We start from the raw sequence: 144,179 nt of genomic DNA on the forward strand, positions 1-144,179 counted from the left end.
ACTGCATCGTTGTATTAAAGTCAAATAATTGATTCAATGCATCAAACGGTATTCATTGATTCAACGAAATAAATTAACTCTTTTATTTAGTGAATCAACGATACTCACTGCTTGTGTTAATTCAATGACTAGATCTTTTGCCATTCATTCATCGCCACATGCTAAACGCATTCATTCAATGAAAGAAACTGCACTTGTTAATTCAAGGAGTAGAGCGTCTCTCCTTCATTCATAGTGTTAAACTTAACAGATTCATTCAATGAACAAACTGCACGTTAGAATGTAACGAGAAGAGCTTCTCTAATTTATACAAAACCTCGAACTTTACGCTTTCATTCAATCAAACTAACTGCATTCATATAGTCAATAAATCCAACTTCAATGATTGATTCAGTGAAACAAACGGTTTTCATAGATTCAATGAAGCAAACGTAATTTATTTATTTAATGAATCCAACAGCATTCATTCATGCAATGAATGAGCCGGCAATCATTCATTCAATGAAACACACTGGTCGTGCTATTCCAATGAGTAGAGATAATTCATTCAGTCAATGAAACAAACTTTACTCATTTAGTTAACGAACAATACTGATTAACTCCTTTATTTAGTGAATCAAACGGCACTCTTACATTCAATGAAACACACTGCATGTTTTAATTCAATGATTGGAGATTTTGTCATTCATTCATTGCCACATGCTAACCGGATTCATTCAAAGAAACAAACTGCATGCATTCATTCAATGAAAATGACTGCACTTGTTAATTCAAAGAGGAGAGCTCTCTCATTCATTCATAGTGTCAAGCTTAACTCAAACATTCAATGAAACTAACTGCACGTTTTAATGTAACGGGAAGAGCTTCTCGCATTTATACAAAACCTTGAAATTAATACTTTCATTCAATCAAACTAACTGCATTCATGTAGTCAATAAATCCATCTTCAATCATTGAAACAATTGCTCAAACGGTTTTCATAGTTTCAATGAAGCAAACGTAATTTATTTATTTAATGAATCCAACAGCATTCATTCATTCAATGAATCAGCCGGCAATCATTCATTCACTGAAACACACTGAACATGCTATTCCAATGAGTAGAGACAAATCATTCAGTCAATGAAACAAACTTTATTCATTTAGTGCGTGAAACAAACTGCACACTTTATGTCAAAGAAACACACGGCATGTGTTAATTCAATGAGTAGATCTTTTGCCATTTATTCAATACCACCAGCTGAACGCATTCATTCACTGCAACAAACTGCACATGTTCATTCAATGTGTAGAACTTCTCTCAATCATTTAAAGTTTCAAACATAATTCATTCATTCAATGGAACAATCTGCATTTGTAATTAGACGAGTAAACATTCTGTCGTATACTAAATTTTTCTAAATTAACAGTTGACAAACTGCATCGTTGTATTAAAGTCAAATAATTGATTCAATGCATCAAACGGTATTCATTGATTCAACGAAATAAATTAACTCTTTTATTTAGTGAATCAACGATACTCACTGCTTGTGTTAATTCAATGACTAGATCTTTTGCCATTCATTCATCGCCACATGCTAAACGCATTCATTCAATGAAAGAAACTGCACTTGTTAATTCAAAGAGTAGAGCGTCTCTCCTTCATTCATAGTGTTAAACTTAACAGATTCATTCAATGAACAAACTGCACGTTAGAATGTAACGAGAAGAGCTTCTCTAATTTATACAAAACCTCGAACTTTACGCTTTCATTCAATCAAACTAACTGCATTCATATAGTCAATAAATCCAACTTCAATGATTGATTCAGTGAAACAAACGGTTTTCATAGATTCAATGAAGCAAACGTAATTTATTTATTTAATGAATCCAACAGCATTCATTCATGCAATGAATGAGCCGGCAATCATTCATTCAATGAAACACACTGGTCGTGCTATTCCAATGAGTAGAGATAATTCATTCAGTCAATGAAACAAACTTTACTCATTTAGTTAACGAACAATACTGATTAACTCCTTTATTTAGTGAATCAAACGGCACTCTTACATTCAATGAAACACACTGCATGTTTTAATTCAATGATTGGAGATTTTGTCATTCATTCATTGCCACATGCTAAACGGATTCATTCAAAGAAACAAACTGCATGCATTCATTCAATGAAAATGACTGCACTTGTTAATTCAAAGAGGAGAGCTCTCTCATTCATTCATAGTGTCAAGCTTAACTCAAACATTCAATGAAACTAACTGCACGTTTTAATGTAACGGGAAGAGCTTCTCGCATTTATACAAAACCTTGAAATTAATACTTTCATTCAATCAAACTAACTGCATTCATGTAGTCAATAAATCCATCTTCAATCATTGAAACAATTGCTCAAACGGTTTTCATAGTTTCAATGAAGCAAACGTAATTTATTTATTTAATGAATCCAACAGCATTCATTCATTCAATGAATCAGCCGGCAATCATTCATTCACTGAAACACACTGAACATGCTATTCCAATGAGTAGAGACAAATCATTCAGTCAATGAAACAAACTTTATTCATTTAGTGCGTGAAACAAACTGCACACTTTATGTCAAAGAAACACACGGCATGTGTTAATTCAATGAGCAGATCTTTTGCCATTTATTCAATACCACCAGCTGAACGCATTCATTCACTGCAACAAACTGCACATGTTCATTCAATGTGTAGAACTTCTCTCAATCATTTAAAGTTTCAAACATAATTCATTCATTCAATGGAACAATCTGCATTTGTAATTAGACGAGTAAACATTCTGTCGTATACTAAATGTTTCTAAATTAACAGTTGACAAACTGCATCGTTGTATTAAAGTCAAATAATTGATTCAATGCATCAAACGGTATTCATTGATTCAACGAAATAAATTAACTCTTTTATTTAGTGAATCAACGATACTCACTGCTTGTGTTAATTCAATGACTAGATCTTTTGCCATTCATTCATCGCCACATGCTAAACGCATTCATTCAATGAAAGAAACTGCACTTGTTAATTCAAAGAGTAGAGCGTCTCTCCTTCATTCATAGTGTTAAACTTAACAGATTCATTCAATGAACAAACTGCACGTTAGAATGTAACGAGAAGAGCTTCTCTAATTTATACAAAACCTCGAACTTTACGCTTTCATTCAATCAAACTAACTGCATTCATATAGTCAATAAATCCAACTTCAATGATTGATTCAGTGAAACAAACGGTTTTCATAGATTCAATGAAGCAAACGTAATTTATTTATTTAATGAATCCAACAGCATTCATTCATGCAATGAATGAGCCGGCAATCATTCATTCAATGAAACACACTGGTCGTGCTATTCCAATGAGTAGAGATAATTCATTCAGTCAATGAAACAAACTTTACTCATTTAGTTAACGAACAATACTGATTAACTCCTTTATTTAGTGAATCAAACGGCACTCTTACATTCAATGAAACACACTGCATGTTTTAATTCAATGATTGGAGATTTTGTCATTCATTCATTGCCACATGCTAACCGGATTCATTCAAAGAAACAAACTGCATGCATTCATTCAATGAAAATGACTGCACTTGTTAATTCAAAGAGGAGAGCTCTCTCATTCATTCATAGTGTCAAGCTTAACTCAAACATTCAATGAAACTAACTGCACGTTTTAATGTAACGGGAAGAGCTTCTCGCATTTATACAAAACCTTGAAATTAATACTTTCATTCAATCAAACTAACTGCATTCATGTAGTCAATAAATCCATCTTAAATCATTGAAACAATTGCTCAAACGGTTTTCATAGTTTCAATGAAGCAAACGTAATTTATTTATTTAATGAATCCAACAGCATTCATTCATTCAATGAATCAGCCGGCAATCATTCATTCACTGAAACACACTGAACATGCTATTCCAATGAGTAGAGACAAATCATTCAGTCAATGAAACAAACTTTATTCATTTAGTTCGTGAAACAAACTGCACACTTTATTTCAAAGAAACACACGGCATGTGTTAATTCAATGAGTAGATCTTTTGCCATTTATTCAATACCACCAGCTGAACGCATTCATTCACTGCAACAAACTGCACATGTTCATTCAATGTGTAGAACTTCTCTCAATCATTTAAAGTTTCAAACATAATTCATTCATTCAATGGAACAATCTGCATTTGTAATTAGACGAGTAAACATTCTGTCGTATACTAAATGTTTCTAAATTAACAGTTGACAAACTGCATCGTTGTATTAAAGTCAAATAATTGATTCAATGCATCAAACGGTATTCATTGATTCAACGAAATAAATTAACTCTTTTATTTAGTGAATCAACGATACTCACTGCTTGTGTTAATTCAATGACTAGATCTTTTGCCATTCATTCATCGCCACATGCTAAACGCATTCATTCAATGAAAGAAACTGCACTTGTTAATTCAAAGAGTAGAGCGTCTCTCCTTCATTCATAGTGTTAAACTTAACAGATTCATTCAATGAACAAACTGCACGTTAGAATGTAACGAGAAGAGCTTCTCTAATTTATACAAAACCTCGAACTTTACGCTTTCATTCAATCAAACTAACTGCATTCATATAGTCAATAAATCCAACTTCAATGATTGATTCAGTGAAACAAACGGTTTTCATAGATTCAATGAAGCAAACGTAATTTATTTATTTAATGAATCCAACAGCATTCATTCATGCAATGAATGAGCCGGCAATCATTCATTCAATGAAACACACTGGTCGTGCTATTCCAATGAGTAGAGATAATTCATTCAGTCAATGAAACAAACTTTACTCATTTAGTTAACGAACAATACTGATTAACTCCTTTATTTAGTGAATCAAACGGCACTCTTACATTCAATGAAACACACTGCATGTTTTAATTCAATGATTGGAGATTTTGTCATTCATTCATTGCCACATGCTAAACGGATTCATTCAAAGAAACAAACTGCATGCATTCATTCAATGAAAATGACTGCACTTGTTAATTCAAAGAGGAGAGCTCTCTCATTCATTCATAGTGTCAAGCTTAACTCAAACATTCAATGAAACTAACTGCACGTTTTAATGTAACGGGAAGAGCTTCTCGCATTTATACAAAACCTTGAAATTAATACTTTCATTCAATCAAACTAACTGCATTCATGTAGTCAATAAATCCATCTTCAATCATTGAAACAATTGCTCAAACGGTTTTCATAGTTTCAATGAAGCAAACGTAATTTATTTATTTAATGAATCCAACAGCATTCATTCATTTAATGAATCAGCCGGCAATCATTCATTCACTGAAACACACTGAACATGCTATTCCAATGAGTAGAGACAAATCATTCAGTCAATGAAACAAACTTTATTCATTTAGTTCGTGAAACAAACTGCACACTTTATTTCAAAGAAACACACGGCATGTGTTAATTCAATGAGTAGATCTTTTGCCATTTATTCAATACCACCAGCTGAACGCATTCATTCACTGCAACAAACTGCACATGTTCATTCAATGTGTAGAACTTCTCTCAATCATTTAAAGTTTCAAACATAATTCATTCATTCAATGGAACAATCTGCATTTGTAATTAGACGAGTAAACATTCTGTCGTATACTAAATGTTTCTAAATTAACAGTTGACAAACTGCATCGTTGTATTAAAGTCAAATAATTGATTCAATGCATCAAACGGTATTCATTGATTCAACGAAATAAATTAACTCTTTTATTTAGTGAATCAACGATACTCACTGCTTGTGTTAATTCAATGACTAGATCTTTTGCCATTCATTCATCGCCACATGCTAAACGCATTCATTCAATGAAAGAAACTGCACTTGTTAATTCAAAGAGTAGAGCGTCTCTCCTTCATTCATAGTGTTAAACTTAACAGATTCATTCAATGAACAAACTGCACGTTAGAATGTAACGAGAAGAGCTTCTCTAATTTATACAAAACCTCGAACTTTACGCTTTCATTCAATCAAACTAACTGCATTCATATAGTCAATAAATCCAACTTCAATGATTGATTCAGTGAAACAAACGGTTTTCATAGATTCAATGAAGCAAACGTAATTTATTTATTTAATGAATCCAACAGCATTCATTCATGCAATGAATGAGCCGGCAATCATTCATTCAATGAAACACACTGGTCGTGCTATTCCAATGAGTAGAGATAATTCATTCAGTCAATGAAACAAACTTTACTCATTTAGTTAACGAACAATACTGATTAACTCCTTTATTTAGTGAATCAAACGGCACTCTTACATTCAATGAAACACACTGCATGTTTTAATTCAATGATTGGAGATTTTGTCATTCATTCATTGCCACATGCTAACCGGATTCATTCAAAGAAACAAACTGCATGCATTCATTCAATGAAAATGACTGCACTTGTTAATTCAAAGAGGAGAGCTCTCTCATTCATTCATAGTGTCAAGCTTAACTCAAACATTCAATGAAACTAACTGCACGTTTTAATGTAACGGGAAGAGCTTCTCGCATTTATACAAAACCTTGAAATTAATACTTTCATTCAATCAAACGGTTTTCATAGTTTCAATGAAGCAAACGTAATTTATTTATTTAATGAATCCAACAGCATTCATTCATTCAATGAATCAGCCGGCAATCATTCATTCACTGAAACACACTGAACATGCTATTCCAATGAGTAGAGACAAATCATTCAGTCAATGAAACAAACTTTATTCATTTAGTTCGTGAAACAAACTGCACACTTTATTTCAAAGAAACACACGGCATGTGTTAATTCAATGAGTAGATCTTTTGCCATTTATTCAATACCACCAGCTGAACGCATTCATTCACTGCAACAAACTGCACATGTTCATTCAATGTGTAGAACTTCTCTCAATCATTTAAAGTTTCAAACATAATTCATTCATTCAATGGAACAATCTGCATTTGTAATTAGACGAGTAAACATTCTGTCGTATACTAAATGTTTCTAAATTAACAGTTTACAAACTGCATCGTTGTATTAAAGTCAAATAATTGATTCAATGCATCAAACGGTATTCATTGATTCAACGAAATAAATTAACTCTTTTATTTAGTGAATCAACGATACTCACTGCTTGTGTTAATTCAATGACTAGATCTTTTGCCATTCATTCATCGCCACATGCTAAACGCATTCATTCAATGAAAGAAACTGCACTTGTTAATTCAAAGAGTAGAGCGTCTCTCCTTCATTCATAGTGTTAAACTTAACAGATTCATTCAATGAACAAACTGCACGTTAGAATGTAACGAGAAGAGCTTCTCTAATTTATACAAAACCTCGAACTTTACGCTTTCATTCAATCAAACTAACTGCATTCATATAGTCAATAAATCCAACTTCAATGATTGATTCAGTGAAACAAACGGTTTTCATAGATTCAATGAAGCAAACGTAATTTATTTATTTAATGAATCCAACAGCATTCATTCATGCAATGAATGAGCCGGCAATCATTCATTCAATGAAACACACTGGTCGTGCTATTCCAATGAGTAGAGATAATTCATTCAGTCAATGAAACAAACTTTACTCATTTAGTTAACGAACAATACTGATTAACTCCTTTATTTAGTGAATCAAACGGCACTCTTACATTCAATGAAACACACTGCATGTTTTAATTCAATGATTGGAGATTTTGTCATTCATTCATTGCCACATGCTAAACGGATTCATTCAAAGAAACAAACTGCATGCATTCATTCAATGAAAATGACTGCACTTGTTAATTCAAAGAGGAGAGCTCTCTCATTCATTCATAGTGTCAAGCTTAACTCAAACATTCAATGAAACTAACTGCACGTTTTAATGTAACGGGAAGAGCTTCTCGCATTTATACAAAACCTTGAAATTAATACTTTCATTCAATCAAACTAACTGCATTCATGTAGTCAATAAATCCATCTTCAATCATTGAAACAATTGCTCAAACGGTTTTCATAGTTTCAATGAAGCAAACGTAATTTATTTATTTAATGAATCCAACAGCATTCATTCATTCAATGAATCAGCCGGCAATCATTCATTCACTGAAACACACTGAACATGCTATTCCAATGAGTAGAGACAAATCATTCAGTCAATGAAACAAACTTTATTCATTTAGTTCGTGAAACAAACTGCACACTTTAATTCAAAGAAACACACGGCATGTGTTAATTCAATGAGTAGATCTTTTGCCATTTATTCAATACCACCAGCTGAACGCATTCATTCACTGCAACAAACTGCACATGTTCATTCAATGTGTAGAACTTCTCTCAATCATTTAAAGTTTCAAACATAATTCATTCATTCAATGGAACAATCTGCATTTGTAATTAGACGAGTAAACATTCTGTCGTATACTAAATGTTTCTAAATTAACAGTTGACAAACTGCATCGTTGTATTGAAGTCAAATAATTGATTCAATGCATCAAACGGTATTCATTGATTCAACGAAATAAATTAACTCTTTTATTTAGTGAATCAACGATACTCACTGCTTGTGTTAATTCAATGACTAGATCTTTTGCCATTCATTCATCGCCACATGCTAAACGCATTCATTCAATGAAAGAAACTGCACTTGTTAATTCAAAGAGTAGAGCGTCTCTCCTTCATTCATAGTGTTAAACTTAACAGATTCATTCAATGAACAAACTGCACGTTAGAATGTAACGAGAAGAGCTTCTCTAATTTATACAAAACCTCGAACTTTACGCTTTCATTCAATCAAACTAACTGCATTCATATAGTCAATAAATCCAACTTCAATGATTGATTCAGTGAAACAAACGGTTTTCATAGATTCAATGAAGCAAACGTAATTTATTTATTTAATGAATCCAACAGCATTCATTCATGCAATGAATGAGCCGGCAATCATTCATTCAAGGAAACACACTGGTCGTGCTATTCCAATGAGTAGAGATAATTCATTCAGTCAATGAAACAAACTTTACTCATTTAGTTAACGAACAATACTGATTAACTCCTTTATTTAGAGAATCAAACGGCACTCTTACATTCAATGAAACACACTGCATGTTTTAATTCAATGATTGGAGATTTTGTCATTCATTCATTGCCACATGCTAAACGGATTCATTCAAAGAAACAAACTGCATGCATTCATTCAATGAAAATGACTGCACTTGTTAATTCAAAGAGGAGAGCTCTCTCATTCATTCATAGTGTCAAGCTTAACTCAAACATTCAATGAAACTAACTGCACGTTTTAATGTAACGGGAAGAGCTTCTCGCATTTATACAAAACCTTGAAATTAATACTTTCATTCAATCAAACTAACTGCATTCATGTAGTCAATAAATCCATCTTAAATCATTGAAACAATTGCTCAAACGGTTTTCATAGTTTCAATGAAGCAAACGTAATTTATTTATTTAATGAATCCAACAGCATTCATTCATTCAATGAATCAGCCGGAAATCATTCATTCACTGAAACACACTGAACATGCTATTCCAATGAGTAGAGACAAATCATTCAGTCAATGAAACAAACTTTATTCATTTAGTTCGTGAAACAAACTGCACACTTTATTTCAAAGAAACACACGGCATGTGTTAATTCAATGAGTAGATCTTTTGCCATTTATTCAATACCACCAGCTGAACGCATTCATTCACTGCAACAAACTGCACATGTTCATTCAATGTGTAGAACTTCTATCAATCATTTAAAGTTTCAAACATAATTCATTCATTCAATGGAACAATCTGCATTTGTAATTAGACGAGTAAACATTCTGTCGTATACTAAATGTTTCTAAATTAACAGTTTACAAACTGCATCGTTGTATTGAAGTCAAATAATTGATTCAATGCATCAAACGGTATTCATTGATTCAACGAAATAAATTAACTCTTTTATTTAGTGAATCAACGATACTCACTGCTTGTGTTAATTCAATGACTAGATCTTTTGCCATTCATTCATCGCCACATGCTAAACGCATTCATTTAATGAAAGAAACTGCACTTGTCAATTCAAAGAGTAGAGCGTCTCTCCTTCATTCATAGTGTTAAACTTAACAGATTCATTCAATGAACAAACTGCACGTTAGAATGTAACGAGAAGAGCTTCTCTAATTTATACAAAACCTCGAACTTTACGCTTTCATTCAATCAAACTAACTGCATTCATATAGTCAATAAATCCAACTTCAATGATTGATTCAGTGAAACAAACGGTTTTCATAGATTCAATGAAGCAAACGTAATTTATTTATTTAATGAATCCAACAGCATTCATTCATGCAATGAATGAGCCGGCAATCATTCATTCAATGAAACACACTGGTCGTGCTATTCCAATGAGTAGAGATAATTCATTCAGTCAATGAAACAAACTTTACTCATTTAGTTAACGAACAATACTGATTAACTCCTTTATTTAGTGAATCAAACGGCACTCTTACATTCAATGAAACACACTGCATGTTTTAATTCAATGATTGGAGATTTTGTCATTCATTCATTGCCACATGCTAAACGGATTCATTCAAAGAAACAAACTGCATGCATTCATTCAATGAAAATGACTGCACTTGTTAATTCAAAGAGGAGAGCTCTCTCATTCATTCATAGTGTCAAGCTTAACTTAAACATTCAATGAAACTAACTGCACGTTTTAATGTAACGGGAAGAGCTTCTCGCATTTATACAAAACCTTGAAATTAATACTTTCATTCAATCAAACTAACTGCATTCATGTAGTCAATAAATCCATCTTCAATCATTGAAACAATTGCTCAAACGGTTTTCATAGTTTCAATGAAGCAAACGTAATTTATTTATTTAATGAATCCAACAGCATTCATTCATTCAATGAATCAGCCGGCAATCATTCATTCACTGAAACACACTGAACATGCTATTCCAATGAGTAGAGACAAATCATTCAGTCAATGAAACAAACTTTATTCATTTAGTTCGTGAAACAAACTGCACACTTTATTTCAAAGAAACACACGGCATGTGTTAATTCAATGAGTAGATCTTTTGCCATTTATTCAATACCACCAGCTGAACGCATTCATTCACTGCAACAAACTGCACATGTTCATTCAATGTGTAGAACTTCTCTCAATCATTTAAAGTTTCAAACATAATTCATTCATTCAATGGAACAATCTGCATTTGTAATTAGACGAGTAAACATTCTGTCGTATACTAAATGTTTCTAAATTAACAGTTGACAAACTGCATCGTTGTATTAAAGTCAAATAATTGATTCAATGCATCAAACGGTATTCATTGATTCAACGAAATAAATTAACTCTTTTATTTAGTGAATCAACGATACTCACTGCTTGTGTTAATTCAATGACTAGATCTTTTGCCATTCATTCATCGCCACATGCTAAACGCTTTCATTCAATGAAAGAAACTGCACTTGTTAATTCAAAGAGTAGAGCGTCTCTCCTTCATTCATAGTGTTAAACTTAACAGATTCATTCAATGAACAAACTGCACGTTAGAATGTAACGAGAAGAGCTTCTCTAATTTATACAAAACCTCGAACTTTACGCTTTCATTCAATCAAACTAACTGCATTCATATAGTCAATAAATCCAACTTCAATGATTGATTCAGTGAAACAAACGGTTTTCATAGATTCAATGAAGCAAACGTAATTTATTTATTTAATGAATCCAACAGCATTCATTCATGCAATGAAAGGGGCGGCAATCATTCATTCAATGAAACACACTGGTCGTGCTATTCCAATGAGTAGAGATAATTCATTCAGTCAATGAAACAAACTTTACTCATTTAGTTAACGAACAATACTGATTAACTCCTTTATTTAGTGAATCAAACGGCACTCTTACATTCAATGAAACACACTGCATGTTTTAATTCAATGATTGGAGATTTTGTCATTCATTCATTGCCACATGCTAACCGGATTCATTCAAAGAAACAAACTGCATGCATTCATTCAATGAAAATGACTGCACTTGTTAATTCAAAGAGGAGAGCTCTCTCATTCATTCATAGTGTCAAGCTTAACTTAAACATTCAATGAAACTAACTGCACGTTTTAATGTAACGGGAAGAGCTTCTCGCATTTATACAAAACCTTGAAATTAATACTTTCATTCAATCAAACTAACTGCATTCATGTAGTCAATAAATCCATCTTCAATCATTGAAACAATTGCTCAAACGGTTTTCATAGTTTCAATGAAGCAAACGTAATTTATTTATTTAATGAATCCAACAGCATTCATTCATTCAATGAATCAGCCGGCAATCATTCATTCACTGAAACACACTGAACATGCTATTCCAATGAGTAGAGACAAATCATTCAGTCAATGAAACAAACTTTATTCATTTAGTTCGTGAAACAAACTGCACACTTTATTTCAAAGAAACACACGGCATGTGTTAATTCAATGAGTAGATCTTTTGCCATTTATTCAATACCACCAGCTGAACGCATTCATTCACTGCAACAAACTGCACATGTGCATGCAATGTGTAGAACTTCTCTCAATCATTTAAAGTTTCAAACATAATTCATTCATTCAATGGAACAATCTGCATTTGTAATTAGACGAGTAAACATTCTGTCGTATACTAAATGTTTCTAAATTAACAGTTGACAAACTGCATCGTTGTATTAAAGTCAAATAATTGATTCAATGCATCAAACGGTATTCATTGATTCAACGAAATAAATTAACTCTTTTATTTAGTGAATCAACGATACTCACTGCTTGTGTTAATTCAATGACTAGATCTTTTGCCATTCATTCATCGCCACATGCTAAACGCATTCATTCAATGAAAGAAACTGCACTTGTCAATTCAAAGAGTAGAGCGTCTCTCCTTCATTCATAGTGTTAAACTTAACAGATTCATTCAATGAACAAACTGCACGTTAGAATGTAACGAGAAGAGCTTCTCTAATTTATACAAAACCTCGAACTTTACGCTTTCATTCAATCAAACTAACTGCATTCATATAGTCAATAAATCCAACTTCAATGATTGATTCAGTGAAACAAACGGTTTTCATAGATTCAATGAAGCAAACGTAATTTATTTATTTAATGAATCCAACAGCATTCATTCATGCAATGAATGAGCCGGCAATCATTCATTCAATGAAACACACTGGTCGTGCTATTCCAATGAGTAGAGATAATTCATTCAGTCAATGAAACAAACTTTACTCATTTAGTTAACGAACAGTACTGATTAACTCCTTTATTTAGTGAATCAAACGGCACTCTTACATTCAATGAAACACACTGCATGTTTTAATTCAATGATTGGAGATTTTGTCATTCATTCATTGCCACATGCTAAACGGATTCATTCAAAGAAACAAACTGCATGCATTCATTCAATGAAAATGACTGCACTTGTTAATTCAAAGAGGAGAGCTCTCTCATTCATTCATAGTGTCAAGCTTAACTCAAACATTCAATGAAACTAACTGCACGTTTTAATGTAACGGGAAGAGCTTCTCGCATTTATACAAAACCTTGAAATTAATACTTTCATTCAATCAAACTAACTGCATTCATGTAGTCAATAAATCCATCTTCAATCATTGAAACAATTGCTCAAACGGTTTTCATAGTTTCAATGAAGCAAACGTAATTTATTTATTTAATGAATCCAACAGCATTCATTCATTCAATGAATCAGCCGGCAATCATTCATTCACTGAAACACACTGAACATGCTATTCCAATGAGTAGAGACAAATCATTCAGTCAATGAAACAAACTTTATTCATTTAGTTCGTGAAACAAACTGCACACTTTATTTCAAAGAAACACACGGCATGTGTTAATTCAATGAGTAGATCTTTTGCCATTTATTCAATACCACCAGCTGAACGCATTCATTCACTGCAACAAACTGCACATGTTCATTCAATGTGTAGAACTTCTCTCAATCATTTAAAGTTTCAAACATAATTCATTCATTCAATGGAACAATCTGCATTTGTAATTAGACGAGTAAACATTCTGTCGTATACTAAATGTTTCTAAATTAACAGTTGACAAACTGCATCGTTGTATTAAAGTCAAATAATTGAATCAATGCATCAAACGGTATTCATTGATTCAACGAAATAAATTAACTCTTTTATTTAGTGAATCAACGATACTCACTGCTTGTGTTAATTCAATGACTAGATCTTTTGCCATTCATTCATCGCCACATGCTAAACGCATTCATTCAATGAAAGAAACTGCACTTGTTAATTCAAAGAGTAGAGCGTCTCTCCTTCATTCATAGTGTTAAACTTAACAGATTCATTCAATGAACAAACTGCACGTTAGAATGTAACGAGAAGAGCTTCTCTAATTTATACAAAACCTCGAACTTTACGCTTTCATTCAATCAAACTAACTGCATTCATATAGTCAATAAATCCAACTTCAATGATTGATTCAGTGAAACAAACGGTTTTCATAGATTCAATGAAGCAAATGTAATTTATTTATTTAATGAATCCAACAGCATTCATTCATGCAATGAATGATCCGGCAATCATTCATTCAATGAAACACACTGGTCGTGCTATTCCAATGAGTAGAGATAATTCATTCAGTCAATGAAACAAACTTTACTCATTTAGTTAACGAACAATACTGATTAACTCCTTTATTTAGTGAATCAAACGGCACTCTTACATTCAATGAAACACACTGCATGTTTTAATTCAATGATTGGAGATTTTGTCATTCATTCATTGCCACATGCTAACCGGATTCATTCAAAGAAACAAACTGCATGCATTCATTCAATGAAAATGACTGCACTTGTTAATTCAAAGAGGAGAGCTCTCTCATTCATTCATAGTGTCAAGCTTAACTTAAACATTCAATGAAACTAACTGCACGTTTTAATGTAACGGGAAGAGCTTCTCGCATTTATACAAAACCTTGAAATTAATACTTTCATTCAATCAAACTAACTGCATTCATGTAGTCAATAAATCCATCTTCAATCATTGAAACAATTGCTCAAACGGTTTTCATAGTTTCAATGAAGCAAACGTAATTTATTTATTTAATGAATCCAACAGCATTCATTCATTCAATGAATCAGCCGGCAATCATTCATTCACTGAAACACACTGAACATGCTATTCCAATGAGTAGAGACAAATCATTCAGTCAATGAAACAAACTTTATTCATTTAGTTCGTGAAACAAACTGCACACTTTATTTCAAAGAAACACACGGCATGTGTTAATTCAATGAGTAGATCTTTTGCCATTTATTCAATACCACCAGCTGAACGCATTCATTCACTGCAACAAACTGCACATGTGCATGCAATGTGTAGAACTTCTCTCAATCATTTAAAGTTTCAAACATAATTCATTCATTCAATGGAACAATCTGCATTTGTAATTAGACGAGTAAACATTCTGTCGTATACTCAATGTTTCTAAATTAACAGTTGACAAACTGCATCGTTGTATTAAAGTCAAATAATTGATTCAATGCATCAAACGGTATTCATTGATTCAACGAAATAAATTAACTCTTTTATTTAGTGAATCAACGATACTCACTGCTTGTGTTAATTCAATGACTAGATCTTTTGCCATTCATTCATCGCCACATGCTAAACGCATTCATTCAATGAAAGAAACTGCACTTGTCAATTCAAAGAGTAGAGCGTCTCTCCTTCATTCATAGTGTTAAACTTAACAGATTCATTCAATGAACAAACTGCACGTTAGAATGTAACGAGAAGAGCTTCTCTAATTTATACAAAACCTCGAACTTTACGCTTTCATTCAATCAAACTAACTGCATTCATATAGTCAATAAATCCAACTTCAATGATTGATTCAGTGAAACAAACGGTTTTCATAGATTCAATGAAGCAAACGTAATTTATTTATTTAATGAATCCAACAGCATTCATTCATGCAATGAATGAGCCGGCAATCATTCATTCAATGAAACACACTGGTCGTGCTATTCCAATGAGTAGAGATAATTCATTCAGTCAATGAAACAAACTTTACTCATTTAGTTAACGAACAGTACTGATTAACTCCTTTATTTAGTGAATCAAACGGCACTCTTACATTCAATGAAACACACTGCATGTTTTAATTCAATGATTGGAGATTTTGTCATTCATTCATTGCCACATGCTAAACGGATTCATTCAAAGAAACAAACTGCATGCATTCATTCAATGAAAATGACTGCACTTGTTAATTCAAAGAGGAGAGCTCTCTCATTCATTCATAGTGTCAAGCTTAACTCAAACATTCAATGAAACTAACTGCACGTTTTAATGTAACGGGAAGAGCTTCTCGCATTTATACAAAACCTTGAAATTAATACTTTCATTCAATCAAACTAACTGCATTCATGTAGTCAATAAATCCATCTTCAATCATTGAAACAATTGCTCAAACGGTTTTCATAGTTTCAATGAAGCAAACGTAATTTATTTATTTAATGAATCCAACAGCATTCATTCATTCAATGAATCAGCCGGCAATCATTCATTCACTGAAACACACTGAACATGCTATTCCAATGAGTAGAGACAAATCATTCAGTCAATGAAACAAACTTTATTCATTTAGTTCGTGAAACAAACTGCACACTTTATTTCAAAGAAACACACGGCATGTGTTAATTCAATGAGTAGATCTTTTGCCATTTATTCAATACCACCAGCTGAACGCATTCATTCACTGCAACAAACTGCACATGTTCATTCAATGTGTAGAACTTCTCTCAATCATTTAAAGTTTCAAACATAATTCATTCATTCAATGGAACAATCTGCATTTGTAATTAGACGAGTAAACATTCTGTCGTATACTAAATGTTTCTAAATTAACAGTTGACAAACTGCATCGTTGTATTAAAGTCAAATAATTGAATCAATGCATCAAACGGTATTCATTGATTCAACGAAATAAATTAACTCTTTTATTTAGTGAATCAACGATACTCACTGCTTGTGTTAATTCAATGACTAGATCTTTTGCCATTCATTCATCGCCACATGCTAAACGCATTCATTCAATGAAAGAAACTGCACTTGTTAATTCAAAGAGTAGAGCGTCTCTCCTTCATTCATAGTGTTAAACTTAACAGATTCATTCAATGAACAAACTGCACGTTAGAATGTAACGAGAAGAGCTTCTCTAATTTATACAAAACCTCGAACTTTACGCTTTCATTCAATCAAACTAACTGCATTCATATAGTCAATAAATCCAACTTCAATGATTGATTCAGTGAAACAAACGGTTTTCATAGATTCAATGAAGCAAATGTAATTTATTTATTTAATGAATCCAACAGCATTCATTCATGCAATGAATGAGCCGGCAATCATTCATTCAATGAAACACACTGGTCGTGCTATTCCAATGAGTAGAGATAATTCATTCAGTCAATGAAACAAACTTTACTCATTTAGTTAACGAACAATACTGATTAACTCCTTTATTTAGTGAATCAAACGGCACTCTTACATTCAATGAAACACACTGCATGTTTTAATTCAATGATTGGAGATTTTGTCATTCATTCATTGCCACATGCTAACCGGATTCATTCAAAGAAACAAACTGCATGCATTCATTCAATGAAAATGACTGCACTTGTTAATTCAAAGAGGAGAGCTCTCTCATTCATTCATAGTGTCAAGCTTAACTTAAACATTGAATGAAACTAACTGCACGTTTTAATGTAACGGGAAGAGCTTCTCGCATTTATACAAAACCTTGAAATTAATACTTTCATTCAATCAAACTAACTGCATTCATGTAGTCAATAAATCCATCTTCAATCATTGAAAGAATTGCTCAAACGGTTTTCATAGTTTCAATGAAGCAAACGTAATTTATTTATTTAATGAATCCAACAGCATTCATTCATTCAATGAATCAGCCGGCAATCATTCATTCACTGAAACACACTGAACATGCTATTCCAATGAGTAGAGACAAATCATTCAGTCAATGAAACAAACTTTATTCATTTAGTTCGTGAAACAAACTGCACACTTTATTTCAAAGAAACACACGGCATGTGTTAATTCAATGAGTAGATCTTTTGCCATTTATTCAATACCACCAGCTGAACGCATTCATTCACTGCAACAAACTGCACATGTGCATGCAATGTGTAGAACTTCTCTCAATCATTTAAAGTTTCAAACATAATTCATTCATTCAATGGAACAATCTGCATTTGTAATTAGACGAGTAAACATTCTGTCGTATACTAAATGTTTCTAAATTAACAGTTGACAAACTGCATCGTTGTATTAAAGTCAAATAATTGATTCAATGCATCAAACGGTATTCATTGATTCAACGAAATAAATTAACTCTTTTATTTAGTGAATCAACGATACTCACTGCTTGTGTTAATTCAATGACTAGATCTTTTGCCATTCATTCATCGCCACATGCTAAACGCATTCATTCAATGAAAGAAACTGCACTTGTTAATTCAAAGAGTAGAGCGTCTCTCCTTCATTCATAGTGTTAAACTTAACAGATTCATTCAATGAACAAACTGCACGTTAGAATGTAACGAGAAGAGCTTCTCTAATTTATACAAAACCTCGAACTTTACGCTTTCATTCAATCAAACTAACTGCATTCATATAGTCAATAAATCCAACTTCAATGATTGATTCAGTGAAACAAACGGTTTTCATAGATTCAATGAAGCAAACGTAATTTATTTATTTAATGAATCCAACAGCATTCATTCATGCAATGAATGAGCCGGCAATCATTCATTCAATGAAACACACTGGTCGTGCTATTCCAATGAGTAGAGATAATTCATTCAGTCAATGAAACAAACTTTACTCATTTAGTTAACGAACAATACTGATTAACTCCTTTATTTAGTGAATCAAACGGCACTCTTACATTCAATGAAACACACTGCATGTTTTAATTCAATGATTGGAGATTTTGTCATTCATTCATTGCCACATGCTAAACGGATTCATTCAAAGAAACAAACTGCATGCATTCATTCAATGAAAATGACTGCACTTGTTAATTCAAAGAGGAGAGCTCTCTCATTCATTCATAGTGTCAAGCTTAACTCAAACATTCAATGAAACTAACTGCACGTTTTAATGTAACGGGAAGAGCTTCTCGCATTTATACAAAACCTTGAAATTAATACTTTCATTCAATCAAACGGTTTTCATAGTTTCAATGAAGCAAACGTAATTTATTTATTTAATGAATCCAACAGCATTCATTCATTCAATGAATCAGCCGGCAATCATTCATTCACTGAAACACACTGAACATGCTATTCCAATGAGTAGAGACAAATCATTCAGTCAATGAAACAAACTTTATTCATTTAGTTCGTGAAACAAACTGCACACTTTATTTCAAAGAAACACACGGCATGTGTTAATTCAATGAGTAGATCTTTTGCCATTTATTCAATACCACCAGCTGAACGCATTCATTCACTGCAACAAACTGCACATGTTCATTCAATGTGTAGAACTTCTCTCAATCATTTAAAGTTTCAAAAATAATTCATTCATTCAATGGAACAATCTGCATTTGTAATTAGACGAGTAAACATTCTGTCGTATACTAAATGTTTCTAAATTAACAGTTGACAAACTGCATCGTTGTATTAAAGTCAAATAATTGATTCAATGCATCAAACGGTATTCATTGATTCAACGAAATAAATTAACTCTTTTATTTAGTGAATCAACGATACTCACTGCTTGTGTTAATTCAATGACTAGATCTTTTGCCATTCATTCATCGCCACATGCTAAACGCATTCATTCAATGAAAGAAACTGCACTTGTTAATTCAAAGAGTAGAGCGTCTCTCCTTCATTCATAGTGTTAAACTTAACAGATTCATTCAATGAACAAACTGCACGTTAGAATGTAACGAGAAGAGCTTCTCTAATTTATACAAAACCTCGAACTTTACGCTTTCATTCAATCAAACTAACTGCATTCATATAGTCAATAAATCCAACTTCAATGATTGATTCAGTGAAACAAACAGTTTTCATAGATTCAATGAAGCAAACGTAATTTATTTATTTAATGAATCCAACAGCATTCATTCATGCAATGAATGAGCCGGCAATCATTCATTCAATGAAACACACTGGTCGTGCTATTCCAATGAGTAGAGATAATTCATTCAGTCAATGAAACAAACTTTACTCATTTAGTTAACGAACAATACTGATTAACTCCTTTATTTAGTGAATCAAACGGCACTCTTACATTCAATGAAACACACTGCATGTTTTAATTCAATGATTGGAGATTTTGTCATTCATTCATTGCCACATGCTAAACGGATTCATTCAAAGAAACAAACTGCATGCATTCATTCAATGAAAATGACTGCACTTGTTAATTCAAAGAGGAGAGCTCTCTCATTCATTCATAGTGTCAAGCTTAACTCAAACATTCAATGAAACTAACTGCACGTTTTAATGTAACGGGAAGAGCTTCTCGCATTTATACAAAACCTTGAAATTAATACTTTCATTCAATCAAACTAACTGCATTCATGTAGTCAATAAATCCATCTTCAATCATTGAAACAATTGCTCAAACGGTTTTCATAGTTTCAATGAAGCAAACGTAATTTATTTATTTAATGAATCCAACAGCATTCATTCATTCAATGAATCAGCCGGCAATCATTCATTCACTGAAACACACTGAACATGCTATTCCAATGAGTAGAGACAAATCATTCAGTCAATGAAACAAACTTTATTCATTTAGTTCGTGAAACAAACTGCACACTTTATTTCAAAGAAACACACGGCATGTGTTAATTCAATGAGTAGATCTTTTGCCATTTATTCAATACCACCAGCTGAACGCATTCATTCACTGCAACAAACTGCACATGTGCATGCAATGTGTAGAACTTCTCTCAATCATTTAAAGTTTCAAACATAATTCATTCATTCAATGGAACAATCTGCATTTGTAATTAGACGAGTAAACATTCTGTCGTATACTAAATGTTTCTAAATTAACAGTTGACAAACTGCATCGTTGTATTAAAGTCAAATAATTGATTCAATGCATCAAACGGTATTCATTGATTCAACGAAATAAATTAACTCTTTTATTTAGTGAATCAACGATACTCACTGCTTGTGTTAATTCAATGACTAGATCTTTTGCCATTCATTCATCGCCACATGCTAAACGCATTCATTCAATGAAAGAAACTGCACTTGTTAATTCAAAGAGTAGAGCGTCTCTCCTTCATTCATAGTGTTAAACTTAACAGATTCATTCAATGAACAAACTGCACGTTAGAATGTAACGAGAAGAGCTTCTCTAATTTATACAAAACCTCGAACTTTACGCTTTCATTCAATCAAACTAACTGCATTCATATAGTCAATAAATCCAAATTCAATGATTGATTCAGTGAAACAAACGGTTTTCATAGATTCAATGAAGCAAACGTAATTTATTTATTTAATGAATCCAACAGCATTCATTCATGCAATGAATGAGCCGGCAATCATTCATTCAATGAAACACACTGGTCGTGCTATTCCAATGAGTAGAGATAATTCATTCAGTCAATGAAACAAACTTTACTCATTTAGTTAACGAACAATACTGATTAACTCCTTTATTTAGTGAATCAAACGGCACTCTTACATTCAATGAAACACACTGCATGTTTTAATTCAATGATTGGAGATTTTGTCATTCATTCATTGCCACATGCTAACCGGATTCATTCAAAGAAACAAACTGCATGCATTCATTCAATGAAAATGACTGCACTTGTTAATTCAAAGAGGAGAGCTCTCTCATTCATTCATAGTGTCAAGCTTAACTCAAACATTCAATGAAACTAACTGCACGTTTTAATGTAACGGGAAGAGCTTCTCGCATTTATACAAAACCTTGAAATTAATACTTTCATTCAATCAAACGGTTTTCATAGTTTCAATGAAGCAAACGTAATTTATTTATTTAATGAATCCAACAGCATTCATTCATTCAATGAATCAGCCGGCAATCATTCATTCACTGAAACACACTGAACATGCTATTCCAATGAGTAGAGACAAATCATTCAGTCAATGAAACAAACTTTATTCATTTAGTTCGTGAAACAAACTGCACACTTTATTTCAAAGAAACACACGGCATGTGTTAATTCAATGAGTAGATCTTTTGCCATTTATTCAATACCACCAGCTGAACGCATTCATTCACTGCAACAAACTGCACATGTTCATTCAATGTGTAGAACTTCTCTCAATCATTTAAAGTTTCAAACATAATTCATTCATTCAATGGAACAATCTGCATTTGTAATTAGACGAGTAAACATTCTGTCGTATACTAAATGTTTCTAAATTAACAGTTGACAAACTGCATCGTTGTATTAAAGTCAAATAATTGATTCAATGCATCAAACGGTATTCATTGATTCAACGAAATAAATTAACTCTTTTATTTAGTGAATCAACGATACTCACTGCTTGTGTTAATTCAATGACTAGATCTTTTGCCATTCATTCATCGCCACATGCTAAACGCATTCATTCAATGAAAGAAACTGCACTTGTCAATTCAAAGAGTAGAGCGTCTCTCCTTCATTCATAGTGTTAAACTTAACAGATTCATTCAATGAACAAACTGCACGTTAGAATGTAACGAGAAGAGCTTCTCTAATTTATACAAAACCTCGAACTTTACGCTTTCATTCAATCAAACTAACTGCATTCATATAGTCAATAAATCCAACTTCAATGATTGATTCAGTGAAACAAACGGTTTTCATAGATTCAATGAAGCAAACGTAATTTATTTATTTAATGAATCCAACAGCATTCATTCATGCAATGAATGAGCCGGCAATCATTCATTCAATGAAACACACTGGTCGTGCTATTCCAATGAGTAGAGATAATTCATTCAGTCAATGAAACAAACTTTACTCATTTAGTTAACGAACAATACTGATTAACTCCTTTATTTAGTGAATCAAACGGCACTCTTACATTCAATGAAACACACTGCATGTTTTAATTCAATGATTGGAGATATTGTCATTCATTCATTGCCACATGCTAAACGGATTCATTCAAAGAAACAAACTGCATGCATTCATTCAATGAAAATGACTGCACTTGTTAATTCAAAGAGGAGAGCTCTCTCATTCATTCATAGTGTCAAGCTTAACTCAAACATTCAATGAAACTAACTGCACGTTTTAATGTAACGGGAAGAGCTTCTCGCATTTATACAAAACCTTGAAATTAATACTTTCATTCAATCAAACTAACTGCATTCATGTAGTCAATAAATCCATCTTCAATCATTGAAACAATTGCTCAAACGGTTTTCATAGTTTCAATGAAGCAAACGTAATTTATTTATTTAATGAATCCAACAGCATTCATTCATTCAATGAATCAGCCGGCAATCATTCATTCACTGAAACACACTGAACATGCTATTCCAATGAGTAGAGACAAATCATTCAGTCAATGAAACAAACTTTATTCATTTAGTTCGTGAAACAAACTGCACACTTTATTTCAAAGAAACACACGGCATGTGTTAATTCAATGAGTAGATCTTTTGCCATTTATTCAATACCACCAGCTGAACGCATTCATTCACTGCAACAAACTGCACATGTTCATTCAATGTGTAGAACTTCTCTCAATCATTTAAAGTTTCAAACATAATTCATTCATTCAATGGAACAATCTGCATTTGTAATTAGACGAGTAAACATTCTGTCGTATACTAAATGTTTCTAAATTAACAGTTGACAAACTGCATCGTTGTATTAAAGTCAAATAATTGATTCAATGCATCAAACGGTATTCATTGATTCAACGAAATAAATTAACTCTTTTATTTAGTGAATCAACGATACTCACTGCTTGTGTTAATTCAATGACTAGATCTTTTGCCATTCATTCATCGCCACATGCTAAACGCATTCATTCAATGAAAGAAACTGCACTTGTTAATTCAAAGAGTAGAGCGTCTCTCCTTCATTCATAGTGTTAAACTTAACAGATTCATTCAATGAACAAACTGCACGTTAGAATGTAACGAGAAGAGCTTCTCTAATTTATACAAAACCTCGAACTTTACGCTTTCATTCAATCAAACTAACTGCATTCATATAGTCAATAAATCCAACTTCAATGATTGATTCAGTGAAACAAACAGTTTTCATAGATTCAATGAAGCAAACGTAATTTATTTATTTAATGAATCCAACAGCATTCATTCATGCAATGAATGAGCCGGCAATCATTCATTCAATGAAACACACTGGTCGTGCTATTCCAATGAGTAGAGATAATTCATTCAGTCAATGAAACAAACTTTACTCATTTAGTTAACGAACAATACTGATTAACTCCTTTATTTAGTGAATCAAACGGCACTCTTACATTCAATGAAACACACTGCATGTTTTAATTCAATGATTGGAGATTTTGTCATTCATTCATTGCCACATGCTAAACGGATTCATTCAAAGAAACAAACTGCATGCATTCATTCAATGAAAATGACTGCACTTGTTAATTCAAAGAGGAGAGCTCTCTCATTCATTCATAGTGTCAAGCTTAACTCAAACATTCAATGAAACTAACTGCACGTTTTAATGTAACGGGAAGAGCTTCTCGCATTTATACAAAACCTTGAAATTAATACTTTCATTCAATCAAACTAACTGCATTCATGTAGTCAATAAATCCATCTTCAATCATTGAAACAATTGCTCAAACGGTTTTCATAGTTTCAATGAAGCAAACGTAATTTATTTATTTAATGAATCCAACAGCATTCATTCATTCAATGAATCATCGGCAATCATTCATTCACTGAAACACACTGAACATGCTATTCCAATGAGTAGAGACAAATCATTCAGTCAATGAAACAAACTTTATTCATTTAGTTCGTGAAACAAACTGCACACTTTATTTCAAAGAAACACACGGCATGTGTTAATTCAATGAGTAGATCTTTTGCCATTTATTCAATACCACCAGCTGAACGCATTCATTCACTGCAACAAACTGCACATGTTCATTCAATGTGTAGAACTTCTCTCAATCATTAAAAGTTTCAAACATAATTCATTCATTCAATGGAACAATCTGCATTTGTAATTAGACGAGTAAACATTCTGTCGTATACTAAATGTTTCTAAATTAACAGTTGACAAACTGCATCGTTGTATTAAAGTCAAATAATTGAATCAATGCATCAAACGGTATTCATTGATTCAACGAAATAAATTAACTCTTTTATTTAGTGAATCAACGATACTCACTGCTTGTGTTAATTCAATGACTAGATTTTTTGCCATTCATTCATCGCCACATGCTAAACGCATTCATTCAATGAAAGAAACTGCACTTGTTAATTCAAAGAGTAGAGCGTCTCTCCTTCATTCATAGTGTTAAACTTAACAGATTCATTCAATGAACAAACTGCACGTTAGAATGTAACGAGAAGAGCTTCTCTAATTTATACAAAACCTCGAACTTTACGCTTTCATTCAATCAAACTAACTGCATTCATATAGTCAATAAATCCAACTTCAATGATTGATTCAGTGAAACAAACGGTTTTCATAGATTCAATGAAGCAAACGTAATTTATTTATTTAATGAATCCAACAGCATTCATTCATGCAATGAATGAGCCGGCAATCATTCATTCAATGAAACACACTGGTCGTGCTATTCCAATGAGTAGAGATAATTCATTCAGTCAATGAAACAAACTTTACTCATTTAGTTAACGAACAATACTGATTAACTCCTTTATTTAGTGAATCAAACGGCACTCTTACATTCAATGAAACACACTGCATGTTTTAATTCAATGATTGGAGATTTTGTCATTCATTCATTGCCACATGCTAACCGGATTCATTCAAAGAAACAAACTGCATGCATTCATTCAATGAAAATGACTGCACTTGTTAATTCAAAGAGGAGAGCTCTCTCATTCATTCATAGTGTCAAGCTTAACTCAAACATTCAATGAAACTAACTGCACGTTTTAATGTAACGGGAAGAGCTTCTCGCATTTATACAAAACCTTGAAATTAATACTTTCATTCAATCAAACGGTTTTCATAGTTGCAATGAAGCAAACGTAATTTATTTATTTAATGAATCCAACAGCATTCATTCATTCAATGAATCAGCCGGAAATCATTCATTCACTGAAACACACTGAACATGCTATTCCAATGAGTAGAGACAAATCATTCAGTCAATGAAACAAACTTTATTCATTTAGTTCGTGAAACAAACTGCACACTTTATTTCAAAGAAACACACGGCATGTGTTAATTCAATGAGTAGATCTTTTGCCATTTATTCAATACCACCAGCTGAACGCATTCATTCACTGCAACAAACTGCACATGTTCATTCAATGTGTAGAACTTCTATCAATCATTTAAAGTTTCAAACATAATTCATTCATTCAATGGAACAATCTGCATTTGTAATTAGACGAGTAAACATTCTGTCGTATACTAAATGTTTCTAAATTAACAGTTTACAAACTGCATCGTTGTATTGAAGTCAAATAATTGATTCAATGCATCAAACTGTATTCATTGATTCAACGAAATAAATTAACTCTTTTATTTAGTGAATCAACGATACTCACTGCTTGTGTTAATTCAATGACTAGATCTTTTGCCATTCATTCATCACCACATGCTAAACGCATTCATTCAATGAAAGAAACTGCACTTGTCAATTCAAAGAGTAGAGCGTCTCTCCTTCATTCATAGTGTTAAACTTAACAGATTCATTCAATGAACAAACTGCACGTTAGAATGTAACGAGAAGAGCTTCTCTAATTTATACAAAACCTCGAACTTTACGCTTTCATTCAATCAAACTAACTGCATTCATATAGTCAATAAATCCAACTTCAATGATTGATTCAGTGAAACAAACGGTTTTCATAGATTCAATGAAGCAAACGTAATTTATTTATTTAATGAATCCAACAGCATTCATTCATGCAATGAATGAGCCGGCAATCATTCATTCAATGAAACACACTGGTCGTGCTATTCCAATGAGTAGAGATAATTCATTCAGTCAATGAAACAAACTTTACTCATTTAGTTAACGAACAATACTGATTAACTCCTTTATTTAGTGAATCAAACGGCACTCTTACATTCAATGAAACACACTGCATGTTTTAATTCAATGATTGGAGATTTTGTCATTCATTCATTGCCACATGCTAACCGGATTCATTCAAAGAAACAAACTGCATGCATTCATTCAATGAAAATGACTGCACTTGTTAATTCAAAGAGGAGAGCTCTCTCATTCATTCATAGTGTCAAGCTTAACTTAAACATTCAATGAAACTAACTGCACGTTTTAATGTAATGGGAAGAGCTTCTCGCATTTATACAAAACCTTGAAATTAATACTTTCATTCAATCAAACTAACTGCATTCATGTAGTCAATAAATCCATCTTCAATCATTGAAACAATTGCTCAAACGGTTTTCATAGTTTCAATGAAGCAAACGTAATTTATTTATTTAATGAATCCAACAGCATTCATTCATTCAATGAATCAGCCGGCAATCATTCATTCACTGAAACACACTGAACATGCTATTCCAATGAGTAGAGACAAATCATTCAGTCAATGAAACAAACTTTATTCATTTAGTTCGTGAAACAAACTGCACACTTTATTTCAAAGAAACACACGGCATGTGTTAATTCAATGAGTAGATCTTTTGCCATTTATTCAATACCACCAGCTGAACGCATTCATTCACTGCAACAAACTGCACATGTGCATGTAATGTGTAGAACTTCTCTCAATCATTTAAAGTTTCAAACATAATTCATTCATTCAATGGAACAATGTGCATTTGTAATTAGACGAGTAAACATTCTGTCGTATACTAAATGTTTCTAAATTAACAGTTGACAAACTGCATCGTTGTATTAAAGTCAAATAATTGATTCAATGCATCAAACGGTATTCATTGATTCAACGAAATAAATTAACTCTTTTATTTAGTGAATCAACGATACTCACTGCTTGTGTTAATTCAATGACTAGATCTTTTGCCATTCATTCATCGCCACATGCTAAACGCATTCATTCAATGAAAGAAACTGCACTTGTCAATTCAAAGAGTAGAGCGTCTCTCCTTCATTCATAGTGTTAAACTTAACAGATTCATTCAATGAACAAACTGCACGTTAGAATGTAACGAGAAGAGCTTCTCTAATTTATACAAAACCTCGAACTTTACGCTTTCATTCAATCAAACTAACTGCATTCATATAGTCAATAAATCCAACTTCAATGATTGATTCAGTGAAACAAACGGTTTTCATAGATTCAATGAAGCAAACGTAATTTATTTATTTAATGAATCCAACAGCATTCATTCATGCAATGAATGAGCCGGCAATCATTCATTCAATGAAACACACTGGTCGTGCTATTCCAATGAGTAGAGATAATTCATTCAGTCAATGAAACAAACTTTACTCATTTAGTTAACGAACAATACTGATTAACTCCTTTATTTAGTGAATCAAACGGCACTCTTACATTCAATGAAACACACTGCATGTTTTAATTCAATGATTGGAGATTTTGTCATTCATTCATTGCCACATGCTAAACGGATTCATTCAAAGAAACAAACTGCATGCATTCATTCAATGAAAATGACTGCACTTGTTAATTCAAAGAGGAGAGCTCTCTCATTCATTCATAGTGTCAAGCTTAACTCAAACATTCAATGAAACTAACTGCACGTTTTCATGTAACGGGAAGAGCTTCTCGCATTTATACAAAACCTTGAAATTAATACTTTCATTCAATCAAACTAACTGCATTCATGTAGTCAATAAATCCATCTACAATCATTGAAACAATTGCTCAAACGGTTTTCATAGTTTCAATGAAGCAAACGTAATTTATTTATTTAATGAATCCAACAGCATTCATTCATTCAATGAATCAGCCGGCAATCATTCATTCACTGAAACACACTGAACATGCTATTCCAATGAGTAGAGACAAATCATTCAGTCAATGAAACAAACTTTATTCATTTAGTTCGTGAAACAAACTGCACACTTTATTTCAAAGAAACACACGGCATGTGTTAATTCAATGAGTAGATCTTTTGCCATTTATTCAATACCACCAGCTGAACGCATTCATTCACTGCAACAAACTGCACATGTGCATGCAATGTGTAGAACTTCTCTCAATCATTTAAAGTTTCAAACATAATTCATTCATTCAATGGAACAATCTGCATTTGTAATTAGACGAGTAAACATTCTGTCGTATACTAAATGTTTCTAAATTAACAGTTGACAAACTGCATCGTTGTATTAAAGTCAAATAATTGATTCAATGCATCAAACGGTATTCATTGATTCAACGAAATAAATTAACTCTTTTATTTAGTGAATCAACGATACTCACTGCTTGTGTTAATTCAATGACTAGATCTTTTGCCATTCATTCATCGCCACATGCTAAACGCATTCATTCAATGAAAGAAACTGCACTTGTTAATTCAAAGAGTAGAGCGTCTCTCCTTCATTCATAGTGTTAAACTTAACAGATTCATTCAATGAACAAACTGCACGTTAGAATGTAACGAGAAGAGCTTCTCTAATTTATACAAAACCTCGAACTTTACGCTTTCATTCAATCAAACTAACTGCATTCATATAGTCAATAAATCCAACTTCAATGATTGATTCAGTGAAACAAACGGTTTTCATAGATTCAATGAAGCAAACGTAATTTATTTATTTAATGAATCCAACAGCATTCATTCATGCAATGAATGAGCCGGCAATCATTCATTCAATGAAACACACTGGTCGTGCTATTCCAATGAGTAGAGATAATTCATTCAGTCAATGAAACAAACTTTACTCATTTAGTTAACGAACAATACTGATTAACTCCTTTATTTAGTGAATCAAACGGCACTCTTACATTCAATGAAACACACTGCATGTTTTAATTCAATGATTGGAGATTTTGTCATTCATTCATTGCCACATGCTAAACGGATTCATTCAAAGAAACAAACTGCATGCATTCATTCAATGAAAATGACTGCACTTGTTAATTCAAAGAGGAGAGCTCTCTCATTCATTCATAGTGTCAAGCTTAACTCAAACATTCAATGAAACTAACTGCACGTTTTAATGTAACGGGAAGAGCTTCTCGCATTTATACAAAACCTTGAAATTAATACTTTCATTCAATCAAACGGTTTTCATAGTTGCAATGAAGCAAACGTAATTTATTTATTTAATGAATCCAACAGCATTCATTCATTCAATGAATCAGCCGGCAATCATTCATTCACTGAAACACACTGAACATGCTATTCCAATGAGTAGAGACAAATCATTCAGTCAATGAAACAAACTTTATTCATTTAGTTCGTGAAACAAACTGCACACTTTATTTCAAAGAAACACACGGCATGTGTTAATTCAATGAGTAGATCTTTTGCCATTTATTCAATACCACCAGCTGAACGCATTCATTCACTGCAACAAACTGCACATGTTCATTCAATGTGTAGAACTTCTCTCAATCATTTAAAGTTTCAAACATAATTCATTCATTCAATGGAACAATCTGCATTTGTAATTAGACGAGTAAACATTCTGTCGTATACTAAATGTTTCTAAATTAACAGTTGACAAACTGCATCGTTGCATTAAAGTCAAATAATTGATTCAATGCATCAAACGGTATTCATTGATTCAACGAAATAAATTAACTCTTTTATTTAGTGAATCAACGATACTCACTGCTTGTGTTAATTCAATGACTAGATTTTTTGCCATTCATTCATCGCCACATGCTAAACGCATTCATTCAATGAAAGAAACTGCACTTGTTAATTCAAAGAGTAGAGCGTCTCTCCTTCATTCATAGTGTTAAACTTAACAGATTCATTCAATGAACAAACTGCACGTTAGAATGTAACGAGAAGAGCTTCTCTAATTTATACAAAACCTCGAACTTTACGCTTTCATTCAATCAAACTAACTGCATTCATATAGTCAATAAATCCAACTTCAATGATTGATTCAGTGAAACAAACAGTTTTCATAGATTCAATGAAGCAAACGTAATTTATTTATTTAATGAATCCAACAGCATTCATTCATGCAATGAATGAGCCGGCAATCATTCATTCAATGAAACACACTGGTCGTGCTATTCCAATGAGTAGAGATAATTCATTCAGTCAATGAAACAAACTTTACTCATTTAGTTAACGAACAATACTGATTAACTCCTTTATTTAGTGAATCAAACGGCACTCTTACATTCAATGAAACACACTGCATGTTTTAATTCAATGATTGGAGATTTTGTCATTCATTCATTGCCACATGCTAAACGGATTCATTCAAAGAAACAAACTGCATGCATTCATTCAATGAAAATGACTGCACTTGTTAATTCAAAGAGGAGAGCTCTCTCATTCATTCATAGTGTCAAGCTTAACTCAAACATTCAATGAAACTAACTGCACGTTTTAATGTAACGGGAAGAGCTTCTCGCATTTATACAAAACCTTGAAATTAATACTTTCATTCAATCAAACTAACTGCATTCATGTAGTCAATAAATCCATCTTCAATCATTGAAACAATTGCTCAAACGGTTTTCATAGTTTCAATGAAGCAAAAGTAATTTATTTATTTAATGAATCCAACAGCATTCATTCATTCAATGAATCAGCCGGCAATCATTCATTCACTGAAACACACTGAACATGCTATTCCAATGAGTGGAGACAAATCATTCAGTCAATGAAACAAACTTTATTCATTTAGTTCGTGAAACAAACTGCACACTTTATTTCAAAGAAACACACGGCATGTGTTAATTCAATGAGTAGATCTTTTGCCATTTATTCAATACCACCAGCTGAACGCATTCATTCACTGCAACAAACTGCACATGTGCATGCAATGTGTAGAACTTCTCTCAATCATTTAAAGTTTCAAACATAATTCATTCATTCAATGGAACAATCTGCATTTGTAATTAGACGAGTAAACATTCTGTCGTATACTAAATGTTTCTAAATTAACAGTTGACAAACTGCATCGTTGTATTAAAGTCAAATAATTGATTCAATGCATCAAACGGTATTCATTGATTCAACGAAATAAATTAACTCTTTTATTTAGTGAATCAACGATACTCACTGCTTGTGTTAATTCAATGACTAGATCTTTTGCCATTCATTCATCGCCACATGCTAAACGCATTCATTCAATGAAAGAAACTGCACTTGTTAATTCAAAGAGTAGAGCGTCTCCCCTTCATTCATAGTGTTAAACTTAACAGATTCATTCAATGAACAAACTGCACGTTAGAATGTAACGAGAAGAGCTTCTCTAATTTATACAAAACCTCGAACTTTACGCTTTCATTCAATCAAACTAACTGCATTCATATAGTCAATAAATCCAACTTCAATGATTGATTCAGTGAAACAAACGGTTTTCATAGATTCAATGAAGCAAACGTAATTTATTTATTTAATGAATCCAACAGCATTCATTCATGCAATGAATGAGCCGGCAATCATTCATTCAATGAAACACACTGGTCGTGCTATTCCAATGAGTAGAGATAATTCATTCAGTCAATGAAACAAACTTAACTCATTTAGTTAACGAACAATACTGATTAACTCCTTTATTTAGTGAATCAAACGGCACTCTTACATTCAATGAAACACACTGCATGTTTTAATTCAATGATTGGAGATTTTGTCATTCATTCATTGCCACATGCTAAACGGATTCATTCAAAGAAACAAACTGCATGCATTCATTCAATGAAAATGACTGCACTTGTTAATTCAAAGAGGAGAGCTCTCTCATTCATTCATAGTGTCAAGCTTAACTCAAACATTCAATGAAACTAACTGCACGTTTTAATGTAACGGGAAGAGCTTCTCGCATTTATACAAAACCTTGAAATTAATACTTTCATTCAATCAAACGGTTTTCATAGTTTCAATGAAGCAAACGTAATTTATTTATTTAATGAATCCAACAGCATTCATTCATTCAATGAATCAGCCGGCAATCATTCATTCACTGAAACACACTGAACATGCTATTCCAATGAGTAGAGACAAATCATTCAGTCAATGAAACAAACTTTATTCATTTAGTTCGTGAAACAAACTGCACACTTTATTTCAAAGAAACACACGGCATGTGTTAATTCAATGAGTAGATCTTTTGCCATTTATTCAATACCACCAGCTGAACGCATTCATTCACTGCAACAAACTGCACATGTTCATTCAATGTGTAGAACTTCTCTCAATCATTTAAAGTTTCAAACATAATTCATTCATTCAATGGAACAATCTGCATTTGTAATTAGACGAGTAAACATTCTGTCGTATACTAAATGTTTCTAAATTAACAGTTGACAAACTGCATCGTTGTATTAAAGTCAAATAATTGAATCAATGCATCAAACGGTATTCATTGATTCAACGAAATAAATTAACTCTTTTATTTAGTGAATCAACGATACTCACTGCTTGTGTTAATTCAATGACTAGATCTTTTGCCATTCATTCATCGCCACATGCTAAACGCATTCATTCAATGAAAGAAACTGCACTTGTTAATTCAAAGAGTAGAGCGTCTCTCCTTCATTCATAGTGTTAAACTTAACAGATTCATTCAATGAACAAACTGCACGTTAGAATGTAACGAGAAGAGCTTCTCTAATTTATACAAAACCTCGAACTTTACGCTTTCATTCAATCAAACTAACTGCATTCATATAGTCAATAAATCCAACTTCAATGATTGATTCAGTGAAACAAACGGTTTTCATAGATTCAATGAAGCAAACGTAATTTATTTATTTAATGAATCCAACAGCATTCATTCATGCAATGAATGAGCCGGCAATCATTCATTCAATGAAACACACTGGTCGTGCTATTCCAATGAGTAGAGATAATTCATTCAGTCAATGAAACAAACTTTACTCATTTAGTTAACGAACAATACTGATTAACTCCTTTATTTAGTGAATCAAACGGCACTCTTACATTCAATGAAACACACTGCATGTTTTAATTCAATGATTGGAGATTTTGTCATTCATTCATTGCCACATGCTAACCGGATTCATTCAAAGAAACAAACTGCATGCATTCATTCAATGAAAATGACTGCACTTGTTAATTCAAAGAGGAGAGCTCTCTCATTCATTCATAGTGTCAAGCTTAACTTAAACATTCAATGAAACTAACTGCACGTTTTAATGTAACGGGAAGAGCTTCTCGCATTTATACAAAACCTTGAAATTAATACTTTCATTCAATCAAACTAACTGCATTCATGTAGTCAATAAATCCATCTTCAATCATTGAAACAATTGCTCAAACGGTTTTCATAGTTTCAATGAAGCAAACGTAATTTATTTATTTAATGAATCCAACAGCATTCATTCCTTCAATGAATCAGCCGGCAATCATTCATTCACTGAAACACACTGAACATGCTATTCCAATGAGTAGAGACAAATCATTCAGTCAATGAAACAAACTTTATTCATTTAGTTCGTGAAACAAACTGCACACTTTATTTCAAAGAAACACACGGCATGTGTTAATTCAATGAGTAGATCTTTTGCCATTTATTCAATACCACCAGCTGAACGCATTCATTCACTGCAACAAACTGCACATGTGCATGCAATGTGTAGAACTTCTCTCAATCATTTAAAGTTTCAAACATAATTCATTCATTCAATGGAACAATCTGCATTTGTAATTAGACGAGTAAACATTCTGTCGTATACTAAATGTTTCTAAATTAACAGTTGACAAACTGCATCGTTGTATTAAAGTCAAATAATTGATTCAATGCATTAAACGGTATTCATTGATTCAACGAATTAAATTAACTCTTTTATTTAGTGAATCAACGATACTCACTGCTTGTGTTAATTCAATGACTAGATCTTTTGCCATTCATTCATCGCCACATGCTAAACGCATTCATTCAATGAAAGAAACTGCACTTGTTAATTCAAAGAGTAGAGCGTCTCTCCTTCATTCATAGTGTTAAACTTAACAGATTCATTCAATGAACAAACTGCACGTTAGAATGTAACGAGAAGAGCTTCTCTAATTTATACAAAACCTCGAACTTTACGCTTTCATTCAATCAAACTAACTGCATTCATATAGTCAATAAATCCAACTTCAATGATTGATTCAGTGAAACAAAGGGTTTTCATAGATTCAATGAAGCAAACGTAATTTATTTATTTAATGAATCCAACAGCATTCATTCATGCAATGACTGAGCCGGCAATCATTCATTCAATGAAACACACTAGTCGTGCTATTCCAATGAGTAGAGATAATTCATTCAGTCAATGAAACAAACTTTACTCATTTAGTTAACGAACAATACTGATTAACTCCTTTATTTAGTGAATCAAACGGCACTCTTACATTCAATGAAACACACTGCATGTTTTAATTCAATGATTGGAGATTTTGTCATTCATTCATTGCCACATGCTAACCGGATTCATTCAAAGAAACAAACTGCATGCATTCATTCAATGAAAATGACTGCACTTGTTAATTCAAAGAGGAGAGCTCTCTCATTCATTCATAGTGTCAAGCTTAACTCAAACATTCAATGAAACTAACTGCACGTTTTAATGTAACGGGAAGAGCTTCTCGCATTTATACAAAACCTTGAAATTAATACTTTCATTCAATCAAACTAACTGCATTCATGTAGTCAATAAATCCATCTTCAATCATTGAAACAATTGCTCAAACGGTTTTCATAGTTTCAATGAAGCAAACGTAATTTATTTATTTAATGAATCCAACAACATTCATTCATTCAATGAATCAGCCGGCAATCATTCATTCACTGAAACACACTGAACATGCTATTCCAATGAGTAGAGACAAATCATTCAGTCAATGAAACAAACTTTATTCATTTAGTTCGTGAAACAAACTGCACACTTTATTTCAAAGAAACACACGGCATGTGTTAATTCAATGAGTAGACCTTTTGCCATTTATTCAATACCACCAGCTGAACGCATTCATTCACTGCAACAAACTGCACATGTTCATTCAATGTGTAGAACTTCTCTCAATCATTTAAAGTTTCAAACATAATTCATTCATTCAATGGAACAATCTGCATTTGTAATTAGACGAGTAAACATTCTGTCGTATACTAAATGTTTCTAAATTAACAGTTGACAAACTGCATCGTTGTATTAAAGTCAAATAATTGATTCAATGCATCAAACGGTATTCATTGATTCAACGAAATAAATTAACTCTTTTATTTAGTGAATCAACGATACTCACTGCTTGTGTTAATTCAATGACTAGATCTTTTGCCATTCATTCATCGCCACATGCTAAACGCATTCATTCAATGAAAGAAACTGCACTTGTTAATTCAAAGAGTAGAGCGTCTCTCCTTCATTCATAGTGTTAAACTTAACATATTCATTCAATGAACAAACTGCACGTTAGAATGTAACGAGAAGAGCTTCTCTAATTTATACAAAACCTCGAACTTTACGCTTTCATTCAATCAAACTAACTGCATTCATATAGTCAATAAATCCAACTTCAATGATTGATTCAGTGAAACAAACGGTTTTCATAGATTCAATGAAGCAAACGTAATTTATTTATTTAATGAATCCAACAGCATTCATTCATGCAATGACTGAGCCGGCAATCATTCATTCAATGAAACACACTAGTCGTGCTATTCCAATGAGTAGAGATAATTCATTCAGTCAATGAAACAAACTTTACTCATTTAGTTAACGAACAATACTGATTAACTCCTTTATTTAGTGAATCAAACGGCACTCTTACATTCAATGAAACACACTGCATGTTTTAATTCAATGATTGGAGATTTTGTCATTCATTCATTGCCACATGCTAAACGGATTCATTCAAAGAAACAAACTGCATGCATTCATTCAATGAAAATGACTGCACTTGTTAATTCAAAGAGGAGAGCTCTCTCATTCATTCATAGTGTCAAGCTTAACTCAAACATTCAATGAAACTAACTGCACGTTTTAATGTAACGGGAAGAGCTTCTCGCATTTATACAAAACCTTGAAATTAATACTTTCATTCAATCAAACTAACTGCATTCATGTAGTCAATAAATCCATCTTCAATCATTGAAACAATTGCTCAAACGGTTTTCATAGTTTCAATGAAGCAAACGTAATTTATTTATTTAATGAATCCAACAGCATTCAATGGAACAATCTGCATTTGTAATTAGACGAGTAAACATTCTGTCGTATACTAAATGTTTCTAAATTAACAGTTGACAAACTGCATCGTTGTATTAAAGTCAAATAATTGATTCAATGCATCAAACGGTATTCATTGATTCAACGAAATAAATTAACTCTTTTATTTAGTGAATCAACGATACTCACTGCTTGTGTTAATTCAATGACTAGATCTTTTGCCATTCATTCATCGCCACATGCTAAACGCATTCATTCAATGAAAGAAACTGCACTTGTTAATTCAAAGAGTAGAGCGTCTCTCCTTCATTCATAGTGTTAAACTTAACATATTCATTCAATGAACAAACTGCACGTTAGAATGTAACGAGAAGAGCTTCTCTAATTTATACAAAACCTCGAACTTTACGCTTTCATTCAATCAAACTAACTGCATTCATATAGTCAATAAATCCAACTTCAATGATTGATTCAGTGAAACAAACGGTTTTCATAGATTCAATGAAGCAAACGTAATTTATTTATTTAATGAATCCAACAGCATTCATTCATGCAATGACTGAGCCGGCAATCATTCATTCAATGAAACACACTAGTCGTGCTATTCCAATGAGTAGAGATAATTCATTCAGTCAATGAAACAAACTTTACTCATTTAGTTAACGAACAATACTGATTAACTCCTTTATTTAGTGAATCAATGAATCAGCCGGCAATCATTCATTCACTGAAACACACTGAACATGCTATTCCAATGAGTAGAGACAAATCATTCAGTCAATGAAACAAACTTTATTCATTTAGTTCGTGAAACAAACTGCACACTTTATTTCAAAGAAACACACGGCATGTGTTAATTCAATGAGTAGATCTTTTGCCATTTATTCAATACCACCAGCTGAACGCATTCATTCACTGCAACAAACTGCACATGTTCAGTCAATGTGTAGAACTTCTCACAATCATTTAAAGTTTCAAACATAATTCATTCATTCAATGGAACAATCTGCATTTGTAATTAGACGAGTAAACATTCTGTCGTATACTAAATGTTTCTAAATTAACAGTTGACAAACTGCATCGTTGTATTAAAGTCAAATAATTGATTCAATGCATCAAACGGTATTCATTGATTCAACGAAATAAATTAACTCTTTTATTTAGTGAATCAACGATACTCACTGCTTGTGTTAATTCAATGACTAGATCTTTTGCCATTCATTCATCGCCACATGCTAAACGCATTCATTCAATGAAAGAAACTGCACTTGTTAATTCAAAGAGTAGAGCGTCTCTCCTTCATTCATAGTGTTAAACTTAACAGATTCATTCAATGAACAAACTGCACGTTAGAATGTAACGAGAAGAGCTTCTCTAATTTATACAAAACCTCGAACTTTACGCTTTCATTCAATCAAACTAACTGCATTCATATAGTCAATAAATCCAACTTCAATGATTGATTCAGTGAAACAAACGGTTTTCATAGATTCAATGAAGCAAACGTAATTTATTTATTTAATGAATCCAACAGCATTCATTCATGCAATGAATGAGCCGGCAATCATTCATTCAATGAAACACACTGGTCGTGCTATTCCAATGAGTAGAGATAATTCATTCAGTCAATGAAACAAACTTTACTCATTTAGTTAACGAACAATACTGATTAACTCCTTTATTTAGTGAATCAAACGGCACTCTTACATTCAATGAAACACACTGCATGTTTTAATTCAATGATTGGAGATTTTGTCATTCATTCATTGCCACATGCTAAACGGATTCATTCAAAGAAACAAACTGCATGCATTCATTCAATGAAAATGACTGCACTTGTTAATTCAAAGAGGAGAGCTCTCTCATTCATTCATAGTGTCAAGCTTAACTCAAACATTCAATGAAACCAACTGCACGTTTTAATGTAACGGGAAGAGCTTCTCGCATTTATACAAAACCTTGAAATTAATACTTTCATTCAATCAAACTAACTGCATTCATGTAGTCAATAAATCCATCTTCAATCATTGAAACAATTGCTCAAACGGTTTTCATAGTTTCAATGAAGCAAACGTAATTTATTTATTTAATGAATCCAACAGCATTCATTCATTCAATGAATCAGCCGGCAATCATTCATTCACTGAAACACACTGAACATGCTATTCCAATGAGTAGAGACAAATCATTCAGTCAATGAAACAAACTTTATTCATTTAGTTCGTGAAACAAACTGCACACTTTATTTCAAAGAAACACACGGCATGTGTTAATTCAATGAGTAGATCTTTTGCCATTTATTCAATACCACCAGCTGAACGCATTCATTCACTGCAACAAACTGCACATGTTCATTCAATGTGTAGAACTTCTCTCAATCAATTAAAGTTTCAAACATAATTCATTCATTCAATGGAACAATCTGCATTTGTAATTAGACGAGTAAACATTCTGTCGTATACTAAATGTTTCTAAATTAACAGTTTACAAACTGCATCGTTGTATTAAAGTCAAATAATTGATTCAATGCATCAAACGGTATTCATTGATTCAACGAAATAAATTAACTATTTTATTTAGTGAATCAACGATACTCACTGCTTGTGTTAATTCAATGACTAGATCTTTTGCCATTCATTCATCGCCACATGCTAAACGCATTCATTCAATGAAAGAAACTGCACTTGTTAATTCAAAGAGTAGAGCGTCTCTCCTTCATTCATAGTGTTAAACTAAACAGATTCATTCAATGAACAAACTGCACGTTTGAATGCAACGAGAAGAGCTTCTCTAATTTATACAAAACCTCGAACTTTACGCTTTCATTCAATCAAACTAACTGCATTCATATAGTCAATAAATCCAACTTCAATGATTGATTCAGTGAAACAAACGGTTTTCATAGATTCAATGAAGCAAACGTAATTTATTTATTCAATGAATCCAACAGCATTCATTCATGCAATGAATGAGCCGGCAATCATTCATTCAATGAAACACACTGGTCGTGCTATTCCAATGAGTAGAGATAATTCATTCAGTCAATGAAACAAACTTTACTCATTTAGTTAACGAACAATACTGATTAACTCCTTTATTTAGTAAATCAAACGGCACTCTTACATTCAATGAAACACACTGCATGTTTTAATTCAATGATTGGAGATTTTGTCATTCATTCATTGCCACATGCTAAACGGATTCATTCAAAGAAACAAACTGCATGCATTCATTCAATGAAAATGACTGCACTTGTTAATTCAAAGAGGAGAGCTCTCTCATTCATTCATAGTGTCAAGCTTAACTCAAACATTCAATGAAACTAACTGCACGTTTTAATGTAACGGGAAGAGCTTCTCGTATTTATACAAAACCTTGAAATTAATACTTTCATTCAATCAAACTAACTGCATTCATGTAGTAAATAAATCCATCTTCAATCATTGAAACAATTGCTCAAACGGTTTTCATAGTTTCAATGAAGCAAACGTAATTTATTTATTTAATGAATCCAACAGCATTCATTCATTCAATGAATCAGCCGGCAATCATTAATTCACTGAAACACACTGAACATGCTATTCCAATGAGTAGAGACAAATCATTCAGTCAATGAAACAAACTTTATTCATTTAGTTCGTGAAACAAACTGCACACTTTATTTCAAAGAAACACACGGCATGTGTTAATTCAATGAGTAGATCTTTTGCCATTTATTCAATACCACCAGCTGAACGCATTCATTCACTGCAACAAACTGCACATGTTCATTCAATGTCTAGAACTTCTCTCAATCATTTAAAGTTTCAAACATAATTCATTCATTCAATGGAACAATCTGCATTTGTAATTAGACGAGTAAACATTCTGTCGTATACTAAATGTTTCTAAATTAACAGTTGACAAACTGCATCGTTGTATTAAAGTCAAATAATTGATTCAATGCATCAAACGGTATTCATTGATTCAACGAAATAAATTAACTATTTTATTTAGTGAATCAACGATACTCACTGCTTGTGTTAATTCAATGACTAGATCTTTTGCCATTCATTCATCGCCACATGCTAAACGCATTCATTCAATGAAAGAAACTGCACTTGTTAATTCAAAGAGTAGAGCGTCTCTCCTTCATTCATAGTGTTAAACTAAACAGATTCATTCAATGAACAAACTGCACGTTTGAATGCAACGAGAAGAGCTTCTCTAATTTATACAAAACCTCGAACTTTACGCTTTCATTCAATCAAACTAACTGCATTCATATAGTCAATAAATCCAACTTCAATGATTGATTCAGTGAAACAAACGGTTTTCATAGATTCAATGAAGCAAACGTAATTTATTTATTTAATGAATCCAACAGCATTCATTCATGCAATGAATGAGCCGGCAATCATTCATTCAATGAAACACACTGGTCGTGCTATTCCAATGAGTAGAGATAATTCATTCAGTCAATGAAACAAACTTTACTCATTTAGTTAACGAACAATACTGATTAACTCCTTTATTTAGTAAATCAAACGGCACTCTTACATTCAATGAAACACACTGCATGTTTTAATTCAATGATTGGAGATTTTGTCATTCATTCATTGCCACATGCTAAACGGATTCATTCAAAGAAACAAACTGCATGCATTCATTCAATGAAAATGACTGCACTTGTTAATTCAAAGAGGAGAGCTCTCTCATTCATTCATAGTGTCAAGCTTAACTCAAACATTCAATGAAACTAACTGCACGTTTTAATGTAACGGGAAGAGCTTCTCGTATTTATACAAAACCTTGAAATTAATACTTTCATTCAATCAAACTAACTGCATTCATGTAGTAAATAAATCCATCTTCAATCATTGAAACAATTGCTCAAACGGTTTTCATAGTTTCAATGAAGCAAACGTAATTTATTTATTTAATGAATCCAACAGCATTCATTCATTCAATGAATCAGCCGGCAATCATTAATTCACTGAAACACACTGAACATGCTATTCCAATGAGTAGAGACAAATCATTCAGTCAATGAAACAAACTTTATTCATTTAGTTCGTGAAACAAACTGCACACTTTATTTCAAAGAAACACACGGCATGTGTTAATTCAATGAGTAGATCTTTTGCCATTTATTCAATACCACCAGCTGAACGCATTCATTCACTGCATCAAACTGCACATGTTCATTCAATGTCTAGAACTTCTCTCAATCATTTAAAGTTTCAAACATAATTCATTCATTCAATGGAACAATCTGCATTTGTAATTAGACGAGTAAACATTCTGTCGTATACTAAATGTTTCTAAACTAACAGTTGACAAACTGCATCGTTGTATTAAAGTCAAATAATTGATTCAATGCATCAAACGGTATTCATTGATTCAACGAAATAAATTAACTATTTTATTTAGTGAATCAACGATACTCACTGCTTGTGTTAATTCAATGACTAGATCTTTTGCCATTCATTCATCGCCACATGCTAAACGCATTCATTCAATGAAAGAAACTGCACTTGTTAATTCAAAGAGTAGAGCGTCTCTCCTTCATTCATAGTGTTAAACTAAACAGATTCATTCAATGAACAAACTGCACGTTTGAATGCAACGAGAAGAGCTTCTCTAATTTATACAAAACCTCGAACTTTACGCTTTCATTCAATCAAACTAACTGCATTCATATAGTCAATAAATCCAACTTCAATGATTGATTCAGTGAAACAAACGGTTTTCATAGATTCAATGAAGCAAACGTAATTTATTTATTTAATGAATCCAACAGCATTCATTCATGCAATGAATGAGCCGGCAATCATTCATTCAATGAAACACACTGGTCGTGCTATTCCAATGAGTAGAGATAATTCATTCAGTCAATGAAACAAACTTTACTCATTTAGTTAACGAACAATACTGATTAACTCCTTTATTTAGTGAATCAAACGGCACTCTTACATTCAATGAAACACACTGCATGTTTTAATTCAATGATTGGAGATTTTGTCATTCATTCATTGCCACATGCTAAACGGATTCATTCAAAGAAACAAACTGCATGCATTCATTCAATGAAAATGACTGCACTTGTTAATTCAAAGAGGAGAGCTCTCTCATTCATTCATAGTGTCAAGCTTAACTCAAACATTCAATGAAACTAACTGCACGTTTTAATGTAACGGGAAGAGCTTCTCGTATTTATACAAAACCTTGAAATTAATACTTTCATTCAATCAAACTAACTGCATTCATGTAGTCAATAAATCCATCTTCAATCATTGAAACAATTGCTCAAACGGTTTTCACAGTTTCAATGAAGCAAACGTAATTTATTTATTTAATGAATCCAACAGCATTCATTCATTCAATGAATCAGCCGGCAATCATTCATTCACTGAAACACACTGAACATGCTATTCCAATGAGTAGAGACAAATCATTCAGTCAATGAAACAAACTTTATTCATTTAGTTCGTGAAACAAACTGCACACTTTATTTCAAAGAAACACACGGCATGTGTTAATTCAATGAGTAGATCTTTTGCCATTTATTCAATACCACCAGCTGAACGCATTCATTCACTGCAACAAACTGCACATGTTCATTCAAAGTGTAGAACTTCTCTCAATCATTTAAAGTTTCAAACATAATTCATTCATTCAATGGAACAATCTGCATTTGTAATTAGACGAGTAAACATTCTGTCGTATACTAAATGTTTCTAAATTAACAGTTTACAAACTGCATCGTTGTATTAAAGTCAAATAATTGATTCAATGCATCAAACGGTATTCATTGATTCAACGAAATAAATTAACTCTTTTATTTAGTGAATCAACGATACTCACTGCTTGTGTTAATTCAATGACTAGATCTTTTGCCATTCATTCATCGCCACATGCTAAACGCATTCATTCAATGAAAGAAACTGCACTTGTTAATTCAAAGAGTAGAGCGTCTCTCCTTCATTCATAGTGTTAAACTTAACAGATTCATTCAATGAACAAACTGCACGTTAGAATGTAACGAGAAGAGCTTCTCTAATTTATACAAAACCTCGAACTTTACGCTTTCATTCAATCAAACTAACTGCATTCATATAGTCAATAAATCCAACTTCAATGATTGATTCAGTGAAACAAACGGTTTTCATAGATTCAATGAAGCAAACGTAATTTATTTATTTAATGAATCCAACAGCATTCATTCATGCAATGAATGAGCCGGCAATCATTCATTCAATGAAACACACTGGTCGTGCTATTCCAATGAGTAGAGATAATTCATTCAGTCAATGAAACAAACTTTACTCATTTAGTTAACGAACAATACTGATTAACTCCTTTATTTAGTGAATCAAACGGCACTCTTACATTCAATGAAACACACTGCATGTTTTAATTCAATGATTGGAGATTTTGTCATTCATTCATTGCCACATGCTAAACGGATTCATTCAAAGAAACAAACTGCATGCATTCATTCAATGAAAATGACTGCACTTGTTAATTCAAAGAGGAGAGCTCTCTCATTCATTCATAGTGTCAAGCTTAACTCAAACATTCAATGAAACTAACTGCACGTTTTAATGTAACGGGAAGAGCTTCTCGCATTTATACAAAACCTTGAAATTAATACTTTCATTCAATCAAACTAACTGCATTCATGTAGTCAATAAATCCATCTTCAATCATTGAAACAATTGCTCAAACGGTTTTCATAGTTTCAATGAAGCAAACGTAATTTATTTATTTAATGAATCCAACAGCATTCATTCATTCAATGAATCAGCCGGCAATCATTCATTCACTGAAACACACTGAACATGCTATTCCAATGAGTAGAGACAAATCATTCAGTCAATGAAACAAACTTTATTCATTTAGTTCGTGAAACAAACTGCACACTTTATTTCAAAGAAACACACGGCATGTGTTAATTCAATGAGTAGATCTTTTGCCATTTATTCAATACCACCAGCTGAACGCATTCATTCACTGCAACAAACTGCACATGTTCATTCAATGTGTAGAACTTCTCTCAATCATTTAAAGTTTCAAACATAATTCATTCATTCAATGGAACAATCTGCATTTGTAATTAGACGAGTAAACATTCTGTCGTATACTAAATGTTTCTAAATTAACAGTTGACAAACTGCATCGTTGTATTAAAGTCAAATAATTGATTCAATGCATCAAACGGTATTCATTGATTCAACGAAATAAATTAACTCTTTTATTTAGTGAATCAACGATACTCACTGCTTGTGTTAATTCAATGACTAGATCTTTTGCCATTCATTCATCGCCACATGCTAAACGCATTCATTCAATGAAAGAAACTGCACTTGTTAATTCAAAGAGTAGAGCGTCTCTCCTTCATTCATAGTGTTAAACTTAACAGATTCATTCAATGAACAAACTGCACGTTAGAATGTAACGAGAAGAGCTTCTCTAATTTATACAAAACCTCGAACTTTACGCTTTCATTCAATCAAACTAACTGCATTCATATAGTCAATAAATCCAACTTCAATGATTGATTCAGTGAAACAAACGGTTTTCATAGATTCAATGAAGCAAACGTAATTTATTTATTTAATGAATCCAACAGCATTCATTCATGCAATGAATGAGCCGGCAATCATTCATTCAATGAAACACACTGGTCGTGCTATTCCAATGAGTAGAGATAATTCATTCAGTCAATGAAACAAACTTTACTCATTTAGTTAACGAACAATACTGATTAACTCCTTTATTTAGTGAATCAAACGGCACTCTTACATTCAATGAAACACACTGCATGTTTTAATTCAATGATTGGAGATTTTGTCATTCATTCATTGCCACATGCTAAACGGATTCATTCAAAGAAACAAACTGCATGCATTCATTCAATGAAAATGACTGCACTTGTTAATTCAAAGAGGAGAGCTCTCTCATTCATTCATAGTGTCAAGCTTAACTCAAACATTCAATGAAACTAACTGCACGTTTTAATGTAACGGGAAGAGCTTCTCGCATTTATACAAAACCTTGAAATTAATACTTTCATTCAATCAAACTAACTGCATTCATGTAGTCAATAAATCCATCTTCAATCATTGAAACAATTGCTCAAACGGTTTTCATAGTTTCAATGAAGCAAACGTAATTTATTTATTTAATGAATCCAACAGCATTCATTCATTCAATGAATCAGCCGGCAATCATTCATTCACTGAAACACACTGAACATGCTATTCCAATGAGTAGAGACAAATCATTCAGTCAATGAAACAAACTTTATTCATTTAGTTCGTGAAACAAACTGCACACTTTATTTCAAAGAAACACACGGCATGTGTTAATTCAATGAGTAGATCTTTTGCCATTTATTCAATACCACCAGCTGAACGCATTCATTCACTGCAACAAACTGCACATGTTCATTCAATGTCTAGAACTGCTCTCAATCATTTAAAGTTTCAAACATAATTCATTCATTCAATGGAACAATCTGCATTTGTAATTAGACGAGTAAACATTCTGTCGTATACTAAATGTTTCTAAATTAACAGTTGACAAACTGCATCGTTGTATTAAAGTCAAATAATTGATTCAATGCATCAAACGGTATTCATTGATTCAACGAAATAAATTAACTCTTTTATTTAGTGAATCAACGATACTCACTGCTTGTGTTAATTCAATGACTAGATCTTTTGCCATTCATTCATCGCCACATGCTAAACGCATTCATTCAATGAAAGAAACTGCACTTGTTAATTCAAAGAGTAGAGCGTCTCTCCTTCATTCATAGTGTTAAACTTAACAGATTCATTCAATGAACAAACTGCACGTTAGAATGTAACGAGAAGAGCTTCTCTAATTTATACAAAACCTCGAACTTTACGCTTTCATTCAATCAAACTAACTGCATTCATATAGTCAATAAATCCAACTTCAATGATTGATTCAGTGAAACAAACGGTTTTCATAGATTCAATGAAGCAAACGTAATTTATTTATTTAATGAATCCAACAGCATTCATTCATGCAATGAATGAGCCGGCAATCATTCATTCAATGAAACACACTGGTCGTGCTATTCCAATGAGTAGAGATAATTCATTCAGTCAATGAAACAAACTTTACTCATTTAGTTAACGAACAATACTGATTAACTCCTTTATTTAGTGAATCAAACGGCACTCTTACATTCAATGAAACACACTGCATGTTTTAATTCAATGATTGGAGATTTTGTCATTCATTCATTGCCACATGCTAACCGGATTCATTCAAAGAAACAAACTGCATGCATTCATTCAATGAAAATGACTGCACTTGTTAATTCAAAGAGGAGAGCTCTCTCATTCATTCATAGTGTCAAGCTTAACTCAAACATTCAATGAAACTAACTGTACGTTTTAATGTAACGGGAAGAGCTTCTCGCAATTATACAAAACCTTGAAATTAATACTTTCATTCAATCAAACTAACTGCATTCATGTAGTCAATAAATCCATCTTCAATCATTGAAACAATTGCTCAAACGGTTTTCATAGTTTCAATGAAGCAAACGTAATTTATTTATTTAATGAATCCAACAGCATTCATTCATTCAATGAATCAGCCGGCAATCATTCATTCACTGAAACACACTGAACAAGCTATTCCAATGAGTAGAGACAAATCATTCAGTCAATGAAACAAACTTTATTCATTTAGTTCGTGAAACAAACTGCACACTTTATTTCAAAGAAACACACGGCATGTGTTAATTCAATGAGTAGATCTTTTGCCATTTATTCAATACCACCAGCTGAACGCATTCATTCACTGCAACAAACTGCACATGTTCATTCAATGTGTAGAACTTCTCTCAATCATTTAAAGTTTCAAACATAATTCATTCATTCAATGGAACAATCTGCATTTGTAATTAGACGAGTAAACATTCTGTCGTATACTAAATGTTTCTAAATTAACAGTTGACAAACTGCATCGTTGTATTAAAGTCAAATAATTGATTCAATGCATCAAACGGTATTCATTGATTCAACGAAATAAATTAACTCTTTTATTTAGTGAATCAACGATACTCACTGCTTGTGTTAATTCAATGACTAGATCTTTTGCCATTCATTCATCGCCACATGCTAAACGCATTCATTCAATGAAAGAAACTGCACTTGTTAATTCAAAGAGTAGAGCGTCTCTCCTTCATTCATAGTGTTAAACTTAACAGATTCATTCAATGAACAAACTGCACGTTAGAATGTAACGAGAAGAGCTTCTCTAATTTATACAAAACCTCGAACTTTACGCTTTCATTCAATCAAACTAACTGCATTCATATAGTCAATAAATCCAACTTCAATGATTGATTCAGTGAAACAAACGGTTTTCATAGATTCAATGAAGCAAACGTAATTTATTTATTTAATGTATCCAACAGCATTCATTCATGCAATGAATGAGCCGGCAATCATTCATTCAATGAAACACACTAGTCGTGCTATTCCAATGAGTAGAGATAATTCATTCAGTCAATGAAACAAACTTTACTCATTTAGTTAACGAACAATACTGATTAACTCCTTTATTTAGTGAATCAAACGGCACTCTTACATTCAATGAAACACACTGCATGTTTTAATTCAATGATTGGAGATTTTGTCATTCATTCATTGCCACATGCTAACCGGATTCATTCAAAGAAACAAACTGCATGCATTCATTCAATGAAAATGACTGCACTTGTTAATTCAAAGAGGAGAGCTCTCTCATTCATTCATAGTGTCAAGCTTAACTCAAACATTCAATGAAACTAACTGCACGTTTTAATGTAACGGGAAGAGCTTCTCGCAATTATACAAAACCTTGAAATTAATACTTTCATTCAATCAAACTAACTGCATTCATGTAGTCAATAAATCCATCTTCAATCATTGAAACAATTGCTCAAACGGTTTTCATAGTTTCAATGAAGCAAACGTAATTTATTTATTTAATGAATCCAACAGCATTCATTCATTCAATGAATCAGCCGGCAATCATTCATTCACTGAAACACACTGAACATGCTATTCCAATGAGTAGAGACAAATCATTCAGTCAATGAAACAAACTTTATTCATTTAGTTCGTGAAACAAACTGCACACTTTATTTCAAAGAAACACACGGCATGTGTTAATTCAATGAGTAGATCTTTTGCCATTTATTCAATACCACCAGCTGAACGCATTCATTCACTGCAACAAACTTCAATCATCTTCAATCATTGAAACAATTGCTCAAACGGTTTTCATAGTTTCAATGAAGCAAACGTAATTTATTTATTTAATGAATCCAACAGCATTCATTCATTCAATGAATCAGCCGGCAATCATTCATTCACTGAAACACACTGAACATGCTATTCCAATGAGTAGAGACAAATCATTCAGTCAATGAAACAAACTTTATTCATTTAGTTCGTGAAACAAACTGCACACTTTATTTCAAAGAAACACACGGCATGTGTTAATTCAATGAGTAGATCTTTTGCCATTTATTCAATACCACCAGCTGAACGCATTCATTCACTGCAACAAACTGCACATGTTCATTCAATGTCTAGAACTGCTCTCAATCATTTAAAGTTTCAAACATAATTCATTCATTCAATGGAACAATCTGCATTTGTAATTAGACGAGTAAACATTCTGTCGTATACTAAATGTTTCTAAATTAACAGTTGACAAACTGCATCGTTGTATTAAAGTCAAATAATTGATTCAATGCATCAAACGGTATTCATTGATTCAACGAAATAAATTAACTCTTTTATTTAGTGAATCAACGATACTCACTGCTTGTGTTAATTCAATGACTAGATCTTTTGCCATTCATTCATCGCCACATGCTAAACGCATTCATTCAATGAAAGAAACTGCACTTGTTAATTCAAAGAGTAGAGCGTCTCTCCTTCATTCATAGTGTTAAACTTAACAGATTCATTCAATGAACAAACTGCACGTTAGAATGTAACGAGAAGAGCTTCTCTAATTTATACAAAACCTCGAACTTTACGCTTTCATTCAATCAAACTAACTGCATTCATATAGTCAATAAATCCAACTTCAATGATTGATTCAGTGAAACAAACGGTTTTCATAGATTCAATGAAGCAAACGTAATTTATTTATTTAATGAATCCAACAGCATTCATTCATGCAATGAATGAGCCGGCAATCATTCATTCAATGAAACACACTGGTCGTGCTATTCCAATGAGTAGAGATAATTCATTCAGTCAATGAAACAAACTTTACTCATTTAGTTAACGAACAATACTGATTAACTCCTTTATTTAGTGAATCAAACGGCACTCTTACATTCAATGAAACACACTGCATGTTTTAATTCAATGATTGGAGATTTTGTCATTCATTCATTGCCACATGCTAACCGGATTCATTCAAAGAAACAAACTGCATGCATTCATTCAATGAAAATGACTGCACTTGTTAATTCAAAGAGGAGAGCTCTCTCATTCATTCATAGTGTCAAGCTTAACTCAAACATTCAATGAAACTAACTGTACGTTTTAATGTAACGGGAAGAGCTTCTCGCAATTATACAAAACCTTGAAATTAATACTTTCATTCAATCAAACTAACTGCATTCATGTAGTCAATAAATCCATCTTCAATCATTGAAACAATTGCTCAAACGGTTTTCATAGTTTCAATGAAGCAAACGTAATTTATTTATTTAATGAATCCAACAGCATTCATTCATTCAATGAATCAGCCGGCAATCATTCATTCACTGAAACACACTGAACAAGCTATTCCAATGAGTAGAGACAAATCATTCAGTCAATGAAACAAACTTTATTCATTTAGTTCGTGAAACAAACTGCACACTTTATTTCAAAGAAACACACGGCATGTGTTAATTCAATGAGTAGATCTTTTGCCATTTATTCAATACCACCAGCTGAACGCATTCATTCACTGCAACAAACTGCACATGTTCATTCAATGTGTAGAACTTCTCTCAATCATTTAAAGTTTCAAACATAATTCATTCATTCAATGGAACAATCTGCATTTGTAATTAGACGAGTAAACATTCTGTCGTATACTAAATGTTTCTAAATTAACAGTTGACAAACTGCATCGTTGTATTAAAGTCAAATAATTGATTCAATGCATCAAACGGTATTCATTGATTCAACGAAATAAATTAACTCTTTTATTTAGTGAATCAACGATACTCACTGCTTGTGTTAATTCAATGACTAGATCTTTTGCCATTCATTCATCGCCACATGCTAAACGCATTCATTCAATGAAAGAAACTGCACTTGTTAATTCAAAGAGTAGAGCGTCTCTCCTTCATTCATAGTGTTAAACTTAACAGATTCATTCAATGAACAAACTGCACGTTAGAATGTAACGAGAAGAGCTTCTCTAATTTATACAAAACCTCGAACTTTACGCTTTCATTCAATCAAACTAACTGCATTCATATAGTCAATAAATCCAACTTCAATGATTGATTCAGTGAAACAAACGGTTTTCATAGATTCAATGAAGCAAACGTAATTTATTTATTTAATGTATCCAACAGCATTCATTCATGCAATGAATGAGCCGGCAATCATTCATTCAATGAAACACACTAGTCGTGCTATTCCAATGAGTAGAGATAATTCATTCAGTCAATGAAACAAACTTTACTCATTTAGTTAACGAACAATACTGATTAACTCCTTTATTTAGTGAATCAAACGGCACTCTTACATTCAATGAAACACACTGCATGTTTTAATTCAATGATTGGAGATTTTGTCATTCATTCATTGCCACATGCTAACCGGATTCATTCAAAGAAACAAACTGCATGCATTCATTCAATGAAAATGACTGCACTTGTTAATTCAAAGAGGAGAGCTCTCTCATTCATTCATAGTGTCAAGCTTAACTCAAACATTCAATGAAACTAACTGCACGTTTTAATGTAACGGGAAGAGCTTCTCGCAATTATACAAAACCTTGAAATTAATACTTTCATTCAATCAAACTAACTGCATTCATGTAGTCAATAAATCCATCTTCAATCATTGAAACAATTGCTCAAACGGTTTTCATAGTTTCAATGAAGCAAACGTAATTTATTTATTTAATGAATCCAACAGCATTCATTCATTCAATGAATCAGCCGGCAATCATTCATTCACTGAAACACACTGAACATGCTATTCCAATGAGTAGAGACAAATCATTCAGTCAATGAAACAAACTTTATTCATTTAGTTCGTGAAACAAACTGCACACTTTATTTCAAAGAAACACACGGCATGTGTTAATTCAATGAGTAGATCTTTTGCCATTTATTCAATACCACCAGCTGAACGCATTCATTCACTGCAACAAACTGCACATGTTCATTCAATGTGTGGAACTTCTCACAATCATTTAAAGTTTCAAACATAATTCATTCATTCAATGGAACAATCTGCATTTGTAATTAGACGAGTAAACATTCTGTCGTATACTAAATGTTTCTAAATTAACAGTTGACAAACTGCAGCGTTGTATTAAAGTCAAATAATTGATTCAATGCATCAAACGGTATTCATTGATTCAACGAAATAAATTAACTCTTTTATTTAGTGAATCAACGATACTCACTGCTTGTGTTAATTCAATGACTAGATCTTTTGCCATTCATTCATCGCCACATGCTAAACGCATTCATTCAATGAAAGAAACTGCACTTGTTAATTCAAAGAGTAGAGCGTCTCTCCTTCATTCATAGTGTTAAACTTAACAGATTCATTCAATGAACAAACTGCACGTTAGAATGTAACGAGAAGAGCTTCTCTAATTTATACAAAACCTCGAACTTTACGCTTTCATTCAATCAAACTAACTGCATTCATATAGTCAATAAATCCAACTTCAATGATTGATTCAGTGAAACAAACGGTTTTCATAGATTCAATGAAGCAAACGTAATTTATTTATTTAATGAATCCAACAGCATTCATTCATGCAATGAATGAGCCGGCAATCATTCATTCAATGAAACACACTGGTCGTGCTATTCCAATGAGTAGAGATAATTCATTCAGTCAATGAAACAAACTTTACTCATTTAGTTAACGAACAATACTGATTAACTCCTTTATTTAGTGAATCAAACGGCACTCTTACATTCAATGAAACACACTGCATGTTTTAATTCAATGATTGGAGATTTTGTCATTCATTCATTGCCACATGCTAAACGGATTCATTCAAAGAAACAAACTGCATGCATTCATTCAATGAAAATGACTGCACTTGTTAATTCAAAGAGGAGAGCTCTCTCATTCATTCATAGTGTCAAGCTTAACTCAAACATTCAATGAAACTAACTGCACGTTTTAATGTAACGGGAAGAGCTTCTCGCATTTATACAAAACCTTGAAATTAATACTTTCATTCAATCAAACTAACTGCATTCATGTAGTCAATAAATCCATCTTCAATCATTGAAACAATTGCTCAAACGGTTTTCATAGTTTCAATGAAGCAAACGTAATTTATTTATTTAATGAATCCAACAGCATTCATTCATTCAATGAATCAGCCGGCAATCATTCATTCACTGAAACACACTGAACATGCTATTCCAATGAGTAGAGACAAATCATTCAGTCAATGAAACAAACTTTATTCATTTAGTTCGTGAAACAAACTGCACACTTTGTTTCAAAGAAATACACGGCATGTGTTAATTCAATGAGTAGATCTTTTGCCATTTATTCAATACCACCAGCTGAACGCATTCATTCACTGCAACAAACTGCACATGTTCATTCAATGTGTAGAACTTCTCTCAATCATTTAAAGTTTCAAACATAATTCATTCATTCAATGGAACAATCTGCATTTGTAATTAGACGAGTAAACATTCTGTCGTATACTAAATGTTTCTAAATTAACAGTTGACAAACTGCATCGTTGTATTAAAGTCAAATAATTGATTCAATGCATCAAACGGTATTCATTGATTCAACGAAATAAATTAACTCTTTTATTTAGTGAATCAACGATACTCACTGCTTGTGTTAATTCAATGACTAGATCTTTTGCCATTCATTCATCGCCACATGCTAAACGCATTCATTCAATGAAAGAAACTGCACTTGTTAATTCAAAGAGTAGAGCGTCTCTCCTTCATTCATAGTGTTAAACTTAACAGATTCATTCAATGAACAAACTGCACGTTAGAATGTAACGAGAAGAGCTTCTCTAATTTATACAAAACCTCGAACTTTACGCTTTCATTCAATCAAACTAACTGCATTCATATAGTCAATAAATCCAACTTCAATGATTGATTCAGTGAAACAAACGGTTTTCATAGATTCAATGAAGCAAACGTAATTTATTTATTTAATGAATCCAACAGCATTCATTCATGCAATGAATGAGCCGGCAATCATTCATTCAATGAAACACACTGGTCGTGCTATTCCAATGAGTAGAGATAATTCATTCAGTCAATGAAACAAACTTTACTCATTTAGTTAACGAACAATACTGATTAACTCCTTTATTTAGTGAATCAAACGGCACTCTTACATTCAATGAAACACACTGCATGTTTTAATTCAATGATTGGAGATTTTGTCATTCATTCATTGCCACATGCTAAACGGATTCATTCAAAGAAACAAACTGCATGCATTCATTCAATGAAAATGACTGCACTTGTTAATTCAAAGAGGAGAGCTCTCTCATTCATTCATAGTGTCAAGCTTAACTCAAACATTCAATGAAACTAACTGCACGTTTTAATGTAACGGGAAGAGCTTCTCGCATTTATACAAAACCTTGAAATTAATACTTTCATTCAATCAAACTAACTGCATTCATGTAGTCAATAAATCCATCTTCAATCATTGAAACAATTGCTCAAACGGTTTTCATAGTTTCAATGAAGCAAACGTAATTTATTTATTTAATGAATCCAACAGCATTCATTCATTCAATGAATCAGCCGGCAATCATTCATTCACTGAAACACACTGAACATGCTATTCCAATGAGTAGAGACAAATCATTCAGTCAATGAAACAAACTTTATTCATTTAGTTCGTGAAACAAACTGCACACTTTATTTCAAAGAAACACACGGCATGTGTTAATTCAATGAGTAGATCTTTTGCCATTTATTCAATACCACCAGCTGAACGCATTCATTCACTGCAACAAACTGCACATGTTCATTCAATGTGTACAACTTCTCTCAATCATTTAAAGTTTCAAACATAATTCATTCATTCAATGGAACAATCTGCATTTGTAATTAGACGAGTAAACATTCTGTCGTATACTAAATGTTTCTAAATTAACAGTTTACAAACTGCATCGTTGTATTAAAGTCAAATAATTGATTCAATGCATCAAACGGTATTCATTGATTCAACGAAATAAATTAACTCTTTTATTTAGTGAATCAACGATACTCACTGCTTGTGTTAATTCAATGACTAGATCTTTTGCCATTCATTCATCGCCACATGCTAAACGCATTCATTCAATGAAAGAAACTGCACTTGTTAATTCAAAGAGTAGAGCGTCTCTCCTTCATTCATAGTGTTAAACTTAACAGATTCATTCAATGAACAAACTGCACGTTAGAATGTAACGAGAAGAGCTTCTCTAATTTATACAAAACCTCGAACTTTACGCTTTCATTCAATCAAACTAACTGCATTCATATAGTCAATAAATCCAACTTCAATGATTGATTCAGTGAAACAAACGGTTTTCATAGATTCAATGAAGCAAACGTAATTTATTTATTTAATGAATCCAACAGCATTCATTCATGCAATGAATGAGCCGGCAATCATTCATTCAATGAAACACACTGGACGTGCTATTCCAATGAGTAGAGATAATTCATTCAGTCAATGAAACAAACTTTACTCATTTAGTTAACGAACAATACTGATTAACTCCTTTATTTAGTGAATCAAACGGCACTCTTACATTCAATGAAACACACTGCATGTTTTAATTCAATGATTGGAGATTTTGTCATTCATTCATTGCCACATGCTAAACGGATTCATTCAAAGAAACAAACTGCATGCATTCATTCAATGAAAATGACTGCACTTGTTAATTCAAAGAGGAGAGCTCTCTCATTCATTCATAGTGTCAAGCTTAACTCAAACATTCAATGAAACTAACTGCACGTTTTAATGTAACGGGAAGAGCTTCTCGCATTTATACAAAACCTTGAAATTAATACTTTCATTCAATCAAACTAACTGCATTCATGTAGTCAATAAATCCATCTTCAATCATTGAAACAATTGCTCAAACGGTTTTCATAGTTTCAATGAAGCAAACGTAATTTATTTATTTAATGAATCCAACAGCATTCATCCATTCAATGAATCAGCCGGCAATCATTCATTCACTGAAACACACTGAACAAGCTATTCCAATGAGTAGAGACAAATCATTCAGTCAATGAAACAAACTTTATTCATTTAGTTCGTGAAACAAACTGCACACTTTATTTCAAAGAAACACACGGCATGTGTTAATTCAATGAGTAGATCTTTTGCCATTTATTCAATACCACCAGCTGAACGCATTCATTCACTGCAACAAACTGCACATGTTCATTCAATGTGTAGAACTTCTCTCAATCATTTAAAGTTTCAAACATAATTCATTCATTCAATGGAACAATCTGCATTTGTAATTAGACGAGTAAACATTCTGTCGTATACTAAATGTTTCTAAATTAACAGTTTACAAACTGCATCGTTGTATTAAAGTCAAATAATTGATTCAATGCATCAAACGGTATTCATTGATTCAACGAAATAAATTAACTCTTTTATTTAGTGAATCAACGATACTCACTGCTTGTGTTAATTCAATGACTAGATCTTTTGCCATTCATTCATCGCCACATGCTAAACGCATTCATTCAATGAAAGAAACTGCACTTGTTAATTCAAAGAGTAGAGCGTCTCTCCTTCATTCATAGTGTTAAACTTAACAGATTCATTCAATGAACAAACTGCACGTTAGAATGTAACGAGAAGAGCTTCTCTAATTTATACAAAACCTCGAACTTTACGCTTTCATTCAATCAAACTAACTGCATTCATATAGTCAATAAATCCAACTTCAATGATTGATTCAGTGAAACAAACGGTTTTCATAGATTCAATGAAGCAAACGTAATTTATTTATTTAATGAATCCAACAGCATTCATTCATGCAATGAATGAGCCGGCAATCATTCATTCAATGAAACACACTGGTCGTGCTATTCCAATGAGTAGAGATAATTCATTCAGTCAATGAAACAAACTTTACTCATTTAGTTAACGAACAATACTGATTAACTCCTTTATTTAGTGAATCAAACGGCACTCTTACATTCAATGAAACACACTGCATGTTTTAATTCAATGATTGGAGATTTTGTCATTCATTCATTGCCACATGCTAAACGGATTCATTCAAAGAAACAAACTGCATGCATTCATTCAATGAAAATGACTGCACTTGTTAATTCAAAGAGGAGAGCTCTCTCATTCATTCATAGTGTCAAGCTTAACTCAAACATTCAATGAAACTAACTGCACGTTTTAATGTAACGGGAAGAGCTTCTCGCATTTATACAAAACCTTGAAATTAATACTTTCATTCAATCAAACTAACTGCATTCATGTAGTCAATAAATCCATCTTCAATCATTGAAACAATTGCTCAAACGGTTTTCATAGTTTCAATGAAGCAAACGTAATTTATTTATTTAATGAATCCAACAGCATTCATTCATTCAATGAATCAGCCGGCAATCATTCATTCACTGAAACACACTGAACATGCTATTCCAATGAGTAGAGACAAATCATTCAGTCAATGAAACAAACTTTATTCATTTAGTTCGTGAAACAAACTGCACACTTTATTTCAAAGAAACACACGGCATGTGTTAATTCAATGAGTAGATCTTTTGCCATTTATTCAATACCACCAGCTGAACGCATTCATTCACTGCAACAAACTGCACATGTTCATTCAATGTGTACAACTTCTCTCAATCATTTAAAGTTTCAAACATAATTCATTCATTCAATGGAACAATCTGCATTTGTAATTAGACGAGTAAACATTCTGTCGTATACTAAATGTTTCTAAATTAACAGTTTACAAACTGCATCGTTGTATTAAAGTCAAATAATTGATTCAATGCATCAAACGGTATTCATTGATTCAACGAAATAAATTAACTCTTTTATTTAGTGAATCAACGATACTCACTGCTTGTGTTAATTCAATGACTAGATCTTTTGCCATTCATTCATCGCCACATGCTAAACGCATTCATTCAATGAAAAAAACTGCACTTGTTAATTCAAAGAGTAGAGCGTCTCTCCTTCATTCATAGTGTTAAACTTAACAGATTCATTCAATGAACAAACTGCACGTTAGAATGTAACGAGAAGAGCTTCTCTAATTTATACAAAACCTCGAACTTTACGCTTTCATTCAATCAAACTAACTGCATTCATATAGTCAATAAATCCAACTTCAATGATTGATTCAGTGAAACAAACGGTTTTCATAGATTCAATGAAGCAAACGTAATTTATTTATTTAATGAATCCAACAGCATTCATTCATGCAATGAATGAGCCGGCAATCATTCATTCAATGAAACACACTGGACGTGCTATTCCAATGAGTAGAGATAATTCATTCAGTCAATGAAACAAACTTTACTCATTTATTTAACGAACAATACTGATTAACTCCTTTATTTAGTGAATCAAACGGCACTCTTACATTCAATGAAACACACTGCATGTTTTAATTCAATGATTGGAGATTTTGTCATTCATTCATTGCCACATGCTAAACGGATTCATTCAAAGAAACAAACTGCATGCATTCATTCAATGAAAATGACTGCACTTGTTAATTCAAAGAGGAGAGCTCTCTCATTCATTCATAGTGTCAAGCTTAACACAAACATTCAATGAAACTAACTGCACGTTTTAATGTAACGGGAAGAGCTTCTCGCATTTATACAAAACCTTGAAATTAATACTTTCATTCAATCAAACTAACTGCATTCATGTAGTCAATAAATCCATCTTCAATCATTGAAACAATTGCTCAAACGGTTTTCATAGTTTCAATGAAGCAAACGTAATTTATTTATTTAATGAATCCAACAGCATTCATTCATTCAATGAATCAGCCGGCAATCATTCATTCACTGAAACACACTGAACATGCTATTCCAATGAGTAGAGACAAATCATTCAGTCAATGAAACAAACTTTATTCATTTAGTTCGTGAAACAAACTGCACACTTTATTTCAAAGAAACACACGGCATGTGTTAATTCAATGAGTAGATCTTTTGCCATTTATTCAATACCACCAGCTGAACGCATTCATTCACTGCAACAAACTGCACATGTTCATTCAATGTGTAGAACTTCTCTCAATCATTTAAAGTTTCAAACATAATTCATTCATTCAATGGAACAATCTGCATTTGTAATTAGACGAGTAAACATTCTGTCGTATACTAAATGTTTCTAAATTAACAGTTTACAAACTGCATCGTTGTATTAAAGTCAAATAATTGAATCAATGCATCAAACGGTATTCATTGATTCAACGAAATAAATTAACTCTTTTATTTAGTGAATCAACGATACTCACTGCTTGTGTTAATTCAATGACTAGATCTTTTGCCATTCATTCATCGCCACATGCTAAACGCATTCATTCAATGAAAGAAACTGCACTTGTTAATTCAAAGAGTAGAGCGTCTCTCCTTCATTCATAGTGTTAAACTTAACAGATTCATTCAATGAACAAACTGCACGTTAGAATGTAACGAGAAGAGCTTCTCTAATTTATACAAAACCTCGAACTTTACGCTTTCATTCAATCAAACTAACTGCATTCATATAGTCAATAAATCCAACTTCAATGATTGATTCAGTGAAACAAACGGTTTTCATAGATTCAATGAAGCAAACGTAATTTATTTATTTAATGAATCCAACAGCATTCATTCATGCAATGAATGAGCCGGCAATCATTCATTCAATGAAACACACTGGTCGTGCTATTCCAATGAGTAGAGATAATTCATTCAGTCAATGAAACAAACTTTACTCATTTAGTTAACGAACAATACTGATTAACTCCTTTATTTAGTGAATCAAACGGCACTCTTACATTCAATGAAACACACTGCATGTTTTAATTCAATGATTGGAGATTTTGTCATTCATTCATTGCCACATGCTAAACGGATTCATTCAAAGAAACAAACTGCATGCATTCATTCAATGAAAATGACTGCACTTGTTAATTCAAAGAGGAGAGCTCTCTCATTCATTCATAGTGTCAAGCATAACTCAAACATTCAATGAAACTAACTGCACGTTTTAATGTAACGGGAAGAGCTTCTCGCATTTATACAAAACCTTGAAATTAATACTTTCATTCAATCAAACTAACTGCATTCATGTAGTCAATAAATCCATCTTCAATCATTGAAACAATTGCTCAAACGGTTTTCATAGTTTCAATGAAGCAAACGTAATTTATTTATTTAATGAATCCAACAGCATTCATTCATTCAATGAATCAGCCGGCAATCATTCATTCACTGAAACACACTGAACATGCTATTCCAATGAGTAGAGACAAATCATTCAGTCAATGAAACAAACTTTATTCATTTAGTTCGTGAAACAAACTGCACACTTTATTTCAAAGAAACACACGGCATGTGTTAATTCAATGAGTAGATCTTTTGCCATTTATTCAATACCACCAGCTGAACGCATTCATTCACTGCAACAAACTGCACATGTTCATTCAATGTGTACAACTTCTCTCAATCATTTAAAGTTTCAAACATAATTCATTCATTCAATGGAACAATCTGCATTTGTAATTAGACGAGTAAACATTCTGTCGTATACTAAATGTTTCTAAATTAACAGTTTACAAACTGCATCGTTGTATTAAAGTCAAATAATTGATTCAATGCATCAAACGGTATTCATTGATTCAACGAAATAAATTAACTCTTTTATTTAGTGAATCAACGATACTCACTGCTTGTGTTAATTCAATGACTAGATCTTTTGCCATTCATTCATCGCCACATGCTAAACGCATTCATTCAATGAAAGAAACTGCACTTGTTAATTCAAAGAGTAGAGCGTCTCTCCTTCATTCATAGTGTTAAACTTAACAGATTCATTCAATGAACAAACTGCACGTTAGAATGTAACGAGAAGAGCTTCTCTAATTTATACAAAACCTCGAACTTTACGCTTTCATTCAATCAAACTAACTGCATTCATATAGTCAATAAATCCAACTTCAATGATTGATTCAGTGAAACAAACGGTTTTCATAGATTCAATGAAGCAAACGTAATTTATTTATTTAATGAATCCAACAGCATTCATTCATGCAATGAATGAGCCGGCAATCATTCATTCAATGAAACACACTGGACGTGCTATTCCAATGAGTAGAGATAATTCATTCAGTCAATGAAACAAACTTTACTCATTTAGTTAACGAACAATACTGATTAACTCCTTTATTTAGTGAATCAAACGGCACTCTTACATTCAATGAAACACACTGCATGTTTTAATTCAATGATTGGAGATTTTGTCATTCATTCATTGCCACATGCTAAACGGATTCATTCAAAGAAACAAACTGCATGCATTCATTCAATGAAAATGACTGCACTTGTTAATTCAAAGAGGAGAGCTCTCTCATTCATTCATAGTGTCAAGCTTAACTCAAACATTCAATGAAACTAACTGCACGTTTTAATGTAACGGGAAGAGCTTCTCGCATTTATACAAAACCTTGAAATTAATACTTTCATTCAATCAAACTAACTGCATTCATGTAGTCAATAAATCCATCTTCAATCATTGAAACAATTGCTCAAACGGTTTTCATAGTTTCAATGAAGCAAACGTAATTTATTTATTTAATGAATCCAACAGCATTCATCCATTCAATGAATCAGCCGACAATCATTCATTCACTGAAACACACTGAACAAGCTATTCCAATGAGTAGAGACAAATCATTCAGTCAATGAAACAAACTTTATTCATTTAGTTCGTGAAACAAACTGCACACTTTATTTCAAAGAAACACACGGCATGTGTTAATTCAATGAGTAGATCTTTTGCCATTTATTCAATACCACCAGCTGAACGCATTCATTCACTGCAACAAACTGCACATGTTCATTCAATGTGTAGAACTTCTCTCAATCATTTAAAGTTTCAAACATAATTCATTCATTCAATGGAACAATCTGCATTTGTAATTAGACGAGTAAACATTCTGTCGTATACTAAATGTTTCTAAATTAACAGTTTACAAACTGCATCGTTGTATTAAAGTCAAATAATTGATTCAATGCATCAAACGGTATTCATTGATTCAACGAAATAAATTAACTCTTTTATTTAGTGAATCAACGATACTCACTGCTTGTGTTAATTCAATGACTAGATCTTTTGCCATTCATTCATCGCCACATGCTAAACGCATTCATTCAATGAAAGAAACTGCACTTGTTAATTCAAAGAGTAGAGCGTCTCTCCTTCATTCATAGTGTTAAACTTAACAGATTCATTCAATGAACAAACTGCACGTTAGAATGTAACGAGAAGAGCTTCTCTAATTTATACAAAACCTCGAACTTTACGCTTTCATTCAATCAAACTAACTGCATTCATATAGTCAATAAATCCAACTTCAATGATTGATTCAGTGAAACAAACGGTTTTCATAGATTCAATGAAGCAAACGTAATTTATTTATTTAATGAATCCAACAGCATTCATTCATGCAATGAATGAGCCGGCAATCATTCATTCAATGAAACACACTGGTCGTGCTATTCCAATGAGTAGAGATAATTCATTCAGTCAATGAAACAAACTTTACTCATTTAGTTAACGAACAATACTGATTAACTCCTTTATTTAGTGAATCAAACGGCACTCTTACATTCAATGAAACACACTGCATGTTTTAATTCAATGATTGGAGATTTTGTCATTCATTCATTGCCACATGCTAAACGGATTCATTCAAAGAAACAAACTGCATGCATTCATTCAATGAAAATGACTGCACTTGTTAATTCAAAGAGGAGAGCTCTCTCATTCATTCATAGTGTCAAGCTTAACTCAAACATTCAATGAAACTAACTGCACGTTTTAATGTAACGGGAAGAGCTTCTCGCATTTATACAAAACCTTGAAATTAATACTTTCATTCAATCAAACTAACTGCATTCATGTAGTCAATAAATCCATCTTCAATCATTGAAACAATTGCTCAAACGGTTTTCATAGTTTCAATGAAGCAAACGTAATTTATTTATTTAATGAATCCAACAGCATTCATTCATTCAATGAATCAGCCGGCAATCATTCATTCACTGAAACACACTGAACATGCTATTCCAATGAGTAGAGACAAATCATTCAGTCAATGAAACAAACTTTATTCATTTAGTTCGTGAAACAAACTGCACACTTTATTTCAAAGAAACACACGGCATGTGTTAATTCAATGAGTAGATCTTTTGCCATTTATTCAATACCACCAGCTGAACGCATTCATTCACTGCAACAAACTGCACATGTTCATTCAATGTGTAGAACTTCTCTCAATCATTTAAAGTTTCAAACATAATTCATTCATTCAATGGAACAATCTGCATTTGTAATTAGACGAGTAAACATTCTGTCGTATACTAAATGTTTCTAAATTAACAGTTTACAAACTGCATCGTTGTATTAAAGTCAAATAATTGATTCAATGCATCAAACGGTATTCATTGATTCAACGAAATAAATTAACTCTTTTATTTAGTGAATCAACGATACTCACTGCTTGTGTTAATTCAATGACTAGATCTTTTGCCATTCATTCATCGCCACATGCTAAACGCATTCATTCAATGAAAGAAACTGCACTTGTTAATTCAAAGAGTAGAGCGTCTCTCCTTCATTCATAGTGTTAAACTTAACAGATTCATTCAATGAACAAACTGCACGTTAGAATGTAACGAGAAGAGCTTCTCTAATTTATACAAAACCTCGAACTTTACGCTTTCATTCAATCAAACTAACTGCATTCATATAGTCAATAAATCCAACTTCAATGATTGATTCAGTGAAACAAACGGTTTTCATAGATTCAATGAAGCAAACGTAATTTATTTATTTAATGAATCCAACAGCATTCATTCATGCAATGAATGAGCCGGCAATCATTCATTCAATGAAACACACTGGACGTGCTATTCCAATGAGTAGAGATAATTCATTCAGTCAATGAAACAAACTTTACTCATTTAGTTAACGAACAATACTGATTAACTCCTTTATTTAGTGAATCAAACGGCACTCTTACATTCAATGAAACACACTGCATGTTTTAATTCAATGATTGGAGATTTTGTCATTCATTCATTGCCACATGCTAAACGGATTCATTCAAAGAAACAAACTGCATGCATTCATTCAATGAAAATGACTGCACTTGTTAATTCAAAGAGGAGAGCTCTCTCATTCATTCATAGTGTCAAGCTTAACACAAACATTCAATGAAACTAACTGCACGTTTTAATGTAACGGGAAGAGCTTCTCGCATTTATACAAAACCTTGAAATTAATACTTTCATTCAATCAAACTAACTGCATTCATGTAGTCAATAAATCCATCTTCAATCATTGAAACAATTGCTCAAACGGTTTTCATAGTTTCAATGAAGCAAACGTAATTTATTTATTTAATGAATCCAACAGCATTCATTCATTCAATGAATCAGCCGGCAATCATTCATTCACTGAAACACACTGAACATGCTATTCCAATGAGTAGAGACAAATCATTCAGTCAATGAAACAAACTTTATTCATTTAGTTCGTGAAACAAACTGCACACTTTATTTCAAAGAAACACACGGCATGTGTTCATTCAATGAGTAGATCTTTTGCCATTTATTCAATACCACCAGCTGAACGCATTCATTCACTGCAACAAACTGCACATGTTCATTCAATGTGTAGAACTTCTCTCAATCATTTAAAGTTTCAAACATAATTCATTCATTCAATGGAACAATCTGCATTTGTAATTAGACGAGTAAACATTCTGTCGTATACTAAATGTTTCTAAATTAACAGTTTACAAACTGCATCGTTGTATTAAAGTCAAATAATTGAATCAATGCATCAAACGGTATTCATTGATTCAACGAAATAAATTAACTCTTTTATTTAGTGAATCAACGATACTCACTGCTTGTGTTAATTCAATGACTAGATCTTTTGCCATTCATTCATCGCCACATGCTAAACGCATTCATTCAATGAAAGAAACTGCACTTGTTAATTCAAAGAGTAGAGCGTCTCTCCTTCATTCATAGTGTTAAACTTAACAGATTCATTCAATGAACAAACTGCACGTTAGAATGTAACGAGAAGAGCTTCTCTAATTTATACAAAACCTCGAACTTTACGCTTTCATTCAATCAAACTAACTGCATTCATATAGTCAATAAATCCAACTTCAATGATTGATTCAGTGAAACAAACGGTTTTCATAGATTCAATGAAGCAAACGTAATTTATTTATTTAATGAATCCAACAGCATTCATTCATGCAATGAATGAGCCGGCAATCATTCATTCAATGAAACACACTGGACGTGCTATTCCAATGAGTAGAGATAATTCATTCAGTCAATGAAACAAACTTTACTCATTTAGTTAACGAACAATACTGATTAACTCCTTTATTTAGTGAATCAAACGGCACTCTTACATTCAATGAAACACACTGCATGTTTTAATTCAATGATTGGAGATTTTGTCATTCATTCATTGCCACATGCTAAACGGATTCATTCAAAGAAACAAACTGCATGCATTCATTCAATGAAAATGACTGCACTTGTTAATTCAAAGAGGAGAGCTCTCTCATTCATTCATAGTGTCAAGCTTAACACAAACATTCAATGAAACTAACTGCACGTTTTAATGTAACGGGAAGAGCTTCTCGCATTTATACAAAACCTTGAAATTAATACTTTCATTCAATCAAACTAACTGCATTCATGTAGTCAATAAATCCATCTTCAATCATTGAAACAATTGCTCAAACGGTTTTCATAGTTTCAATGAAGCAAACGTAATTTATTTATTTAATGAATCCAACAGCATTCATTCATTCAATGAATCAGCCGGCAATCATTCATTCACTGAAACACACTGAACATGCTATTCCAATGAGTAGAGACAAATCATTCAGTCAATGAAACAAACTTTATTCATTTAGTTCGTGAAACAAACTGCACACTTTATTTCAAAGAAACACACGGCATGTGTTAATTAAATGAGTAGATCTTTTGCCATTTATTCAATACCACCAGCTGAACGCATTCATTCACTGCAACAAACTGCACATGTTCATTCAATGTGTAGAACTTCTCTCAATCATTTAAAGTTTCAAACATAATTCATTCATTCAATGGAACAATCTGCATTTGTAATTAGACGAGTAAACATTCTGTCGTATACTAAATGTTTCTAAATTAACAGTTTACAAACTGCATCGTTGTATTAAAGTCAAATAATTGATTCAATGCATCAAACGGTATTCATTGATTCAACGAAATAAATTAACTCTTTTATTTAGTGAATCAACGATACTCACTGCTTGTGTTAATTCAATGACTAGATCTTTTGCCATTCATTCATCGCCACATGCTAAACGCATTCATTCAATGAAAGAAACTGCACTTGTTAATTCAAAGAGTAGAGCGTCTCTCCTTCATTCATAGTGTTAAACTTAACAGATTCATTCAATGAACAAACTGCACGTTAGAATGTAACGAGAAGAGCTTCTCTAATTTATACAAAACCTCGAACTTTACGCTTTCATTCAATCAAACTAACTGCATTCATATAGTCAATAAATCCAACTTCAATGATTGATTCAGTGAAACAAACGGTTTTCATAGATTCAATGAAGCAAACGTAATTTATTTATTTAATGAATCCAACAGCATTCATTCATGCAATGAATGAGCCGGCAATCATTCATTCAATGAAACACACTGGTCGTGCTATTCCAATGAGTAGAGATAATTCATTCAGTCAATGAAACAAACTTTACTCATTTAGTTAACGAACAATACTGATTAACTCCTTTATTTAGTGAATCAAACGGCACTCTTACATTCAATGAAACACACTGCATGTTTTAATTCAATGATTGGAGATTTTGTCATTCATTCATTGCCACATGCTAAACGGATTCATTCAAAGAAACAAACTGCATGCATTCATTCAATGAAAATGACTGCACTTGTTAATTCAAAGAGGAGAGCTCTCTCATTCATTCATAGTGTCAAGCTTAACTCAAACATTCAATGAAACTAACTGCACGTTTTAATGTAACGGGAAGAGCTTCTCGCATTTATACAAAACCTTGAAATTAATACTTTCATTCAATCAAACTAACTGCATTCATGTAGTCAATAAATCCATCTTCAATCATTGAAACAATTGCTCAAACGGTTTTCATAGTTTCAATGAAGCAAACGTAATTTATTTATTTAATGAATCCAACAGCATTCATTCATTCAATGAATCAGCCGGCAATCATTCATTCACTGAAACACACTGAACATGCTATTCCAATGAGTAGAGACAAATCATTCAGTCAATGAAACAAACTTTATTCATTTAGTTCGTGAAACAAACTGCACACTTTATTTCAAAGAAACACACGGCATGTGTTAATTCAATGAGTAGATCTTTTGCCATTTATTCAATACCACCAGCTGAACGCATTCATTCACTGCAACAAACTGCACATGTTCATTCAATGTGTAGAACTTCTCTCAATCATTTAAAGTTTCAAACATAATTCATTCATTCAATGGAACAATCTGCATTTGTAATTAGACGAGTAAACATTCTGTCGTATACTAAATGTTTCTAAATTAACAGTTGACAAACTGCATCGTTGTATTAAAGTCAAATAATTGATTCAATGCATCAAACGGTATTCATTGATTCAACGAAATAAATTAACTCTTTTATTTAGTGAATCAACGATACTCACTGCTTGTGTTAATTCAATGACTAGATCTTTTGCCATTCATTCATCGCCACATGCTAAACGCATTCATTCAATGAAAGAAACTGCACTTGTTAATTCAAAGAGTAGAGCGTCTCTCCTTCATTCATAGTGTTAAACTTAACAGATTCATTCAATGAACAAACTGCACGTTAGAATGTAACGAGAAGAGCTTCTCTAATTTATACAAAACCTCGAACTTTACGCTTTCATTCAATCAAACTAACTGCATTCATATAGTCAATAAATCCAACTTCAATGATTGATTCAGTGAAACAAACGGTTTTCATAGATTCAATGAAGCAAACGTAATTTATTTATTTAATGAATCCAACAGCATTCATTCATGCAATGAATGAGCCGGCAATCATTCATTCAATGAAACACACTGGACGTGCTATTCCAATGAGTAGAGATAATTCATTCAGTCAATGAAACAAACTTTACTCATTTAGTTAACGAACAATACTGATTAACTCCTTTATTTAGTGAATCAAACGGCACTCTTACATTCAATGAAACACACTGCATGTTTTAATTCAATGATTGGAGATTTTGTCATTCATTCATTGCCACATGCTAAACGGATTCATTCAAAGAAACAAACTGCATGCATTCATTCAATGAAAATGACTGCACTTGTTAATTCAAAGAGGAGAGCTCTCTCATTCATTCATAGTGTCAAGCTTAACACAAACATTCAATGAAACTAACTGCACGTTTTAATGTAACGGGAAGAGCTTCTCGCATTTATACAAAACCTTGAAATTAATACTTTCATTCAATCAAACTAACTGCATTCATGTAGTCAATAAATCCATCTTCAATCATTGAAACAATTGCTCAAACGGTTTTCATAGTTTCAATGAAGCAAACGTAATTTATTTATTTAATGAATCCAACAGCATTCATTCATTCAATGAATCAGCCGGCAATCATTCATTCACTGAAACACACTGAACATGCTATTCCAATGAGTAGAGACAAATCATTCAGTCAATGAAACAAACTTTATTCATTTAGTTCGTGAAACAAACTGCACACTTTATTTCAAAGAAACACACGGCATGTGTTCATTCAATGAGTAGATCTTTTGCCATTTATTCAATACCACCAGCTGAACGCATTCATTCACTGCAACAAACTGCACATGTTCATTCAATGTGTAGAACTTCTCTCAATCATTTAAAGTTTCAAACATAATTCATTCATTCAATGGAACAATCTGCATTTGTAATTAGACGAGTAACATTCTGTCGTATACTAAATGTTTCTAAATTAACAGTTTACAAACTGCATCGTTGTATTAAAGTCAAATAATTGAATCAATGCATCAAACGGTATTCATTGATTCAACGAAATAAATTAACTCTTTTATTTAGTGAATCAACGATACTCACTGCTTGTGTTAATTCAATGACTAGATCTTTTGCCATTCATTCATCGCCACATGCTAAACGCATTCATTCAATGAAAGAAACTGCACTTGTTAATTCAAAGAGTAGAGCGTCTCTCCTTCATTCATAGTGTTAAACTTAACAGATTCATTCAATGAACAAACTGCACGTTAGAATGTAACGAGAAGAGCTTCTCTAATTTATACAAAACCTCGAACTTTACGCTTTCATTCAATCAAACTAACTGCATTCATATAGTCAATAAATCCAACTTCAATGATTGATTCAGTGAAACAAACGGTTTTCATAGATTCAATGAAGCAAACGTAATTTATTTATTTAATGAATCCAACAGCATTCATTCATGCAATGAATGAGCCGGCAATCATTCATTCAATGAAACACACTGGACGTGCTATTCCAATGAGTAGAGATAATTCATTCAGTCAATGAAACAAACTTTACTCATTTAGTTAACGAACAATACTGATTAACTCCTTTATTTAGTGAATCAAACGGCACTCTTACATTCAATGAAACACACTGCATGTTTTAATTCAATGATTGGAGATTTTGTCATTCATTCATTGCCACATGCTAAACGGATTCATTCAAAGAAACAAACTGCATGCATTCATTCAATGAAAATGACTGCACTTGTTAATTCAAAGAGGAGAGCTCTCTCATTCATTCATAGTGTCAAGCTTAACACAAACATTCAATGAAACTAACTGCACGTTTTAATGTAACGGGAAGAGCTTCTCGCATTTATACAAAACCTTGAAATTAATACTTTCATTCAATCAAACTAACTGCATTCATGTAGTCAATAAATCCATCTTCAATCATTGAAACAATTGCTCAAACGGTTTTCATAGTTTCAATGAAGCAAACGTAATTTATTTATTTAATGAATCCAACAGCATTCATTCATTCAATGAATCAGCCGGCAATCATTCATTCACTGAAACACACTGAACATGCTATTCCAATGAGTAGAGTCAATGAAACAAACTTTATTCATTTAGTTCGTGAAACAAACTGCACACTTTATTTCAAAGAAACACACGGCATGTGTTAATTCAATGAGTAGATCTTTTGCCATTTATTCAATACCACCAGCTGAACGCATTCATTCACTGCAACAAACTGCACATGTTCATTCAATGTCTAGAACTTCTCTCAATCATTTAAAGTTTCAAACATAATTCATTCATTCAATGGAACAATCTGCATTTGTAATTAGACGAGTAAACATTCTGTCGTATACTAAATGTTTCTAAATTAACAGTTTACAAACTGCATCGTTGTATTAAAGTCAAATAATTGAATCAATGCATCAAACGGTATTCATTGATTCAACGAAATAAATTAACTCTTTTATTTAGTGAATCAACGATACTCACTGCTTGTGTTAATTCAATGACTAGATCTTTTGCCATTCATTCATCGCCACATGCTAAACGCATTCATTCAATGAAAGAAACTGCACTTGTTAATTCAAAGAGTAGAGCGTCTCTCCTTCATTCATAGTGTTAAACTTAACAGATTCATTCAATGAACAAACTGCACGTTAGAATGTAACGAGAAGAGCTTCTCTAATTTATACAAAACCTCGAACTTTACGCTTTCATTCAATCAAACTAACTGCATTCATATAGTCAATAAATCCAACTTCAATGATTGATTCAGTGAAACAAACGGTTTTCATAGATTCAATGAAGCAAACGTAATTTATTTATTTAATGAATCCAACAGCATTCATTCATGCAATGAATGAGCCGGCAATCATTCATTCAATGAAACACACTGGACGTGCTATTCCAATGAGTAGAGATAATTCATTCAGTCAATGAAACAAACTTTACTCATTTAGTTAACGAACAATACTGATTAACTCCTTTATTTAGTGAATCAAACGGCACTCTTACATTCAATGAAACACACTGCATGTTTTAATTCAATGATTGGAGATTTTGTCATTCATTCATTGCCACATGCTAAACGGATTCATTCAAAGAAACAAACTGCATGCATTCATTCAATGAAAATGACTGCACTTGTTAATTCAAAGAGGAGAGCTCTCTCATTCATTCATAGTGTCAAGCTTAACACAAACATTCAATGAAACTAACTGCACGTTTTAATGTAACGGGAAGAGCTTCTCGCATTTATACAAAACCTTGAAATTAATACTTTCATTCAATCAAACTAACTGCATTCATGTAGTCAATAAATCCATCTTCAATCATTGAAACAATTGCTCAAACGGTTTTCATAGTTTCAATGAAGCAAACGTAATTTATTTATTTAATGAATCCAACAGCATTCATTCATTCAATGAATCAGCCGGCAATCATTCATTCACTGAAACACACTGAACATGCTATTCCAATGAGTAGAGACAAATCATTCAGTCAATGAAACAAACTTTATTCATTTAGTTCGTGAAACAAACTGCACACTTTATTTCAAAGAAACACACGGCATGTGTTAATTCAATGAGTAGATCTTTTGCCATTTATTCAATACCACCAGCTGAACGCATTCATTCACTGCAACAAACTGCACATGTTCATTCAATGTCTAGAACTTCTCTCAATCATTTAAAGTTTCAAACATAATTCATTCATTCAATGGAACAATCTGCATTTGTAATTAGACGAGTAAACATTCTGTCGTATACTAAATGTTTCTAAATTAACAGTTTACAAACTGCATCGTTGTATTAAAGTCAAATAATTGAATCAATGCATCAAACGGTATTCATTGATTCAACGAAATAAATTAACTCTTTTATTTAGTGAATCAACGATACTCACTGCTTGTGTTAATTCAATGACTAGATCTTTTGCCATTCATTCATCGCCACATGCTAAACGCATTCATTCAATGAAAGAAACTGCACTTGTTAATTCAAAGAGTAGAGCGTCTCTCCTTCATTCATAGTGTTAAACTTAACAGATTCATTCAATGAACAAACTGCACGTTAGAATGTAACGAGAAGAGCTTCTCTAATTTATACAAAACCTCGAACTTTACGCTTTCATTCAATCAAACTAACTGCATTCATATAGTCAATAAATCCAACTTCAATGATTGATTCAGTGAAACAAACGGTTTTCATAGATTCAATGAAGCAAACGTAATTTATTTATTTAATGAATCCAACAGCATTCATTCATGCAATGAATGAGCCGGCAATCATTCATTCAATGAAACACACTGGACGTGCTATTCCAATGAGTAGAGATAATTCATTCAGTCAATGAAACAAACTTTACTCATTTAGTTAACGAACAATACTGATTAACTCCTTTATTTAGTGAATCAAACGGCACTCTTACATTCAATGAAACACACTGCATGTTTTAATTCAATGATTGGAGATTTTGTCATTCATTCATTGCCACATGCTAAACGGATTCATTCAAAGAAACAAACTGCATGCATTCATTCAATGAAAATGACTGCACTTGTTAATTCAAAGAGGAGAGCTCTCTCATTCATTCATAGTGTCAAGCTTAACTCAAACATTCAATGAAACTAACTGCACGTTTTAATGTAACGGGAAGAGCTTCTCGCATTTATACAAAACCTTGAAATTAATACTTTCATTCAATCAAACTAACTGCATTCATGTAGTCAATAAATCCATCTTCAATCATTGAAACAATTGCTCAAACGGTTTTCATAGTTTCAATGAAGCAAACGTAATTTATTTATTTAATGAATCCAACAGCATTCATCCATTCAATGAATCAGCCGGCAATCATTCATTCACTGAAACACACTGAACAAGCTATTCCAATGAGTAGAGACAAATCATTCAGTCAATGAAACAAACTTTATTCATTTAGTTCGTGAAACAAACTGCACACTTTATTTCAAAGAAACACACGGCATGTGTTAATTCAATGAGTAGATCTTTTGCCATTTATTCAATACCACCAGCTGAACGCATTCATTCACTGCAACAAACTGCACATGTTCATTCAATGTGTACAACTTCTCTCAATCATTTAAAGTTTCAAACATAATTCATTCATTCAATGGAACAATCTGCATTTGTAATTAGACGAGTAAACATTCTGTCGTATACTAAATGTTTCTAAATTAACAGTTTACAAACTGCATCGTTGTATTAAAGTCAAATAATTGATTCAATGCATCAAACGGTATTCATTGATTCAACGAAATAAATTAACTCTTTTATTTAGTGAATCAACGATACTCACTGCTTGTGTTAATTCAATGACTAGATCTTTTGCCATTCATTCATCGCCACATGCTAAACGCATTCATTCAATGAAAGAAACTGCACTTGTTAATTCAAAGAGTAGAGCGTCTCTCCTTCATTCATAGTGTTAAACTTAACAGATTCATTCAATGAACAAACTGCACGTTAGAATGTAACGAGAAGAGCTTCTCTAATTTATACAAAACCTCGAACTTTACGCTTTCATTCAATCAAACTAACTGCATTCATATAGTCAATAAATCCAACTTCAATGATTGATTCAGTGAAACAAACGGTTTTCATAGATTCAATGAAGCAAACGTAATTTATTTATTTAATGAATCCAACAGCATTCATTCATGCAATGAATGAGCCGGCAATCATTCATTCAATGAAACACACTGGTCGTGCTATTCCAATGAGTAGAGATAATTCATTCAGTCAATGAAACAAACTTTACTCATTTAGTTAACGAACAATACTGATTAACTCCTTTATTTAGTGAATCAAACGGCACTCTTACATTCAATGAAACACACTGCATGTTTTAATTCAATGATTGGAGATTTTGTCATTCATTCATTGCCACATGCTAAACGGATTCATTCAAAGAAACAAACTGCATGCATTCATTCAATGAAAATGACTGCACTTGTTAATTCAAAGAGGAGAGCTCTCTCATTCATTCATAGTGTCAAGCTTAACTCAAACATTCAATGAAACTAACTGCACGTTTTAATGTAATGGGAAGAGCTTCTCGCATTTATACAAAACCTTGAAATTAATACTTTCATTCAATCAAACTAACTGCATTCATGTAGTCAATAAATCCATCTTCAATCATTGAAACAATTGCTCAAACGGTTTTCATAGTTTCAATGAAGCAAACGTAATTTATTTATTTAATGAATCCAACAGCATTCATTCATTCAATGAATCAGCCGGCAATCATTCATTCACTGAAACACACTGAACATGCTATTCCAATGAGTAGAGACAAATCATTCAGTCAATGAAACAAACTTTATTCATTTAGTTCGTGAAACAAACTGCACACTTTATTTCAAAGAAACACACGGCATGTGTTAATTCAATGAGTAGATCTTTTGCCATTTATTCAATACCACCAGCTGAACGCATTCATTCACTGCAACAAACTGCACATGTTCATTCAATGTGTAGAACTTCTCTCAATCATTTAAAGTTTCAAACATAATTCATTCATTCAATGGAACAATCTGCATTTGTAATTAGACGAGTAAACATTCTGTCGTATACTAAATGTTTCTAAATTAACAGTTGACAAACTGCATCGTTGTATTAAAGTCAAATAATTGATTCAATGCATCAAACGGTATTCATTGATTCAACGAAATAAATTAACTCTTTTATTTAGTGAATCAATGATACTCACTGCTTGTGTTAATTCAATGACTAGATCTTTTGCCATTCATTCATCGCCACATGCTAAACGCATTCATTCAATGAAAGAAACTGCACTTGTTAATTCAAAGAGTAGAGCGTCTCTCCTTCATTCATAGTGTTACACTTAACAGATTCATTCAATGAACAAACTGCACGTTAGAATGTAACGAGAAGAGCTTCTCTAATTTATACAAAACCTCGAACTTTACGCTTTCATTCAATCAAACTAACTGCATTCATATAGTCAATAAATCCAACTTCAATGATTGATTCAGTGAAACAAACGGTTTTCATAGATTCAATGAAGCAAACGTAATTTATTTATTTAATGAATCCAACAGCATTCATTCATGCAATGAATGAGCCGGCAATCATTCATTCAATGAAACACACTGGTCGTGCTATTCCAATGAGTAGAGATAATTCATTCAGTCAATGAAACAAACTTTACTCATTTAGTTAACGAACAATACTGATTAACTCCTTTATTTAGTGAATCAAACGGCACTCTTACATTCAATGAAACACACTGCATGTTTTAATTCAATGATTGGAGATTTTGTCATTCATTCATTGCCACATGCTAAACGAATTCATTCAAAGAAACAAACTGCATGCATTCATTCAATGAAAATGACTGCACTTGTTAATTCAAAGAGGAGAGCTCTCTCATTCATTCATAGTGTCAAGCTTAACTCAAACATTCAATGAAACTAACTGCACGTTTTAATGTAACGGGAAGAGCTTCTCGCATTTATACAAAACCTTGAAATTAATACTTTCATTCAATCAAACTAACTGCATTCATGTAGTCAATAAATCCATCTTCAATCATTGAAACAATTGCTCAAACGGTTTTCATAGTTTCAATGAAGCAAACCTAATTTATTTATTTAATGAATCCAACAGCATTCATCCATTCAATGAATCAGCCGGCAATCATTCATTCACTGAAACACACTGAACATGCTATTCCAATGAGTAGAGACAAATCATTCAGTCAATGAAACAAACTTTATTCATTTAGTTCGTGAAACAAACTGCACACTTTATTTCAAAGAAACACACGGCATGTGTTAATTCAATGAGTAGATCTTTTGCCATTTATTCAATACCACCAGCTGAACGCATTCATTCACTGCAACAAACTGCACATGTTCATTCAATGTGTAGAACTTCTCTCAATCATTTAAAGTTTCAAACATAATTCATTCATTCAATGGAACAATCTGCATTTGTAATTAGACGAGTAAACATTCTGTCGTATACTAAATGTTTCTAAATTAACAGTTTACAAACTGCATCGTTGTATTAAAGTCAAATAATTGATTCAATGCATCAAACGGTATTCATTGATTCAACGAAATAAATTAACTCTTTTATTTAGTGAATCAACGATACTCACTGCTTGTGTTAATTCAATGACTAGATCTTTTGCCATTCATTCATCGCCACATGCTAAACGCATTCATTCAATGAAAGAAACTGCACTTGTTAATTCAAAGAGTAGAGCGTCTCTCCTTCATTCATAGTGTTAAACTTAACAGATTCATTCAATGAACAAACTGCACGTTAGAATGTAACGAGAAGAGCTTCTCTAATTTATACAAAACCTCGAACTTTACGCTTTCATTCAATCAAACTAACTGCATTCATATAGTCAATAAATCCAACTTCAATGATTGATTCAGTGAAACAAACGGTTTTCATAGATTCAATGAAGCAAACGTAATTTATTTATTTAATGAATCCAACAGCATTCATTCATGCAATGAATGAGCCGGCAATCATTCATTCAATGAAACACACTGGTCGTGCTATTCCAATGAGTAGAGATAATTCATTCAGTCAATGAAACAAACTTTGCTCATTTAGTTAACGAACAATACTGATTAACTCCTTTATTTAGTGAATCAAACGGCACTCTTACATTCAATGAAACACACTGCATGTTTTAATTCAATGATTGGAGATTTTGTCATTCATTCATTGCCACATGCTAACCGGATTCATTCAAAGAAACAAACTGCATGCATTCATTCAATTAAAATGACTGCACTTGTTAATTCAAAGAGGAGAGCTCTCTCATTCATTCATAGTGTCAAGCTTAACTCAAACATTCAATGAAACTAACTGCACGTTTTAATGTAACGGGAAGAGCTTCTCGCATTTATACAAAACCTTGAAATTAATACTTTCATTCAATCAAACTAACTGCATTCATGTAGTCAATAAATCCATCTTCAATCATTGAAACAATTGCTCAAACGGTTTTCATAGTTTCAATGAAGCAAACGTAATTTATTTATTTAATGAATCCAACAGCATTCATTCATTCAATGAATCAGCCGGCAATCATTCATTCACTGAAACACACTGAACATGCTATTCCAATGAGTAGAGACAAATCATTCAGTCAATGAAACAAACCTTATTCATTTAGTTCGTGAAACAAACTGCACACTTTATTTCAAAGAAACACACGGCATGTGTTAATTCAATGAGTAGATCTTTTGCCATTTATTCAATACCACCAGCTGAACGCATTCATTCACTGCAACAAACTGCACATGTTCATTCAATGTGTAGAACTTCTCTCAATCATTTAAAGTTTCAAACATAATTCATTCATTCAATGGAACAATCTGCATTTGTAATTAGACGAGTAAACATTCTGTCGTATACTAAATGTTTCTAAATAAACAGTTGACAAACTGCATCGTTGTATTAAAGTCAAATAATTGATTCAATGCATCAAACGGTATCCATTGATTCAAGGAAATAAATTAACTCTTTTATTTAGTGAATCAACGATACTCACTGCTTGTGTTAATTCAATGACAAGATCTTTTGCCATTCATTCATCGCCACATGCTAAACGCATTCATTCACTGCAACAAACTGCACATGTTCATTCAATGTGTAGAACTTCTCACAATCATTTAAAGTTTCAAACATAATTCATTCATTCAATGGAACAATCTGCATTTGTAATTAGACGAGTAAACATTCTGTCGTATACTAAATGTTTCTAAATTAACAGTTTACAAACTGCATCGTTGTATTAAAGTCAAATAATTGATTCAATGCATCAAACGGTATTCATTGATTCAACGAAATAAATTAACTCTTTTATTTAGTGAATCAATGATACTCACTGCTTGTGTTAATTCAATGACTAGATCTTTTGCCATTCATTCATCGCCACATGCTAAACGCATTCATTCAATGAAAGAAACTGCACTTGTTAATTCAAAGAGTAGAGCGTCTCTCCTTCATTCATAGTGTTACACTTAACAGATTCATTCAATGAACAAACTGCACGTTAGAATGTAACGAGAAGAGCTTCTCTAATTTATACAAAACCTCGAACTTTACGCTTTCATTCAATCAAACTAACTGCATTCATATAGTCAATAAATCCAACTTCAATGATTGATTCAGTGAAACAAACGGTTTTCATAGATTCAATGAAGCAAACGTAATTTATTTATTTAATGAATCCAACAGCATTCATTCATGCAATGAATGAGCCGGCAATCATTCATTCAATGAAACACACTGGTCGTGCTATTCCAATGAGTAGAGATAATTCATTCAGTCAATGAAACAAACTTTACTCATTTAGTTAACGAACAATACTGATTAACTCCTTTATTTAGTGAATCAAACGGCACTCTTACATTCAATGAAACACACTGCATGTTTTAATTCAATGATTGGAGATTTTGTCATTCATTCATTGCCACATGCTAAACGAATTCATTCAAAGAAACAAACTGCATGCATTCATTCAATGAAAATGACTGCACTTGTTAATTCAAAGAGGAGAGCTCTCTCATTCATTCATAGTGTCAAGCTTAACTCAAACATTCAATGAAACTAACTGCACGTTTTAATGTAACGGGAAGAGCTTCTCGCATTTATACAAAACCTTGAAATTAATACTTTCATTCAATCAAACTAACTGCATTCATGTAGTCAATAAATCCATCTTCAATCATTGAAACAATTGCTCAAACGGTTTTCATAGTTTCAATGAAGCAAACGTAATTTATTTATTTAATGAATCCAACAGCATTCATCCATTCAATGAATCAGCCGGCAATCATTCATTCACTGAAACACACTGAACATGCTATTCCAATGAGTAGAGACAAATCATTCAGTCAATGAAACAAACTTTATTCATTTAGTTCGTGAAACAAACTGCACACTTTATTTCAAAGAAACACACGGCATGTGTTAATTCAATGAGTAGATCTTTTGCCATTTATTCAATACCACCAGCTGAACGCATTCATTCACTGCAACAAACTGCACATGTTCATTCAATGTGTAGAACTTCTCTCAATCATTTAAAGTTTCAAACATAATTCATTCATTCAATGGAACAATCTGCATTTGTAATTAGACGAGTAAACATTCTGTCGTATACTAAATGTTTCTAAATTAACAGTTTACAAACTGCATCGTTGTATTAAAGTCAAATAATTGATTCAATGCATCAAACGGTATTCATTGATTCAACGAAATAAATTAACTCTTTTATTTAGTGAATCAACGATACTCACTGCTTGTGTTAATTCAATGACTAGATCTTTTGCCATTCATTCATCGCCACATGCTAAACGCATTCATTCAATGAAAGAAACTGCACTTGTTAATTCAAAGAGTAGAGCGTCTCTCCTTCATTCATAGTGTTAAACTTAACAGATTCATTCAATGAACAAACTGCACGTTAGAATGTAACGAGAAGAGCTTCTCTAATTTATACAAAACCTCGAACTTTACGCTTTCATTCAATCAAACTAACTGCATTCATATAGTCAATAAATCCAACTTCAATGATTGATTCAGTGAAACAAACGGTTTTCATAGATTCAATGAAGCAAACGTAATTTATTTATTTAATGAATCCAACAGCATTCATTCATGCAATGAATGAGCCGGCAATCATTCATTCAATGAAACACACTGGTCGTGCTATTCCAATGAGTAGAGATAATTCATTTAGTCAATGAAACAAACTTTGCTCATTTAGTTAACGAACAATACTGATTAACTCCTTTATTTAGTGAATCAAACGGCACTCTTACATTCAATGAAACACACTGCATGTTTTAATTCAATGATTGGAGATTTTGTCATTCATTCATTGCCACATGCTAACCGGATTCATTCAAAGAAACAAACTGCATGCATTCATTCAATTAAAATGACTGCACTTGTTAATTCAAAGAGGAGAGCTCTCTCATTCATTCATAGTGTCAAGCTTAACTCAAACATTCAATGAAACTAACTGCACGTTTTAATGTAACGGGAAGAGCTTCTCGCATTTATACAAAACCTTGAAATTAATACTTTCATTCAATCAAACTAACTGCATTCATGTAGTCAATAAATCCATCTTCAATCATTGAAACAATTGCTCAAACGGTTTTCATAGTTTCAATGAAGCAAACGTAATTTATTTATTTAATGAATCCAACAGCATTCATTCATTCAATGAATCAGCCGGCAATCATTCATTCACTGAAACACACTGAACATGCTATTCCAATGAGTAGAGACAAATCATTCAGTCAATGAAACAAACCTTATTCATTTAGTTCGTGAAACAACCTGCACACTTTATTTCAAAGAAACACACGGCATGTGTTAATTCAATGAGTAGATCTTTTGCCATTTATTCAATACCACCAGCTGAACGCATTCATTCACTGCAACAAACTGCACATGTTCATTCAATGTGTAGAACTTCTCTCAATCATTTAAAGTTTCAAACATAATTCATTCATTCAATGGAACAATCTGCATTTGTAATTAGACGAGTAAACATTCTGTCGTATACTAAATGTTTCTAAATAAACAGTTGACAAACTGCATCGTTGTATTAAAGTCAAATAATTGATTCAATGCATCAAACGGTATCCATTGATTCAAGGAAATAAATTAACTCTTTTATTTAGTGAATCAACGATACTCACTGCTTGTGTTAATTCAATGACAAGATCTTTTGCCATTCATTCATCGCCACATGCTAAACGCATTCATTCACTGCAACAAACTGCACATGTTCATTCAATGTGTAGAACTTCTCACAATCATTTAAAGTTTCAAACATAATTCATTCATTCAATGGAACAATCTGCATTTGTAATTAGACGAGTAAACATTCTGTCGTATACTAAATGTTTCTAAATTAACAGTTTACAAACTGCATCGTTGTATTAAAGTCAAATAATTGATTCAATGCATCAAACGGTATTCATTGATTCAACGAAATAAATTAACTCTTTTATTTAGTGAATCAACGATACTCACTGCTTGTGTTAATTCAATGACTAGATCTTTTGCCATTCATTCATCGCCACATGCTAAACGCATTCATTCAATGAAAGAAACTGCACTTGTTAATTCAAAGAGTAGAGCGTCTCTCCTTCATTCATAGTGTTAAACTTAACAGATTCATTCAATGAACAAACTGCACGTTAGAATGTAACGAGAAGAGCTTCTCTAATTTATACAAAACCTCGAACTTTACGCTTTCATTCAATCAAACTAACTGCATTCATATAGTCAATAAATCCAACTTCAATGATTGATTCAGTGAAACAAACGGTTTTCATAGATTCAATGAAGCAAACGTAATTTATTTATTTAATGAATCCAACAGCATTCATTCATGCAATGAATGAGCCGGCAATCATTCATTCAATGAAACACACTGGTCGTGCTATTCCAATGAGTAGAGATAATTCATTCAGTCAATGAAACAAACTTTACTCATTTAGTTAACGAACAATACTGATTAACTCCTTTATTTAGTGAATCAAACGGCACTCTTACATTCAATGAAACACACTGCATGTTTTAATTCAATGATTGGAGATTTTGTCATTCATTCATTGCCACATGCTAAACGGATTCATTCAAAGAAACAAACTGCATGCATTCATTCAATGAAAATGACTGCACTTGTTAATTCAAAGAGGAGAGCTCTCTCATTCATTCATAGTGTCAAGCTTAACTCAAACATTCAATGAAACTAACTGCACGTTTTAATGTAACGGGAAGAGCTTCTCGCATTTATACAAAACCTTGAAATTAATACTTTCATTCAATCAAACTAACTGCATTCATGTAGTCAATAAATCCATCTTCAATCATTGAAACAATTGCTCAAACGGTTTTCATAGTTTCAATGAAGCAAACGTAATTTATTTAATTAATGAATCCAACAGCATTCATTCATTCAATGAATCAGCCGGCAATCATTCATTCACTGAAACACACTGAACATGCTATTCCAATGAGTAGAGACAAATCATTCAGTCAATGAAACAAACTTTATTCATTTAGTTCGTGAAACAAACTGCACACTTTATTTCAAAGAAACACACGGCATGTGTTAATTCAATGAGTAGATCTTTTGCCATTTATTCAATACCACCAGCTGAACGCATTCATTCACTGCAACAAACTGCACATGTTCATTCAATGTGTAGAACTTCTCACAATCATTTAAAGTTTCAAACATAATTCATTCATTCAATGGAACAATCTGCATTTGTAATTAGACGAGTAAACATTCTGTCGTATACTAAATGTTTCTAAATTAACAGTTTACAAACTGCATCGTTGTATTAAAGTCAAATAATTGATTCAATGCATCAAACGGTATTCATTGATTCAACGAAATAAATTAACTCTTTTATTTAGTGAATCAACGATACTCACTGCTTGTGTTAATTCAATGACTAGATCTTTTGCCATTCATTCATCGCCACATGCTAAACGCATTCATTCACTGCAACAAACTGCACATGTTCATTCAATGTGTAGAACTTCTCACAATCATTTAAAGTTTCAAAAATAATTCATTCATTCAATGGAACAATCTGCATTTGTAATTAGACGAGTAAACATTCTGTCGTATACTAAATGTTTCTAAATTAACAGTTTACAAACTGCATCGTTGTATTAAAGTCAAATAATTGATTCAATGCATCAAACGGTATTCATTGATTCAACGAAATAAATTAACTCTTTTATTTAGTGAATCAACGATACTCACTGCTTGTGTTAATTCAATGACTAGATCTTTTGCCATTCATTCATCGCCACATGCTAAACGCATTCATTCAATGAAAGAAACTGCACTTGTTAATTCAAAGAGTAGAGCGTCTCTCCTTCATTCATAGTGTTAAACTTAACAGATTCATTCAATGAACAAACTGCACGTTAGAATGTAACGAGAAGAGCTTCTCTAATTTATACAAAACCTCGAACTTTACGCTTTCATTCAATCAAACTAACTGCATTCATATAGTCAATAAATCCAACTTCAATGATTGATTCAGTGAAACAAACGGTTTTCATAGATTCAATGAAGCAAACGTAATTTATTTATTTAATGAATCCAACAGCATTCATTCATGCAATGAATGAGCCGGCAATCATTCATTCAATGAAACACACTGGTCGTGCTATTCCAATGAGTAGAGATAATTCATTCAGTCAATGAAACAAACTTTACTCATTTAGTTAACGAACAATACTGATTAACTCCTTTATTTAGTGAATCAAACGGCACTCTTACATTCAATGAAACACACTGCATGTTTCAATTCAATGATTGGAGATTTTGTCATTCATTCATTGCCACATGCTAAACGGATTCATTCAAAGAAACAAACTGCATGCATTCATTCAATGAAAATGACTGCACTTGTTAATTCAAAGAGGAGAGCTCTCTCATTCATTCATAGTGTCAAGCTTAACTCAAACATTCAATGAAACTAACTGCACGTTTTCATGTAACGGGAAGAGCTTCTCGCATTTATACAAAACCTTGAAATTAATACTTTCATTCAATCAAACTAACTGCATTCATGTAGTCAATAAATCCATCTTCAATCATTGAAACAATTGCTCAAACGGTTTTCATAGTTTCAATGAAGCAAACGTAATTTATTTATTTAATGAATCCAACAGCATTCATTCATTCAATGAATCAGCCGGCAATCATTCATTCACTGAAACACACTGAACATGCTATTCCAATGAGTAGAGACAAATCATTCAGTCAATGAAACAAACTTTATTCATTTAGTTCGTGAAACAAACTGCACACTTTATTTCAAAGAAACACACGGCATGTGTTAATTCAATGAGTAGATCTTTTGCCATTTATTCAATACCACCAGCTGAACGCATTCATTCACTGCAACAAACTGCACATGTTCATTCAATGTGTAGAACTTCTCTCAATCATTTAAAGTTTCAAACATAATTCATTCATTCAATGGAACAATCTGCATTTGTAATTAGACGAGTAAACATTCTGTCGTATACTAAATGTTTCTAAATTAACAGTTGACAAACTGCATCGTTGTATTAAAGTCAAATAATTGATTCAATGCATCAAACGGTATTCATTGATTCAACGAAATAAATTAACTCTTTTATTTAGTGAATCAACGATACTCACTGCTTGTGTTAATTCAATGACTAGATCTTTTGCCATTCATTCATCGCCACATGCTAAACGCATTCATTCAATGAAAGAAACTGCACTTGTTAATTCAAAGAGTAGAGCGTCTCTCCTTCATTCATAGTGTTAAACTTAACAGATTCATTCAATGAACAAACTGCACGTTAGAATGTAACGAGAAGAGCTTCTCTAATTTATACAAAACCTCGAACTTTACGCTTTCATTCAATCAAACTAACTGCATTCATATAGTCAATAAATCGAACTTCAATGATTGATTCAGTGAAACAAACGGTTTTCATAGATTCAATGAAGCAAACGTAATTTATTTATTTAATGAATCCAACAGCATTCATTCATGCAATGAATGAGCCGGCAAGCATTCATTCAGTGAAACACACTGGTCGTGCTCTTCCAATGAGTAGAGACAATTCATTCAGTCAATGAAACAAACTTTACTCATTTAGTTAACGAACAATACTGATTAACGTTAATTCCATGTGTAGAACTTCTCTCAATCATTTAACGTTTCAAACATAATTCATTCATTCAATGGAACAATCTGCATTTGTAATTAGACGAGTAAACATTCTGTCGTATACTAAATGTTTCTAAATTAACAGTTTACAAACTGCATCGTTGTATTAAAGTCAAATAATTGATTCAATGCATCAAACGGTATCCATTGATTCAAGGAAATAAATTAACTCTTTTATTTAGTGAATCAACGATACTCACTGCTTGTGTTAATTCAAAGACAAGATCTTTTGCCATTCATTCATCGCCACATGCTAAACGCATTCATTCACTGCAACAAACTGCACATGTTCATTCAATGTGTAGAACTTCTCACAATCATTTAAAGTTTCAAACATAATTCATTCATTCAATGGAACAATCTGCATTTGTAATTAGACGAGTAAACATTCTGTCGTATACTAAATGTTTCTAAATTAACAGTTTACAAACTGCATCGTTGTATTAAAGTCAAATAATTGATTCAATGCATCAAACGGTATTCATTGATTCAACGAAATAAATTAACTCTTTTATTTAGTGAATCAACGATACTCACTGCTTGTGTTAATTCAATGACTAGATCTTTTGCCATTCATTCATCGCCACATGCTAAACGCATTCATTCAATGAAAGAAACTGCACTTGTTAATTCAAAGAGTAGAGCGTCTCTCCTTCATTCATAGTGTTAAACTTAACAGATTCATTCAATGAACAAACTGCACGTTAGAATGTAACGAGAAGAGCTTCTCTAATTTATACAAAACCTCGAACTTTACGCTTTCATTCAATCAAACTAACTGCATTCATATAGTCAATAAATCCAACTTCAATGATTGATTCAGTGAAACAAACGGTTTTCATAGATTCAATGAAGCAAACGTAATTTATTTATTTAATGAATCCAACAGCATTCATTCATGCAATGAATGAGCCGGCAATCATTCATTCAATGAAACACACTGGTCGTGCTATTCCAATGAGTAGAGATAATTCATTCAGTCAATGAAACAAACTTTACTCATTTAGTTAACGAACAATACTGATTAACTCCTTTATTTAGTGAATCAAACGGCACTCTTACATTCAATGAAACACACTGCATGTTTTAATTCAATGATTGGAGATTTTGTCATTCATTCATTGCCACATGCTAAACGGATTCATTCAAAGAAACAAACTGCATGCATTCATTCAATGAAAATGACTGCACTTGTTAATTCAAAGAGGAGAGCTCTCTCATTCATTCATAGTGTCAAGCTTAACTCAAACATTCAATGAAACTAACTGCACGTTTTCATGTAACGGGAAGAGCTTCTCGCATTTATACAAAACCTTGAAATTAATACTTTCATTCAATCAAACTAACTGCATTCATGTAGTCAATAAATCCATCTTCAATCATTGAAACAATTGCTCAAACGGTTTTCATAGTTTCAATGAAGCAAACGTAATTTATTTATTTAATGAATCCAACAGCATTCATTCATTCAATGAATCAGCCGGCAATCATTCATTCACTGAAACACACTGAACATGCTATTCCAATGAGTAGAGACAAATCATTCAGTCAATGAAACAAACTTTATTCATTTAGTTCGTGAAACAAACTGCACACTTTATTTCAAAGAAACACACGGCATGTGTTAATTCAATGAGTAGATCTTTTGCCATTTATTCAATACCACCAGCTGAACGCATTCATTCACTGCAACAAACTGCACATGTTCATTCAATGTGTAGAACTTCTCACAATCATTTAAAGTTTCAAACATAATTCATTCATTCAATGGAACAATCTGCATTTGTAATTAGACGAGTAAACATTCTGTCGTATACTAAATGTTTCTAAATTAACAGTTTACAACCTGCATCGTTGTATTAAAGTCAAATAATTGATTCAATGCATCAAACGGTATTCATTGATTCAACGAAATAAATTAACTCTTTTATTTAGTGAATCAACGATACTCACTGCTTGTGTTAATTCAATGACTAGATCTTTTGCCATTCATTCATCGCCACATGCTAAACGCATTCATTCACTGCAACAAACTGCACATGTTCATTCAATGTGTAGAACTTCTCACAATCATTTAAAGTTTCAAACATAATTCATTCATTCAATGGAACAATCTGCATTTGTAATTAGACGAGTAAACATTCTGTCGTATACTAAATGTTTCTAAATTAACAGTTTACAAACTGCATCGTTGTATTAAAGTCAAATAATTGATTCAATGCATCAAACGGTATTCATTTATTCAACGAAATAAATTAACTCTTTTATTTAGTGAATCAACGATACTCACTGCTTGTGTTAATTCAATGACTAGATCTTTTGCCATTCATTCATCGCCACATGCTAAACGCATTCATTCAATGAAAGAAACTGCACTTGTTAATTCAAAGAGTAGAGCGTCTCTCCTTCATTCATAGTGTTAAACTGAACAGATTCATTCAATGAACAAACTGCACGTTAGAATGTAACGAGAAGAGCTTCTCTAATTTATACAAAACCTCGAACTTTACGCTTTCATTCAATCAAACTAACTGCATTCATATAGTCAATAAATCCAACTTCAATGATTGATTCAGTGAAACAAACGGTTTTCATAGATTCAATGAAGCAAACGTAATTTATTTATTTAATGAATCCAACAGCATTCATTCATGCAATGAATGAGCCGGCAATCATTCATTCAATGAAACACACTGGTCGTGCTATTCCAATGAGTAGAGATAATTCATTCAGTCAATGAAACAAACTTTGCTCATTTAGTTAACGAACAATACTGATTAACTCCTTTATTTAGTGAATCAAACGGCACTCTTACATTCAATGAAACACACTGCATGTTTTAATTCAATGATTGGAGATTTTGTCATTCATTCATTGCCACATGCTAACCGGATTCATTCAAAGAAACAAACTGCATGCATTCATTCAATGAAAATGACTGCACTTGTTAATTCAAAGAGGAGAGCTCTCTCATTCATTCATAGTGTCAAGCTTAACTCAAACATTCAATGAAACTAACTGCACGTTTTAATGTAACGGGAAGAGCTTCTCGCATTTATACAAAACCTTGAAATTAATACTTTCATTCAATCAAACTAACTGCATTCATGTAGTCAATAAATCCATCTTCAATCATTGAAACAATTGCTCAAACGGTTTTCATAGTTTCAATGAAGCAAACGTAATTTATTTATTTAATGAATCCAACAGCATTCATTCATTCAATGAATCAGCCGGCAATCATTCATTCACTGAAACACACTGAACATGCTATTCCAATGAGTAGAGACAAATCATTCAGTCAATGAAACAAACCTTATTCATTTAGTTCGTGAAACAAACTGCACACTTTATTTCAAAGAAACACACGGCATGTGTTAATTCAATGAGTAGATCTTTTGCCATTTATTCAATACCACCAGCTGAACGCATTCATTCACTGCAACAAACTGCACATGTTCATTCAATGTGTAGAACTTCTCTCAATCATTTAAAGTTTCAAACATAATTCATTCATTCAATGGAACAATCTGCATTTGTAATTAGACGAGTAAACATTCTGTCGTATACTAAATGTTTCTAAATAAACAGTTGACAAACTGCATCGTTGTATTAAAGTCAAATAATTGATTCAATGCATCAAACGGTATCCATTGATTCAAGGAAATAAATTAACTCTTTTATTTAGTGAATCAACGATACTCACTGCTTGTGTTAATTCAATGACAAGATCTTTTGCCATTCATTCATCGCCACATGCTAAACGCATTCATTCACTGCAACAAACTGCACATGTTCATTCAATGTGTAGAACTTCTCACAATCATTTAAAGTTTCAAACATAATTCATTCATTCAATGGAACAATCTGCATTTGTAATTAGACGAGTAAACATTCTGTCGTATACTAAATGTTTCTAAATTAACAGTTTACAAACTGCATCGTTGTATTAAAGTCAAATAATTGATTCAATGCATCAAACGGTATTCATTGATTCAACGAAATAAATTAACTCTTTTATTTAGTGAATCAACGATACTCACTGCTTGTGTTAATTCAATGACTAGATCTTTTGCCATTCATTCATCGCCACATGCTAAACGCATTCATTCAATGAAAGAAACTGCACTTGTTAATTCAAAGAGTAGAGCGTCTCTCCTTCATTCATAGTGTTAAACTTAACAGATTCATTCAATGAACAAACTGCACGTTAGAATGTAACGAGAAGAGCTTCTCTAATTTATACAAAACCTCGAACTTTACGCTTTCATTCAATCAAACTAACTGCATTCATATAGTCAATAAATCCAACTTCAATGATTGATTCAGTGAAACAAACGGTTTTCATAGTTTCAATGAAGCAAACGTAATTTATTTATTTAATGAATCCAACAGCATTCATTCATGCAATGAATGAGCCGGCAATCATTCATTCAATGAAACACACTGGTCGTGCTATTCCAATGAGTAGAGATAATTCATTCAGTCAATGAAACAAACTTTACTCATTTAGTTAACGAACAATACTGATTAACTCCTTTATTTAGTGAATCAAACGGCACTCTTACATTCAATGAAACACACTGCATGTTTTAATTCAATGATTGGAGATTTTGTCATTCATTCATTGCCACATGCTAAACGGATTCATTCAAAGAAACAAACTGCATGCATTCATTCAATGAAAATGACTGCACTTGTTAATTCAAAGAGGAGAGCTCTCTCATTCATTCATAGTGTCAAGCTTAACTCAAACATTCAATGAAACTAACTGCACGTTTTCATGTAACGGGAAGAGCTTCTCGCATTTATACAAAACCTTGAAATTAATACTTTCATTCAATCAAACTAACTGCATTCATGTAGTCAATAAATCCATCTTCAATCATTGAAACAATTGCTCAAACGGTTTTCATAGTTTCAATGAAGCAAACGTAATTTATTTATTTAATGAATCCAACAGCATTCATTCATTCAATGAATCAGCCGGCAATCATTCATTCACTGAAACACACTGAACATGCTATTCCAATGAGTAGAGACAAATCATTCAGTCAATGAAACAAACTTTATTCATTTAGTTCGTGAAACAAACTGCACACTTTATTTCAAAGAAACACACGGCATGTGTTAATTCAATGAGTAGATCTTTTGCCATTTATTCAATACCACCAGCTGAACGCATTCATTCACTGCAACAAACTGCACATGTTCATTCAATGTGTAGAACTTCTCACAATCATTTAAAGTTTCAAACATAATTCATTCATTCAATGGAACAATCTGCATTTGTAATTAGACGAGTAAACATTCTGTCGTATACTAAATGTTTCTAAATTAACAGTTTACAAACTGCATCGTTGTATTAAAGTCAAATAATTGATTCAATGCATCAAACGGTATTCATTGATTCAACGAAATAAATTAACTCTTTTATTTAGTGAATCAACGATACTCACTGCTTGTGTTAATTCAATGACTAGATCTTTTGCCATTCATTCATCGCCACATGCTAAACGCATTCATTCACTGCAACAAACTGCACATGTTCATTCAATGTGTAGAACTTCTCACAATCATTTAAAGTTTCAAAAATAATTCATTCATTCAATGGAACAATCTGCATTTGTAATTAGACGAGTAAACATTCTGTCGTATACTAAATGTTTCTAAATTAACAGTTTACAAACTGCATCGTTGTATTAAAGTCAAATAATTGATTCAATGCATCAAACGGTATTCATTGATTCAACGAAATAAATTAACTCTTTTATTTAGTGAATCAACGATACTCACTGCTTGTGTTAATTCAATGACTAGATCTTTTGCCATTCATTCATCGCCACATGCTAAACGCATTCATTCAATGAAAGAAACTGCACTTGTTAATTCAAAGAGGAGAGCGTCTCTCCTTCATTCATAGTGTTAAACTTAACAGATTCATTCAATGAACAAACTGCACGTTAGAATGTAACGAGAAGAGCTTCTCTAATTTATACAAAACCTCGAACTTTACGCTTTCATTCAATCAAACTAACTGCATTCATATAGTCAATAAATCCAACTTCAATGATTGATTCAGTGAAACAAACGGTTTTCATAGATTCAATGAAGCAAACGTAATTTATTTATTTAATGAATCCAACAGCATTCATTCATGCAATGAATGAGCCGGCAATCATTCATTCAATGAAACACACTGGTCGTGCTATTCCAATGAGTAGAGATAATTCATTCAGTCAATGAAACAAACTTTACTCATTTAGTTAACGAACAATACTGATTAACTCCTTTATTTAGTGAATCAAACGGCACTCTTACATTCAATGAAACACACTGCATGTTTTAATTCAATGATTGGAGATTTTGTCATTCATTCATTGCCACATGCTAAACGGATTCATTCAAAGAAACAAACTGCATGCATTCATTCAATGAAAATGACTGCACTTGTTAATTCAAAGAGGAGAGCTCTCTCATTCATTCATAGTGTCAAGCTTAACTCAAACATTCAATGAAACTAACTGCACGTTTTCATGTAACGGGAAGAGCTTCTCGCATTTATACAAAACCTTGAAATTAATACTTTCATTCAATCAAACTAACTGCATTCATGTAGTCAATAAATCCATCTTCAATCATTGAAACAATTGCTCAAACGGTTTTCATAGTTTCAATGAAGCAAACGTAATTTATTTATTTAATGAATCCAACAGCATTCATTCATTCAATGAATCAGCCGGCAATCATTCATTCACTGAAACACACTGAACATGCTATTCCAATGAGTAGAGACAAATCATTCAGTCAATGAAACAAACTTTATTCATTTAGTTCGTGAAACAAACTGCACACTTTATTTCAAAGAAACACACGGCATGTGTTAATTCAATGAGTAGATCTTTTGCCATTTATTCAATACCACCAGCTGAACGCATTCATTCACTGCAACAAACTGCACATGTTCATTCAATGTGTAGAACTTCTCTCAATCATTTAAAGTTTCAAACATAATTCATTCATTCAATGGAACAATCTGCATTTGTAATTAGACGAGTAAACATTCTGTCGTATACTAAATGTTTCTAAATTAACAGTTGACAAACTGCATCGTTGTATTAAAGTCAAATAATTGATTCAATGCATCAAACGGTATTCATTGATTCAACGAAATAAATTAACTCTTTTATTTAGTGAATCAACGATACTCACTGCTTGTGTTAATTCAATGACTAGACCTTTTGCCATTCATTCATCGCCACATGCTAAACGCATTCATTCAATGAAAGAAACTGCACTTGTTAATTCAAAGAGTAGAGCGTCTCTCCTTCATTCATAGTGTTAAACTTAACAGATTCATTCAATGAACAAACTGCACGTTAGAATGTAACGAGAAGAGCTTCTCTAATTTATACAAAACCTCGAACTTTACGATTTCATTCAATCAAACTAACTGCATTCATATAGTCAATAAATCCAACTTCAATGATTGATTCAGTGAAACAAACGGTTTTCATAGATTCAATGAAGCAAACGTAATTTATTTATTTAATGAATCCAACAGCATTCATTCATGCAATGAATGAGCCGGCAAGCATTCATTCAATGAAACACACTGGTCGTGCTCTTCCAATGAGTAGAGACAATTCATTCAGTCAATGAAACAAACTTTACTCATTTAGTTAACGAACAATACTGATTAACGTTCATTCAATGTGTAGAACTTCTCTCAATCATTTAACGTTTCAAACATAATTCATTCATTCAATGGAACAATCTGCATTTGTAATTAGACGAGTAAACATTCTGTCGTATACTAAATGTTTCTAAATTAACAGTTTACAAACTGCATCGTTGTATTAAAGTCAAATAATTGATTCAATGCATCAAACGGTATCCATTGATTCAAGGAAATAAATTAACTCTTTTATTTAGTGAATCAACGATACTCACTGCTTGTGTTAATTCAAAGACAAGATCTTTTGCCATTCATTCATCGCCACATGCTAAACGCATTCATTCACTGCAACAAACTGCACATGTTCATTCAATGTGTAGAACTTCTCACAATCATTTAAAGTTTCAAACATAATTCATTCATTCAATGGAACAATCTGCATTTGTAATTAGACGAGTAAACATTCTGTCGTATACTAAATGTTTCTAAATTAACAGTTTACAAACTGCATCGTTGTATTAAAGTCAAATAATTGATTCAATGCATCAAACGGTATTCATTGATTCAACGAAATAAATTAACTCTTTTATTTAGTGAATCAACGATACTCACTGCTTGTGTTAATTCAATGACTAGATCTTTTGCCATTCATTCATCGCCACATGCTAAACGCATTCATTCAATGAAAGAAACTGCACTTGTTAATTCAAAGAGTAGAGCGTCTCTCCTTCATTCATAGTGTTAAACTTAACAGATTCATTCAATGAACAAACTGCACGTTAGAATGTAACGAGAAGAGCTTCTCTAATTTATACAAAACCTCGAACTTTACGCTTTCATTCAATCAAACTAACTGCATTCATATAGTCAATAAATCCAACTTCAATGATTGATTCAGTGAAACAAACGGTTTTCATAGATTCAATGAAGCAAACGTAATTTATTTATTTAATGAATCCAACAGCATTCATTCATGCAATGAATGAGCCGGCAATCATTCATTCAATGAAACACACTGGTCGTGCTATTCCAATGAGTAGAGATAATTCATTCAGTCAATGAAACAAACTTTACTCATTTAGTTAACGAACAATACTGATTAACTCCTTTATTTAGTGAATCAAACGGCACTCTTACATTCAATGAAACACACTGCATGTTTCAATTCAATGATTGGAGATTTTGTCATTCATTCATTGCCACATGCTAAACGGATTCATTCAAAGAAACAAACTGCATGCATTCATTCAATGAAAATGACTGCACTTGTTAATTCAAAGAGGAGAGCTCTCTCATTCATTCATAGTGTCAAGCTTAACTCAAACATTCAATGAAACTAACTGCACGTTTTCATGTAACGGGAAGAGCTTCTCGCATTTATACAAAACCTTGAAATTAATACTTTCATTCAATCAAACTAACTGCATTCATGTAGTCAATAAATCCATCTTCAATCATTGAAACAATTGCTCAAACGGTTTTCATAGTTTCAATGAAGCAAACGTAATTTATTTATTTAATGAATCCAACAGCATTCATTCATTCAATGAATCAGCCGGCAATCATTCATTCACTGAAACACACTGAACATGCTATTCCAATGAGTAGAGACAAATCATTCAGTCAATGAAACAAACTTTATTCATTTAGTTCGTGAAACAAACTGCACACTTTATTTCAAAGAAACACACGGCATGTGTTAATTCAATGAGTAGATCTTTTGCCATTTATTCAATACCACCAGCTGAACGCATTCATTCACTGCAACAAACTGCACATGTTCATTCAATGTGTAGAACTTCTCACAATCATTTAAAGTTTCAAACATATTTCATTCATTCAATGGAACAATCTGCATTTGTAATTAGACGAGTAAACATTCTGTCGTATACTAAATGTTTCTAAATTAACAGTTTACAAACTGCATCGTTGTATTAAAGTCAAATAATTGATTCAATGCATCAAACGGTATTCATTGATTCAACGAAATAAATTAACTCTTTTATTTAGTGAATCAACGATACTCACTGCTTGTGTTAATTCAATGACTAGATCTTTTGCCATTCATTCATCGCCACATGCTAAACGCATTCATTCACTGCAACAAACTGCACATGTTCATTCAATGTGTAGAACTTCTCACAATCATTTAAAGTTTCAAACATAATTCATTCATTCAATGGAACAATCTGCATTTGTAATTAGACGAGTAAACATTCTGTCGTATACTAAATGTTTCTAAATTAACAGTTTACAAACTGCATCGTTGTATTAAAGTCAAATAATTGATTCAATGCATCAAACGGTATTCATTTATTCAACGAAATAAATTAACTCTTTTATTTCGTGAATCAACGATACTCACTGCTTGTGTTAATTCAATGACTAGATCTTTTGCCATTCATTCATCGCCACATGCTAAACGCATTCATTCAATGAAAGAAACTGCACTTGTTAATTCAAAGAGTAGAGCGTCTCTCCTTCATTCATAGTGTTAAACTGAACAGATTCATTCAATGAACAAACTGCACGTTAGAATGTAACGAGAAGAGCTTCTCTAATTTATACAAAACCTCGAACTTTACGCTTTCATTCAATCAAACTAACTGCATTCATATAGTCAATAAATCCAACTTCAATGATTGATTCAGTGAAACAAACGGTTTTCATAGATTCAATTAAGCAAACGTAATTTATTTATTTAATGAATCCAACAGCATTCATTCATGCAATGAATGAGCCGGCAATCATTCATTCAATGAAACACACTGGTCGTGCTATTCCAATGAGTAGAGATAATTCATTCAGTCAATGAAACAAACTTTGCTCATTTAGTTAACGAACAATACTGATTAACTCCTTTATTTAGTGAATCAAACGGCACTCTTACATTCAATGAAACACACTGCATGTTTTAATTCAATGATTGGAGATTTTGTCATTCATTCATTGCCACATGCTAACCGGATTCATTCAAAGAAACAAACTGCATGCATTCATTCAATGAAAATGACTGCACTTGTTAATTCAAAGAGGAGAGCTCTCTCATTCATTCATAGTGTCAAGCTTAACTCAAACATTCAATGAAACTAACTGCACGTTTTAATGTAACGGGAAGAGCTTCTCGCATTTATACAAAACCTTGAAATTAATACTTTCATTCAATCAAACTAACTGCATTCATGTAGTCAATAAATCCATCTTCAATCATTGAAACAATTGCTCAAACGGTTTTCATAGTTTCAATGAAGCAAACGTAATTTATTTATTTAATGAATCCAACAGCATTCATTCATTCAATGAATCAGCCGGCAATCATTCATTCACTGAAACACACTGAACATGCTATTCCAATGAGTAGAGACAAATCATTCAGTCAATGAAACAAACCTTATTCATTTAGTTCGTGAAACAAACTGCACACTTTATTTCAAAGAAACACACGGCATGTGTTAATTCAATGAGTAGATCTTTTGCCATTTATTCAATACCACCAGCTGAACGCATTCATTCACTGCAACAAACTGCACATGTTCATTCAATGTGTAGAACTTCTCTCAATCATTTAAAGTTTCAAACATAATTCATTCATTCAATGGAACAATCTGCATTTGTAATTAGACGAGTAAACATTCTGTCGTATACTAAATGTTTCTAAATAAACAGTTGACAAACTGCATCATTGTATTAGAGTCAAATAATTGATTCAATGCATCAAACGGTATTCATTGATTCAACGAAATAAATTAACTCTTTTATTTAGTGAATCAACGATACTCACTGCTTGTGTTAATTCAATGACTAGATCTTTTGCCATTCATTCATCGCCACATGCTAAACGCATTCATTCAATGAAAGAAACTGCACTTGTTAATTCAAAGAGTAGAGCGTCTCTCCTTCATTCATAGTGTTAAACTTAACAGATTCATTCAATGAACAAACTGCACGTTAGAATGTAACGAGAAGAGCTTCTCTAATTTATACAAAACCTCGAACTTTACGCTTTCATTCAATCAAACTAACTGCATTCATATAGTCAATAAATCCAACTTCAATGATTGATTCAGTGAAACAAACGGTTTTCATAGATTCAATGAAGCAAACGTAATTTATTTATTTAATGAATCCAACAGCATTCATTCATGCAATGAATGAGCCGGCAATCATTCATTCAATGAAACACACTGGTCGTGCTATTCCAATGAGTAGAGATAATTCATTCAGTCAATGAAACAAACTTTACTCATTTAGTTAACGAACAATACTGATTAACTCCTTTATTTAGTGAATCAAACGGCACTCTTACATTCAATGAAACACACTGCATGTTTTAATTCAATGATTGGAGATTTTGTCATTCATTCATTGCCACATGCTAAACGGATTCATTCAAAGAAACAAACTGCATGCATTCATTCAATGAAAATGACTGCACTTGTTAATTCAAAGAGGAGAGCTCTCTCATTCATTCATAGTGTCAAGCTTAACTCAAACATTCAATGAAACTAACTGCACGTTTTCATGTAACGGGAAGAGCTTCTCGCATTTATACAAAACCTTGAAATTAATACTTTCATTCAATCAAACTAACTGCATTCATGTAGTCAATAAATCCATCTTCAATCATTGAAACAATTGCTCAAACGGTTTTCATAGTTTCAATGAAGCAAACGTAATTTATTTATTTAATGAATCCAACAGCATTCATTCATTCAATGAATCAGCCGGCAATCATTCATTCACTGAAACACACTGAACATGCTATTCCAATGAGTAGAGACAAATCATTCAGTCAATGAAACAAACTTTATTCATTTAGTTCGTGAAACAAACTGCACACTTTATTTCAAAGAAACACACGGCATGTGTTAATTCAATGAGTAGATCTTTTGCCATTTATTCAATACCACCAGCTGAACGCATTCATTCACTGCAACAAACTGCACATGTTCATTCAATGTGTAGAACTTCTCACAATCATTTAAAGTTTCAAACATATTTCATTCATTCAATGGAACAATCTGCATTTGTAATTAGACGAGTAAACATTCTGTCGTATACTAAATGTTTCTAAATTAACAGTTTACAAACTGCATCGTTGTATTAAAGTCAAATAATTGATTCAATGCATCAAACGGTATTCATTGATTCAACGAAATAAATTAACTCTTTTATTTAGTGAATCAACGATACTCACTGCTTGTGTTAATTCAATGACTAGATCTTTTGCCATTCATTCATCGCCACATGCTAAACGCATTCATTCACTGCAACAAACTGCACATGTTCATTCAATGTGTAGAACTTCTCACAATCATTTAAAGTTTCAAACATAATTCATTCATTCAATGGAACAATCTGCATTTGTAATTAGACGAGTAAACATTCTGTCGTATACTAAATGTTTCTAAATTAACAGTTTACAAACTGCATCGTTGTATTAAAGTCAAATAATTGATTCAATGCATCAAACGGTATTCATTTATTCAACGAAATAAATTAACTCTTTTATTTCGTGAATCAACGATACTCACTGCTTGTGTTAATTCAATGACTAGATCTTTTGCCATTCATTCATCGCCACATGCTAAACGCATTCATTCAATGAAAGAAACTGCACTTGTTAATTCAAAGAGTAGAGCGTCTCTCCTTCATTCATAGTGTTAAACTGAACAGATTCATTCAATGAACAAACTGCACGTTAGAATGTAACGAGAAGAGCTTCTCTAATTTATACAAAACCTCGAACTTTACGCTTTCATTCAATCAAACTAACTGCATTCATATAGTCAATAAATCCAACTTCAATGATTGATTCAGTGAAACAAACGGTTTTCATAGATTCAATTAAGCAAACGTAATTTATTTATTTAATGAATCCAACAGCATTCATTCATGCAATGAATGAGCCGGCAATCATTCATTCAATGAAACACACTGGTCGTGCTATTCCAATGAGTAGAGATAATTCATTCAGTCAATGAAACAAACTTTGCTCATTTAGTTAACGAACAATACTGATTAACTCCTTTATTTAGTGAATCAAACGGCACTCTTACATTCAATGAAACACACTGCATGTTTTAATTCAATGATTGGAGATTTTGTCATTCATTCATTGCCACATGCTAACCGGATTCATTCAAAGAAACAAACTGCATGCATTCATTCAATGAAAATGACTGCACTTGTTAATTCAAAGAGGAGAGCTCTCTCATTCATTCATAGTGTCAAGCTTAACTCAAACATTCAATGAAACTAACTGCACGTTTTAATGTAACGGGAAGAGCTTCTCGCATTTATACAAAACCTTGAAATTAATACTTTCATTCAATCAAACTAACTGCATTCATGTAGTCAATAAATCCATCTTCAATCATTGAAACAATTGCTCAAACGGTTTTCATAGTTTCAATGAAGCAAACGTAATTTATTTATTTAATGAATCCAACAGCATTCATTCATTCAATGAATCAGCCGGCAATCATTCATTCACTGAAACACACTGAACATGCTATTCCAATGAGTAGAGACAAATCATTCAGTCAATGAAACAAACCTTATTCATTTAGTTCGTGAAACAAACTGCACACTTTATTTCAAAGAAACACACGGCATGTGTTAATTCAATGAGTAGATCTTTTGCCATTTATTCAATACCACCAGCTGAACGCATTCATTCACTGCAACAAACTGCACATGTTCATTCAATGTGTAGAACTTCTCTCAATCATTTAAAGTTTCAAACATAATTCATTCATTCAATGGAACAATCTGCATTTGTAATTAGACGAGTAAACATTCTGTCGTATACTAAATGTTTCTAAATAAACAGTTGACAAACTGCATCATTGTATTAGAGTCAAATAATTGATTCAATGCATCAAACGGTATTCATTGATTCAACGAAATAAATTAACTCTTTTATTTAGTGAATCAACGATACTCACTGCTTGTGTTAATTCAATGACTAGATCTTTTGCCATTCATTCATCGCCACATGCTAAACGCATTCATTCAATGAAAGAAACTGCACTTGTTAATTCAAAGAGTAGAGCGTCTCTCCTTCATTCATAGTGTTAAACTTAACAGATTCATTCAATGAACAAACTGCACGTTAGAATGTAACGAGAAGAGCTTCTCTAATTTATACAAAACCTCGAACTTTACGCTTTCATTCAATCAAACTAACTGCATTCATATAGTCAATAAATCCAACTTCAATGATTGATTCAGTGAAACAAACGGTTTTCATAGATTCAATGAAGCAAACGTAATTTATTTATTTAATGAATCCAACAGCATTCATTCATGCAATGAATGAGCCGGCAATCATTCATTCAATGAAACACACTGGTCGTGCTATTCCAATGAGTAGAGATAATTCATTCAGTCAATGAAACAAACTTTACTCATTTAGTTAACGAACAATACTGATTAACTCCTTTATTTAGTGAATCAAACGGCACTCTTACATTCAATGAAACACACTGCATGTTTTAATTCAATGATTGGAGATTTTGTCATTCATTCATTGCCACATGCTAAACGGATTCATTCAAAGAAACAAACTGCATGCATTCATTCAATGAAAATGACTGCACTTGTTAATTCAAAGAGGAGAGCTCTCTCATTCATTCATAGTGTCAAGCTTAACTCAAACATTCAATGAAACTAACTGCACGTTTTCATGTAACGGGAAGAGCTTCTCGCATTTATACAAAACCTTGAAATTAATACTTTCATTCAATCAAACTAACTGCATTCATGTAGTCAATAAATCCATCTTCAATCATTGAAACAATTGCTCAAACGGTTTTCATAGTTTCAATGAAGCAAACGTAATTTATTTATTTAATGAATCCAACAGCATTCATTCATTCAATGAATCAGCCGGCAATCATTCATTCACTGAAACACACTGAACATGCTATTCCAATGAGTAGAGACAAATCATTCAGTCAATGAAACAAACTTTATTCATTTAGTTCGTGAAACAAACTGCACACTTTATTTCAAAGAAACACACGGCATGTGTTAATTCAATGAGTAGATCTTTTGCCATTTATTCAATACCACCAGCTGAACGCATTCATTCACTGCAACAAACTGCACATGTTCATTCAATGTGTAGAACTTCTCTCAATCATTTAAAGTTTCAAACATAATTCATTCATTCAATGGAACAATCTGCATTTGTAATTAGACGAGTAAACATTCTGTCGTATACTAAATGTTTCTAAATTAACAGTTGACAAACTGCATCGTTGTATTAAAGTCAAATAATTGATTCAATGCATCAAACGGTATTCATTGATTCAACGAAATAAATTAACTCTTTTATTTAGTGAATCAACGATACTCACTGCTTGTGTTAATTCAATGACTAGATCTTTTGCCATTCATTCATCGCCACATGCTAAACGCATTCATTCAATGAAAGAAACTGCACTTGTTAATTCAAAGAGTAGAGCGTCTCTCCTTCATTCATAGTGTTAAACTTAACAGATTCATTCAATGAACAAACTGCACGTTAGAATGTAACGAGAAGAGCTTCTCTAATTTATACAAAACCTCGAACTTTACGCTTTCATTCAATCAAACTAACTGCATTCATATAGTCAATAAATCGAACTTCAATGATTGATTCAGTGAAACAAACGGTTTTCATAGATTCAATGAAGCAAACGTAATTTATTTATTTAATGAATCCAACAGCATTCATTCATGCAATGAATGAGCCGGCAAGCATTCATTCAATGAAACACACTGGTCGTGCTCTTCCAATGAGTAGAGACAATTCATTCAGTCAATGAAACAAACTTTACTCATTTAGTTAACGAACAATACTGATTAACGTTCATTCAATGTGTAGAACTTCTCTCAATCATTTAACGTTTCAAACATAATTCATTCATTCAATGGAACAATCTGCATTTGTAATTAGACGAGTAAACATTCTGTCGTATACTAAATGTTTCTAAATTAACAGTTTACAAACTGCATCGTTGTATTAAAGTCAAATAATTGATTCAATGCATCAAACGGTATCCATTGATTCAAGGAAATAAATTAACTCTTTTATTTAGTGAATCAACGATACTCACTGCTTGTGTTAATTCAAAGACAAGATCTTTTGCCATTCATTCATCGCCACATGCTAAACGCATTCATTCACTGCAACAAACTGCACATGTTCATTCAATGTGTAGAACTTCTCACAATCATTTAAAGTTTCAAACATAATTCATTCATTCAATGGAACAATCTGCATTTGTAATTAGACGAGTAAACATTCTGTCGTATACTAAATGTTTCTAAATTAACAGTTTACAAACTGCATCGTTGTATTAAAGTCAAATAATTGATTCAATGCATCAAACGGTATTCATTGATTCAACGAAATAAATTAACTCTTTTATTTAGTGAATCAACGATACTCACTGCTTGTGTTAATTCAATGACTAGATCTTTTGCCATTCATTCATCGCCACATGCTAAACGCATTCATTCAATGAAAGAAACTGCACTTGTTAATTCAAAGAGTAGAGCGTCTCTCCTTCATTCATAGTGTTAAACTTAACAGATTCATTCAATGAACAAACTGCACGTTAGAATGTAACGAGAAGAGCTTCTCTAATTTATACAAAACCTCGAACTTTACGCTTTCATTCAATCAAACTAACTGCATTCATATAGTCAATAAATCCAACTTCAATGATTGATTCAGTGAAACAAACGGTTTTCATAGATTCAATGAAGCAAACGTAATTTATTTATTTAATGAATCCAACAGCATTCATTCATGCAATGAATGAGCCGGCAATCATTCATTCAATGAAACACACTGGTCGTGCTATTCCAATGAGTAGAGATAATTCATTCAGTCAATGAAACAAACTTTACTCATTTAGTTAACGAACAATACTGATTAACTCCTTTATTTAGTGAATCAAACGGCACTCTTACATTCAATGAAACACACTGCATGTTTTAATTCAATGATTGGAGATTTTGTCATTCATTCATTGCCACATGCTAAACGGATTCATTCAAAGAAACAAACTGCATGCATTCATTCAATGAAAATGACTGCACTTGTTAATTCAAAGAGGAGAGCTCTCTCATTCATTCATAGTGTCAAGCTTAACTCAAACATTCAATGAAACTAACTGCACGTTTTCATGTAACGGGAAGAGCTTCTCGCATTTATACAAAACCTTGAAATTAATACTTTCATTCAATCAAACTAACTGCATTCATGTAGTCAATAAATCCATCTTCAATCATTGAAACAATTGCTCAAACGGTTTTCATAGTTTCAATGAAGCAAACGTAATTTATTTATTTAATGAATCCAACAGCATTCATTCATTCAATGAATCAGCCGGCAATCATTCATTCACTGAAACACACTGAACATGCTATTCCAATGAGTAGAGACAAATCATTCAGTCAATGAAACAAACTTTATTCATTTAGTTCGTGAAACAAACTGCACACTTTATTTCAAAGAAACACACGGCATGTGTTAATTCAATGAGTAGATCTTTTGCCATTTATTCAATACCACCAGCTGAACGCATTCATTCACTGCAACAAACTGCACATGTTCATTCAATGTGTAGAACTTCTCACAATCATTTAAAGTTTCAAACATAATTCATTCATTCAATGGAACAATCTGCATTTGTAATTAGACGAGTAAACATTCTGTCGTATACTAAATGTTTCTAAATTAACAGTTTACAAACTGCATCGTTGTATTAAAGTCAAATAATTGATTCAATGCATCAAACGGTATTCATTGATTCAACGAAATAAATTAACTCTTTTATTTAGTGAATCAACGATACTCACTGCTTGTGTTAATTCAATGACTAGATCTTTTGCCATTCATTCATCGCCACATGCTAAACGCATTCATTCACTGCAACAAACTGCACATGTTCATTCAATGTGTAGAACTTCTCACAATCATTTAAAGTTTCAAACATAATTCATTCATTCAATGGAACAATCTGCATTTGTAATTAGACGAGTAAACATTCTGTCGTATACTAAATGTTTCTAAATTAACAGTTTACAAACTGCATCGTTGTATTAAAGTCAAATAATTGATTCAATGCATCAAACGGTATTCATTTATTCAACGAAATAAATTAACTCTTTTATTTAGTGAATCAACGATACTCACTGCTTGTGTTAATTCAATGACTAGATCTTTTGCCATTCATTCATCGCCACATGCTAAACGCATTCATTCAATGAAAGAAACTGCACTTGTTAATTCAAAGAGTAGAGCGTCTCTCCTTCATTCATAGTGTTAAACTGAACAGATTCATTCAATGAACAAACTGCACGTTAGAATGTAACGAGAAGAGCTTCTCTAATTTATACAAAACCTCGAACTTTACGCTTTCATTCAATCAAACTAACTGCATTCATATAGTCAATAAATCCAACTTCAATGATTGATTCAGTGAAACAAACGGTTTTCATAGATTCAATGAAGCAAACGTAATTTATTTATTTAATGAATCCAACAGCATTCATTCATGCAATGAATGAGCCGGCAATCATTCATTCAATGAAACACACTGGTCGTGCTATTCCAATGAGTAGAGATAATTCATTCAGTCAATGAAACAAACTTTGCTCATTTAGTTAACGAACAATACTGATTAACTCCTTTATTTAGTGAATCAAACGGCACTCTTACATTCAATGAAACACACTGCATGTTTTAATTCAATGATTGGAGATTTTGTCATTCATTCATTGCCACATGCTAACCGGATTCATTCAAAGAAACAAACTGCATGCATTCATTCAATTAAAATGACTGCACTTGTTAATTCAAAGAGGAGAGCTCTCTCATTCATTCATAGTGTCAAGCTTAACTCAAACATTCAATGAAACTAACTGCACGTTTTAATGTAACGGGAAGAGCTTCTCGCATTTATACAAAACCTTGAAATTAATACTTTCATTCAATCAAACTAACTGCATTCATGTAGTCAATAAATCCATCTTCAATCATTGAAACAATTGCTCAAACGGTTTTCATAGTTTCAATGAAGCAAACGTAATTTATTTATTTAATGAATCCAACAGCATTCATTCATTCAATGAATCAGCCGGCAATCATTCATTCACTGAAACACACTGAACATGCTATTCCAATGAGTAGAGACAAATCATTCAGTCAATGAAACAAACCTTATTCATTTAGTTCGTGAAACAAACTGCACACTTTATTTCAAAGAAACACACGGCATGTGTTAATTCAATGAGTAGATCTTTTGCCATTTATTCAATACCACCAGCTGAACGCATTCATTCACTGCAACAAACTGCACATGTTCATTCAATGTGTAGAACTTCTCTCAATCATTTAAAGTTTCAAACATAATTCATTCATTCAATGGAACAATCTGCATTTGTAATTAGACGAGTAAACATTCTGTCGTATACTAAATGTTTCTAAATAAACAGTTGACAAACTGCATCATTGTATTAAAGTCAAATAATTGATTCAATGCATCAAACGGTATTCATTGATTCAACGAAATAAATTAACTCTTTTATTTAGTGAATCAACGATACTCACTGCTTGTGTTAATTCAATGACTAGATCTTTTGCCATTCATTCATCGCCACATGCTAAACGCATTCATTCAATTAAAGAAACTGCACTTGTTAATTCAAAGAGTAGAGCGTCTCTCCTTCATTCATAGTGTTAAACTTAACAGATTCATTCAATGAACAAACTGCACGTTAGAATGTAACGAGAAGAGCTTCTCTAATTTATACAAAACCTCGAACTTTACGATTTCATTCAATCAAACTAACTGCATTCATATAGTCAATAAATCCAACTTCAATGATTGATTCAGTGAAACAAACGGTTTTCATAGATTCAATGAAGCAAACGTAATTTATTTATTTAATGAATCCAACAGCATTCATTCATGCAATGAATGAGCCGGCAAGCATTCATTCAATGAAACACACTGGTCGTGCTCTTCCAATGAGTAGAGACAATTCATTCAGTCAATGAAACAACCTTTACTCATTTAGTTAACGAACAATACTGATTAACTACATTCAATGTGTAGAACTTCTCTCAATCATTTAACGTTTCAAACATAATTCATTCATTCAATGGAACAATCTGCATTTGTAATTAGACGAGTAAACATTCTGTCGTATACTAAATGTTTCTAAATTAACAGTTTACAAACTGCATCGTTGTATTAAAGTCAAATAATTGATTCAATGCATCAAACGGTATCCATTGATTCAAGGAAATAAATTAACTCTTTTATTTAGTGAATCAACGATACTCACTGCTTGTGTTAATTCAATGACAAGATCTTTTGCCATTCATTCATCGCCACATGCTAAACGCATTCATTCACTGCAACAAACTGCACATGTTCATTCAATGTGTAGAACTTCTCACAATCATTTAAAGTTTCAAACATAATTCATTCATTCAATGGAACAATCTGCATTTGTAATTAGACGAGTAAACATTCTGTCGTATACTAAATGTTTCTAAATTAACAGTTTACAAACTGCATCGTTGTATTAAAGTCAAATAATTGATTCAATGCATCAAACGGTATTCATTGATTCAACGAAATAAATTAACTCTTTTATTTAGTGAATCAACGATACTCACTGCTTGTGTTAATTCAATGACTAGATCTTTTGCCATTCATTCATCGCCACATGCTAAACGCATTCATTCAATGAAAGAAACTGCACTTGTTAATTCAAAGAGTAGAGCGTCTCTCCTTCATTCATAGTGTTAAACTTAACAGATTCATTCAATGAACAAACTGCACGTTAGAATGTAACGAGAAGAGCTTCTCTAATTTATACAAAACCTCGAACTTTACGCTTTCATTCAATCAAACTAACTGCATTCATATAGTCAATAAATCCAACTTCAATGATTGATTCAGTGAAACAAACGGTTTTCATAGATTCAATGAAGCAAACGTAATTTATTTATTTAATGAATCCAACAGCATTCATTCATGCAATGAATGAGCCGGCAATCATTCATTCAATGAAACACACTGGTCGTGCTATTCCAATGAGTAGAGATAATTCATTCAGTCAATGAAACAAACTTTACTCATTTAGTTAACGAACAATACTGATTAACTCCTTTATTTAGTGAATCAAACGGCACTCTTACATTCAATGAAACACACTGCATGTTTTAATTCAATGATTGGAGATTTTGTCATTCATTCATTGCCACATGCTAAACGGATTCATTCAAAGAAACAAACTGCATGCATTCATTCAATGAAAATGACTGCACTTGTTAATTCAAAGAGGAGAGCTCTCTCATTCATTCATAGTGTCAAGCTTAACTCAAACATTCAATGAAACTAACTGCACGTTTTAATGTAACGGGAAGAGCTTCTCGCATTTATACAAAACCTTGAAATTAATACTTTCATTCAATCAAACTAACTGCATTCATGTAGTCAATAAATCCATCTTCAATCATTGAAACAATTGCTCAAACGGTTTTCATAGTTTCAATGAAGCAAACGTAATTTATTTATTTAATGAATCCAACAGCATTCATTCATTCAATGAATCAGCCGGCAATCATTCATTCACTGAAACACACTGAACATGCTATTCCAATGAGTAGAGACAAATCATTCAGTCAATGAAACAAACTTTATTCATTTAGTTCGTGAAACAAATTGCACACTTTATTTCAAAGAAACACACGGCATGTGTTAATTCAATGAGTAGATCTTTTGCCATTTATTCAATACCACCAGCTGAACGCATTCATTCACTGCAACAAACTGCACATGTTCATTCAATGTGTAGAACTTCTCACAATCATTTAAAGTTTCAAACATAATTCATTCATTCAATGGAACAATCTGCATTTGTAATTAGACGAGTAAACATTCTGTCGTATACTAAATGTTTCTAAATTAACAGTTTACAAACTGCATCGTTGTATTAAAGTCAAATAATTGATTCAATGCATCAAACGGTATTCATTGATTCAACGAAATAAATTAACTCTTTTATTTAGTGAATCAACGATACTCACTGCTTGTGTTAATTCAATGACTAGATCTTTTGCCATTCATTCATCGCCACATGCTAAACGCATTCATTCACTGCAACAAACTGCACATGTTCATTCAATGTGTAGAACTTCTCACAATCATTTAAAGTTTCAAACATAATTCATTCATTCAATGGAACAATCTGCATTTGTAATTAGACGAGTAAACATTCTGTCGTATACTAAATGTTTCTAAATTAACAGTTTACAAACTGCATCGTTGTATTAAAGTCAAATAATTGATTCAATGCATCAAACGGTATTCATTGATTCAACGAAATAAATTAACTCTTTTATTTAGTGAATCAACGATACTCACTGCTTGTGTTAATTCAATGACTAGATCTTTTGCCATTCATTCATCGCCACATGCTAAACGCATTCATTCACTGCAACAAACTGCACATGTTCATTCAATGTGTAGAACTTCTCACAATCATTTAAAGTTTCAAACATAATTCATTCATTCAATGGAACAATCTGCATTTGTAATTAGACGAGTAAACATTCTGTCGTATACTAAATGTTTCTAAATTAACAGTTTACAAACTGCATCGTTGTATTAAAGTCAAATAATTGATTCAATGCATCAAACGGTATTCATTGATTCAACGAAATAAATTAACTCTTTTATTTAGTGAATCAACGATACTCACTGCTTGTGTTAATTCAATGACTAGATCTTTTGCCATTCATTCATCGCCACATGCTAAACGCATTCATTCAATGAAAGAAACTGCACTTGTTAATTCAAAGAGTAGAGCGTCTCTCCTTCATTCATAGTGTTAAACTTAACAGATTCATTCAATGAACAAACTGCACGTTAGAATGTAACGAGAAGAGCTTCTCTAATTTATACAAAACCTCGAACTTTACGCTTTCATTCAATCAAACTAACTGCATTCATATAGTCAATAAATCCAACTTCAATGATTGATTCAGTGAAACAAACGGTTTTCATAGATTCAATGAAGCAAACGTAATTTATTTATTTAATGAATCCAACAGCATTCATTCATGCAATGAATGAGCCGGCAATCATTCATTCAATGAAACACACTGGTCGTGCTATTCCAATGAGTAGAGATAATTCATTCAGTCAATGAAACAAACTTTACTCATTTAGTTAACGAACAATACTGATTAACTCCTTTATTTAGTGAATCAAACGGCACTCTTACATTCAATGAAACACACTGCATGTTTTAATTCAATGATTGGAGATTTTGTCATTCATTCATTGCCACATGCTAAACGGATTCATTCAAAGAAACAAACTGCATGCATTCATTCAATGAAAATGACTGCACTTGTTAATTCAAAGAGGAGAGCTCTCTCATTCATTCATAGTGTCAAGCTTAACTCAAACATTCAATGAAACTAACTGCACGTTTTCATGTAACGGGAAGAGCTTCTCGCATTTATACAAAACCTTGAAATTAATACTTTCATTCAATCAAACTAACTGCATTCATGTAGTCAATAAATCCATCTTCAATCATTGAAACAATTGCTCAAACGGTTTTCATAGTTTCAATGAAGCAAACGTAATTTATTTATTTAATGAATCCAACAGCATTCATTCATTCAATGAATCAGCCGGCAATCATTCATTCACTGAAACACACTGAACATGCTATTCCAATGAGTAGAGACAAATCATTCAGTCAATGAAACAAACTTTATTCATTTAGTTCGTGAAACAAATTGCACACTTTATTTCAAAGAAACACACGGCATGTGTTAATTCAATGAGTAGATCTTTTGCCATTTATTCAATACCACCAGCTGAACGCATTCATTCACTGCAACAAACTGCACATGTTCATTCAATGTGTAGAACTTCTCACAATCATTTAAAGTTTCAAACATAATTCATTCATTCAATGGAACAATCTGCATTTGTAATTAGACGAGTAAACATTCTGTCGTATACTAAATGTTTCTAAATTAACAGTTTACAAACTGCATCGTTGTATTAAAGTCAAATAATTGATTCAATGCATCAAACGGTATTCATTGATTCAACGAAATAAATTAACTCTTTTATTTAGTGAATCAACGATACTCACTGCTTGTGTTAATTCAATGACTAGATCTTTTGCCATTCATTCATCGCCACATGCTAAACGCATTCATTCACTGCAACAAACTGCACATGTTCATTCAATGTGTAGAACTTCTCACAATCATTTAAAGTTTCAAACATAATTCATTCATTCAATGGAACAATCTGCATTTGTAATTAGACGAGTAAACATTCTGTCGTATACTAAATGTTTCTAAATTAACAGTTTACAAACTGCATCGTTGTATTAAAGTCAAATAATTGATTCAATGCATCAAACGGTATTCATTGATTCAACGAAATAAATTAACTCTTTTATTTAGTGAATCAACGATACTCACTGCTTGTGTTAATTCAATGACTAGATCTTTTGCCATTCATTCATCGCCACATGCTAAACGCATTCATTCAATGAAAGAAACTGCACTTGTTAATTCAAAGAGTAGAGCGTCTCTCCTTCATTCATAGTGTTAAACTTAACAGATTCATTCAATGAACAAACTGCACGTTAGAATGTAACGAGAAGAGCTTCTCTAATTTATACAAAACCTCGAACTTTACGCTTTCATTCAATCAAACTAACTGCATTCATATAGTCAATAAATCCAACTTCAATGATTGATTCAGTGAAACAAACGGTTTTCATAGATTCAATGAAGCAAACGTAATTTATTTATTTAATGAATCCAACAGCATTCATTCATGCAATGAATGAGCCGGCAATCATTCATTCAATGAAACACACTGGTCGTGCTATTCCAATGAGTAGAGATAATTCATTCAGTCAATGAAACAAACTTTACTCATTTAGTTAACGAACAATACTGATTAACTCCTTTATTTAGTGAATCAAACGGCACTCTTACATTCAATGAAACACACTGCATGTTTTAATTCAATGATTGGAGATTTTGTCATTCATTCATTGCCACATGCTAAACGGATTCATTCAAAGAAACAAACTGCATGCATTCATTCAATGAAAATGACTGCACTTGTTAATTCAAAGAGGAGAGCTCTCTCATTCATTCATAGTGTCAAGCTTAACTCAAACATTCAATGAAACTAACTGCACGTTTTAATGTAACGGGAAGAGCTTCTCGCATTTATACAAAACCTTGAAATTAATACTTTCATTCAATCAAACTAACTGCATTCATGTAGTCAATAAATCCATCTTCAATCATTGAAACAATTGCTCAAACGGTTTTCATAGTTTCAATGAAGCAAACGTAATTTATTTATTTAATGAATCCAACAGCATTCATTCATTCAATGAATCAGCCGGCAATCATTCATTCACTGAAACACACTGAACATGCTATTCCAATGAGTAGAGACAAATCATTCAGTCAATGAAACAAACTTTATTCATTTAGTTCGTGAAACAAATTGCACACTTTATTTCAAAGAAACACACGGCATGTGTTAATTCAATGAGTAGATCTTTTGCCATTTATTCAATACCACCAGCTGAACGCATTCATTCACTGCAACAAACTGCACATGTTCATTCAATGTGTAGAACTTCTCACAATCATTTAAAGTTTCAAACATAATTCATTCATTCAATGGAACAATCTGCATTTGTAATTAGACGAGTAAACATTCTGTCGTATACTAAATGTTTCTAAATTAACAGTTTACAAACTGCATCGTTGTATTAAAGTCAAATAATTGATTCAATGCATCAAACGGTATTCATTGATTCAACGAAATAAATTAACTCTTTTATTTAGTGAATCAACGATACTCACTGCTTGTGTTAATTCAATGACTAGATCTTTTGCCATTCATTCATCGCCACATGCTAAACGCATTCATTCACTGCAACAAACTGCACATGTTCATTCAATGTGTAGAACTTCTCACAATCATTTAAAGTTTCAAACATAATTCATTCATTCAATGGAACAATCTGCATTTGTAATTAGACGAGTAAACATTCTGTCGTATACTAAATGTTTCTAAATTAACAGTTTACAAACTGCATCGTTGTATTAAAGTCAAATAATTGATTCAATGCATCAAACGGTATTCATTGATTCAACGAAATAAATTAACTCTTTTATTTAGTGAATCAACGATACTCACTGCTTGTGTTAATTCAATGACTAGATCTTTTGCCATTCATTCATCGCCACATGCTAAACGCATTCATTCACTGCAACAAACTGCACATGTTCATTCAATGTGTAGAACTTCTCACAATCATTTAAAGTTTCAAACATAATTCATTCATTCAATGGAACAATCTGCATTTGTAATTAGACGAGTAAACATTCTGTCGTATACTAAATGTTTCTAAATTAACAGTTTACAAACTGCATCGTTGTATTAAAGTCAAATAATTGATTCAATGCATCAAACGGTATTCATTGATTCAACGAAATAAATTAACTCTTTTATTTAGTGAATCAACGATACTCACTGCTTGTGTTAATTCAATGACTAGATCTTTTGCCATTCATTCATCGCCACATGCTAAACGCATTCATTCAATGAAAGAAACTGCACTTGTTAATTCAAAGAGTAGAGCGTCTCTCCTTCATTCATAGTGTTAAACTTAACAGATTCATTCAATGAACAAACTGCACGTTAGAATGTAACGAGAAGAGCTTCTCTAATTTATACAAAACCTCGAACTTTACGCTTTCATTCAATCAAACTAACTGCATTCATATAGTCAATAAATCCAACTTCAATGATTGATTCAGTGAAACAAACGGTTTTCATAGATTCAATGAAGCAAACGTAATTTATTTATTTAATGAATCCAACAGCATTCATTCATGCAATGAATGAGCCGGCAATCATTCATTCAATGAAACACACTGGTCGTGCTATTCCAATGAGTAGAGATAATTCATTCAGTCAATGAAACAAACTTTACTCATTTAGTTAACGAACAATACTGATTAACTCCTTTATTTAGTGAATCAAACGGCACTCTTACATTCAATGAAACACACTGCATGTTTTAATTCAATGATTGGAGATTTTGTCATTCATTCATTGCCACATGCTAAACGGATTCATTCAAAGAAACAAACTGCATGCATTCATTCAATGAAAATGACTGCACTTGTTAATTCAAAGAGGAGAGCTCTCTCATTCATTCATAGTGTCAAGCTTAACTCAAACATTCAATGAAACTAACTGCACGTTTTCATGTAACGGGAAGAGCTTCTCGCATTTATACAAAACCTTGAAATTAATACTTTCATTCAATCAAACTAACTGCATTCATGTAGTCAATAAATCCATCTTCAATCATTGAAACAATTGCTCAAACGGTTTTCATAGTTTCAATGAAGCAAACGTAATTTATTTATTTAATGAATCCAACAGCATTCATTCATTCAATGAATCAGCCGGCAATCATTCATTCACTGAAACACACTGAACATGCTATTCCAATGAGTAGAGACAAATCATTCAGTCAATGAAACAAACTTTATTCATTTAGTTCGTGAAACAAATTGCACACTTTATTTCAAAGAAACACACGGCATGTGTTAATTCAATGAGTAGATCTTTTGCCATTTATTCAATACCACCAGCTGAACGCATTCATTCACTGCAACAAACTGCACATGTTCATTCAATGTGTAGAACTTCTCACAATCATTTAAAGTTTCAAACATAATTCATTCATTCAATGGAACAATCTGCATTTGTAATTAGACGAGTAAACATTCTGTCGTATACTAAATGTTTCTAAATTAACAGTTTACAAACTGCATCGTTGTATTAAAGTCAAATAATTGATTCAATGCATCAAACGGTATTCATTGATTCAACGAAATAAATTAACTCTTTTATTTAGTGAATCAACGATACTCACTGCTTGTGTTAATTCAATGACTAGATCTTTTGCCATTCATTCATCGCCACATGCTAAACGCATTCATTCACTGCAACAAACTGCACATGTTCATTCAATGTGTAGAACTTCTCACAATCATTTAAAGTTTCAAACATAATTCATTCATTCAATGGAACAATCTGCATTTGTAATTAGACGAGTAAACATTCTGTCGTATACTAAATGTTTCTAAATTAACAGTTTACAAACTGCATCGTTGTATTAAAGTCAAATAATTGATTCAATGCATCAAACGGTATTCATTGATTCAACGAAATAAATTAACTCTTTTATTTAGTGAATCAACGATACTCACTGCTTGTGTTAATTCAATGACTAGATCTTTTGCCATTCATTCATCGCCACATGCTAAACGCATTCATTCAATGAAAGAAACTGCACTTGTTAATTCAAAGAGTAGAGCGTCTCTCCTTCATTCATAGTGTTAAACTTAACAGATTCATTCAATGAACAAACTGCACGTTAGAATGTAACGAGAAGAGCTTCTCTAATTTATAAAAAACCTCGAACTTTATGCTTTCATTCAATCAAACTAACTGCATTCATATAGTCAATAAATCCAACTTCAATGATTGATTCAGTGAAACAAACGGTTTTCATAGATTCAATGAAGCAAACGTAATTTATTTATTTAATGAATCCAACAGCATTCATTCATGCAATGAATGAGCCGGCAATCATTCATTCAATGAAACACACTGGTCGTGCTATTCCAATGAGTAGAGATAATTCATTCAGTCAATGAAACAAACTTTACTCATTTAGTTAACGAACAATACTGATTAACTCCTTTATTTAGTGAATCAAACGGCACTCTTACATTCAATGAAACACACTGCATGTTTTAATTCAATGATTGGAGATTTTGTCATTCATTCATTGCCACATGCTAAACGGATTCATTCAAAGAAACAAACTGCATGCATTCATTCAATGAAAATGACTGCACTTGTTAATTCAAAGAGGAGAGCTCTCTCATTCATTCATAGTGTCAAGCTTAACTCAAACATTCAATGAAACTAACTGCACGTTTTAATGTAACGGGAAGAGCTTCTCGCATTTATACAAAACCTTGAAATTAATACTTTCATTCAATCAAACTAACTGCATTCATGTAGTCAATAAATCCATCTTCAATCATTGAAACAATTGCTCAAACGGTTTTCATAGTTTCAATGAAGCAAACGTAATTTATTTATTTAATGAATCCAACAGCATTCATTCATTCAATGAATCAGCCGGCAATCATTCATTCACTGAAACACACTGAACATGCTATTCCAATGAGTAGAGACAAATCATTCAGTCAATGAAACAAACTTTATTCATTTAGTTCGTGAAACAAACTGCACACTTTATTTCAAAGAAACACACGGCATGTGTTAATTCAATGAGTAGATCTTTTGCCATTTATTCAATACCACCAGCTGAACGCATTCATTCACTGCAACAAACTGCACATGTTCATTCAATGTGTAGAACTTCTCACAATCATTTAAAGTTTCAAACATAATTCATTCATTCAATGGAACAATCTGCATTTGTAATTAGACGAGTAAACATTCTGTCGTATACTAAATGTTTCTAAATTAACAGTTTACAAACTGCATCGTTGTATTAAAGTCAAATAATTGATTCAATGCATCAAACGGTATTCATTGATTCAACGAAATAAATTAACTCTTTTATTCAGTGAATCAACGATACTCACTGCTTGTGTTAATTCAATGACTAGATCTTTTGCCATTCATTCATCGCCACATGCTAAACGCATTCATTCAATGAAAGAAACTGCACTTGTTAATTCAAAGAGTAGAGCGTCTCTCTTTCATTCATAGTGTTAAACTTAACAGATTCATTCAATGAACAAACTGCACGTTAGAATGTAACGAGAAGAGCTTCTCTAATTTATACAAAACCTCGAACTTTACGCTTTCATTCAATCAAACTAACTGCATTCATATAGTCAATAAATCCAACTTCAATGATTGATTCAGTGAAACAAACGGTTTTCATAGATTCAATGAAGCAAACGTAATTTATTTATTTAATGAATCCAACAGCATTCATTCATGCAATGAATGAGCCGGCAATCATTCATTCAATGAAACACACTGGTCGTGCTATTCCAATGAGTAGAGATAATTCATTCAGTCAATGAAACAAACTTTGCTCATTTAGTTAACGAACAATACTGATTAACTCCTTTATTTAGTGAATCAAACGGCACTCTTACATTCAATGAAACACACTGCATGTTTTAATTCAATGATTGGAGATTTTGTCATTCATTCATTGCCACATGCTAACCGGATTCATTCAAAGAAACAAACTGCATGCATTCATTCAATTAAAATGACTGCACTTGTTAATTCAAAGAGGAGAGCTCTCTCATTCATTCATAGTGTCAAGCTTAACTCAAACATTCAATGAAACTAACTGCACGTTTTAATGTAACGGGAAGAGCTTCTCGCATTTATACAAAACCTTGAAATTAATACTTTCATTCAATCAAACTAACTGCATTCATGTAGTCAATAAATCCATCTTCAATCATTGAAACAATTGCTCAAACGGTTTTCATAGTTTCAATGAAGCAAACGTAATTTATTTATTTAATGAATCCAACAGCATTCATTCATTCAATGAATCAGCCGGCAATCATTCATTCACTGAAACACACTGAACATGCTATTCCAATGAGTAGAGACAAATCATTCAGTCAATGAAACAAACCTTATTCATTTAGTTCGTGAAACAAACTGCACACTTTATTTCAAAGAAACACACGGCATGTGTTAATTCAATGAGTAGATCTTTTGCCATTTATTCAATACCACCAGCTGAACGCATTCATTCACTGCAACAAACTGCACATGTTCATTCAATGTGTAGAACTTCTCTCAATCATTTAAAGTTTCAAACATAATTCATTCATTCAATGGAACAATCTGCATTTGTAATTAGACGAGTAAACATTCTGTCGTATACTAAATGTTTCTAAATAAACAGTTGACAAACTGCATCGTTGTATTAAAGTCAAATAATTGATTCAATGCATCAAACGGTATCCATTGATTCAAGGAAATAAATTAACTCTTTTATTTAGTGAATCAACGATACTCACTGCTTGTGTTAATTCAATGACAAGATCTTTTGCCATTCATTCATCGCCACATGCTAAACGCATTCATTCACTGCAACAAACTGCACATGTTCATTCAATGTGTAGAACTTCTCACAATCATTTAAAGTTTCAAACATAATTCATTCATTCAATGGAACAATCTGCATTTGTAATTAGACGAGTAAACATTCTGTCGTATACTAAATGTTTCTAAATTAACAGTTTACAAACTGCATCGTTGTATTAAAGTCAAATAATTGATTCAATGCATCAAACGGTATTCATTGATTCAACGAAATAAATTAACTCTTTTATTTAGTGAATCAACGATACTCACTGCTTGTGTTAATTCAATGACTAGATCTTTTGCCATTCATTCATCGCCACATGCTAAACGCATTCATTCAATGAAAGAAACTGCACTTGTTAATTCAAAGAGTAGAGCGTCTCTCCTTCATTCATAGTGTTAAACTTAACAGATTCATTCAATGAACAAACTGCACGTTAGAATGTAACGAGAAGAGCTTCTCTAATTTATACAAAACCTCGAACTTTACGCTTTCATTCAATCAAACTAACTGCATTCATATAGTCAATAAATCCAACTTCAATGATTGATTCAGTGAAACAAACGGTTTTCATAGATTCAATGAAGCAAACGTAATTTATTTATTTAATGAATCCAACAGCATTCATTCATGCAATGAATGAGCCGGCAATCATTCATTCAATGAAACACACTGGTCGTGCTATTCCAATGAGTAGAGATAATTCATTCAGTCAATGAAACAAACTTTACTCATTTAGTTAACGAACAATACTGATTAACTCCTTTATTTAGTGAATCAAACGGCACTCTTACATTCAATGAAACACACTGCATGTTTTAATTCAATGATTGGAGATTTTGTCATTCATTCATTGCCACATGCTAAACGGATTCATTCAAAGAAACAAACTGCATGCATTCATTCAATGAAAATGACTGCACTTGTTAATTCAAAGAGGAGAGCTCTCTCATTCATTCATAGTGTCAAGCTTAACTCAAACATTCAATGAAACTAACTGCACGTTTTAATGTAACGGGAAGAGCTTCTCGCATTTATACAAAACCTTGAAATTAATACTTTCATTCAATCAAACTAACTGCATTCATGTAGTCAATAAATCCATCTTCAATCATTGAAACAATTGCTCAAACGGTTTTCATAGTTTCAATGAAGCAAACGTAATTTATTTATTTAATGAATCCAACAGCATTCATTCATTCAATGAATCAGCCGGCAATCATTCATTCACTGAAACACACTGAACATGCTATTCCAATGAGTAGAGACAAATCATTCAGTCAATGAAACAAACTTTATTCATTTAGTTCGTGAAACAAACTGCACACTTTATTTCAAAGAAACACACGGCATGTGTTAATTCAATGAGTAGATCTTTTGCCATTTATTCAATACCACCAGCTGAACGCATTCATTCACTGCAACAAACTGCACATGTTCATTCAATGTGTAGAACTTCTCACAATCATTTAAAGTTTCAAACATAATTCATTCATTCAATGGAACAATCTGCATTTGTAATTAGACGAGTAAACATTCTGTCGTATACTAAATGTTTCTAAATTAACAGTTTACAAACTGCATCGTTGTATTAAAGTCAAATAATTGATTCAATGCATCAAACGGTATTCATTGATTCAACGAAATAAATTAACTCTTTTATTTAGTGAATCAACGATACTCACTGCTTGTGTTAATTCAATGACTAGATCTTTTGCCATTCATTCATCGCCACATGCTAAACGCATTCATTCACTGCAACAAACTGCACATGTTCATTCAATGTGTAGAACTTCTCACAATCATTTAAAGTTTCAAAAATAATTCATTCATTCAATGGAACAATCTGCATTTGTAATTAGACGAGTAAACATTCTGTCGTATACTAAATGTTTCTAAATTAACAGTTTACAAACTGCATCGTTGTATTAAAGTCAAATAATTGATTCAATGCATCAAACGGTATTCATTGATTCAACGAAATAAATTAACTCTTTTATTTAGTGAATCAACGATACTCACTGCTTGTGTTAATTCAATGACTAGATCTTTTGCCATTCATTCATCGCCACATGCTAAACGCATTCATTCAATGAAAGAAACTGCACTTGTTAATTCAAAGAGTAGAGCGTCTCTCCTTCATTCATAGTGTTAAACTTAACAGATTCATTCAATGAACAAACTGCACGTTAGAATGTAACGAGAAGAGCTTCTCTAATTTATACAAAACCTCGAACTTTACGCTTTCATTCAATCAAACTAACTGCATTCATATAGTCAATAAATCCAACTTCAATGATTGATTCAGTGAAACAAACGGTTTTCATAGATTCAATGAAGCAAACGTAATTTATTTATTTAATGAATCCAACAGCATTCATTCATGCAATGAATGAGCCGGCAATCATTCATTCAATGAAACACACTGGTCGTGCTATTCCAATGAGTAGAGATAATTCATTCAGTCAATGAAACAAACTTTACTCATTTAGTTAACGAACAATACTGATTAACGTTCATTCAATGTGTAGAACTTCTCTCAATCATTTAACGTTTCAAACATAATTCATTCATTCAATGGAACAATCTGCATTTGTAATTAGACGAGTAAACATTCTGTCGTATACTAAATGTTTCTAAATTAACAGTTTACAAACTGCATCGTTGTATTAAAGACAAATAATTGATTCAATGCATCAAACGGTATCCATTGATTCAAGGAAATAAATTAACTCTTTTATTTAGTGAATCAACGATACTCACTGCTTGTGTTAATTCAAAGACAAGATCTTTTGCCATTCATTCATCGCCACATGCTAAACGCATTCATTCACTGCAACAAACTGCACATGTTCATTCAATGTGTAGAACTTCTCACAATCATTTAAAGTTTCAAACATAATTCATTCATTCAATGGAACAATCTGCATTTGTAATTAGACGAGTAAACATTCTGTCGTATACTAAATGTTTCTAAATTAACAGTTTACAAACTGCATCGTTGTATTAAAGTCAAATAATTGATTCAATGCATCAAACGGTATTCATTGATTCAACGAAATAAATTAACTCTTTTATTTAGTGAATCAACGATACTCACTGCTTGTGTTAATTCAATGACTAGATCTTTTGCCATTCATTCATCGCCACATGCTAAACGCATTCATTCAATGAAAGAAACTGCACTTGTTAATTCAAAGAGTAGAGCGTCTCTCCTTCATTCATAGTGTTAAACTTAACAGATTCATTCAATGAACAAACTGCACGTTAGAATGTAACGAGAAGAGCTTCTCTAATTTATACAAAACCTCGAACTTTACGCTTTCATTCAATCAAACTAACTGCATTCATATAGTCAATAAATCCAACTTCAATGATTGATTCAGTGAAACAAACGGTTTTCATAGATTCAATGAAGCAAACGTAATTTATTTATTTAATGAATCCAACAGCATTCATTCATGCAATGAATGAGCCGGCAATCATTCATTCAATGAAACACACTGGTCGTGCTATTCCAATGAGTAGAGATAATTCATTCAGTCAATGAAACAAACTTTACTCATTTAGTTAACGAACAATACTGATTAACTCCTTTATTTAGTGAATCAAACGGCACTCTTACATTCAATGAAACACACTGCATGTTTTAATTCAATGATTGGAGATTTTGTCATTCATTCATTGCCACATGCTAAACGGATTCATTCAAAGAAACAAACTGCATGCATTCATTCAATGAAAATGACTGCACTTGTTAATTCAAAGAGGAGAGCTCTCTCATTCATTCATAGTGTCAAGCTTAACTCAAACATTCAATGAAACTAACTGCACGTTTTCATGTAACGGGAAGAGCTTCTCGCATTTATACAAAACCTTGAAATTAATACTTTCATTCAATCAAACTAACTGCATTCATGTAGTCAATAAATCCATCTTCAATCATTGAAACAATTGCTCAAACGGTTTTCATAGTTTCAATGAAGCAAACGTAATTTATTTATTTAATGAATCCAACAGCATTCATTCATTCAATGAATCAGCCGGCAATCATTCATTCACTGAAACACACTGAACATGCTATTCCAATGAGTAGAGACAAATCATTCAGTCAATGAAACAAACTTTATTCATTTAGTTCGTGAAACAAATTGCACACTTTATTTCAAAGAAACACACGGCATGTGTTAATTCAATGAGTAGATCTTTTGCCATTTATTCAATACCACCAGCTGAACGCATTCATTCACTGCAACAAACTGCACATGTTCATTCAATGTGTAGAACTTCTCACAATCATTTAAAGTTTCAAACATAATTCATTCATTCAATGGAACAATCTGCATTTGTAATTAGACGAGTAAACATTCTGTCGTATACTAAATGTTTCTAAATTAACAGTTTACAAACTGCATCGTTGTATTAAAGTCAAATAATTGATTCAATGCATCAAACGGTATTCATTGATTCAACGAAATAAATTAACTCTTTTATTTAGTGAATCAACGATACTCACTGCTTGTGTTAATTCAATGACTAGATCTTTTGCCATTCATTCATCGCCACATGCTAAACGCATTCATTCACTGCAACAAACTGCACATGTTCATTCAATGTGTAGAACTTCTCACAATCATTTAAAGTTTCAAACATAATTCATTCATTCAATGGAACAATCTGCATTTGTAATTAGACGAGTAAACATTCTGTCGTATACTAAATGTTTCTAAATTAACAGTTTACAAACTGCATCGTTCTATTAAAGACAAATAATTGATTCAATGCATCAAACGGTATCCATTGATTCAAGGAAATAAATTAACTCTTTTATTTAGTGAATCAACGATACTCACTGCTTGTGTTAATTCAAAGACAAGATCTTTTGCCATTCATTCATCGCCACATGCTAAACGCATTCATTCACTGCAACAAACTGCACATGTTCATTCAATGTGTAGAACTTCTCACAATCATTTAAAGTTTCAAACATAATTCATTCATTCAATGGAACAATCTGCATTTGTAATTAGACGAGTAAACATTCTGTCGTATACTAAATGTTTCTAAATTAACAGTTGACAAACTGCATCGTTGTATTAAAGTCAAATAATTGATTCAATGCATCAAACGGTATTCATTGATTCAACGAAATAAATTAACTCTTTTATTTAGTGAATCAACGATACTCACTGCTTGTGTTAATTCAATGACTAGATCTTTTGCCATTCATTCATCGCCACATGCTAAACGCATTCATTCAATGAAAGAAACTGCACTTGTTAATTCAAAGAGTAGAGCGTCTCTCCTTCATTCATAGTGTTAAACTTAACAGATTCATTCAATGAACAAACTGCACGTTAGAATGTAACGAGAAGAGCTTCTCTAATTTATACAAAACCTCGAACTTTACGCTTTCATTCAATCAAACTAACTGCATTCATATAGTCAATAAATCCAACTTCAATGATTGATTCAGTGAAACAAACGGTTTTCATAGATTCAATGAAGCAAACGTAATTTATTTATTTAATGAATCCAACAGCATTCATTCATGCAATGAATGAGCCGGCAATCATTCATTCAATGAAACACACTGGTCGTGCTATTCCAATGAGTAGAGATAATTCATTCAGTCAATGAAACAAACTTTACTCATTTAGTTAACGAACAATACTGATTAACTCCTTTATTTAGTGAATCAAACGGCACTCTTACATTCAATGAAACACACTGCATGTTTTAATTCAATGATTGGAGATTTTGTCATTCATTCATTGCCACATGCTAAACGGATTCATTCAAAGAAACAAACTGCATGCATTCATTCAATGAAAATGACTGCACTTGTTAATTCAAAGAGGAGAGCTCTCTCATTCATTCATAGTGTCAAGCTTAACTCAAACATTCAATGAAACTAACTGCACGTTTTCATGTAACGGGAAGAGCTTCTCGCATTTATACAAAACCTTGAAATTAATACTTTCATTCAATCAAACTAACTGCATTCATGTAGTCAATAAATCCATCTTCAATCATTGAAACAATTGCTCAAACGGTTTTCATAGTTTCAATGAAGCAAACGTAATTTATTTATTTAATGAATCCAACAGCATTCATTCATTCAATGAATCAGCCGGCAATCATTCATTCACTGAAACACACTGAACATGCTATTCCAATGAGTAGAGACAAATCATTCAGTCAATGAAACAAACTTTATTCATTTAGTTCGTGAAACAAACTGCACACTTTATTTCAAAGAAACACACGGCATGTGTTAATTCAATGAGTAGATCTTTTGCCATTTATTCAATACCACCAGCTGAACGCATTCATTCACTGCAACAAACTGCACATGTTCATTCAATGTGTAGAACTTCTCACAATCATTTAAAGTTTCAAACATAATTCATTCATTCAATGGAACAATCTGCATTTGTAATTAGACGAGTAAACATTCTGTCGTATACTAAATGTTTCTAAATTAACAGTTTACAAACTGCATCGTTGTATTAAAGTCAAATAATTGATTCAATGCATCAAACGGTATTCATTGATTCAACGAAATAAATTAACTCTTTTATTTAGTGAATCAACGATACTCACTGCTTGTGTTAATTCAATGACTAGATCTTTTGCCATTCATTCATCGCCACATGCTAAACGCATTCATTCACTGCAACAAACTGCACATGTTCATTCAATGTGTAGAACTTCTCACAATCATTTAAAGTTTCAAACATAATTCATTCATTCAATGGAACAATCTGCATTTGTAATTAGACGAGTAAACATTCTGTCGTATACTAAATGTTTCTAAATTAACAGTTTACAAACTGCATCGTTGTATTAAAGTCAAATAATTGATTCAATGCATCAAACGGTATTCATTTATTCAACGAAATAAATTAACTCTTTTATTTAGTGAATCAACGATACTCACTGCTTGTGTTAATTCAATGACTAGATCTTTTGCCATTCATTCATCGCCACATGCTAAACGCATTCATTCAATGAAAGAAACTGCACTTGTTAATTCAAAGAGTAGAGCGTCTCTCCTTCATTCATAGTGTTAAACTGAACAGATTCATTCAATGAACAAACTGCACGTTAGAATGTAACGAGAAGAGCTTCTCTAATTTATACAAAACCTCGAACTTTACGCTTTCATTCAATCAAACTAACTGCATTCATATAGTCAATAAATCCAACTTCAATGATTGATTCAGTGAAACAAACGGTTTTCATAGATTCAATGAAGCAAACGTAATTTATTTATTTAATGAATCCAACAGCATTCATTCATGCAATGAATGAGCCGGCAATCATTCATTCAATGAAACACACTGGTCGTGCTATTCCAATGAGTAGAGATAATTCATTCAGTCAATGAAACAAACTTTACTCATTTAGTTAACGAACAATACTGATTAACTCCTTTATTTAGTGAATCAAACGGCACTCTTACATTCAATGAAACACACTGCATGTTTTAATTCAATGATTGGAGATTTTGTCATTCATTCATTGCCACATGCTAAACGGATTCATTCAAAGAAACAAACTGCATGCATTCATTCAATGAAAATGACTGCACTTGTTAATTCAAAGAGGAGAGCTCTCTCATTCATTCATAGTGTCAAGCTTAACTCAAACATTCAATGAAACTAACTGCACGTTTTAATGTAACGGGAAGAGCTTCTCGCATTTATACAAAACCTTGAAATTAATACTTTCATTCAATCAAACTAACTGCATTCATGTAGTCAATAAATCCATCTTCAATCATTGAAACAATTGCTCAAACGGTTTTCATAGTTTCAATGAAGCAAACGTAATTTATTTATTTAATGAATCCAACAGCATTCATTCATTCAATGAATCAGCCGGCAATCATTCATTCACTGAAACACACTGAACATGCTATTCCAATGAGTAGAGACAAATCATTCAGTCAATGAAACAAACTTTATTCATTTAGTTCGTGAAACAAACTGCACACTTTATTTCAAAGAAACACACGGCATGTGTTAATTCAATGAGTAGATCTTTTGCCATTTATTCAATACCACCAGCTGAACGCATTCATTCACTGCAACAAACTGCACATGTTCATTCAATGTGTAGAACTTCTCACAATCATTTAAAGTTTCAAACATAATTCATTCATTCAATGGAACAATCTGCATTTGTAATTAGACGAGTAAACATTCTGTCGTATACTAAATGTTTCTAAATTAACAGTTTACAAACTGCATCGTTGTATTAAAGTCAAATAATTGATTCAATGCATCAAACGGTATTCATTGATTCAACGAAATAAATTAACTCTTTTATTTAGTGAATCAACGATACTCACTGCTTGTGTTAATTCAATGACTAGATCTTTTGCCATTCATTCATCGCCACATGCTAAACGCATTCATTCACTGCAACAAACTGCACATGTTCATTCAATGTGTAGAACTTCTCACAATCATTTAAAGTTTCAAACATAATTCATTCATTCAATGGAACAATCTGCATTTGTAATTAGACGAGTAAACATTCTGTCGTATACTAAATGTTTCTAAATTAACAGTTTACAAACTGCATCGTTGTATTAAAGTCAAATAATTGATTCAATGCATCAAACGGTATTCATTTATTCAACGAAATAAATTAACTCTTTTATTTAGTGAATCAACGATACTCACTGCTTGTGTTAATTCAATGACTAGATCTTTTGCCATTCATTCATCGCCACATGCTAAACGCATTCATTCAATGAAAGAAACTGCACTTGTTAATTCAAAGAGTAGAGCGTCTCTCCTTCATTCATAGTGTTAAACTGAACAGATTCATTCAATGAACAAACTGCACGTTAGAATGTAACGAGAAGAGCTTCTCTAATTTATACAAAACCTCGAACTTTACGCTTTCATTCAATCAAACTAACTGCATTCATATAGTCAATAAATCCAACTTCAATGATTGATTCAGTGAAACAAACGGTTTTCATAGATTCAATGAAGCAAACGTAATTTATTTATTTAATGAATCCAACAGCATTCATTCATGCAATGAATGAGCCGGCAATCATTCATTCAATGAAACACACTGGTCGTGCTATTCCAATGAGTAGAGATAATTCATTCAGTCAATGAAACAAACTTTGCTCATTTAGTTAACGAACAATACTGATTAACTCCTTTATTTAGTGAATCAAACGGCACTCTTACATTCAATGAAACACACTGCATGTTTTAATTCAATGATTGGAGATTTTGTCATTCATTCATTGCCACATGCTAACTGGATTCATTCAAAGAAACAAACTGCATGCATTCATTCAATGAAAATGACTGCACTTGTTAATTCAAAGAGGAGAGCTCTCTCATTCATTCATAGTGTCAAGCTTAACTCAAACATTCAATGAAACTAACTGCACGTTTTAATGTAACGGGAAGAGCTTCTCGCATTTATACAAAACCTTGAAATTAATACTTTCATTCAATCAAACTAACTGCATTCATGTAGTCAATAAATCCATCTTCAATCATTGAAACAATTGCTCAAACGGTTTTCATAGTTTCAATGAAGCAAACGTAATTTATTTATTTAATGAATCCAACAGCATTCATTCATTCAATGAATCAGCCGGCAATCATTCATTCACTGAAACACACTGAACATGCTATTCCAATGAGTAGAGACAAATCATTCAGTCAATGAAACAAACCTTATTCATTTAGTTCGTGAAACAAACTGCACACTTTATTTCAAAGAAACACACGGCATGTGTTAATTCAATGAGTAGATCTTTTGCCATTTATTCAATACCACCAGCTGAACGCATTCATTCACTGCAACAAACTGCACATGTTCATTCAATGTGTAGAACTTCTCTCAATCATTTAAAGTTTCAAACATAATTCATTCATTCAATGGAACAATCTGCATTTGTAATTAGACGAGTAAACATTCTGTCGTATACTAAATGTTTCTAAATAAACAGTTGACAAACTGCATCATTGTATTAAAGTCAAATAATTGATTCAATGCATCAAACGGTATTCATTGATTCAACGAAATAAATTAACTCTTTTATTTAGTGAATCAACGATACTCACTGCTTGTGTTAATTCAATGACTAGATCTTTTGCCATTCATTCATCGCCACATGCTAAACGCATTCATTCAATTAAAGAAACTGCACTTGTTAATTCAAAGAGTAGAGCGTCTCTCCTTCATTCATAGTGTTAAACTTAACAGATTCATTCAATGAACAAACTGCACGTTAGAATGTAACGAGAAGAGCTTCTCTAATTTATACAAAACCTCGAACTTTACGCTTTCATTCAATCAAACTAACTGCATTCATATAGTCAATAAATCCAACTTCAATGATTGATTCAGTGAAACAAACGGTTTTCATAGATTCAATGAAGCAAACGTAATTTATTTATTTAATGAATCCAACAGCATTCATTCATGCAATGAATGAGCCGGCAAGCATTCATTCAATGAAACACACTGGTCGTGCTCCTCCAATGAGTAGAGACAATTCATTCAGTCAATGAAACAAACTTTACTCATTTAGTTAACGAACAATACTGATTAACGTTCATTCAATGTGTAGAACTTCTCTCAATCATTTAACGTTTCAAACATAATTCATTCATTCAATGGAACAATCTGCATTTGTAATTAGACGAGTAAACATTCTGTCGTATACTAAATGTTTCTAAATTAACAGTTTACAAACTGCATCGTTGTATTAAAGTCAAATAATTGATTCAATGCATCAAACGGTATCCATTGATTCAAGGAAATAAATTAACTCTTTTATTTAGTGAATCAACGATACTCACTGCTTGTGTTAATTCAATGACAAGATCTTTTGCCATTCATTCATCGCCACATGCTAAACGCATTCATTCACTGCAACAAACTGCACATGTTCATTCAATGTGTAGAACTTCTCACAATCATTTAAAGTTTCAAACATAATTCATTCATTCAATGGAACAATCTGCATTTGTAATTAGACGAGTAAACATTCTGTCGTATACTAAATGTTTCTAAATTAACAGTTTACAAACTGCATCGTTGTATTAAAGTCAAATAATTGATTCAATGCATCAAACGGTATTCATTGATTCAACGAAATAAATTAACTCTTTTATTTAGTGAATCAACGATACTCACTGCTTGTGTTAATTCAATGACTAGATCTTTTGCCATTCATTCATCGCCACATGCTAAACGCATTCATTCACTGCAACAAACTGCACATGTTCATTCAATGTGTAGAACTTCTCACAATCATTTAAAGTTTCAAACATAATTCATTCATTCAATGGAACAATCTGCATTTGTAATTAGACGAGTAAACATTCTGTCGTATACTAAATGTTTCTAAATTAACAGTTTACAAACTGCATCGTTGTATTAAAGTCAAATAATTGATTCAATGCATCAAACGGTATTCATTTATTCAACGAAATAAATTAACTCTTTTATTTAGTGAATCAACGATACTCACTGCTTGTGTTAATTCAATGACTAGATCTTTTGCCATTCATTCATCGCCACATGCTAAACGCATTCATTCAATGAAAGAAACTGCACTTGTTAATTCAAAGAGTAGAGCGTCTCTCCTTCATTCATAGTGTTAAACTGAACAGATTCATTCAATGAACAAACTGCACGTTAGAATGTAACGAGAAGAGCTTCTCTAATTTATACAAAACCTCGAACTTTACGCTTTCATTCAATCAAACTAACTGCATTCATATAGTCAATAAATCCAACTTCAATGATTGATTCAGTGAAACAAACGGTTTTCATAGATTCAATGAAGCAAACGTAATTTATTTATTTAATGAATCCAACAGCATTCATTCATGCAATGAATGAGCCGGCAATCATTCATTCAATGAAACACACTGGTCGTGCTATTCCAATGAGTAGAGATAATTCATTCAGTCAATGAAACAAACTTTGCTCATTTAGTTAACGAACAATACTGATTAACTCCTTTATTTAGTGAATCAAACGGCACTCTTACATTCAATGAAACACACTGCATGTTTTAATTCAATGATTGGAGATTTTGTCATTCATTCATTGCCACATGCTAACCGGATTCATTCAAAGAAACAAACTGCATGCATTCATTCAATGAAAATGACTGCACTTGTTAATTCAAAGAGGAGAGCTCTCTCATTCATTCATAGTGTCAAGCTTAACTCAAACATTCAATGAAACTAACTGCACGTTTTAATGTAACGGGAAGAGCTTCTCGCATTTATACAAAACCTTGAAATTAATACTTTCATTCAATCAAACTAACTGCATTCATGTAGTCAATAAATCCATCTTCAATCATTGAAACAATTGCTCAAACGGTTTTCATAGTTTCAATGAAGCAAACGTAATTTATTTATTTAATGAATCCAACAGCATTCATTCATTCAATGAATCAGCCGGCAATCATTCATTCACTGAAACACACTGAACATGCTATTCCAATGAGTAGAGACAAATCATTCAGTCAATGAAACAAACCTTATTCATTTAGTTCGTGAAACAAACTGCACACTTTATTTCAAAGAAACACACGGCATGTGTTAATTCAATGAGTAGATCTTTTGCCATTTATTCAATACCACCAGCTGAACGCATTCATTCACTGCAACAAACTGCACATGTTCATTCAATGTGTAGAACTTCTCTCAATCATTTAAAGTTTCAAACATAATTCATTCATTCAATGGAACAATCTGCATTTGTAATTAGACGAGTAAACATTCTGTCGTATACTAAATGTTTCTAAATAAACAGTTGACAAACTGCATCATTGTATTAAAGTCAAATAATTGATTCAATGCATCAAACGGTATTCATTGATTCAACGAAATAAATTAACTCTTTTATTTAGTGAATCAACGATACTCACTGCTTGTGTTAATTCAATGACTAGATCTTTTGCCATTCATTCATCGCCACATGCTAAACGCATTCATTCAATTAAAGAAACTGCACTTGTTAATTCAAAGAGTAGAGCGTCTCTCCTTCATTCATAGTGTTAAACTTAACAGATTCATTCAATGAACAAACTGCACGTTAGAATGTAACGAGAAGAGCTTCTCTAATTTATACAAAACCTCGAACTTTACGCTTTCATTCAATCAAACTAACTGCATTCATATAGTCAATAAATCCAACTTCAATGATTGATTCAGTGAAACAAACGGTTTTCATAGATTCAATGAAGCAAACGTAATTTATTTATTTAATGAATCCAACAGCATTCATTCATGCAATGAATGAGCCGGCAAGCATTCATTCAATGAAACACACTGGTCGTGCTCTTCCAATGAGTAGAGACAATTCATTCAGTCAATGAAACAAACTTTACTCATTTAGTTAACGAACAATACTGATTAACGTTCATTCAATGTGTAGAACTTCTCTCAATCATTTAACGTTTCAAACATAATTCATTCATTCAATGGAACAATCTGCATTTGTAATTAGACGAGTAAACATTCTGTCGTATACTAAATGTTTCTAAATTAACAGTTTACAAACTGCATCGTTGTATTAAAGTCAAATAATTGATTCAATGCATCAAACGGTATCCATTGATTCAAGGAAATAAATTAACTCTTTTATTTAGTGAATCAACGATACTCACTGCTTGTGTTAATTCAATGACAAGATCTTTTGCCATTCATTCATCGCCACATGCTAAACGCATTCATTCACTGCAACAAACTGCACATGTTCATTCAATGTGTAGAACTTCTCACAATCATTTAAAGTTTCAAACATAATTCATTCATTCAATGGAACAATCTGCATTTGTAATTAGACGAGTAAACATTCTGTCGTATACTAAATGTTTCTAAATTAACAGTTTACAAACTGCATCGTTGTATTAAAGTCAAATAATTGATTCAATGCATCAAACGGTATTCATTGATTCAACGAAATAAATTAACTCTTTTATTTAGTGAATCAACGATACTCACTGCTTGTGTTAATTCAATGACTAGATCTTTTGCCATTCATTCATCGCCACATGCTAAACGCATTCATTCAATGAAAGAAACTGCACTTGTTAATTCAAAGAGTAGAGCGTCTCTCCTTCATTCATAGTGTTAAACTTAACAGATTCATTCAATGAACAAACTGCACGTTAGAATGTAACGAGAAGAGCTTCTCTAATTTATACAAAACCTCGAACTTTACGCTTTCATTCAATCAAACTAACTGCATTCATATAGTCAATAAATCCAACTTCAATGATTGATTCAGTGAAACAAACGGTTTTCATAGATTCAATGAAGCAAACGTAATTTATTTATTTAATGAATCCAACAGCATTCATTCATGCAATGAATGAGCCGGCAATCATTCATTCAATGAAACACACTGGTCGTGCTATTCCAATGAGTAGAGATAATTCATTCAGTCAATGAAACAAACTTTACTCATTTAGTTAACGAACAATACTGATTAACTCCTTTATTTAGTGAATCAAACGGCACTCTTACATTCAATGAAACACACTGCATGTTTTAATTCAATGATTGGAGATTTTGTCATTCATTCATTGCCACATGCTAAACGGATTCATTCAAAGAAACAAACTGCATGCATTCATTCAATGAAAATGACTGCACTTGTTAATTCAAAGAGGAGAGCTCTCTCATTCATTCATAGTGTCAAGCTTAACTCAAACATTCAATGAAACTAACTGCACGTTTTAATGTAACGGGAAGAGCTTCTCGCATTTATACAAAACCTTGAAATTAATACTTTCATTCAATCAAACTAACTGCATTCATGTAGTCAATAAATCCATCTTCAATCATTGAAACAATTGCTCAAACGGTTTTCATAGTTTCAATGAAGCAAACGTAATTTATTTATTTAATGAATCCAACAGCATTCATTCATTCAATGAATCAGCCGGCAATCATTCATTCACTGAAACACACTGAACATGCTATTCCAATGAGTAGAGACAAATCATTCAGTCAATGAAACAAACTTTATTCATTTAGTTCGTGAAACAAACTGCACACTTTATTTCAAAGAAACACACGGCATGTGTTAATTCAATGAGTAGATCTTTTGCCATTTATTCAATACCACCAGCTGAACGCATTCATTCACTGCAACAAACTGCACATGTTCATTCAATGTGTAGAACTTCTCACAATCATTTAAAGTTTCAAACATAATTCATTCATTCAATGGAACAATCTGCATTTGTAATTAGACGAGTAAACATTCTGTCGTATACTAAATGTTTCTAAATTAACAGTTTACAAACTGCATCGTTGTATTAAAGTCAAATAATTGATTCAATGCATCAAACGGTATTCATTGATTCAACGAAATAAATTAACTCTTTTATTTAGTGAATCAACGATACTCACTGCTTGTGTTAATTCAATGACTAGATCTTTTGCCATTCATTCATCGCCACATGCTAAACGCATTCATTCACTGCAACAAACTGCACATGTTCATTCAATGTGTAGAACTTCTCACAATCATTTAAAGTTTCAAACATAATTCATTCATTCAATGGAACAATCTGCATTTGTAATTAGACGAGTAAACATTCTGTCGTATACTAAATGTTTCTAAATTAACAGTTTACAAACTGCATCGTTGTATTAAAGTCAAATAATTGATTCAATGCATCAAACGGTATTCATTGATTCAACGAAATAAATTAACTCTTTTATTTAGTGAATCAACGATACTCACTGCTTGTGTTAATTCAATGACGAGATCTTTTGCCATTCATTCATCGCCACATGCTAAACGCATTCATTCAATGAAAGAAACTGCACTTGTTAATTCAAAGAGTAGAGCGTCTCTCCTTCATTCATAGTGTTAAACTTAACAGATTCATTCAATGAACAAACTGCACGTTAGAATGTAACGAGAAGAGCTTCTCTAATTTATAAAAAACCTCGAACTTTATGCTTTCATTCAATCAAACTAACTGCATTCATATAGTCAATAAATCCAACTTCAATGATTGATTCAGTGAAACAAACGGTTTTCATAGATTCAATGAAGCAAACGTAATTTATTTATTTAATGAATCCAACAGCATTCATTCATGCAATGAATGAGCCGGCAATCATTCATTCAATGAAACACACTGGTCGTGCTATTCCAATGAGTAGAGATAATTCATTCAGTCAATGAAACAAACTTTACTCATTTAGTTAACGAACAATACTGATTAACTCCTTTATTTAGTGAATCAAACGGCACTCTTACATTCAATGAAACACACTGCATGTTTTAATTCAATGATTGGAGATTTTGTCATTCATTCATTGCCACATGCTAAACGGATTCATTCAAAGAAACAAACTGCATGCATTCATTCAATGAAAATGACTGCACTTGTTAATTCAAAGAGGAGAGCTCTCTCATTCATTCATAGTGTCAAGCTTAACTCAAACATTCAATGAAACTAACTGCACGTTTTAATGTAACGGGAAGAGCTTCTCGCATTTATACAAAACCTTGAAATTAATACTTTCATTCAATCAAACTAACTGCATTCATGTAGTCAATAAATCCATCTTCAATCATTGAAACAATTGCTCAAACGGTTTTCATAGTTTCAATGAAGCAAACGTAATTTATTTATTTAATGAATCCAACAGCATTCATTCATTCAATGAATCAGCCGGCAATCATTCATTCACTGAAACACACTGAACATGCTATTCCAATGAGTAGAGACAAATCATTCAGTCAATGAAACAAACTTTATTCATTTAGTTCGTGAAACAAACTGCACACTTTATTTCAAAGAAACACACGGCATGTGTTAATTCAATGAGTAGATCTTTTGCCATTTATTCAATACCACCAGCTGAACGCATTCATTCACTGCAACAAACTGCACATGTTCATTCAATGTGTAGAACTTCTCACAATCATTTAAAGTTTCAAACATAATTCATTCATTCAATGGAACAATCTGCATTTGTAATTAGACGAGTAAACATTCTGTCGTATACTAAATGTTTCTAAATTAACAGTTTACAAACTGCATCGTTGTATTAAAGTCAAATAATTGATTCAATGCATCAAATGGTATTCATTGATTCAACGAAATAAATTAACTCTTTTATTCAGTGAATCAACGATACTCACTGCTTGTGTTAATTCAATGACTAGATCTTTTGCCATTCATTCATCGCCACATGCTAAACGCATTCATTCAATGAAAGAAACTGCACTTGTTAATTCAAAGAGTAGAGCGTCTCTCTTTCATTCATAGTGTTAAACTTAACAGATTCATTCAATGAACAAACTGCACGTTAGAATGTAACGAGAAGAGCTTCTCTAATTTATACAAAACCTCGAACTTTACGCTTTCATTCAATCAAACTAACTGCATTCATATAGTCAATAAATCCAACTTCAATGATTGATTCAGTGAAACAAACGGTTTTCATAGATTCAATGAAGCAAACGTAATTTATTTATTTAATGAATCCAACAGCATTCATTCATGCAATGAATGAGCCGGCAATCATTCATTCAATGAAACACACTGGTCGTGCTATTCCAATGAGTAGAGATAATTCATTCAGTCAATGAAACAAACTTTACTCATTTAGTTAACGAACAATACTGATTAACTCCTTTATTTAGTGAATCAAACGGCACTCTTACATTCAATGAAACACACTGCATGTTTTAATTCAATGATTGGAGATTTTGTCATTCATTCATTGCCACATGCTAACCAGATTCATTCAAAGAAACAAACTGCATGCATTCATTCAATGAAAATGACTGCACCTGTTAATTCAAAGAGGAGAGCTCTCTCATTCATTCATAGTGTCAAGCTTAACTCAAACATTCAATGAAACTAACTGCACGTTTTAATGTAACGGGAAGAGCTTCTCGCATTTATACAAAACCTTGAAATTAATACTTTCATTCAATCAAACTAACTGCATTCATGTAGTCAATACATCCATCTTCAATCATTGAAACAATTGCTCAAACGGTTTTCATAGTTTCAATGAAGCAAACGTAATTTATTTATTTAATGAATCCAACAGCATTCATTCATTCAATGAATCAGCCGGCAATCATTCATTCACTGAAACACACTGAACATGCTATTCCAATGAGTAGAGACAAATCATTCAGTCAATGAAACAAACTTTATTCATTTAGTTCGTGAAACAAACTGCACACTTTATTTCAAAGAAACACACGGCATGTGTTAATTCAATGAGGAGATCTTTTGCCATTTATTCAATACCACCAGCTGAACGCATTCATTCACTGCAACAAACTGCACATGTTCATTCAATGTGTAGAACTTCTCTCAATCATTTAAAGTTTCAAACATAATTCATTCATTCAATGGAACAATCTGCATTTGTAATTAGACGAGTAAACATTCTGTCGTATACTAAATGTTTCTAAATTAACAGTTTACAAACTGCATCGTTGTATTAAAGTCAAATAATTGATTCAATGCATCAAACGGTATTCATTGATTCAACGAAATAAATTAACTCTTTTATTCAGTGAATCAACGATACTCACTGCTTGTGTTAATTCAATGACTAGATCTTTTGCCATTCATTCATCGCCACATGCTAAACGCATTCATTCAATGAAAGAAACTGCACTTGTTAATTCACAGAGTAGAGCGTCTCTCTTTCATTCATAGTGTTAAACTTAACAGATTCATTCAATGAACAAACTGCACGTTAGAATGTAACGAGAAGAGCTTCTCTAATTTATACAAAACCTCGAACTTTACGCTTTCATTCAATCAAACTAACTGCATTCATATAGTCAATAAATCCAACTTCAATGATTGATTCAGTGAAACAAACGGTTTTCATAGATTCAATGAAGCAAACGTAATTTATTTATTTAATGAATCCAACAGCATTCATTCATGCAATGAATGAGCCGGCAATCATTCATTCAATGAAACACACTGGTCGTGCTATTCCAATGAGTAGAGATAATTCATTCAGTCAATGAAACAAACTTTACTCATTTAGTTAACGAACAATACTGATTAACTCCTTTATTTAGTGAATCAAACGGCACTCTTACATTCAATGAAACACACTGCATGTTTTAATTCAATGATTGGAGATTTTGTCATTCATTCATTGCCACATGCTAACCAGATTCATTCAAAGAAACAAACTGCATGCATTCATTCAATGAAAATGACTGCACCTGTTAATTCAAAGAGGAGAGCTCTCTCATTCATTCATAGTGTCAAGCTTAACTCAAACATTCAATGAAACTAACTGCACGTTTTAATGTAACGGGAAGAGCTTCTCGCATTTATACAAAACCTTGAAATTAATACTTTCATTCAATCAAACTAACTGCATTCATTAGTCAATACATCCATCTTCAATCATTGAAACAATTGCTCAAACGGTTTTCATAGTTTCAATGAAGCAAACGTAATTTATTTATTTAATGAATCCAACAGCATTCATTCATTCAATGAATCAGCCGGCAATCATTCATTCACTGAAACACACTGAACATGCTATTCCAATGAGTAGAGACAAATCATTCGGTCAATGAAACAAACTTTATTCATTTAGTTCGTGAAACAAACTGCACACTTTATTTCAAAGAAACACACGGCATGTGTTAATTCAATGAGTAGATCTTTTGCCATTTATTCAATACCACCAGCTGAACGCATTCATTCACTGCAACAAACTGCACATGTTCATTCAATGTGTAGAACTTCTCTCAATCATTTAAAGTTTCAAACATAATTCATTCATTCAATGGAACAATCTGCATTTGTAATTAGACGAGTAAACATTCTGTCGTATACTAAATGTTTCTAAATTAACAGTTGACAAACTGCATCGTTGTATTAAAGTCAAATAATTGATTCAATGCATCAAACGGTATTCATTGATTCAACGAAATAAATTAACTCTTTTATTTAGTGAATCAACGATACTCACTGCTTGTGTTAATTCAATGACTAGATCTTTTGCCATTCATTCATCGCCACATGCTAAACGCATTCATTCAATGAAAGAAACTGCACTTGTTAATTCAAAGAGTAGAGCGTCTCTCCTTCATTCATAGTGTTAAACTTAACAGATTCATTCAATGAACAAACTGCACGTTAGAATGTAACGAGAAGAGCTTCTCTAATTTATACAAAACCTCGAACTTTACGCTTTCATTCAATCAAACTAACTGCATTCATATAGTCAATAAATCCAACTTCAATGATTGATTCAGTGAAACAAACGGTTTTCATAGATTCAATGAAGCAAACGTAATTTATTTATTTAATGAATCCAACAGCATTCATTCATGCAATGAATGAGCCGGCAAGCATTCATTCAATGAAACACACTGGTCGTGCTCTTCCAATGAGTAGAGACAATTCATTCAGTGAATGAAACAAACTTTACTCATTTAGTTAACGAACAATACTGATTAACGTTCATTCAATGTGTAGAACTTCTCACAATCATTTAAAGTTTCAAACATAATTCATTCATTCAATGGAACAATCTGCATTTGTAATTAGACGAGTAAACATTCTGTCGTATACTAAATGTTTCTAAATTAACAGTTTACAAACTGCATCGTTGTATTAAAGTCAAATAATTGATTCAATGCATCAAACGGTATTCATTGATTCAACGAAATAAATTAACTCTTTTATTTAGTGAATCAACGATACTCACTGCTTGTGTTAATTCAATGACTAGATCTTTTGCCATTCATTCATCGCCACATGCGAAACGCATTCATTCAATGAAAGAAACTGCACTTGTTAATTCAAAGAGTAGAGCGTCTCTCCTTCATTCATAGTGTTAAACTTAGATTCATTCAATGAACAAACTGCACGTTAGAATGTAACGAGAAGAGCTTCTCTAATTTATACAAAACCTCGAACTTTACGCTTTCATTCAATCAAACTAACTGCATTCATATAGTCAATAAATCCAACTTCAATGATTGATTCAGTGAAACAAACGGTTTTCATAGATTCAATGAAGCAAACGTAATTTATTTATTTAATGAATCCAACAGCATTCATTCATGCAATGAATGAGCCGGCAATCATTCATTCAATGAAACACACTGGTCGTGCTATTCCAATGAGTAGAGATAATTCATTCAGTCAATGAAACAAACTTTACTCATTTAGTTAACGAACAATACTGATTAACTCCTTTATTTAGTGAATCAAACGGCACTCTTACATTCAATGAAACACACTGCATGTTTTAATTCAATGATTGGAGATTTTGTCATTCATTCATTGCCACATGCTAAACGGATTCATTCAAAGAAACAAACTGCATGCATTCATTCAATGAAAATGACTGCACTTGTTAATTCAAAGAGGAGAGCTCTCTCATTCATTCATAGTGTCAAGCTTAACTCAAACATTCAATGAAACTAACTGCACGTTTTAATGTAACGGGAAGAGCTTCTCGCATTTATACAAAACCTTGAAATTAATACTTTCATTCAATCAAACTAACTACATTCATGTAGTCAATAAATCCATCTTCAATCATTGAAACAATTGCTCAAACGGTTTTCATAGTTTCAATGAAGCAAACGTAATTTATTTATTTAATGAATCCAACAGCATTCATTCATTCAATGAATCAGCCGGCAATCATTCATTCACTGAAACACACTGAACATGCTATTCCAATGAGTAGAGACAAATCATTCAGTCAATGAAACAAACTTTATTCATTTCGTTCGTGAAACAAACTGCACACTTTATTTCAAAGAAACACACGGCATGTGTTAATTCAATGAGTAGATCTTTTGCCATTTATTCAATACCACCAGCTGAACGCATTCATTCACTGCAACAAACTGCACATGTTCATTCAATGTGTAGAACTTCTCTCAATCATTTAAAGTTTCAAACATAATTCATTCATTCAATGGAACAATCTGCATTTGTAATTAGACGAGTAAACATTCTGTCGTATACTAAATGTTTCTAAATTAACAGTTGACAAACTGCATCGTTGTATTAAAGTCAAATAATTGATTCAATGCATCAAACGGTATTCATTGATTCAACGAAATAAATTAACTCTTTTATTTAGTGAATCAACGATACTCACTGCTTGTGTTAATTCAATGACTAGATCTTTTGCCATTCATTCATCGCCACATGCTAAACGCATTCATTCAATGAAAGAAACTGCACTTGTTAATTCAAAGAGTAGAGCGTCTCTCCTTCATTCATAGTGTTAAACTTAACAGATTCATTCAATGAACAAACTGCACGTTAGAATGTAACGAGAAGAGCTTCTCTAATTTATACAAAACCTCGAACTTTACGCTTTCATTCAATCAAACTAACTGCATTCATATAGTCAATAAATCCAACTTCAATGATTGATTCAGTGAAACAAACGGTTTTCATAGATTCAATGAAGCAAACGTAATTTATTTATTTAATGAATCCAACAGCATTCATTCATGCAATGAATGAGCCGGCAATCATTCATTCAATGAAACACACTGGTCGTGCTATTCCAATGAGTAGAGATAATTCATTCAGTCAATGAAACAAACTTTACTCATTTAGTTAACGAACAATACTGATTAACTCCTTTATTTAGTGAATCAAACGGCACTCTTACATTCAATGAAACACACTGCATGTTTTAATTCAATGATTGGAGATTTTGTCATTCATTCATTGCCACATGCTAAACGGATTCATTCAAAGAAACAAACTGCATGCATTCATTCAATGAAAATGACTGCACTTGTTAATTCAAAGAGGAGAGCTCTCTCATTCATTCATAGTGTCAAGCTTAACTCAAACATTCAATGAAACTAACTGCACGTTTTAATGTAACGGGAAGAGCTTCTCGCATTTATACAAAACCTTGAAATTAATACTTTCATTCAATCAAACTAACTGCATTCATGTAGTCAATAAATCCATCTTCAATCATTGAAACAATTGCTCAAACGGTTTTCATAGTTTCAATGAAGCAAACGTAATTTATTTATTTAATGAATCCAACAGCATTCATTCATTCAATGAATCAGCCGGCAATCATTCATTCACTGAAACACACTGAACATGCTATTCCAATGAGTAGAGACAAATCATTCAGTCAATGAAACAAACTTTATTCATTTAGTTCGTGAAACAAACTGCACACTTTATTTCAAAGAAACACACGGCATGTGTTAATTCAATGAGTAGATCTTTTGCCATTTATTCAATACCACCAGCTGAACGCATTCATTCACTGCAACAAACTGCACATGTTCATTCAATGTGTAGAACTTCTCTCAATCATTTAAAGTTTCAAACATAATTCATTCATTCAATGGAACAATCTGCATTTGTAATTAGACGAGTAAACATTCTGTCGTATACTAAATGTTTCTAAATTAACAGTTGACAAACTGCATCGTTGTATTAAAGTCAAATAATTGATTCAATGCATCAAACGGTATTCATTGATTCAACGAAATAAATTAACTCTTTTATTTAGTGAATCAACGATACTCACTGCTTGTGTTAATTCAATGACTAGATCTTTTGCCATTCATTCATCGCCACATGCTAAACGCATTCATTCAATGAAAGAAACTGCACTTGTTAATTCAAAGAGTAGAGCGTCTCTCCTTCATTCATAGTGTTAAACTTAACAGATTCATTCAATGAACAAACTGCACGTTAGAATGTAACGAGAAGAGCTTCTCTAATTTATACAAAACCTCGAACTTTACGCTTTCATTCAATCAAACTAACTGCATTCATATAGTCAATAAATCCAACTTCAATGATTGATTCAGTGAAACAAACGGTTTTCATAGATTCAATGAAGCAAACGTAATTTATTTATTTAATGAATCCAACAGCATTCATTCATGCAATGAATGAGCCGGCAATCATTCATTCAATGAAACACACTGGTCGTGCTATTCCAATGAGTAGAGATAATTCATTCAGTCAATGAAACAAACTTTACTCATTTAGTTAACGAACAATACTGATTAACTCCTTTATTTAGTGAATCAAACGGCACTCTTACATTCAATGAAACACACTGCATGTTTTAATTCAATGATTGGAGATTTTGTCATTCATTCATTGCCACATGCTAACCGGATTCATTCAAAGAAACAAACTGCATGCATTCATTCAATGAAAATGACTGCACTTGTTAATTCAAAGAGGAGAGCTCTCTCATTCATTCATAGTGTCAAGTTTAACTCAAACATTCAATGAAACTAACTGCACGTTTTAATGTAACGGGAAGAGCTTCTCGCATTTATACAAAACCTTGAAATTAATACTTTCATTCAATCAAACTAACTGCATTCATGTAGTCAATAAATCCATCTTCAATCATTGAAACAATTGATCAAACGGTTTTCATAGTTTCAATGAAGCAAGCGTAATTTATTTATTTAATGAATCCAACAGCATTCATCCATTCAATGAATCAGCCGGCAATCATTCATTCACTGAAACACACTGAACATGCTATTCCAATGAGTAGAGACAAATCATTCAGTCAATGAAACAAACTTTATTCATTTAGTTCGTGAAACAAACTGCACACTTTATTTCAAAGAAACACACGGCATGTGTTAATTCAATGAGTAGATCTTTTGCCATTTATTCAATACCACCAGCTGAACGCATTCATTCACTGCAACAAACTGCACATGTTCATTCAATGTGTAGAACTTCTCTCAATCATTTAAAGTTTCAAACATAATTCATTCATTCAATGGAACAATCTGCATTTGTAATTAGACGAGTAAACATTCTGTCGTATACTAAATGTTTCTAAATTAACAGTTTACAAACTGCATCGTTGTATTAAAGTCAAATAATTGATTCAATGCATCAAACGGTATTCATTGATTCAACGAAATAAATTAACTCTTTTATTTAGTGAATCAACGATACTCACTGCTTGTGTTAATTCAATGACTAGATCTTTTGCCATTCATTCACCGCCACATGCTAAACGCATTCATTCAATGAAAGAAACTGCACTTGTTAATTCAAAGAGTAGAGCGTCTCTCCTTCATTCATAGTGTTAAACTTAACAGATTCATTCAATGAACAAACTGCACGTTAGAATGTAACGAGAAGAGCTTCTCTAATTTATACAAAACCTCGAACTTTACGCTTTCATTCAATCAAACTAACTGCATTCATATAGTCAATAAATCCAACTTCAATGATTGATTCAGTGAAACAAACGGTTTTCATAGATTCAATGAAGCAAACGTAATTTATTTATTTAATGAATCCAACAGCATTCATTCATGCAATGAATGAGCCGGAAATCATTCATTCAATGAAACACACTGGTCGTGCTATTCCAATGAGTAGAGATAATTCATTCAGTCAATGAAACAAACTTTACTCATTTAGTTAACGAACAATACTGATTAACTCCTTTATTTAGTGAATCAAACGGCACTCTTACATTCAATGAAACACACTGCATGTTTTAATTCAATGATTGGAGATTTTGTCATTCATTCATTGCCACATGCTAAACGGATTCATTCAAAGAAACAAACTGCATGCATTCATTCAATGAAAATGACTGCACTTGTTAATTCAAAGAGGAGAGCTCTCTCATTCATTCATAGTGTCAAGCTTAACTCAAACATTCAATGAAACTAACTGCACGTTTTAATGTAATGGGAAGAGCTTCTCGCATTTATACAAAACCTTGAAATTAATACTTTCATTCAATCAAACTAACTGCATTCATGTAGTCAATAAATCCATCTTCAATCATTGAAACAATTGCTCAAACGGTTTTCATAGTTTCAATGAAGCAAACGTAATTTATTTATTTAATGAATCCAACAGCATTCATTCATTCAATGAATCAGCCGGCAATCATTCATTCACTGAAACACACTGAACATGCTATTCCAATGAGTAGAGACAAATCATTCAGTCAATGAAACAAACTTTATTCATTTAGTTCGTGAAACAAACTGCACACTTTATTTCAAAGAAACACACGGCATGTGTTAATTCAATGAGTAGATCTTTTGCCATTTATTCAATACCACCAGCTGAACGCATTCATTCACTGCAACAAACTGCACATGTTCATTCAATGTGTAGAACTTCTCTCAATCATTTAAAGTTTCAAACATAATTCATTCATTCAATGGAACAATCTGCATTTGTAATTAGACGAGTAAACATTCTGTCGTATACTAAATGTTTCTAAATTAACAGTTTACAAACTGCATCGTTGTATTAAAGTCAAATAATTGATTCAATGCATCAAAC

The sequence above is a fragment of the Chiloscyllium plagiosum genome, unplaced genomic scaffold (genome assembly GCF_037043375.1).
Source record: "Chiloscyllium plagiosum isolate Xiang-an unplaced genomic scaffold, Cpla_swu_hap1 HiC_scaffold_18, whole genome shotgun sequence".
Taxonomy (NCBI): domain Eukaryota; kingdom Metazoa; phylum Chordata; class Chondrichthyes; order Orectolobiformes; family Hemiscylliidae; genus Chiloscyllium; species Chiloscyllium plagiosum.